Source organism: Sciurus vulgaris (genome assembly GCF_902686455.1).
Source record: "Sciurus vulgaris genome assembly, chromosome: 12".
Taxonomy (NCBI): domain Eukaryota; kingdom Metazoa; phylum Chordata; class Mammalia; order Rodentia; family Sciuridae; genus Sciurus; species Sciurus vulgaris.
Genome location: NC_136473.1, coordinates 72827643 through 72954893, shown reverse-complemented (window position 1 = coordinate 72954893; position 127251 = coordinate 72827643). Strand labels below are relative to the sequence as shown.

At 41.6% G+C, this 127251-nt stretch overlaps 1 protein-coding gene and 1 long non-coding RNA gene across 9 annotated transcripts; one reads left to right on the top strand and one right to left on the bottom strand.

Moving 5' to 3' along the window:
- The first annotated feature begins 6827 nt into the window (after positions 1-6827).
- Positions 6828-58688, top strand: LOC306642136. Its single transcript, XR_013758396.1, has 7 exons — positions 6828-6971; positions 14881-14962; positions 15085-15232; positions 27302-27369; positions 30485-30583; positions 53383-53453; positions 57142-58688. It is a non-coding gene; the product is annotated as an uncharacterized lncRNA (long non-coding RNA).
- Positions 58689-67539: 8851 nt separating this feature from the next.
- Positions 67540-97245, bottom strand: RD3 (RD3 regulator of GUCY2D). Of its 8 annotated transcripts, none has more exons than XM_079107619.1 (4): positions 96959-97245; positions 80146-80401; positions 71386-71698; positions 67540-69687 (listed from the first exon to the last, which is right to left on the bottom strand). In XM_079107619.1, the coding sequence occupies exons 3-4, from the start codon at positions 71679-71681 to the stop codon at positions 69396-69398; spliced, it is 588 nt and encodes a 195-aa protein (XP_078963745.1). In that variant the 5' UTR covers positions 71682-71698; positions 80146-80401; positions 96959-97245; the 3' UTR covers positions 67540-69395. The 8 variants fall into 8 exon arrangements, with proteins under 8 accessions (XP_078963745.1, XP_078963746.1, XP_078963747.1 ...); XM_079107620.1 differs by having other exon boundaries at positions 80146-80397; XM_079107621.1 differs by lacking the exon at positions 80146-80401.
- Between the last annotated feature and the right edge of the window lie 30006 nt (positions 97246-127251).

Below are 127251 nucleotides of genomic sequence, written 5' to 3'. Positions count from 1 at the left end.
ATGTCACAAATGTGTAATAGGAATTTAAATCCTAAGGAGAAAACCATTGAAATTTGCAGTGGCAGAAATACTCTCATTCAAAACTGCTGAAAATAGTGTCTTCTTTCTTTTTGGAGACCTTTTGAATTTATAAATTGGTATGAAAATGGGCCTTTATGTCAACTTGTGAAGTTTCTTGTCAGAGTCCTGTGTACTTTGTGAGGAACAGAAATGATCACATTCTTATACATTTTTCTTGATCTATCCAAGGATGTATATGTAAATCTAGATGAGTCCTTATTACTTTTAATAAGTATGAGCTTAACAAAAACTGAAATACTGTTTTCCTGATTAGAAATAAACTATTATGCCATTTACCATTACTCACACGCCAGCTGGCTCTCCTGAGCACGTAAGGACAAGTGCTACGGCCCAGTGGTCACTGAAGAGCAGCTCACTTGGGTGATGGCCATGCATCTTACACTTTCTAAAGAAGACACATGATTAGGTTTCTGGGAATTACAGGAACCTTACTCTCTTCTGTGGTATTTCCAAGATACTAAAGACTCATACTGCAGGAATCACTCCAAAGGATTAAATTCAAAGAAAAGGGTGCACAGTGAAACGAACTCTAGTGAACAAACTCTAATACAGTTTGAGGTCTACAGGACACCTCAGACAAACTCAGGATGCATTCTCTAGCCCATGAGGCCAGACCCAGAGGTTTCTGTGTGTTCGTTCTGTTTTTAATCATGTCCAAGGTCATTTTCTGCATCCCCTTGAATAGAGGATCATATTGTTGTAATTATTTTTAAGCAACTTATGTCCAAAATATGTTAAAATGACTTTGTCAAAATATTACCTTTGTGTTTTAACCAACTTCTGTGCATATAAAATATGTCATGGTATGGTTTGCTTAGCAGTTCAGAGACCCTTAATCATGGAAATATTAAGTGAATATAAATTAAGGAGTAAAAACCACTCCTTTTTCACAAGAGCTATGATTTTTTTAAATGAATTCATGTAAACTAATTTTCCTCTCTTATGCCCTGAACTGTTTTTATTCAATTTCAACAGGACTTAAATTTTTATTTTCATTTTGATCTAACATCAGTTTCTGATAAAGACAAAACAATACAGTAGGCATAATGCTGGAGTTAACATCCTTGAAAAGGGTACGTAAGGATCACAGGAGTAGGAAGGGAGGTGAGGGTACATATTAATGCATATCAACTAGTCTGAATTCTGACCTCTGATATTCATTGATATTTTCAGAGAAACAAGAGATAGTCACAGCTAGATTCAATATAAGTGCCAGTCCTGGATACAAGTAAATAAGACAGCAAAATATAAACCCTTCATGAGGTCCCTGGACAATCAATTCACACCGCTGACGACCCCTTCTCTCTTAGAAAGTAGTTGGAGACATGTGTCTCAATCTTATATAAGAATTCAGAGCTGGGGATAAAGATTTCATGGATGCAAAGGAGGAGACCCAGGTGGTAAAATCGCCTGGGAAAAACACATTTTATGGGAGGAAGAAGAGAATTCTACAGAGCATTTGGAGAAGGAATTGCCAAAGGTAAGAGAAGTAGGAGAGAGGTGTGAAGGGAAAGGTGTTGACCCTGGAAACCACAGATGCTCCCAGACCCCTACAGCTGGCTTGTGAATTTATCACTCCCACTCTTCCCTCCTTGGTCTGTATCTGCCTCTGACCTTTGTCTTTGCCTTTAGATTTGTATATCCAAACAGGGCTGTCCAAGGAGCTAAAACTTTAAAGTTCACTTCTCCATAACTGAACTGGAAATTTTCCCTCTCTCCCTACCACAACTAACCTATTACTTGCCCTTTGTCTTCTGCCTCAGTTAATGTCATCATCTAAGCCAGAGGATATACACTCTAGATTCCTCCTTCCCCATCCAGTCACCCCAACTGGTCTTCAAATAATTATTTTAAATGATTCCTACTATTTACCCTTACTACACACTGCTACACTATTTTAGGCCTACTTTCTTTTTTTAACTTAGAACTGTTTTTCGTTTTTTGAATTTTGCCTCTTTTGAATCCAACCTCATTGATGTCACCTGATGACTGATTTCTCCAAAATGGACATCTACTCTCCACCCCACCCTCACTGTGGTGCCACCACACACAGGAAAAAGCCCAGGGCATGGTACACAAGGCTCTTCCCACCCACCTCTTCTCCCCCAGCTTTACTTCCTGACATTTCTCCCTACTTTGTGTTAAGCAATACCACATCAAGCTGTGTGACATTTGACTGAGCTTCTGCTACATGACTACCTGGCATACACTCCTCTAACCTCATCTGCTTCTTTGCTTGATGAATTCTTGCCCTTCAAGATTCTGTTTGGGCCTCACTTCCTTTGCAATGTTTTCTCACACTAGCTCTTACTCTGCACGCCCCACTCCTACCCCTTGACCCTTCCCTAGCCCTAGAGTTCTTGCTTTGTATTCCATACTTCCTTATCTACACCCCAGTACCCCAACTGATGAACTTTTCTTCCCCCCCCCCAGTGCTGAGGATGAACTCAGGGCCTTGTTTGTGCTGGGCAAGTGCTCTGACATTGAGCTAAATCCCTAACCCTTGGACTTCTCTTATTTCCAGAAAACAAATGTTAATTAAATGTTTGCCATATTGTGTTAGTTACAAAACATTATTCCTGTCCTTCTCTATCATGTAAAGAAAAAGGATCAGTGTGTAACAGTAGCCTCTTGTTTGACAGTTTCACCTCTCAACTCCCCTCCCATCTGCCCTAAAAAAATCTCCCTCTCAGATCAGTTCTGGATGTTTGTGATGCAAAATAAAGAGAACAGGCAGAAAAATATTTGAAGGAGTCCAGAGGCCAGATTTATGGAAAAGAGCTAAAGAGGCTCTATCTGAGGATTGGGAAGATTTATTAAAGAAGACAGAAAAGGAAATATGAAACTGTTGTGGGAGCTGCTGAGAATTGCCACTCGGAGCTTCTGATGCTTTTTCTTCCAAGAGGCCCATGTTAAAGATTAAAATACATTTACAAATTATTTTTAGCTGTTAAAAATATACATATTTGAAACTTCAGGTGAAGACTAGACTTGGTGGCACCAGTGTATAAAGCATTTGAACAAATAAGTATTTAACAATATAAGTTGTGGTAAGTGCTTTAAAGAAAATGTGAGTACAGTGAAAGAATGAGGCAGGGGTGGGGAGAATAGACTTAGGGTTGTCAGGGAAGGCCTTTTATGTGGCAGTAACATGATATTTAATGTTCATGTAACATGTTTTCTGAAAGTCCAACACTTCCAAACACTCACGTCTGAGGAATTTCCGGTGAGAAAACTTGCCTTCTTGATCCCTTTTGTAACACAAGGCATGTGACCTGAGTTTCACCAAGCCGTCACAGCCATGCAAAACTTCAACTCAAAAGGGAGCAAGATGAAGGCAACATGCCAAATTCCCACTCCCCAGTGGCAACCAACAGTGTCTGAGGACCTTGCAGTCATATGGTAGCTGAACAGTGGAATTCCACTAGCTCCTGTAGTGGTTTGGGTACTGTTGCATCCACATTTAGCCCCTGGGCCCTCTGTAGATTCTGTGAGCTGTATAATAATGTTAGTAAAAGTCTCTTAAGCAGAGGGGATTCTGTTGTTTGTAACTAAGAATCTGACTAAATCAAGCTGAAATCTGAGAGAGCCAGCCATGGGAAAAGCAGATGGAATGGATCAATTCTGGGCAGAGGACACTGACAGTTGGCTTAGGGGTCTGAGACGTGAGGCTAGTCTAGTGGGAGTCCCATAGAAGAGTGAGTGGCACTTGATGGGATAGAGAGGCAGGGCTCAGAATCTGCCTGTGGTGCCAAGGCCATGGTGAGAAGTTTACGTAAAGTATAATGAAAGTTAACATGTTTGGGCATGGAAATGCATAATCTGACTAATGATTTAAAATGTACTCTGTGTGGAGCATAGATTAGAAGGGGGACAAGAGAGGACACAGTATTAAGGTTACATCATAATTAAGTTGCACTTATATCAAAAATCCTTGAACCTAAAACCATGTTTAATTTCAGTACATGGCAGATACTCACACTATATTAAAATGAAGGTACATAAAAATGCACTGAGTGTCACAACTCTGCAAAGCAGGTATTACTCCTATTTTATAGATGAGGAAATGAGGCACAGAGAAGTTATATGGTAAGACCTAGGTTACACAGCTAATGAGCCGTAGAACCAGGACTGGCATCCAGGCAGTTTAGCTTCACTAAAAGAGGACTTCACTTTTAACCACAAGTGTACAAGACTGTCTCATGTAAAATTATAAATTTAAATGACTGAGGAGTGGCCTGTAGAGTAAAACCTTCAAACCATTACGGGGTGTGGGGGTGAGATGCTGGAAAAAGAAACTTATCAAACCAGAAGAGGAAAAAAAGAACAAGAAGCACAATACACTCACACAAAAAACAGCATATGTGTGGATGAATTAAACTTTACTATTAAAAGAGCAAAAATCTCAAATGAAGGGAGGGGGCCATGTATCTGATTTCAAAAATCATCTACACAAAACAGAGCCAATAATCCCATTATAAGTTATATATTCAGAGGAACTCTTGCACAGGATACATGTACAAGAAAGTTTACTGTCAGCATTGTTTGTAATAGCAAAATGGGGGAAAAAAATCATAACTTGCGTTGGCATGCATGTGGAACAAAAGCAACTCTCCTACACCACAGACAGAAGAATGAGCTGGTACAGCCACTGGAGAACAATGTGGCAATATCAAAACTGAATCGTGCAAACCGTTTCTTCCACCTTACAATTCTATTTCTAGACACATGTACTGAAGAAATTCTTATCATACGCTCAAGAAGTTGGGTGCAAGAATGTCCATTAACTCATGTTGTAATGACATAAATCAGGAATCATCAAATTACTAGGCAAGAGAATCAAAAGCTGCAACATAGTCACAGTGGAATACTACATAGCAGTTCAAGTGAAAAAAACTAGAACTGCATGAACCAACATGGATAAATTTCACAAACAGAATTATGGGTAAGCATATTATGGAATATTAAGTTTAAAAACAAAATACTGTTATTTATACATATATACATGTATGTGTGTGTGTATATATATATATATTTACATATATCATGTATAAGCTGATGGGAATAACAGATACCAAATGCAAGGGAGTGTTGTTAACTTTGGGAAGAGGCAGAATGAGATTGCAGGAGGATTCACAGGGAGCTAGAACTGAATATGGAATATTAAAATCTGAAGCAAATATGTAAAAATGTTAGAACCTGATAAAATGAGGTGTTTGGTACAGCATTGTTCATTGCATTATCTGTAACTATATATGTTTAATAATTCACACAAAACACTTAAAATTATGCTTTCAAGATTCTATTTTAAAAAATAAAGCTCCAAGAAACAAGAATGAAGGGACTAATGAAGGCATACATTAGAAAGAGAAGTAACTTTCAAGACAGTTTTATCAGTAAAACTAAGAGCTGGTTCAATAAGTCTGATCAAGAAAAATGCCAAAAAAATATAGAATGTATGAGAATGAGATTTTTAGAAAGTTGAATACCACTGATAATTTTATACCAATAAATTTGAAATGGAGACGAAATGGATACTTTTCTAGAAAAATAACTCCCAGGAAGCAATAAACATGGAAATTATGAAACAAAACTCTATTTTAAAAAGCATCCACAGCCAGCTGGCTTTAAAAATGAATTCAAAACTTAAAGAACGAACCATTCATATGCTATGTCTATTTGAAGTCATATAAAAGGAAATTAATATGACATTTTGAGACCTAGCACAGCCTGAAATCAAAACTAGACAAGATTATAAAGAAAACAATAAGCCAATCTAAATTATAAATACAGACAGCATATTACATCCAGCAGTGCACTGCAAGGATACCTACCAGGATTTAAGGATGGTTCACCTTTATAAAATCTATTATTGTAAAATAATGGAGAAAAGCTATATGGTCATTTCAAAGACTGATACTGAAAATATTTGGTAAAATTTATTCATTTGATTAAAAAACAGATTTGGCCAACTAGGAAAAGGACAAATTACCTTTAGTTTGAAGAAGAAGGAAAGAAGAAAAAAAAAAAAAAAAAAAAAAAAAAGGTATCTACCCGAAATCTGTAGACGATATCATGAAAGAAACAAGATGCAATTAAAATAACTTCTGGAAAGAAGTACCCTGCGGCTGTTCCTCAGCATTGTCCTGGACTCTTGGGGAGGTCCAGTATTGTTATTTACAGATAAAGTCTTACCCACAAATATCAAAGAGAATTATTTGCCAAATTATTAGAATGCTAGGTTCAGCAAAGTGATCAGCCAGATCAACCGAACCCCACACAAGCCAAGGGAACGGTAACAACAAAAATAGGGAAAAAGCTAAATGCGCAAAACCCGAAGTCGCAACCCTTCACCTTAAGAACAAGTGAAGACTTGAATTAATAGAGAAACAGGCGCAGCTCTGGATGGAAGTCTTGAGATGGAACTGGTTATCGAAGCTGGGCAGATCTAGGGATCTCAAATCCCGGGAAATCTTTGCCATTCGGCGACAACCTGCTACTGATTGTGGTGCTAAGGTTTGAGGTTTTCACACGTGTGGAAAGGATTTTGAGAACCGGCCAGTCCCGGACCGAGAAGACACAACCCCTGCCCGCCGCCTTCCCGGACGCCTCCGCCCCCACGCGCCCTCAGGCGCCGTAGCGGGGGCAGAAGGCCCACGCACGCGGAAGAACGTTTGCTCCCGCCCCTTTCTGTGTCGTGGCCGGACGTTTCCGGCCGGAGGACGCGCGCGCGCGCGCCCGGAAGCGCTGCTTGGCAGTCCACAGCGCGGTGTCGCGCTGTCGGGCTCCGCGGCGCTCGCCGCCTGGGCTCTTCAGCACCCTCGAAAGTTTCCCTGCAGTTTCCTGTAAAAGACGGTTGCGGCGGGACCGTGGCTAGAAAGAGTGTGCAGGCAAGCCGATAGAGGCCGCGCAGGCATTTTGTTTCCACCTTCACCCTACCTCCAGGTCCCCTTCATGCTCCTCCCTGGCCTCTCGGTCACTCTGGACTGCCCTTCACCCACCCCACCGAGGTTTCCCCAGAGGTGTCCTTTGTTTTAAGCGCGCATAGCATTTATCTTCCGTCTCCGGCGACTTCTCATCTCTTCTAGAGGTTGTATTCTTGTTCTGACACTTGGGAGTTCCTCCTATTGTGAAGATTCCCCTCCCCCAGCAGGACTTCCCCTGGCCCTCTTTGGGAATACATCCTGTTTGAGAACCCTACCTGCTAACGACAGTCCGACCCAGGACCATCTCTCAGCCCCCTCCCTCCCTTACTGAAAGCCTTCTCTTAGTTAACAGTTGATAAAAGAATGTTTTAGAAGTAAGGTACCTGACATAAGCTCTTTACACGCATAGTCATCTTCGCAACGATCCGAATTAGAAAGTTGAGGCACAGAAAAATAATTTGCCCAAGTTATCATAGCTTGGATGTGGTAGAGTTGAAATTTCCATCTATTGTGTAGCTGGCTCTAAAGTTGACTCCATTACTACTCACTCTTTCCCAAATACTTGTTGATCTCCCTGCCCATCGCTTTTGCTTGAATTTTTTGTGAATGCTGTCTAGACTCAACATTTATAACCTGGCTCTGCCTAAGAACCCTTTGCCCACAACTCTCTTCACACAGACCCTCAAATGTTCCCTTTTATAGGGATCTAAACTCGAAATTTAGTAATATTTTCCATCTCCTAAATGTGCTGTTTCCTTAAAAATGTTCCCCAAACCCAGTACCTAAGTGATTAGCAACCTACCCCTACCAACTTCAGTGTAATCACTGTTCTCAGCAAGTATCTGAATAGCTAGGTTATGTAATATAATAAAGATAATTGGGTTTTCAAAGAACTCTTAGATTTTGTTCCTGAACTGAAGGAAAATCCTGTTTATTCATTAAAAAAAAAAAAAAAAAAAAGACCACATAAAATAGCAGACAAATACTCAATTGTACAGAAAACAATTCTATAAGACCTACCTTGGACAAATCAGTTAATTGCTATGCTTGTTCGCCTCCTGTATAAAATATTAAGGATAAGTTTGATAGCTAAAATATTGTAAATCTAAATTCAGAGAAAGGAGTGATCACTCTTCACTGATGTGGAAACAGTTGGGAAGGCATAGTGTATTGATAGACAAGGATTTAGGTTGAAAGGTTTTTTGAACATCTAATTAAGCTAGACTTTGGAAATAAAATCCACATTCATAAAACATTTTATACTCAATTTTAGGAGATTCATGAATCTTCCCCAAAGTAATGTGTTAAAAAACCCCAGTTTAGGGAAATAGAATACTGTACTTCAGAAGACAGAACTAAGTCAGATGTGGAAGGCTTTATCTTGTAGGCAGTGCAAAACCATTGGAGATCTAAAAAAGATGAATCCAGCACTAGTATGAAGGGTTTATTAAAATGGGAAAAGACAGTGAAAATAGTTAGGTGGCAGGTGGAATAGTTTAGGTAGGACACTGTGCCAGGAAGCACTGGGAATGAGGGGAAATTAACAAGAAATAATGGTAAGGACAAGTCAAAAGACTTGGTATTTGGATATGGAATTGAAAGAGGAAGAAATCAATAACAAGGTTTGAGGCCTAGTTATGCCCTGTCTCTTTTTTGTCTTCAGTTTTTGTTTTTGTTTTTTGTACTAGATCATTCAGGGACATTACTACTGACCCAGTGGACATTAAAAAGGGCAAGAAAATACTATAAAAAAACTCTGTACTTACAAATTTGATAACTTGGGTCAAATGGACCACTGTCAAAACTTCCAAAATTTACCCAAGAACAAAATCTTATAACTATTAAAGAAATAGAATTTCTGTTTAAAAGCAAAGAAAAAAGGAGAAATGCCAGACCCAGATGGTTTCCCCAGCTAAATCAACCCAACTTTAAGGGCAAAATAATACCAGTTCTATACAAGCTCTTCCAGAATTTAGGACAGGAAGAACTTTTCAATTCATATTATAAAGCATATTATATCCTGACAATAAAATCAGATAAAGATAACAGAAAAAAGAAAAAATACAAATCAAACTTCCACATGAACAGAGACACAAAATTCTCAAAAAAGTAACAAAATGAATCCAAAAACATATTTTAAAAATTATGCAGTACAATCAAGTGTCATTTATCCCAGGAATTCAGGGCTGGTATGATACTTGAAAAGTATTTGGCATAATCCACCATTTTAATAGACTGAACAAACACTACAAGATCCTAGCAATAGATGCACAAAGAGCACATGACAAAATTCAGTATACATTCATGAGTTCTAAAACTCAGCAAATAGTAAGGAATCCGATAGACCAGAAAGGAACTTGATAAAAGGCATATACAAAACCTGTAGCTAACATTATATTTAATAGTGAAAAACTGAATACTCTCCACCTCTTAAAATTGGGAATGGGCAAGGATATCTGTTTCACCACTTCTATTCATTATCTTACTGAAGGTTTTAGCAAAGTAAGGCAAGAAAAGGGAAGAAAGGGCATTCTGACTGGAAAGAAAATATAAATTATCTCTGTTTTCAGTGATAATTGCCTATATAGTAAATGTATAAGCATGCTCTTTAAGCTAATAAGTGAATTTAGCAGATTGCAGAATACAAGATAAAACATAAATAAGTCTATCATATTTCTGTACTAACAATGAGCAGTTGAAAACTGACCCATTGGCCTCCCCAACGAATGAAATACTTAGGTATAAACCTAGTAGAATATGCTTAAGACTCATATATTAAAAAATACAAAACACTAATATTAAAAAAAAAAGAAGACCCACCCTGTGTTCACAGTCTGGAAGATTAAATGTAGCTAAAATAACCGTGTTCCCTAAATTCACCTATGCATTTAAAAGAATGACAAATTCACAGCATTATTTTTGTAGGTATAGATTTGTTGACTATAAAGTTTATAAGAAAAGGAAAAAGAACTAGATTAACAAAACAATTCTTAAAAAAAAAATTCAAGGGCCTGAATCATAGTCAGGAATTATGCATGTTTTAAATCCATAATACCATAAACATACATGTCTGAATATTTCTGTATATTAATTCATTTGACTTGATTTTAAAATAAAGCTCTTAAAAAAAAAAAAACTCAGGAGAAAATCTTCATGACCTTGAGTCAGGCGAAGATCTCCTGTGTACAACACCAAAATCATAATAAAGAAAAATACCAATAAATCAAAGTTCATCAAAATTAAATTTTTTTACTATATAAAGAAAAGAAAAAGACAAGCCATACTGGGGAAAATATTTGCAAATTACATAACTGAAAAAGGACTTATATCCAAAATATATAATTTTCAAAATATAATCAGAAAACCCAATTTAAAAATGGGTAAAAGTTGAATGGACATTCCACTAAAGATGACAAGATAGTAAATAAAAATATGAAAAGATGTTCAACTTTATTAGTAATTGGGGAAATTTAAATTAAAACTATGAGATAACATTAGACACATATTAGAATGGATTAAAAAAATACCACATTCTGATAAGGATATGGAGCAACTAAAACATCCATACTTTAGTACAGCCACTCAAGAATAATTGTGCAGGGACTGGGACTGGGGTTGTGCCCCAGTGGTAGAGTGCTTGCCTAGCATGTGTGAGGCGCTGGATTTGATCCTCAGCACCATATAAAAGTAAATAAATAAAGGTTAAAAAAAAAAAAAAAAAAAGACATTACTTAAAAAAAAAAAAAAAGAATTGTGCAGTTTCTTGAAAAGTTAAGCATACATGTATGCTAGAACCCAGCAATCCTATTTCTATGTGTTATTCCAGAGAAACAAACACTTAAATGTTAGCACCATAATCTGCACACAAATGTTTATAACAGCAGTAATTGCCCAAAACATCCTAAATTAATGCTGGTTCAACATTCCAAAATTAGTATGATCTACCATTTAAAAAAACTAAACAAGAAAAGTTACATGAACTAGGTATGTCCCTCAGTGAGTAAATGGATAAATACACAGTACATCCATAGAATGGGATAGTACTCAGAATTAAGAGATACTATTGATATATGCAATAACTTGGATCTCAAATGTGTTATATTAGAGAAAGTAATCTCAGATGTTTACTTACTCATGATTCCATTTTAAACATTCTGGAAAGGTAAAACTAAAGGTACTGTGAATAGATCAGTGGTTGCTAAGAGTGAAAGGGAAAAATTTTGAGTGCATAGGGGTGACACTAGGAAATTCTTGGGATATTAAAATTGTTCTGTATCCTGTTAGTGGTAGTTACAAAAATGTAAGTGTGTGTTAAAACTCAGTACTGCACACATATGGATTTTACTATATAAAAATTTTAAAGAAAATTTTAGGTAAATTTCAGTAAAAAAAAAGCAATATGTAGTCTAGAGTCTTATTTTTAAAATATCCCCTTGAACTCAATAATACCTCTAATCACTAGGCCATTTTTCTGCTTTAATGGAAAAATATACTTTATTGTCTTTATTTCCTTGGTTCTCAATTCACTTTAAAAATAAACATTTAAAAATATTCAGCAACATTAATGCATGCACATAATTAAAAGATTTAACAATATAGAAGAGATTATAATGAAAAACAGCAGCCCCCATCCTACCTGCTTTCTCCTCATTCCCAATACAGCTGCCCAAAGGCAAACACTTTAAACATTTTTTATATTTAATGTTTTGACTTTTATTGCCATATCTCTGAATAATATTTGCAAACTGTCCTTTCTCAGTCGGATTTATGTATTATCTTCTGACTCTACTATAATAGATAAGGATTTACCTCACTTTTACATTCTCTATTTCCTCTAACCACCTTTCCCACTGATTTGGCAGCTTTAAAATGTTTTTATTTCCTCCATTATTTACTCTTGTAACCTTAATATATTTAAACATATGTTTTTTGTTCCAACAAATTGTACCACTATCTCTTGACTTCATAGACTTAATTTTAGCATTCACATTCTTCCTTCCATCTTTTCTTTACCTCCTCAACTTTCATATTCTGACAACCTGTACCTTTTACATTGGAGCATTAAAAATTATGATTAAAATAATGTTTTCTCCTATAAATTGAATTTAAAAGTTAAAAAAATTGAAAAGAACTTTTTTCATCTCTTTTTCTGTGCTTGAGATCGAACTCAGGGCTTTGCTTATGGGAAGCAAGTGCTTTACTACTGAACTGTATTCTGAAAAGAGCATTTGTGTTATTGTGACTTTGTAAATATTTTTTGCTGTAAGTGGTAGTAATATGCTTAGATGATGTTTCTCTTGAGGTCCAAGGTCATGCTGCTAGGAAAATGTTGCTAACATTAATTCTCAAGAGCATTTTTGTTAGAACTCACTAACATTTTGTTCTAAGGTTGACCAATTGTTTTATAGTCCTTTAAAACATTTCCCCTGAAATTTCTTTTTCCTTTGAACTCCTGGAGTTTTCCATATTTTTTGTTTACCCCTCACCTTCTGCTTTCCTTGTTTTTATATTTTCATTTGCTGAAGTGCACAACTTTCCATATCTTTGCATTATTTGATTTTGCCTGCCTATTTATTGATAGATCAACTGGATTTAGAATTCCGGGTTTAAAATGATTTCCCCCCAGAACTGTGAAGGTATTTTTACAAGAGGTCCTAGGTTCACTGTTGCTATTGAAAAGACTAATGCTAATCTGAAGTTTTTTCCTTATGACCATTTTCCCTTTAGAAGCATTTCTTTAAAAAGGGTTTTGTGTGTTTTCTTTGATATACTTTGGTGATCAGGGAGTTCTTTCAGTTTGAAGAGTTCTCTTCAGCTCTGGGAAATTTTTCAATATTGAATTGATATCCTCTCCTCCATTCTCTCTTCTTTTTGAAATTCCTGTTGTTTATATATTAGACTTCTTGGGTTTGTTCTCTGTAGCCACTTGTCTTTTCTCTAATTTTTCTGAGCTTTTTCTTTTGTACCCTCTTTTAATTGATTTTTTTTATTTCTGAAAAAATATTTTTAATTTCTAAAAAGAATGCTTTTATTTTCTGAAAGTGCTTTTTTAGCATCCTATTTTTTGTTTTATGGGTGCACTATCTTCTCAACCTCTCTGAAGAAGCAGGTTATATATTTTTTAAGTTGTCTTCTGTTTTATCAAGGTTGTTTCTCTATCTTGGATTGTATATTCTGTCAGTTTTCTTCAAATAGCTGATGTCCTTTGATTGCCCATTCATATTGAAGAACAGAGAATAACAAAGATGACTTAAAACTTTTTGAACACAGAGGGATCTTGTTAACGGTCAGATTTCACTCTGAAGGTTCTGTGATTTAGTAGCCTTATGGTCGTGGGTAGGTTACTCAACCATTCTGTCTCATTCGAAAAATAGATAATGATATGTTATTTATTGATTTGTTGTAAATGAAGATTTCCTATACTATCCTTAGAACATTGGCATATTGAAATACATATTTAATATTATTAATGAGGCAAGCTGGCAGTAAACTGGTTATTTCATTAAGGGTCCAACCCAAAACAAGACTGAAGTCTCAAAACTTACACTTATTGCCCCAGAATTCCCTATTTTCATTCGATTTCCTTGAACAGGTTTTTGAATTTTTGCCTGGGAGAAATCATTGAGCTGTATGTCAAACAGATCTTCCCACCCATCCTTCATGGTCTGCCTCAATTGATTAGAACCTCTTCCAGGTTCCGCTAGGCAGAGTCACTTCTGTGGTAATGTCTGAAGTATCCCAGTATCCCACTCAGTTTCTTATTTAAACATACACTTACTTTCTGTTTTCAGATATCTGTTATATGATGTTTCCTGCTTGTATCCTCTTTTATTTTTTATATTTCTTGATTTTTATTCCTCAATTATTGTTTTAATATGAATTTTAGGAATAAGAAACCCCATCCTTTGTATGTTTTGAAGGGGCATATTTATTTGCTTTGAATTTTTTGTCAAAGTAATATTTGTAGTATTTAATCTTCATTAAACCCCTCCAAAATGTACAACAGTACTCCACCAAAATCTCCATGGGCAGCTCCCTTCAATTCTTTTAGTTCATTTTGTTGGTATATTTGTGTATTTTTAAATAATATATTTATATTTATATTTATGGTTCCTAATTCAGACATTATCTACTTTAGACATCTTTTGACTTTAGTTATGAAAGATGAAGATTTAGCACTACCTTGGTAGGTTTCTTTTGTGTTATCATTCAGTCTTGTGGTTTTTACTACTCTGCTAAATAAACCCAGATTTATACTTTCAAGGTCTTTTCTCCATCAAGTAATCTTTGCTAACATAAGATATATGATATAGTTACTTGAAGAGTTTGTCAGCATACACTAAATTTCTATTTAGGCATGATTTTTAAAAATTTTCTATTCAATATTTTCTTAGAATATATTCCAAACCTATTCCCCCGTAATGTTGTTCATGGTACTGTTTTCTATCCAAAGTGCTCATGTGGAAAACCTAGAAGTCACCCTTTTTTTCCTTTCCCTCAATTTTCATACACAATCCCTGATTATTCTGATTCTCATAAATTTTCCTCTTCTTTCCATTTCTGTCACTACTACTCTAGGCTAGTGATTGTTAGTGGTTGTACTCAGAGGGAAAATGGTCAGTGTCTGGAGCCATTTGAGGTTGTCAAATTTAGAGGGTGCTCCTGACATCTAGTGAATAGAGGTGACACATGTGGCTAAATATGCCAAAAGGCACTTGAAAGTCCTTCATAATAAAGATTAAATACTTTATTTGAGAATAAAGCTAAAAAACGTTAATGTTGCTGAGGTTGATCCCACTTACATGTTCTTTCTCAAGAAACATCATTTACTTCTAAAATTCTCTGATAACTTGTTAATATATTCATTTTATAGACATGGCAGACAGATTTTATAAACATGGGTAAAAAGTTCACACAAAGAACTCCTGAAGATGCTGGGGCTGGACAGTGTGAAGGTAGGAGTATGTACTTGCTTTAAGATCTTTTGGGTGATTTTGAATACTTTTTATAAATTATTTTATTTGTTTATCATTTGTTTCTAATGTTTTAAAAAATACATTCTATTTATCTCTCCAAGGTAAACACAAACAAAAGAAAGAAAAAAAAGCAAAACCCAAAACACCATGAATCTCAACATAAATCAGTGACATCTGAGTTTTCAGACATTGGAGTGTTTCCTTCTTCATCATCTTCCTCAGGATGCCAGACAGACTCAAGCACTGAAGGTTGTTTATCACCCTGTTGAGGTTTTTGAATTTATAATTAGGTGAATTTTAAAAAATTAATTAAACCTCATTCATAATTTATTTTACTAATATTTATTAAGCCTACCTACTATGTGCCAAACATAATGGTAACTATGGCAGGAGGTAATGGTGCCATAATAATGGTAAATATTCCTCCAACCTAGGAACTTGTTTTATATTGGGCAATAAAAATAAACAAATGGTCCATTATGATGCAGATGAGTGCACATGCTAATCACCATTGCCATTAGGGTTTTTGATTCTTTCTCAAGTAATATGCTTATACTTCTCTTCCTTGATTTATTAGTAGTCTAATCAGAGTTCTTTAGCAAAAGAAACTGATTGGCTGATTTAAGTGGGAAAGGAATTTATTGAAAGGACATTGAATAACTTACATAATTGCCAAGAAACCTAGAGAATTCATCTCTGGATATGGACAGGAACAAAGTGAAATTTGGTAACCAGACTATAGCCAATTTTAGTTCACAGAGCCTGATGAGGGCACAGTGCCATCACTGCCATTGTTGAACCTGGATGCCCTATCTTGCACTGTCAGTGTTACTTTATGTCACCAGTACCATCACTGTCACTGCTGCCACAAGACACTGTATTTCTGCTGCCATGACTGAGTGGATTATTCACTATTTTTGTCTCATTATGTCATTAGCTTTAGGCAGTGATAGGCTGATCCTAGATCATATGCCTATGTCCTAACTGCAGAGGAAACTGGGAAAACTAGCACTGGCATTTTCAGCATTGACAGCAGAAAGAATAGGAAGCAGAATCAGAAACTGGGGAATCAAAAGCACAACATATATTATCCATATTCATACTAACTCTAGATTATATCAATCGACTAGGTCACTTGAAATTGCTCTTTTGTTTTACATCCTTATCCTCTATTTGCTAGTGGTGTTATAATTACTGTTTCTATGAATTAATAAATATTACACTTGTTTCTATTCATTAATAAATATTATACTTGTAACTTTTTATATACTCTCTTTTATATGGTGAAGTAATTGGCATTGAAATTACTATCACTATATAAATATTGTTATATATGCAAAAATTATATTTCCCTTTCATGGATCTAATATGATTATTGAGATTCTCAAAGGAAACATATCGCTATAGTGTATCTAGTCTGAGAATTAAGAACATCATTTATATTTTTAAGTTCCTTAAAATCATGTCATATGTTAGTTTTGCTTCATATTTGAACCATGACTTTCCTATATACTTTTTTCCTTAAAGTTTCTCATTCTCCCACTTGTTTTTTATTTTTGAAAATAAGATACTATAACTTTGCTGTAAGAAAAATATTTTCTGTTTTTCAATAATACTATTCCATAGAGTTCATTTCTTATTCCTAGAAATACTCTTGCCCAACAAAAACAACTCAAAATGGATCAAAGAGCTAGGAATTAGAACAGAAATGCCTAGAAGAAAATGTAGGGTCAACACTTCAGCATATAAGTCCAAGCACAACTTTCTCAATAGGACCCCTGGAGTTCAGGAAATAATGCCAACTGTTAATAAATAGAATGGCATCAAATTAAAAGGCTTCTGCACACCTAACAAAACAATTAGGAATGTGAAGAGAGAACCTACAGAATGAGAGAAAACCTTTGCTAGCTACTCTTCTGACAGAGGATTAATATCTATAATATATAAAGAACCCAAAAAAACCTTATACCAAAAAATCAAATAATCTAATTAATAAATGGACAAATGAATTTGACAGATACTTCTCAAAATAATAAATACAAATGACTAATAAGTATATAAAATGTTCAATATCATTAGCGATTAGGGAAATGCAAATCTAAACTACACAGATTTCCTCTCACACCAGTCAGAATGGCAGTTATCAAGAAAACTAAGCTACAGAACACTAAAAAAGAACTTCAAGAAGACCTTAGAAGATGGAAAGATCTCACATGCTCTTGGATAGGCAGAATTAATATTGTCAAAATAGTTATACTACCAAAAGTGCTAAACAGATTTAATGCAATTCCTTTTAAAATCTCAATGACATTCTTCATAGCAATACAAAAAGCAGTCATGAAATTCATGACTGGAAGACTAAGAGACCCAGAATAGCCAAAGCAATTCTCAGCAAGAAAAATGAAGCAGGTGGCATCACAATTTCAGACCTTAAATTATACTACAGAGCTACAGTAACAAAAATGGCATGGTATTAGTACCAAAATACACATGAAGATAAGTGGAACAGAACAGAAGACACAGAGACAAAATCACATATATACAGTTATCTCACACTAGAAAAAGGCACCATAAATATACAGTGGATAAAGGATAGCCTCTCCAACAAATGGTGCGGGGAAAACTGGAAATCCATATGTAGCAAAATGAAATTGAACCTCCAACTCTTACCCTGCATAAAACTCAACTCGGAGTGGATCAAGGACCTAGGCATTAGACCAGAGACCCTGTGCCTACTACAAGAAAATGTAGGCCCAACTCTCCATTATGTTGACTTACAAGATTCCTAAAGTGCAAGAAGTAAAAGTGCAAGAATCAATACATAGGATGATATCAAACTGTAAAGCTTCTTCACTACAAAGGAAATGATCATGAATGTGAACAGAGAGCCTACAGAATGGGAGAAATTGTCACCACCAGTACCTCAGATAGAGCATTAATCTCCAGGGTATACAAAGAACTCAAACTTAGCACCAAAAAAACAAATAGACCAATCAATAAATGAGTAAAAAAACTGAACAGGCACTTTACAGAAGAAGAAATACAAATGGTCAACATATATGAAAAAATGTTCAACCTCTCTAGCAATTAGAGAAATGCAAATTAAAATCACACTGAAATTTCATCTCACTCCAGTCAGAATGGCAATTATCAAGAATATAAACTACAATAAATGGTGAGGCTGTGGGGAAGAAGGTTCTTTCACATTGCTGGTGGGACTGCAAATTGGTGAAACCACTATGGAAGGCAGTATGGAGATTCCTCAGAAAACTTGAAATGGAACCACTATTTGATCTAGTTATCCTACTCCTCAGTATATACCCAAAGGACTTAAAATCAGCATACTGCAGTGACATAGCCACATCAGTGTTATAGAGGTCAATTCACAGTAGTTAAGCTTTGGAACCAATTTAGGTGCCCTTCAGCAGATTAACAAATAAGAAATTGTGGTATATACACAATGGAATATTTCTCAACCATAAAGAAGAATGTAATTATGGCATTTTCTGGTCAATGGATGGGACTGGAGACCATCACACTAAATGAAATAAACCAGTCCCAAGAACCCAAAGACCAAATGTTCTCTCTGAACATACAATCAGTGGTGGGGGGTGGATAGAAGTGTATTGGATTAGACAAAGGGGAATGAAGGGAAGTGGAGATGGGAATAAGAGAATAGAATGAGTCAGACATAACTTTCCTATGTTCATATATGAATACACAATCAGTGAAATCCATACCATGTACAACTACAAGAATGGGATCTGAATTAGAATACGTTATACTCCATATACATACATGACTTTTAGATATGTGTATATATATATATATACACGCATATATATATATAATGTCAAAATACACTCTACTGTCATGTATATCTAAAAATAACAAAAATAAAAATAAATTTAAAAAATAAAGTGAAAAAAGAATAATAATAAATGCTGGAGAGGATGTGGAGTAAAGAAACATTTTACACTTTTGGGGGGATGGTAAATTAGTACAACCACTATGGAAATCAGTGTGGAGATTCTAAACAAGACCAGAAATGGAAGCATCATGTGACTCAACTATACCACTCCTCAGTATTTATCCTAAAGGAGTCTTCATAGTACAGTGATACCTTCATACCTATGTTTATATCAGCATAATTCACAATAGCCATTCAATGGATGAATGGCTAAATAAAATGTGGTATAAATACACAATGGTTTTATTCAACCATAAAGAATAATGAAATTATGTCATTTGCAGGAAAATGAATGGAACCATTATGTTAAGTTATGAAATAAGTCAAACTCAGAAGGTCAAGGATCATTTTCTCTCTTATGCAGAAGGTAGAGAAGAAAAGGAAAGGAAAATTGGGGTCAGATCTCAAGAAAATCAAAGGGAGATCGGTAGAGGAAAGGGACAAAGGGGTGGAAGGTGTGGAGGGAGGGAGGAAGTGCTGGGGAGTTATAGCAACCAAATTATATTGTTATATTGTATGCATATATGAATATATAACAACAAATCCCTCTAAGGCACTGTTTTAAAGTGTGGAAAAAATATTCTTGCCTGAATAATATAATCTAGAGCATTTCCTACACCAAAACCTGCAATGTAACTGCCTCAGGGATTTCCCCTTAATGGTCTTCCAGGTTGGGGCTATTGTTTCTTAGATCCATGACTTGTTCCCTGTTAGTTTTCTTTCTTGACCATTGGAGTATATTGCCAAATAATTTTTTTTCCAAGTCATCACCTTGGGAGAGAAGATTCAAGACAGCAAATTAGAAGAAGGCTTCAGTTATTCCATGCTTCCAGTTTCAAGCAGCAGGAGAACTGCCTTCTCAGTGAGGTGGGTAAAAGAGGGATTTCACTAAAATTCAATATCAGACAATCAATCTTAGAGACTCAGAAATTTGGGTGCATTGAACAAAGAATAAGAAAGAATACATTGGGGGCTGGAGTTGTACTCGGTGATAGAATGCTTTCCTAGCATGTGTGAGGCACTGGGTTCAATTCTCAGCACCACATAAAAATAAATAAATAAATAAATATCCATCAACAACTAAAAAATATTTTTTTAAAAAAAGAATGCATTGGAGCCAAGGCAGCTGCAGCAGTTGCAGCGGTGCTGGTTCACCACATATAGGAGGGATAACAGAGCAAGAGAAGATGGTACAGGAAAACACACAGATCAGAAAAGCAGACTGAATTTAGCTGACCCAGAGGTTGCAGAGAAACTGGTGTTTGAAAAATGTTCTGTATTTCTCATCTGGTAAGCAGAGTTGAGGTAAGAGTCATCTTGAGGAGGTCATGCTGCATCTTGCTGCTGCCAGAGCCCAGAAAATTATAGCAAACATTGCCATACTGCTCTAGCAAGAACCTAAAGTGTGGCCTAGGGTGTATTTAGCAGAACATAACTGAAACAGGCACAAAGAAGATAGTACCCAGAAAAAGGAAGGGGAGTACAACACATTTTACCTTTGAGTCTGGTAACTCATGTGACCAACTGAAGAGGGTTGGGAAACTGCACAGGTGGGAGAATACACTCAGGGACTAAGCCTGGGAAGGCTACACTTGTGGGAAACAATGTATGGAGTATTGGGTCCCCTTCCCTGAGAGTAGAATTCTTGGGAGGCTCCTGAAATCCAGAAACCAACAGACATGAACATCTTCCTGGCCCTAGTTGGGGTGTAATTCTAATTTCTTCAGAGCAGATACCATCCAACAAATTCCTTAAGGCCTGATTAGACCTAAGCCCCAGCCACTGGAACACCCCCTCAGAACTCTGCAGCAGCCCAACCGGGAGGGCATCAATTTGGTCTGTGCAAACAAAACTCCAATTGACAGTGCTTCCTATTCTGTTCTCTCATATTGGTGAGAAGGGAAACTGAGAGTTATTTCAACCAACTTCAGGTTAGGGTTACCCCAACTGGCAGATAAGTGAGCAACACAAAAAGAGGAAGAAGTTAACAAACCCCAACCCTTGATGTGTTCCCCCTTCCCTCCCGCAGTACATAGCCCAAGAATAAATGGAAAAAAAAGGACAGTCAGGAATAGGCAGTGACCATCCATTCTTGCTGACTGTTTTGAGGACCTCAATGGACATGATTCTTTCATTTTTCATTAAGAACCTTATTTCGTTTTTTTGGTGGTATTCTTGCTGTACTGATTGGTTTTTGTATACACACACACACACACACACACACAATTTGTTTCTCTTTCACTCAATTTTTGCATTTTTTTTTTTTTTTTTTTTTTTTTTTTTTACAATAGTTGCTTTTCCTCGCCTTGTCTTTTGAGGATTAGGGTATTTGGTTTGATTCTGTTTGTTTCCTTTTTGTTTTCTTTCTTTCCTTTCTTCCCCAGCTAACAGCCAAATCCTCTTGTTGTCTCTCTTCATTTGATTTTCCTATTTTTCCTATTTTTACCCCTCTTTAGAGCCATAACTTGCTACATCCCTTCTGCATTCTCTCCACTCATGTTTTGAACCTTCTAAACCCTTCTACCTTCCTATCACATTTTATTTTCTCTTAATGAACTTTATTTTTAACCTCTGTTAGAACTAATTGGTTTATAGAACTCCTACTGCCACCATTCATGCTGTTGCAAGTACTGCTGCTGTGGATGACATACTTCAGACCTGTTGTTAGATTTAATACCAGATCTAGTTCATGGTTACTTATTATTTTTGCTGTTGGCAATTGCTATTCCCACCATTCCTGTTTGTTTTTTTATTTTTATTTTTATTTTTTTGGTGTGTGTGGTAATTAACATTGTAGATATTATAGTAGGAACCAGATATTTATTTTAATGCTGTATATTGATTGCATCAGTTGTTACCATTTTTTGTTTTTCCCTTTTCCAAGAGGTACTTGGAAGCTACAGGAACACTACATGTTCATAGGGCAGAAACTTTGCTGCTGAACTAAATTCAGCCAAAGGATAACACACTTTGCTTCATACACAAATGAACCACATTCAAACTTCAACTATAATTTAATACAAAGAATAGAAGAGACAAAATCCAAAAGTAACAACCAGACAATAAGAAGGAAAAGCTAGAGCCAGACCCTTGGGTTTCATTAACAGATACCCACACCTATAGCCAAAAGAGAGAATTAACACAAAGTCTGTGTATATCAGACCTATGAAGGAGTCTTAATCTGAATCACTCTAGGACATTGTGGCAAAAGAAGGCTATGCCATAAAAAGGCCCAATATAAGAGTGGAAGAGAAAACCATCCCAACAGATGTATAAAACCCAACACAGGAATACAAGAAATATGAAAAAACAAGGTAATATAATTCCTCCTAAGTTTATAATTCACCAGTAACTGATTCCTGGTATTGAGGTGGAAGAAATAGCAGATAAAAAATTCAAAAGAATGATGATAAAAATGATCAATGAATTCCAAGAGAACAATGAGTCAATGAATTCCTAGAAAAACAACTGAATAAATTAAATCAGTACAAGCTATGAATGAGAAATTCAATAAGAAGATAGAGAAACTAAAAAAGTATCAAACATGTCTCAGAAATGCAAGGCACAATAAATCATATAAAATGTTAGGTTGAAATTTCCTCTAATACAGTAGACCATGCCAAAGATATAATCTCAGAGTTGGAAGACAAAAGTGGCCAGTCTTGAACATTCAGACAGTATTCAAGGAAAGAAAATAACCATGACCAGAATGTACAAGAACTCTAGGACAACAGTAAGAGATCACATTTAAGGAGCATTGGAATTAAAGGAGGGGTGTGAGATGCAGGATAATATCATGAATACCCTCTTCAGGGATATAATAGCAGAAAAATTTCTAAACCTTGAGAATGAGATGAACGAACAAATAGAGGATGCATTCCAAACTTCAAACAGACAAGATCAAAAAAGAGCCTCTTCATGACACATATAATTAAAATGCTTAATATGTAGAATAAGGATAGAATTTTAAAAGACTCAAGAGAAAAACGTCAGGACACATTTAGGGTCAAGTCAATCATAATTACTTCCAATTTCTGAGCACAAAGTCTGAAAGCCAGAAGAACTTGGAATGATGTGTTCCAAGTCCTGAAAGAAAAATAACAATTCGTTATTTCTATGTTCAGCAAAGTTATCTTTTTGAATCAAAGAAGAAATAAAAACTTTTCAAAACAAGTAGAAACTACAAGAATTCATGACTACTAAGCTGGTATTATAGAAAACAAATTCTGCACACAGAAGAAGTCAAAAACAAACCCCAGAGCTCACAAATGAACAAATCTCATTTGAAAAGTAAGCAAATGAGAAGCAGGATCAAATTAAACATTACCAATCAATCAAAATGGCAGGAATTAATAACCATATCTCTCTAATAACACTGAATGTAAATGGTCTCAACTCTTCAATTAAAAGACATAGACTGGCAGAATGTATTAAAAAAAAAAACAAGTCCTGACCATATGTTGTTTTCAAGAGACTTGCATACAAAGACAGCCACAGGCGGAGAATGAAAAGATGGAAATTGATATGCCAAGTGAATGGAGCCCCCAAACAAGCAGGAGCTGGACTCTCATATCCAGCAAAGCAGGATTAAGTCCAAAATTAATCAGAAAAGACAAAGAAGATTATTACATACTAGTAAAGGGAACAATCCAACAAGAAGATATAACTATAGTAAATATTTATACTCCAAATATGGGTGCACATATTTACAACTGAAGAAACACTACTTGAACTGATGACTCAGATAGACCTCAGCACAATAATGCTGAGTGCTTTAAACATATCTCTCTTAACAATAAATAGGTCATCCAGACATAAATAGGTCATCTCTTTGGGCCTCAAAAATACTGTAGATCAAATGGTCTTAACAGAAACCTATAGAATATTTTATCTGTTTGGATGAACAGCCAAATACACTTTCTTCCCAGCAGCCCATTGTACCTCCTCCAAAATAGACCATATCTTAGGCCACAAAACAACTCTTAGCAAATACAAAAACAAAACAAAGTTAAAAAAATATAATTCCTTGCATCGTATCAGATCATAATGGAATGGAATTAGAAATAAACACCAAAATAACCTACAAAAGCTAAACACATGGAAATTGAACAATACATTTTTGAATGATGAATGAATGATAGAAGAAATCAGGATAAATTTTAATATTCTTAGAATCAAATGAGAGTAGTGATACAACATATCAGAACCTCTGGGGCAGTATGAAGGCAGTTCTAGAGGAAGGTTTATAGCTATGAGTGCCTGCGTAATAAAATCAGAAAGACCCAAATAAACAACCTTCTAATGGGGCATCTCAAGGCCCTTGAAAAAGAAGAGAAAAAAACCATTTCAAAACCAGTAGGAGACAGGAAAAAATTAAGATCAGAACTGATATCAATGAAATTTTGAATAAAAGAAATACAAAGGACCAATGAAGTGAAGACTTGGTTCTTCGAATAGGTATGCAAGATTGTGGAACCTTTAGTCAAACTAACCAAAATAAGAAGAAGATCCAAATTGTAAAATTAGAGATGAAACAGAAGAAATCAGCACAGAAATCCAGACGATCATTAGGAACTACTTTTAAAACTTATACTCCAATAAATTAAAAAACCTTGAAGAAATTGTTAAATTTCTAGACACATACAAATCATAATTGAATCAAGAGGAAATAGGAAACCTAAACAGACCAATAACTAGCAATGAGATAAAAGCAATAATAAAAAATATTCTAACAAAGAAAAGCCCAGGACCATATGGATTCTCAGCTGAATTCTACAGACCTTCAAAGAAGAACTAATGCCAATGCTCCTCAAACTAATCCATGAAATAAAAAGGGGGTGGAACATTTCCAAATCCATTCTGTGATGTAAGTATCACACTCATACCAAAACCATTTAAGGATACATCAAGATTAGGAAACTACAGACCTATATTCTGATGAACTTAGATGGAAAATCCTTAATAAATATTAGCAAATTGTATTCAACATCATATTAAGAATATCGTACATCATTACCAAGTGGGTTTTATTCCAGAGATGCAAGGAAGTTTTAACATATTCAAATCAATAAATGTAACAATAGAATTAAGGACAAAAATCACTTAGTTACCTCAATAGATGCCTTTGACAAAATTCACCACTCATTCACTGAAGAAATCTACCTCAGCATCATAAAGGCTATATACCAAAAGCCCAAAGCCAACATCATAGTGAATGGGGAAAAACTGAATTTCCTTTAAAATCTGGAGCACATCGAGGATGTCCAGTCTCACCACTCCTATTTAATATAATACTAGAAATTCTAACCAGAGCAGTGAAGCAAGACAAGGAAATAAAAGGGATACAAATAACAAAGAAATAAATTATCACTGCAGATGATATGATCTGATACTTAGAAGAGCCAAAAAGTTCCACCAGAAGACTCCTAATAAACAAATTCAGCAATATAGCAGGTTACAAAATCATACAAAAATCAATATCTTTCATACATACCAACAGTGAATCTGCTGAGAAAGAAATGAAGAAAACAATCCCATTCATAATAGCCTCAAAAAATAAAATACTGTGGAATAAATCTAACCAAGGAGCTGAAAGACCTCTACATTGAACATTAAAGAAAGAAATTGAAGAAGACACAAGAAGATAGAAAGAACTTCCATGTTCATGAACAGGCAGGATTGATATTGCTAAAATGGCCATACTATCAAAAGCAATACAGATTTAATGCAATCTCTATCAGAACACCAATGACATTGTTCACAAAACTAGAAACAAAACAGTCCTAAAATGCACTTAGAGTAATAAAAGACCTGAAATAGTCAAAGAAATTCTAAACCAAAAAAAGTAATGCTGGAAGCACCATGATGCATGGCTTCAAATTATACTATAGAGGTATGGTAACAAAAACTTCATGGCACTGGCATAAAAAGAGATACATATAACAATGGAACATAATAGAAGTCACAGAGACAACTCCACACAGATATAGTCATCTCATTCTTGACCAAAGTTCCAAAAATTAAATTGGAGAAACAGGCCTTTTATAGCAAATGGTACTAGGAAAACTGGTTATCCATATGTACAAGAATGAAACTAGAACTTTATTCCTCACCCTGCACAAGAGTCAACTCAATGGATCAAAGATCTAGGAATTAGATCAGAAAATATGTAACTCCTGGAAGAAAAAAAAGAGTCAACACTCCCAACTTATAGGCACAGGCTATGGCTTTCTCAGTAGGACTGCTAAAGCTGAGGAAATAATGCCAAGAGTTAATAAATGGGATAGCATCAAATTAGAAAGCTTCAACACACCAAAATTAGTAATGTGAAGAGAGAATCTACAGAATGGAGAAAACCTTTTCTAGTTGCTCTTCTGTCAGAGTATTAATATCTGGAATATATATATATATATATATATATATATTAGGGTTAGGAGGCAATGATTTTAAACAATTATGATTAATATAATATATTAATTATATTAATTATGTTAACATAAAAGAATCAAGTATTCTAGTATAAAGTTCATTGGTATATTAATTCTAGTATAGTTCAAGTATAAATTACAATATTTAAAATTAGCAATCTGGATAGGTTTACCAGTATATTAGTCACAAAAAAGACAGAACTGGTGAACTGGAAATCAGGTCAGGAGGAAGAGAAAAAAAAAATGGAAGTAGAGAAGAGAGCTCATCAGAGACATGTGAGACACAGGGAAAAGATCTAAAATATAATTGGAATCCAAGAAAGAAAGAAGAGCCAACTGGAAAGAAGCAGTATTTAAATAGAATAATGGTCAAAAGTTTTGCGAAACAGATGAGAGACATCAAGTACAGATTCAAGAAACTCTGAAAACCCCAAACTGGATTAAAATAGGTAGGTAATCTCATACAGGAAACTTTTGCTTACAGTTAGGGAAAAGAGTGTCTCTTATAGCATGGAATGATTAATATGGTGGCAGGCTAGTTAATAATCACCTTTTCCAATTTCTCCTTAAAATAGTTCATTTTCATATTTCCCAATAAGGTATTTAATAGTTGTATTTACATAGTTTCTGCTAATAAGCACCTTATGCTTTCTAGGCTAACTAAAGTTAACTAAAAGTTAGTGTCTAGTGGAACAATATTCACATTAGCATTGTTCTCTAAATGTCACACAGTTATAGCACTGGGATACAACATTTCTTAGTTTATTTTCTGCTGCTATCACAGATTATCACAGTTTGATTAATTAATAAAGAAATGACACTTATTTCTCAAAGTTCTGGAAGTTAGGAAGTCCAATATTGATAAAATTATTTTTTTTAATAATGAGCTAAAACTTCTAATTTTTCTTAAAAAAAATTTAGATGCTACCAAGGGAAAAATCAAGAGAAAGAGAAGAGACAAAAAGAATAAATGTAAAAAAGAAGGAAAGGTAAGTAATTGTGACTAAATTAATAAAAGAATAAGATTGACTACTATAGGATACTGCACTTTCTTATTAAAAAAAGAGCACAAAATCTGCAGGGAATTTTGAAGAGATATAAGGTAAAGAATGGTTAACAAGTTGGTACTAAAGTGACAGTGTCCTTTTCCTTTTTTTCAGATATTCAGAAAACTATATATATAACTAAAACCTTAAAACTGAAAATCTTTGAACTTTCAAATTAGTTTTAATTTTTTGTTTTAATTTGTCCTTTAATTTTGATGTTAACATGGTTATAAATGCATATTTACTTTGAAAAAATACAAGTAATTGGAAAGAAAATAAATCACAGGTGAAATAGCCATACTTTTTTTTTAATTTCATTTCCCTGGGGTTATCACTCTTAAAATTTTGGTATATATCTTAGGTTCTTCTCTATGCACATGGAAACAAGTGAAATTGATATAAATAAATGTACATAATTTACAGGCCTTAACAACCAGCTGAAGAACAGCATATGGAAAAAGGCAATCTTTCAGTAGAGCATTTCCCTTGAAGTTCTTTACCCCCAGAAGAAAGCAATTTCCTGGGGCAGGGAAATTGGAATCCAGGACACCATTAGGTAATTAAACCAAAGGAAAGCAACCAGAATCTCAAAGAACTAAACCAGTTTTTTTTTTTTTTTCCTAAATCTCTCCCACAACTTTACTTACTACAGAATTTACTGCCCTTATTCAAAATGGCTATAATCTAATCATTGATTTTTCTCTCTACCAAAAACTATCAAAATTAACACATATACTAAAAATGAATCAAAAAGTTTACTGATAGAATATAAATAAGGAAAGGGATATAACTTTATAGGAAACAAATTCCCCAATCACACCTAGGGAAAGAAAAAGGAAATTTTGGCAAGGCCCTTCTCCAATGAAACTATGCTATGGAAAGAAGGTAAGAGCCAAAAACAAACAAACCAACCAAAAAACAAAACAAAAAAACCCCAAAACCTGCATTCTCATAAATATTCAATTTAGAGTGAAGCTGCCTAAGAGTATGACCAGATATTCTGAGAAAAGTTCATAGAAAAATTCAGTAGCATCTTCTCCCTCCTATTTGAAGATCTCCCCAGGGCCTAGCATTTTGGTTTCTCAGGGCTGTCTGATAAGGAGGTTGTCATGCTGCTTTGTTTATTAGTCAGAAGCAACAAATGAAATTTTATACCTACTCTTACCTTAATGAGTGGAGGAAGGTTCTGTTTGGGCTTGAGATATTTGATCATCCCCAAGTTGATTAAACTGGACTGTGATCTTTAAGTTGATTAAGTCTTCCAACAAGGTGCTTGTTGAATTGTTGACACTTCACTGAAGTCCTCAGATCCCAAAAAGATCACCAGCAATTGCTCCTACATCAGTGACTACAGGACCTACCCTTTTCTGCCCTGAATTGCCTCACAACCTAATGGCATTGACACTGCCTGAATCTCAGATCATAGGTCCCTGGATCGGATATGTCTTGTAATTTTTTGCTCCCACAGGCAAAGAGATATGGAATCGATGGATTCTGGAAGCAGATATTTCCTTGCTAAAAAGCAGAAAATCTCAAATTTCATTTTAAGGGCCCAACTTGTTTCTCTGTTGAGGACAAAACATTCCTTAAAATGTTTTCCTTTCTTGATGGTCCCTGATTTACTATTGTTTCCTTCATTTTGTGAAAAGCTGTGATGATTCCAGATAGTTTGTTACTATACACTAATATAACTTACCCTGTCTGATACATTTGATTTGGTTATCCATATCACTTACAGTGTTAACTGATATATCCTGCCTTTTTCTATCAATTAAAAAGAGAAGATTTAAAATCTTCCTTATAATTATGGAGTCCTCATGAACTTTTCATTGTTTGCTTATATTTTGAAGCTGTTATTAAATGAATTTAAAATATGAATGATTAATTCTTCTGAAAAATTATGGCTTTATTGTTAGGAAGTTACCTTCTTTAACTTTAATAATATTTATTGCCTTAAAGTCAATTTTACCTGATAGTAACAGCTATACCACATTTTGGAGGGAGTGAAGAATTAGTGTTTGTTTGGTATACCTTTTTCTATTCTTTTACTTCCAACTTTTCTCTATCTTTAGTGTTAAGTATCTCTTGTAGATAGCATAAGTTGTTTTATTTTCTTATCCAACCTGAAGTTCTTCATTTTTTAAATGTGGACACAGATTTAATATAATTACTAATATTTTTCAGTTTAATCTTACCATTCTGTTTATCCCGCTTAGTTCATTGTTTATCTTTTTTATATATTGTACATTTTCTAATTTATTTTTCCTTGTTTTAATATTGATCACCATATAAATTATAGCATACATCCTTGATTATCAAAGACTAATGTTAGCTGGTGCTTTTACCTTCCATTTAGAGAAAGGAAGGACCTCAGAATACTCTAATTCCTTTACCTTTTTCCTGACTTGTATGCCACTGTGTTGTGTATTTTAATTCTGGGTAAATTTTAAACTCCCACTTAATGTTATTACCCTAAATCAGAAGTTCATTCATTTGTGTAAATATTTTTGTTGTTGAAAAAAAGAAGTGACATTAACTTTCAAAAGAAATAATTAGAAAAGAACAACTAAATACAACTTAAAGTAGGAGGAAGGAAATAATAAAGATAAAAACCTTAGTGACTTTTAAGAGGAAGAATAAATGGACAGTAAATCCAAGATTGGATTTTTTAAAAATTCCAATAAACTGATCAAAGCCTTGACAAATCTACTTTTTTGAAAAAAGGAAATACAAAAGAAAAAAAGGGGTGTATCAGTAGATATATAACTTAAAAAACTTAACAGATATATAACTTTAAAAACTTAAAGTGAATAATATGAACAGTTTTGCTAATCTATGGGTTTGAATCTGTCCACAACATAGCCATGTAAAAAATATAACTTTATTTTTCTGTAATTCATCTCATTATTTTTGAAACCCTAATTCATTGGTGTGGAATAGAAACCTGATCTCAGTTTCCTACTTTGAGGTGTTTGAGGGGAGGTCTCTATGTTGCCAAGCAAGGGCAGGGAGCATGTACTTATATTCCCCTAGTCCTGAATGCTATCTATTCATGCAGGAATCTTCTGAGATGTCCATCATCCTGTCTGGTCCTCAGTCATTGATCCACACCATTGACCACTGAGATGTCATCATTCCTGTTTGCCTATTCCTTCAGGTATGGTCTTGTGCTCTCTTGGTAATGACATGTCACATAAGGGAAAATGTACATAATTGGCTTCTTCCCTGCTGTGCTAGAATACTAAATGCAAGATTATTTCGAGCCTGGTCAGCATGGTCTCATCTTCAGTCATTTTTTTCTCTAGTATCATGATACTATCCTAAGGTTCAAGGTGCAACCCCTCCTCCCTCTTTAGATTCCTCATATTTGTGTGGATTTTTATAGCTTCTCTGATGCTCTATGCATCAGGTACACAGCTTATCTTTTGGGGTCTATGATTGTCTATCCTTTTATCAATTCCCCCACCATATTCACTTCTTCCTGAGTCTGAGGAAATTTCTTTCTAGGCTTATAGGTTGGAGTAGGGTTATAAGGAAGTGAGAATTTCCAGTTCTTCCTAGTTATGTTTGTCCCAAATACTTTACATATATATAGAAAGGTTTAGATTTTTAGAAATGAAGTCCAAGAAGATTTCTTTTTCTTTTTGTTTTCTAATTTGGTTTATCTCTCCCCTAATGTGGTGAGTTCACAGCTGCCTAGTTGTTTAAAGGGAGTCTTGACAAAGGGACAAGGAAAAAGTGAACTAATACAAAAAATAGAAAATTTAATACTTCAAAAATATTTTCCCACCATATAAAAGCTTGTTGAGATGACAGAATTTGTTGAATAATATTTGATGATATTTCTCAAGTACTCACCAGATATCAGGTACTATTATAAGAATTTTACACAGGTTAATTAATTGAATCATAACAAAAAGATGAAATAGGTACCATAATTATTCTGATTTTAAGATAAGGAAACTGAGAGATGGGTCAAGTAATTCCACCAAGGTTTGTACAATAATGTCAGAGATTTTATTAAAACCAGCAACCAGCTCTGTAGTCTATCTGTTCTTTTAACTATGTTATTGGTTCTCAGAGAGAAGCCCCAAGGGACATTTGGAAATGCACAGGGATTATGGATCTGACTGTCATAAAACCTAGGGAAAGTTGGTGGCAGTTAGTCAATAGGGGTCCCAAATATTGAAGGTTCTGTAGTATGAGGAATGGTCCTGAACAATGAAGAATTGACCCATACAGAACAGAAATAGAGAACTGGGGAGCAACTTAGTGATAGAGCCCTTGCTCAGCATATGTGAGGCCTTGGATCCAAGCCCCAGTGCTGGAAAAAAAAAAAAAAAAAAAAAAAGATGTGTGTAGAAATCCTACTGAGAAATCTTACACTATGTTATATTACCTTTAAATTGCTAAAATTGACTCAAGTAGTAGTAGTAATAGAAGTAATAGTAGTAATAGGTAGTAGTAATAACTCAGACAACTTCATAAAAATGAAGCTGTAAAAGTTATCCAAAAACAAACTGATGATTGGTATGTTTTCTGCCCTATTCTTTGAAGATCATCAGAGAATGAGTGAGTCCAATACTACAGATAATAATGTCTTCCAGAATGTGAAAGAATAGAATATGGAATGCTTTTGAATTGATGTTATGAAGCTAATAAAACACAGAAAAAATGATTTTAAGAAATATTAATAGAGCTGGGTATGGTGGTGCATGCTTGTAATCCTAACAACTCAGGAGGCTGAGGCAGGAGGATCCAAGTTTCAGGCCAGCTGGAGCAGTTTAGCAAGGCTCTAAGCAACTTAATGAGATCCTGTTTCAAAATAAAAAATAAAAAGGACTGGGGATGTAGGTCAGTGAGTAAGTGCTCCCTAGGAACCTAGGGTATAGGAATCCCTGGTATGGGAAGGAAGGAAGGAAGGAAGGAAGGAAGGAAGGAAGGAGGGAGGGAGGGAGGGAGGGAGGGAGGGAAGGAGGGAAGGAAGGAAGGAAGGAAGGAAGGAAGGAAGGAAGGAAGGAAGGAAATATTATTAGGGAAAAAGAAGGAACTTTCATTATGATAAAAGGGTCACTACATCAGGAAGATACACAATGTAAATTTATTCACACTGTAATGGACTGAATAGTATCCTTCCAAAAATTCACATCTGGTGATCCAAGATGGCGGACTAGAGGGTGACTGCATCTCCAGTTGCTCCAGAACCCAGGATTCAAGAAGGGGAAGCATTGAGAGACGGACTAAAATAGAGCCACGGGGTGAGTCTCCCCCACCCAGTGAAGCGCTGCCTGGGTGGCAGGCCCAGATTCAGGTGGCTTATTAGACTAGGGCAGGGCAACTAGAGTCTTCCCCAGGCAGCTCTGCGCACTCCAGCAGTGGGCTCCTCCCACAGGGGCAGATTCTCCAGCATCTCGGAGCAGGCCCCCTAGTGAGAGCCTTTCTGCACAGAACCAAGCATCAAGTCCCTGAACCAGGGCGGCGAGTTCCTGCCCACAGGTTGCTTCAGGGACCAGGACAGGGCAGCCAGGGACTTCCCCAAGCAGCCCGCAGCCTGGCCCCCTCCGGAGGGAAGCGCCTTTCCAGGCTAGCTTCTTGGAGCAGGCCCCCCCAGTGAGAGCCTTTCCACACAGAGCCAGCTCCAAGTCCTAGAACCAGTAGCGGGCTAGGGGCAGCTTTCCTTGGAAGCACTGCATTATCAAGTTACTCCAAGACTTCAGGCTACTGAAGGCAGGAAGGTGATACACTGGAAATCTACAGGGACACTATGAGCCAATAGAAGAATTCTGCAATATCACAAAGTCCCACTGACATCTGACCAATATGAGAAAACAAGGGAAGAAAATGTCCCAAACAAACCTAGATACTATATCAATAAAACCCAATAAAAATGAGAGCACAGCAGAAGAAATGTCAGAAAGGGAGTTCAGAATGTACATAATTGAAACAATCAGGGAAGCAAATGAGGAGATGAAAGAGCAAATGCAGGCATTGAAGGAGGAGATGAAAGAGCAAATGAGGGCATTAAATGATCGCACCAACCAAGAGTTAAAGGAGCAAACACGGGAAGCAAAAGATCATTTCAATAAAGAGTTAGAGATATTGAAAAAAAAACAAACAGAAATCCTTGACATGAAGGAAACAATAAACCAAATTAAAAACTCTATAGAAAGCATAACCAATAGGATAGAACACCTGGAAGACAGAACCTCAGATATTGAAGACAAAATATTTAATCTTGAAAACAAAGTTGAACAAACAGAAAAGATGGCAAGAAATCATGAACAGAATCTACAGGAATTATGGGATATCATGAAAAGGCCAAATTTAAGAATTATTGGGATTGAAGAAGGCTTAGAGAAACAAACCAAAGGAATGAACAATCTATTCAATGAAATAATATCAGAAAATTTCCCAAATCTGAAGAGAATGAAATGGAAACCAAGTACAAGAGGCTTATAGGACTCCAAATATACAAAATTACAACAGACCCACACCAAGGCACATTATTATGAAAATACCTAACATACAAAATAAAGACAGAATTTTAAAGGCCGCAAGAGAAAAGAATCAGATTACATTCGGGGGAAACGAATAAGAATATCAGAAGATTTTTCAATCCAGACCCTAAAAGCTAGAAGGGCCTGGAATAACATTTACCAAGCCCTGAAAGAAAACGGATGCCAACCAAGAATTTTATACCCAGCAAAACTTACTTTCAGATTTGACGATGAAATAAGATCCTTCCATGATAAACAAAAGCTAAAGGAATTTACAAACAGAAAGCTGGCATTGCAGAACATTCTCAGCAAAATATTCCACGAGGAAGAGATGAAAAACAACGATGCAAATCAGCAATGGGAGGAACTAGCCTAAAGGAATAGCCAAATAAAGGGGAAACCAAATCATGTCAAAAAACAAAAATGAGTCAAATGACTGGGAATACAAATCATATCACAATAATACCCTGAATGTTAATGGCCTGAACTCATCAATCAAAAGACATAGACTGGCAGAATGGATTAAAAAGAAAAATCCAACAATATGCTGCCTGCAAGAGACTCATCTCATAGAAAGAGATAGCCATAGACTAAAGGTGAAAGGATGGGAAAAAACATACCATGCACACGGACACAGCAAAAAAGCTGGAGTATCCATCCTCATTTCAGATAATGTGGACTTCAAGCCAAAACTAGTCAGAAGGGATAAAGAAGGACATTACATACTGCTTAAGGGAAGCATAAATCAGCAAGACATAACAATCATAAATATCTATGCCCCGAACATTGGCTCATCCATGTACGTCAAACAAATCCTTCTCAATTCCAGAAATCAAATAGACCACAACACAATAATACTAGGCGATTTTAACACACCTCTCTCACCTCTGGATAGATCGTCCAAACAAAAATTAAATAAAGAAACCATAGATCTCAATAACACAATCAACAATTTAGACTTAACCGACTTATATAGAATATACCATCCAACAAAGAACGAATACACTTTCTTCTCAGCAGCATATGGATCCTTCTCTAAAATAGACCATGTCTTATGCCACAAAGCTACTGTTAGCAAACACAAGAAGATAGAGATACTACCTTGTATTCTATCAGATCATAATGGATTGAAATTAGAAATTAATGACAGAATAAAAAACAGAAACTTCTCCAATACCTGGAGATTAAGTAATACACTATTATATGATGAATGGATAACAGAAGACATCAGGAGGGAAATAAAAATATTTTTAGAAGTAAACGAGAACAAAGACACATCATATCAAAATCTCTGGGACACTATGAAAGCAGTACTTAGAGGAAGATTTATTTCATGGGATGCATTCAACAAAAGAAGTAGAAATGAACAAATAAATGACTTAACACTACAACTCAAAGCCCTAGAAAAAGAAGAGCAGACCAACACCAAAAGTATAAGACAGGAAATAGTTAAAATCAGAGCCAAAATCAACGAAATTGAAACAAAAGAAACAATCGGAAAAATTAACAAAATAAATAGTTGGTTCTTTGAAAAAATAAACAAAATCAGTAGACCCTTAGCCACACTAACAAAGAGAAAGAGAGAGAAAACTCAAATTACTAAAATTCGGAATGAGCAAGGAAATATCACAACAGACACGAGTGAAATACAAAACATAATTAGAAGCTATTTTGAAAATCTATACTCCAACAAAACAGAAAACCTCGAAGACATCAGCAAGTTTCTAGAGACATATGAATTACCTAAACTGAACGAGGAGGACATACGCAACTTAAATAAATCAATTTCAAGCAATGAAATAGAAGAGGTCATCAAAAGCCTACCAACAAAGAAAAGTCCAGGACCAGATGGGTTCTCAGCCGAGTTCTACAAAACCTTTAAAGAAGAGCTCATTCCAATACTTCTCAAAGTATTCCATAAAATAGAAGAGGAGGGAACCATCCCAAACTCATTCTATGAAGCCAATATCACCCTGATACCTAAACCAGACAGACACATCGAGGAAAGAAAATTTCAGACCAATATCCTTAATGAACATCGACGCAAAAATTCTCAACAAAATTTTAGCAAATCACATACAAAAATATATTAAAAAGATAGTGCACCATGATCAAGTGGGTTTTATCCCAGGGATGCAAGGTTGGTTCAACATCCGGAAATCAATAAATGTCATTCACTGTATCAACAGACTAAAAGTTAAGAATCACATTTCAATAGATGCAGGAAAAGCATTCGATAAAATACAGCACCCCTTCATGCGCAAAACACTAGAGAAAATTGGGGTAGTGGGAACATTCTTTAACATTGTAACGGCTATCTACGCTAAGCCCATGGCCAATATCATTCTAAATGGTGAAAAACTGAAAGCATTCCCCCTAAAAACTGGAACAAGGCAGGGATGCCCTCTTTCACCACTTCTATTCAATATCATTCTTGAGACTCTAGCCAGAGCAATTAGACAAACCAAAGAAATTAAAGGGATGCGAAATGGAAAAGAGGAACTCAAACTATCCCTGTTCACTGATGACATGATTATATATTTAGAGGAACCTGGAAATTCCACCAGAAAACTCTTAGAACTCATAAGTGAATTCAGTAAAGTAGCAGGTTACAAGATCAATGCTCATAAATCCAATGCATTTTTATACATAAGTGATGAATCTTCAGAAAGAGAAATTAGGAAAACTACCCCATTCACAATAGCATCGAAAAAAATAAAATACTTGGGAATCAATCTCACAAAAGAGGTGAAAGACCTCTACAATGAGAACTACAGAACACTAAAGAAAGATATTAAAGAAAACCTTAGAAGATGGAAAAATCTCCCATGTTTTTGGATAGGCAGAATTAATATTGTCAAAATGGCCATACTACCAAAAGTGCTATACAGATTCAATGCAATTCCAATTAAAACCCAATGATGTACCTTACAGAAATAGAGCAAGCAATTATGAAATTCATCTGCAAGAATAAGAAACCCAGAATAGCTAAAGCAATCCTCAGTAGAAAGAGCTAAGCAGGGGGTATCGCAATACCAGACCTTCAACACTATTACAAAGCTATAGTAACAAAAACGGCAAGGTATTGGTACCAAAATAGACAGATAGATCAATGGTACAGAATAGAGGACATGGACACAAACCCAAATAAATACAATTTTCTCATACTAGACAAAGGTGCCAAAAATATGCAATGGAGAAAAGATAGCCTCTTCAACAAATGGTGCTGGGAAAACTGGAAATCCATATGCAACAGAATGAAACTAAATCCCTATCTCTCACCCTGCACAAAACTCAACTCAAAATGGATCAAGGACCTCGGAATCAGACCAGAGACCCTGCATCTTATAGAAGAAAAAGTAGGTCCAAACCTTTAACTTGTTGGCTTAGGATCGGACTTCCTTAACAGGAATCCCATAGCACAAGAAATAAAAGCTAGAATCAACCACTGGGATAGATTCAAACTAAAAAGCTTTCTCTCAGCAAAGGAAACTATCAGTAATGTGAAGAGAGAGCCTACAGAGTGGGAGAATATCTTTGCCACTCATATTCCAAATAGAGCGCTAATTTCCAGAATCTATGAAGAACTCAAAAAACTCTACACCAAGAATACAAATAATCCAATCAACAAATGGGCTAAGGAAATGAACAGACACTTCACAGAAAAAGATGTACAAGCAATCAACAGATATATGAAAAAATGTTCAACATCTCTAGTAATAAGAGAAATGCAAATCAAAACTACACTAAGATTTCATCTCACCCCAATTAGAATGGCGATTATCAAGAACACAAGCAACAATAGGTGTTGGCGAGGATGTGGGGAAAAAGGTACACTCATACATTGCTGGTGGGGTTGCAAATTAGTGCAGCCACTCTGGAAAGCAGTATGGAGATTCCTCAGAAACCTTGGAATGGAACCACCATTTGACCCAGCTATCCCACTCCTTGGCCTATACCCAATGGACTTAAAATCAGCATACTACAGAGATACAGCCACATCAATGTTCATAGCTGCTCAATTCACTATAGCCAGATTGTGGAACCAACCTAGATGCCCTTCAATTGATGAATGAATAAAGAAACTGTGGCATATATATACAATGGAATATTACTCCACCATGAAGAATGATAAAATTATGGCATTTACAGGCAAATGGATGAAATTGGAGGATATCATGCTAAGTGAGATAAGCCAATCTCAAAAAACTAAAGGACGAATGATCTCGCTGATAAGCGGATGAGGACATATAAGGGGGGGTAGGAGGGGTTAGCATTAGGGTTAGGGTTAGGTTTAGGGATAGGGATAAGGAGGGTGGTAAGAATGAGGAAGAAAGGAATGTATAGAGGGAAAAGAGGGGTGGGAGGGGAGGGGGGAAGGGAAAAAATAACAATGAATCAAACAATATTGCCCTATGTAGATTTATGATTTCTAATTAAAATAAGAAAAAAATAAAAATTAATTAAAAATTAAAAAAAAATTCACATCTACCCAGAACCTCACAATGTTCAGAAATAGGGTCTTTTCAGATGTGATTAGTTAAGATAAGATCATACTGGACTGGGGTGAGGTTGGGGCTAAATTCAGTGACTGGTGTCCTTATAAGAAGTAGAGAAGACACAGAGAAAAACAGAAAAGAAGGCCATGTGACTGGATGCAGAGAATGGAGTTAAGCTGCCATAATCAGGGTATACCTGGGGCTATGAGAACCTGGAAAAGGCAAGGACAGATTCTTCCTTTTATAACCTTTGAAGGATGCATAACACTGTAAACAAACTGATTTTAGACTTCTAGCTCCCAGAACCATGACAATACATTTCTGTTTTTAAGTCACCTAGTTTTTGTCCTAATTTTTTAGGACAGTCCTCGGAAACTGAACAACTACAAAACATATGAAGCAAAAACTTAGAAAGTTGGAGGGAAAAATAAGCAATTCAACATTTTAATATTTCAGTGCCCTACTTTCTTTTCTTATTTTATTGGTTCTTTTTAGTTATACATAACAGCAGAATTCATTCTGATAAAATTATATAAGCATGAAATATATCTTATTCTAGTTAGGATCCCATTCATATAAGTGTATATGATGTATATGATGGTGGGATTCACTGTGTTGTTTTCATATGTGCACACGGGAAAGTTATCAGATTCATTCTACCCTCTTTCCTTTTCCTGTTCCCCCTCCTTTCCCTCCTTCCTCATTGCCTAATCTGCTGAACTTCTATTCTTCTCCTGATCCCCACCTTATTATGGGTTAGCTTGTACATATCAGAGAAAACATTTCACATTTCCTTTTTGAGACTGGTTTATTTTATTTAGCACGATAGTCTCCAGATCCACATATTTGCTGACAAATATTATAAAGTCATTCTTCTTTATAGTTGAGTAGTACTCCATTGTATGTATGTATGTATGTGTGTGGGTGTATATATACATATATGTATATATACACCACATTTCTTTATCTATTCACCTATTGAATGGCAATGTCAATTCCCATCAAAATTCTAATGTTCTTGATGGAACTATAAAAATCAGTCACGAAATTCATTTGGAAATATAAGAGGCCCAGAATAGCCAAAGCAATCTTTAGCAAGAAAAATGAAGCAGCAGCTATTGTGAACAAAAACAGCATGGTATTGGCACCAAAAAAGGCAAGAAGACCAATGGAACAGAATAGAAGACACAGAAACAAACCCACACAAATACAGTTATTTTGTACTAGACAATGGCACCAAACACATACATTGGAGAAAAGATAACCTCTTCAACAAATGATGCTGGGAAAACTGGAAATCCATAGGTAGTAGAATAGAATTGAACCCCTATCCTCTTGCCCTGCACAAAACTCAACTCAAATGGATCAGTGATCTAGGCATTAGATCAGAGACCCTGCACATACTAGAAGAAAATGTAGGCCCAACATCCCAACATATTGTCTCAAGAATTGACTTCCTCAACAAGACTCCTAAAGCATGAGAAGTAATATCAATAATGATATTAATTAATAATAATAATAATTAATAATAATAATTATTATTATTGATGGAATAAATTTATTCAATAATGAATAAATAAATAAAAAGCTTCTTTACAGCAAATGAAACAATCAAGAGTGTGAGGAGAAAGCCTACAGAATGGGAGAAAATCTTCACCACTTGTACCTCAGATAGAGCATTAATCTCCAGGATATATAAAGAACCCAAAAAACTTAACACCAAAAATAAACAAATAAAAGTAAAAATAACCCAATCAATAATTGGGCAAAGGAACTGAACAGACATTTCACAGAACAAATATGAATGGTCAACAAATATATGAAAAAATATTCAATGTCTATAGCAATTAGAGAAATGCAACTTAAAACTACACTGAAATTCTGTCTCTCTCCAGTCAGAATGGTAGTTATCAAGAATATAAGTAATAATAAATGTTGGCAAGGATGTGGGTGAAAAGGTTCACTCATACATTGCTGGTAGGAATGCAAATTGGTGCAACCACTATGGAAAGCAGTGTGGAGATACCTCACAAAACTTGGAATGGAACTACCATTTGACCCAGTTATCCCACTTCTTGGTATATACCCAAAGGACTTAATATTAGCATACTACAGTGACACAGTCACATCAATGTTTATAGCAGCTCAATGCTCTACTTTCAATAATTGTTAGAAAAAATAGAAAGTCAGTAAAGACATAGAAGACTTGAGTGACACTATCAATCAACTTGATATAGAAATATTTCTGCATAATACTTCACTCACAACACTAGAATACACATTATTTTCAAGTGTACATGAAATTTTATCCATAAATATAAAATATAAAAATGATAAGTCATGGTATGATCTCTGATTATAGTAGAATTAAATTAGAAATCAGCAAAAAGACACATATATTTGGAAATTTTAAAACAAACAGTTAAGTAACCATGGGTTAAAGATAAAATCACAAGGGAAATTTAAAAAATATTTCGAGTTGAAAAATAAAACCCCATCAAATTTTATGGAATGCATCTAAAGTAGTGTTGAAAAGAAAAAGATGTCAAAACAACAATCTAATCTTTTAACCAAAGAACCTAAAATGAAAAGAGCAAATATCCTAAAGTAAGCAAACAGAAGAAAGTTAAGCATCAATGAAATAGAAAACAAAAACAATAGGTTGCTTTTTGAAACAAAAAAAAATTGTTCCTTGATGAACAAAATTGGTGAACCAGGGCTGGGGTTGTGGCTCAGTGGTAGAGCACTTTCCTAGCATATATGAGGCACTGGGTTCAATTCTCAGCACCGCATATAAATAAAGGAATAAAATAAAGGTTTGTCAACAACTAAAAAAATTTTTTTAAAAAAATTGGTAAACCATTAGCTATTCTGATCAAGAAAAGATAGAGAAAAGACATAATTACCAAAATCAGAAATGAAAGATTAGATTTAAGTAATGAAACTGTAAAAATTAAAAGTGTCATAAGGGAATATTATGAATCACTTTAGCCAACAAATTAAACAACTTAAATGACCAAGTTACTAGAAAGATGCAGAATAACAAAACATATTCAAGAAGGAATAGAAAATCTTAATAGAACAATAACCAGTAAAGAAAGTGATAATTTAAAATCTCACAAAGGAAATTCCAGACCCAGATGATTTCACAGGTGAATTCTCATATTTAAAGAGGGATTACCAATCCTACAGTATTTATCAGGGAAAAAAATGGGAGTAAGGAAACAGTTCCCAACACATTATGAAACTAATATTATCCAGATATCAAAGTTTGTCTAACATACCATGTGGAAAGAAAATTGCAGATCATAAATGAATATACAAAATTCCTTCGTGAAATAATAGGTAACTAAATCTAACACATTTTGAAAAGGATTATGCACCATATTTCAGGAGTGCAAGGATGATTCAGTACCCAAAAATCAATTAATGGAATATACAATTTTGATTGAATAAATAACAAAAAGCACATTATCAACCAGCAGACACACACATAAAAAAACATTTGATGGAATTTAATGTCCATTAGTGATAAAACTTTCAGTACACTAGAAATAAGGGGAACTTCCTCAACTTGATAAAGGACATCTACTAAAAACCTAGCCAACATGATACTTAGTGGTGAAAGACTAAATGGGGTAGTGCTACAGACTTATATTAAATGAATAAGTGAAGAATCCAAACACCAAAAAAACCTACATATTATTTGATTCCACTTGCATGAAATGTTCCAAAAATGCAATCTCTTGAGACAGTGGTTACCTGGACTCAGGGTAGGAATTACAGTGAAGACTGGGTACAAGGTATCTTTTTGTGCTGATGGAAATATTCTCAAACTGTGGTGATATTTGTACAACTTTATGCATTTTAGTAAAAAAATCATTAAATGCATATGGCAGATGAAGTAAATATATATATATATATATATGCATATATATATAAAATTGAGACTAAAGCAAAAATGCCTGCTCTTACATTTCAGTATGTACTTGAAGTTTTACCTAGCATACTAAGGCGAGGAAAAGAAAGTCACCCAGATTGGAATGGAAGAACTAAAACTTCATTTGCAGATTTACAAAGTCCTAAGTAATCTAAATAAATAAACTATTAGAGCTAATTATTAAGTTTAGCAAAATCAATATACAGATACCAACTGTATTTCTATATTGTTAGCAATGAACTATCCAAAACCAAAATCTAAAAAAAAGTTCATTTCCCAATAACATAAATACATAGGAATTAAATTTTAAAAAGAAATGTAACTTTTTTCAGTTTTGGAGAGATCCAAAATGGCAGACTAGAGGGAGGCTATGTTTCTTGTTGCTCTGTAACTCAGGTTTCAAGCAGAGGATATCTATTTCTCTGTAAGACAGTCTTTGCTGCTTATTGATCCCCTGCTGATTAACCCATTTGTCCACTGCAATCACCTACAGTCTGCCAGCATATTGACTACTTTTTGAGTACAGATTGCTCACTGACTGCCACCTGTTATCTGCCATTTGCCTGTTTGCCTGCCCCTTGCCTGCCCATCGCCTGCCTTTCACCTACCCATTACCCTCAGCCAGAGGTCCACCTGCTGATCATCTACCAGTAGCCTGCAGACCCATCACAGACCACCAGCAGATTGCCAGCTGCCTGCTGTTGCCTGGAAATCCACTGTCACAGTACCTGCAGGTTTGGTTATACATGGCTGTTGCAATTTTGGGACAACAACCAGGACCTGCAGGACCACCAGCCCAACTGACTGCACCCCACCTCCAGGACCCCACAGTCCAACCAACTGTGCCCCACTTCCACAACCCCGGGCCCAATCAACCACACCCCACACAGACTTGGAGCCCACACCCCATGCTGCAGCTCCCCATTTGCCAACATGTTTGGAAGCCAGTGTGGCCATCTTGGATTATCCTGGAAGTGGAAGCTCCCATCTTTAGGTGGGGCAAATCCCATCCTGAGATGCCTGCTGGAGACTGGAAGCTCATTGTGAGGTACCTTTCATGCATCAGGCTACTGAACACTGGGAGGTTTGAATACTATATGACTGTTACAGTGTAGATTTTTTTACTCCTTTTTGAAAAATTTTAAGTTTTTATTTCTTTTTTTTTCTTGCTCTATTTTCCTTTTGTTTACCTGTTTCCTCAGAGTATCTTTCTTCCTTTTCTCATGCTAACAACCAACTTCTTTTGATCACATTTTCATTCTTCCTATAATCTAGAACTTCCATATTCTTTTTTTTAATCCCATTAACAGTTACATCCTATACCCCTCCCCATCCTCTTTGTCCTCCATTAAAAACTGTAGACCTCATTGCAAATCTATTTGTTATACTATAGATAATAATTGAACTCATTCTCTCTGTTTATTATGACAATATTGTTAATGTCTTCATAGGGGCTGATTCGTTTAGGACTACATATTGTCTGTACTGGGTGCCGCTAATATTGATCTCCCCTTAAAGAAGAGGTTTTGGAAACCTGCAGGGTCAATATAAGCCTATAAGGGGGGGAAACTGCAATAACCCAGATCTGTACTGCTAGAGGGGAAGATATGTGAACAACATGGAAAAAAAAGGGAGAAAAGTGTTCCAAACAAACCTAGATTCTATATTAGTAGAATCCAGTGACAGCAGTAGAAGAAATGTTGGAAAACAAGTTCAGAATATACATAATTCATGATTCTTGAAGCAAAGGATAAGAGCACAAATGCAGGTAATGAATGATCACTCCAATAAGCAGTTGAAAGAGCAACTGTAGGAAGCAAAAGATCATTTCAACAAAGAGATAAAGATTCTCAAACAAAACAAAACAAAACAAAACAAAAACAGAAATTCTTGAAATGACGGAAACAATAAACCAGATAACTCAATGGAAAGCATCACCAACAGACTAGATCTCTTAGAAGACAGAACCTCAAACAATGAAGACAAAATATTTAATCTGGAAAATAAAGTTGACCAGAGAAGATGGTAAGAAATTATGAATGGAAACTGCAAGAACTATGGGATATCATAAAAAGACCAAAATAAAGAATTACCAGGGTTGAGAAGGCGCAGAGATACAAACCAAAGGAATGAACAACCTATTCAAGGAAATAATAACAGAAAATTTCTCAAACCTGAAGAATGAAAGGGAAAATCAACTACAAGAGGCTTACAGAACACCAAATGCTCAAAATTACAACAGATCAAAATGCCTAACATACAAAATAAAGATAGGATTTTGAAGGCTGTGAGAGAAAAGCATCTGATTACATATAGGTATACAGATACAATACAGATATCAGCAGATTTCTCAGTCCAGACCCAAAAGCTAGAAGGGTCTAGAACAACATATTTCAAGCTCTGAAAGAACATGGTTGCCATCCAAGAATCCTATACCCAGCAACACTAACCTTCAGATTTGAAGACAAAATAAAATCCTTCCATGATAAACAAAAGTTAAAAGAATTTACAAATCGAAAGCCTGTGCTGCAGAACATTATCAGCAAAATATTCCATGAGGAGGAAATGAAAAACAACAATGTAGGTCAGCAAAGAGAGGAACTACCTTAAAGGAAAAACCAATCAAAGGAGAAACCAAGTCAAGTTAAACACCAAAAATAAGCCAAAATGATTGGAGAAACAAATAATATCTCAATAATGACCCTGAATGTTAATGGCCTAAACTCATCAATCAAAAAACATAGACTGGCAGATTGGTTTAAAAAGAAAGACCCAACAACATGCTGCCTTCAAGAGACTCATCTCATAGAAAAGGACATTTACAAACTAAAGTGAAGGGATGAGAAAAAACCTAGCATGCACACAGACTCAGTAAAAAAGCAGGGGTTTCCATCCTTATATCAGATAAAGTGGACTTCAAGCCAAAGGTAGTCAGAAGGAATAAAGAAGGACATTTCATACTGCTTAAGGGAAACATAAATCAAGGAGATGTAATGATCGTAAATATTTATGCCTCAAATGATGGCGTATTCATGTACATCAATCATATCCTCCTCAATTCCAGGAAACTAATAGACCACCAGACAATAATTCTGGGTGACTTTAACACACTGCTGTCACCACTGGATAGATCTTCCAAACAAAAATTAAAGAAACCATAGAGCTCAATAACATAATCAATAACTTAGACTTAACAGACATATATAGAGTATTCTATCCATCAACAAGCAAATACACTTTCTTCTCAGGAGTGTATGGATCCTTCTCTAAAACAGACCATAAGTTATGCCAGAAAGCAGCCCTTAATAAATGCAAAAAATAGAGATACTACCTTGAGTTCTATCCGATCATAATGGAATGAAATTAGAAATAAATGACAAAGTAGAAAACAGAAATTACTCCAACACGTGGAGACTAAATAATATGCTATTGAATGAAGCATTGATAACAGAAACATCAGGGAGGAGATAAAAAAATTCTTAAAGGTAAATGAGATGATGATACAACATATTAAAATCTCTGGGACACTATGAAAGCAGTACAAAGAGGAAAATTCACTGCATGGAGTGCATTCAAGAAAAGAATAAAAAGTCAACAATGAAATGACCTAACATTACAGCTCAAAGGCCTAGAAAAAGAAGAACAGAACAACACCAAAATTAGTAGAAGTTGGGAGCTGAAATCAATGAAACTGAAACAAAAGAAATAATTAAAAAGATTGACAAAACAAAAAGTTGGTTCTTTGAAAAAGTAAACAAAATAGATAAACCCTTAGCTACACAAACAAAGAGAAGGAGATAGAAAACTCAAATTACTAAAATTTCGTGATGAAAAAGAAAATATCACGACAGACACCACTGAAACACATAACATAATGAGAAGCTACTTTGAAAATCTATACTCCAACAAAATGGAAAATATCGAAGACATCAACAAATTTCTAAAGACATATAATCCTCCCAAAGTGAACCAGGAGGACATACACAATTTAAACAGATCTATTTCAAGTCATGAAATAGAAGAAGTCATCAAAAACCTACCAACCAAGAAAAGCCCAGGACCAGACTGATTCTCAGCCAAGTTCTACAAGACCTTCAAAGAAGAACTCATTCCAATACTCCTCAAAATATTTCATGAAATAGAAAAGAAGGGAACCCTTCCAAACTCATTCTGTGAAGCTAGTACCATTCTGATAACAAAACCAAAGACACATCAAGAAAAGAAAACTTTAGATCAATATCTCTGATGAATATAGAAGCAAAATCCTTAACAAAATTCTGGCAAATTGTATACAAAAAGATATTAAGAAGACACTACACCACAATCAAGTGGAGTTTATTCCAGGATGCAAGGTTGGTTCAATATCCATAAACCAATAAGTGCAATTCATCAGATCAATAGACTTAAGGTTAAGAATCATATGATTATGTCAGTAGATGCAGAGAAAGTGTTTGACAAAATACAAAACCTCTTCATGCTCACAAAACTAGAAAAAATAGGGATAGTAGGAACATACCTCAACATTGTAAAGGCTATTTATGCTAAGCCCATGACCAACATCATTCTTAATGGAGAAAAACTAACAGCATTCCCTTTAAAAACTGGAAGAAGACAGAGATGCCCTCTTTCACCACTTCTATTCCACATTGTCCTTGAAACACTAGCCAGAGGAATTAGACCAAAGAAATTGAAGGGATACAAATAGGAAAAGAAGAACTCAAGCTGTCAGTGTTTGCCGATGACATGATTCTATATTTAGAGGATCCAGAAAACTCCATAAAATACTTGGGAATCAATCTTACCAAAGAGGTGAAAGACCTCTACAATGAAAACTACAGAACACTAAAGAAAGAAATTGAAGAAGACCTTAGAAGATGGAAAGATCTCCTGTGTTCTTGGATAGGCAGAATTAATATTATCAAAATGGCTATACTTCCAAAAGTGCTATACAGATTTAATGCAATTCCAGTTAAAATCCCAATGACATTTCTCATAGAAATAGAGAAGGCTATCATGAAATTCATCTGGAAGAAGAAAAAACCCAGAATAGCCAAGCAATCCTGTGCAGGAAGAGTGAGGCAGGAGGTATCACAATATCAGACCTTAAACTCTACTATAGAGCAATAGTAACAAAAACAGCATGGTATTGGCACCAAAATAGGTAGACCAATGGTAGAGGGTGAAGACAGAGACAAACCCACATAAGTACAGTTATCTCATACTACACAAAGGTGCCAAAAACTTACAATGGAGAAAAGATAGCCTCTTCAACAAATGGTGCTGGCAAAACTGGAAATCCATATGCAGTAAAATGAAATTTAGCCCCTATCTTTCACCCTGTATAAAACTTAACTCAAAATGGATCAAGGATCTAGGAATTAGACCTGAGACCCTTCACCAAATATGAGACAAAGTAGGCCTGAATCTTCATCACCTTGGCTTAGGACCAGACTTCCTTAACAAGACCCTACAGTGCAAGAAATAAATGTAAGAATGAATAAATGGGATAGATTCAAACTAAAAAGCTTTTTCTCAGCAAAGGAAACCATCAATAATGTGAAAAGAGAGCCTACAGAGTGGGAGAAAAATCTTTTCCACATATATTTCAGACAGAGCACTAATCTCCAAAGTTTATAAAGAACTTAAAAAACTTTACACCGAAAGAACAAAGAACTCAATCAATAAATGGGCTAAGGAACTGGGCAGATACTTCACAGAAAAAGATACACAGGTGATCAACAATATATGAAAAAGTGCTCATCATTCATAGTAATTAGAGAAATGCAAATTAAAGCCACCCTAAGATTTCATCTAACTCCAATTATAATGGCTATTATCAAGAATATAAGCAATAATAAGTGTTGGCATGGATATGGGGAAACAGGCACACTCATTCGTACATTGCTGGTGGAGTTGCAGATTGGTGCAGCCACTCTGGAAAACAGTATGAAGATTCCTCAGAAAACTTGGAATGGAACCACCATTTGACCCAGCTATTCCACTCCTTGGTTTATATCCAAAGGACTTAAAATCAGCATATTACAGTGATGCGGTCACATCAATGTTTATAGCTGCTCAATTTACAATAGGTAGATTGTGGAAACAATCGAGATGCCCTTGAACAGATGAATGGATAAAGAAACTATGGTATATACACAAGGAAATATTAGCCATAAAGAAGAATAAAATTATGGCATTTGCTGTTAAATGGATGAAGTTGGAAAATATCATGCTAAGTGAAATAGGCAAAGTCCAAAAAAACCAAAGGCCAAATGTTTTCTCTGTTAAGTGGATGATGGTACATATGGAAGGGGTGGTGACAGGGGGTGTAAGGAACTTTGGATGGTGTAGAGGAAAAAGGGGTGGGGGAAGGAAAGATAGTAGAATGAAATAGATAGTATTACCCTGTGTATATGTATGATTACATGAATGGTGTGAATCTACATTGTGCACAACCATAGAAATGAAAAGTTGTATCCCATTTGTGTATAATGAATCAAAATGCAGTCTGTAAAAATAAAAATAATTTAAATAATAAAAAAATTCAGTTTTACATAACCAAGAATAAACTGATTATTCAAAAAAAAAAAAAAAAGAAATGTAAGGCATATATATTCCTGAAATAAATATCTAAATAAATTGAGCAATACTCCATGTTCATGGATTAGAAGACTCAATATTGTTAAGATGGCAGTTCTTCCCAAATTGATTTATACATTCGGTGCAATCCTTACTAAGGTCCCAGTGATCATTTTGTATAAATTGGAAAACTAATCCTAAAGCTTATAATGTAATTAAGATCCAGAAGAGTCCATATAACTTTGAAAAAGAACAAAAATTGAGGATCTAAACTCCCCAGTTTTAAAACCTAGTATGAAGCAGCAGTAATCAAGACCGTGTGACTTTAGCTTAAGGATAGATAAATAGATCCATAAAACAGAATTGAAAGTCCAAGAATAATTTCTTAAATTTATCATCAGTTGAGTTTTGACAAAAAGGTCAAGACAATTCAACCAGGAAATGATACTCTTTCAAAAAAATGGTGCTGGGCAATTATCTATGTACAGCAACAACAAAATCTGTCTTCCTCCTGTGCCATGCCCAAAATGTAATTCAACGTGGATCATGGACTTAAATGTAGCACTTGTACAAAGCTTCTAGAAGATGGCAAGGAGAAAAGTGTGACTTTGGGTTAGACAAATCTTTCTTGGCTATGACAACAAAAACATGAATCATTAAAAAGTTAATAAAATGGACTTCATCAACATTAACTTCTCTTCAAAAGATACCATTAACAGAATGAATATTCAAATCCCGTATCTAGTAGAGGACTTTTGTCTAGATATACTTTTTTCTTATGCTTTGATGATAATAAGACAACCCTGTTTTTAAAAACGGTTGAGACATTTTAAAATGAGGAAATATGTGAAAAGATAGCATTAAATGCAAATTAAAGAACAGTGAGACAAGTTATGGTTTAGAAATGAGGTATCCCCAAAAGCTCATGTGTGAGACAGTGCAAGAATGTTCAGGGATGAAATGATTAGATCATGATAGTCTTAATGTAATTGGTAGATTATTCTACCAAATGGATTAACTGGGTGGTAACTGTAAGAATGTAGGGCATAGTTGGAGGAACTTGGTCAGTGGGGACGTGACTTTGGGGTTTATATTTTGTCCTTGGTGAGCAGGGCTCCGCTTCCTGGTTACCATGTCCTCAGCTGCTTTCCTCCACTGTGCTCTTCTGCTATGATGTTCTGCCTCACCTGGGCCCCAGAGCTATGGAGATGGCCAACCCTGAACTAAACCTCTGAAACCACGAGCCAAAATAAAAATTTCCTCCTCTAAATTGTTCTTGTCAGGTATTTTGGTCACCAACTTATAGATACTACTTAATCAAATGATCACAGCATCATCGGTAATGAGACAAACCAAAATTGGGTGCCACCTGATAGGATGCTTTGAGACAAACCTGGTGCAACTTCTATGATGTTCCTGCCAAAGATGCTATCTTAAAAGTTCAGACTGCTATAACAACTAATAGACCGGGTAGCCTGAACAATGAACTTCTTTCTTACAGTTCTGGAGGCTGAAAGTTGGGCTCTGGTAAATGTCCACTTTCTAGTTTACAGAGACAGTCTTCTTGATGTGACAGAAAGAGAATTCCCCTGCCTGTTATTATAAAGGCACATAATAAAAATTTTCACAAAGGCTTCACCCTCAGGACCTAATTAGTTTTCAAGGACTTTAGCCCAAATTACCATACTGGAATTAGAGTTTCAACATATGCATTTTTGGAGGGACACGTTCAGTCCATTGCAGATGCATAACCTAAGTTGAATAATGAGAAATCATTATACAAATTGAAAGACATTCTACAAAAGTAACTGTTCTTAATCTTCAAAACTGTTCTCATGAAAGTCAAGATAAGACTGAGGAACTGTTCCACATTGAGGGAAATTAATATTTAAATGTAATGCCTTCTGACCTGAATCCTTTAATTATAAAGAACATCAGTGGAACAATTGGAAAAACTTGAATGAGGTCTGAAGATTAAATGATAGTGAAGTATCAGTGTTGATTTTAAAATTTTAATATTGAATTGTGGTTACACAGGAGAACATTATTGTTTCTTTTTTTTTTTTTTTTTTTTTTTCTTGTGGTACTGGGGATCGAACTCAGGGCCTTGTGCTTGCAAGGCAAGCACTCTACCAGCTGAGCTATCTCCCCAGCCCCCGAACATTATTGTTTCTGAGGTGGCAACTTCCTCTCAAATGGTTCAGGAAAAAATACTCTTGATATAATCATTTTTCAGTGTCCATGGTGGATTGATTCCAGTATCCTCCATGGATACCCAAATTTGCAAATATTCAGGTTCCTTATATAGAATGGAATAGTTTTTGCATATAACCTACACACATCTTCTCATATACTTTAAATCATTTTTAGATTACTTATAATGCCTAATACAATGTAAATGCTGTATAAATAGTTGTTATATTGTTTAGGGACCAGTGATAAGAAAAAAGGTCTGTACATTTTTAGGACAGATGCAACCAGATGGGTCAAAGGTTTACATGTAAAGAAATGAAATCCACAAAAGGATTGCAAGAAACCATTGTGAGGTTTTGAAAATGATAATCAGAGATGAAGGGGAAAAACCCATTCTGCATATGTCAAAAACTCAAAAAACATGAAATTAATATTGACATATTCGATCAAATACATATGTAGCCTGAGTTCAGAGACTCAACAGTTCCACTTCTAGGTATATTTGCCACCATTTCTGCACCAATATACCTATAAAAGAAGTGCATCACAATGTTGTCTATAATTTTTTAAAACAGGAATCCATCAACAACAGAACAGACAAATAAACTACAGTATAGGTGTGTAGTAAAGAATTTAACATTCCCCAAAGACGTCTCACTCTTGGGAAGTAATCAATAAACCCTTGAAATGTCATACCCCCTAGGAGTAACTTTGTTTACTAGATGCTTTGGACCATGTGATCTAGGGTGGGACTGATCACACCAGATTGTCTTAACACTATGATTTAGTGTGGAGGATAATCAATATGAAAATGCCCTACAATCTAATCAATAAATATGCAGAAGATATGATCATACAACTCACAAAAAAGGAAAATATAAGTGACTCTTAACTTCATAAAAAGATGCTCAAACTTATTCATAACAAGAGAAGTATACATTTAAATTAATTGGAGAGATTGTTTTTCATCATCAGATTAAAGATTCAAGTTTGTTATTATACCATGTTGGCGAAGGTTTAAGGAAGTAGGTACTCTCTCTGCTGGTGAGCGAGAAAATTTTTAAATCTTCAGTTAAAGGTGGTTTGACAATATCTATTAGAATTAGAAATATATTTACTCCTTACCTCCCCAGTTCCACATCTAGTAATTTATTCTGTGGATATTTTCACACACCTGTGAAGTGACATGTTTACAGATTATTTGTAGTAAAGTGACTTATAATATTTAAAAGATTTGGAACAACATAAATCTTCACTTATAGACAAGGCATGGTAGTGCACACCTATAATCCCAGCAACTCTGGAGGCTGAGGCAGGAGCATCACAAACTGGAGGCCAGCCTCAGCAACTTGATAAGGTCCTAAGCAACATGGAGAGACCCTGTCACAATAAAAAATAAAAAGGGCTGGGAATGTAACTTAGTGTTAAAGCACCCCTGAATTCAATGCCCAGTACCAAAATAATAAAAAGAAAGAAATTTTTTAAAATCTCCATTTGTGATAGACTGATTAAATCAATTTAATACATGCAATCACAAAAATATTTAGGAATTCTTTGCTCATTGATTAGAATAGCCTTCAAGTTATATCTGTACAGAATGGTATATAAAATATGTTACCACTTATGGAAATACTGGTGGTGAAGACAAGAACATATTTTCTTGTTAGCCTGTAAGTGCTTACAAGTGTTTTTGGAAGGATATGCAAGACATTAGTAATATTTGTTTTTGTCTTTGAGAAATGTTCTGACCTGAACGTGTGTGTCCCCCCAAATTAATATGTTGAAGCCTTTATCTCCAGTGTGATGGTATTAGGAGGTGGGACCTTTGGGAGGCAATTGGATTTAGATAAGGTTATGAGGGTAGAACTCCTCTGGTGGAATGAATACCCTTAGGAGGAAGAGACACCGGAGCTTTTTCTTTCTATCCCATGAGGATACCATAGAAGAGGTAGCCTATGAGCAGAAAGTGGGCCCTCACCACACATGGGATCTACTAACACCTTAATCTTGGAATTCTTAGCTTCTAGAATTGTGAGAAATAAACTCTGTTGTGTAAGCCACTCAGCTGTGGTATTTTGTTATAGCAGTCTTTAGTGACTAATACAGGGAAAATTTTGATGGATGGGTGACAGGTAGAAAGGAGATATTTTACCTTTAAAATTTTAAACTATGTGAAGATAATTACTTCTCAAAAATAAATATGATCTTTTTTTTATTTAATTACTCATTGATATGTTTTCTTTTTTAGGATAAAAGATAACATCAAGAAAGAGAAAGAGAAGGAAAAAAGGGGAAACGATTACATGTCATCTTTTTAAGGTATATAGTTTAAGATTATATTGTAGTACTTTTGATCATTGGTTTGCATTTTTGTCAGTTTGGTTTCTCAAGATCATAATCAGTGTCCATGGTGTTAAGGAGAAAGTTATGTGTATTATTTTTTTTGTTAGTTTTAGCTACAATGTATAGATATTTCAAAATTTAGATTTATATTGTCATCTCTTAAATATCTGTATCAAGATTAATAGAGCAGACTTGAGTACTCCAAAACAGCAAAAGAGGCCTATTCCATTATTTTTATCTTCATACCTTCAAAGAGGGTAATATTCACTGAAGAGTTACCTACTTTCAAATTTTATTTTTTAAAAATATATGCTGTCCTTGGAGTCATTTAGTCTGATTAAAATACACAATTACCATGTCCTTAGAAAAGGAACCTTTTGAAAAATTTAAAATAACTGTCCTATAACTGTCAAAATAAATACAATAAAAATGACAACATTGGTTTTCATCTTTTCTTTTATCTTGTGTATAATAGTTGGGGTAGTATGCACTGCTCCAAATCAGGTACTTACAGATACATTTAGAAATCCTTTTAACTTGTTAAACATGGTATTCAAACTTGAACACTTCATATTTGTATTTGTGACTTTATTTCTTTTTGTTTTTGTCCAAACTTTTCTACATGTTCCAAGAAGGCAGAGACTTCTAGAAAACAAATGCTACCTTAAGAGTATAATTCTCTGAGACCCAGAGCAGTGATTAATCTGTTTCAAATTAGTAAACCATGTAGGCCTAACCAAAAGGAGATGATGGTGTTTGAATCAAACATTAAAGGATGAGTGGATTTTAGTTGGCAGGAAAAGGGGGTAAAGAGCATTCCAGACTGAGGGCAAAGCATTAGCCAAGGCAAAAGGAGCAAAAGTCCATTTTGGATCAGGAAATTTTTAGCTGAAACTGCAAGGCAAGAGATGGCATGTAACAAATAAGACCAGAGAAGAGGTTGGGTACTAGTTTGGATTTTATTCTGTAAGCAGCAGGAACATTTGAACACTTAAAATGAAAAAAAAAAAAAATGATATTCTCTAATCTTTGCTCTATAAAGAAATGTCAATATCAGAATGATTCAGAAGTAATAACTGACAAAAAAGCAGTTGTGCCCTAATTAGGAAGAGATATATTAATATAGCCCATTATAGATCAGACTAAAGACAATGATTGTGGGGTTGAAAATGGAAGATAATTGAAATACTGCACAGGTGGAATCTACATGACCTGGTATCTGGATATGGAAAATTTGGAAGACAGTTTTGTAAAAATTCATGTTTTAATGGAAGAAATCTTATTAAAGGGGCATCTGAGGTGTTTTTTTTTAGTACTATACACAAAATCCTATAAGTTAAGGCAGTACAAATTTTAGAAAATAAAAGTTTTACAAAGTAGATGATTACTTAAAAATAAGTATGATCAAGACAGGTGGATTTCAGGTAGACTTGGCAGTACACAAGTTTTCTTCATGTTGCTATTAAATCAGGGTCTCACTATGTTGCCCAGGCTGGCCTCCAACTCCTAGGCTCCTGCCTCAGTCCTCTGACAAAGTTTCATACTCAGTAGAGAGCTCTGGTAAATCATAGACAATAGTGCTGTAATATCAACCCACCTGGTATGATTGGTGTTCTTATTGCCACATAATCACCTAGTTAAATTGTAGAAGAGGTAGAATCCTTTTAATAAGTAACTGAACCATATCAAGTTATGTAATTACTGTTTGTCAGATAATAGGTTTAAATATAGAGGGCCTGTTTCCTAAAAAAAAAAAAAGAATAAAATTGTTTCTGATAGCAATTTAAAAGTTAAGAATCTCAAAATAACCATTGCATATAAAAAGGTATGTTTACTCCATGAAACATTTTATTTATATTCAATACACACTTCTACTGAAAGTTCTAAGTGATCCCACATTGAAAATGTGTTTATTTTATAGTAAAAGGAACCTAATAAATTCACTTTTCTGAAAAACTTTCATGGAGGCCATAAATCTAATATCTTTGCAAACATTCTGTTGTAAATTATTTCATTATGGTGGGGCATTTCATTATAAAATTGACAGTGAAATTTGCTACAAAGTTGATCAACTACTATAAGGATTTCGATAATTCCAAATGACTTTTTTTTCCCTTTAAAATCCCTAGCACATAACAGTTGCACATGTCAGGGATAAATCAGTGAGTGTCATCTCAAAAAAATAAAAACGAAGCTTTTAACTTCTCAGTGTTTAGTAATGATAAAATGTAAACTTGCTTCTCTTTCAGTCTTCCTTTTTAAAGTAATTTACTACCCAAGCCTGACCTGGTGATCATTCTCAATTCCCTCTCTTTCCCCTCCCCTACCATCACCACCACATCCACATTCAGTTAGTGACAGTTTCGGCAGGTTTGCTCTGTTAAAAGTTCTTCCCCCTTCTTAGCCTACAAAGACTAAAAAGTTAATCTTCAAATCAATTCCCAAATTCAATTCCCAAATTCAATTCCTTGAAGCCAGGAATAGCCATTTGGTACAATTCTGGCCAGTGATTTAAGGCAAAATTCTTATCCTTTTAAAAACATAATTCCGAAAAAACAAAGGGAGTATGCACCAAAGTTTTATTTAACTCAGTGAGGGAGGGAAACAGCAGGAGGAAAAATCTAGTTTAAATGGTAATATTAAAAACTTGGGAAAAAAAAACTTGGGGGCTGGGCTCAGTGGTAGAGCACTTGCCTGGCATGTGTAAGGCCCTGGGTTTGATCCTCAGAACCACATAAAAATAAATAATTAAAATAAATTTCCATCAACAACTAAAACAAAAATATTTTTTAAAAAGAGTGTAATGTTTAAAAAAAACTTAGAAGTTGTTGTTATTATAATGAGTGGAAGAAAAAAGGAGTGCTGAAATAAGATCACTAAATTAGGTATAAAACGGGTTAAAGTCCTGTGGGGGCAACAAGCCAGAATCTTCAAGGTTATTCTTTCTACTGGACAGAAAAAAGAAAAAAAAATCATCCCCATTCATCCATTTCATTTGAGTTGGCTTCTAACTGTAGAGTTGTTTGTTTCCCATAGAAAGTACTGTGTTAAAATTACCTTCCCTGGGAATTAAATGACTGCTCAGCAGTCTCTCCTTTTTTTTTTTTTTTTTTTTTTTTTGATACTGGGGGTGGAACCCAGGGACACTCTACCACTAAGCTACATTCCCAGTCCTTTTTATTTTGAGACAGGGTCTCCCTCTGTTACTGGGATCTTCCTAAATTGTTGAGGTTGACCTCAAACTTGCAATCCTCCTGCCTTAGCCTCTTGAGTCACTGGGATTACAGGTGTGTGCCACTGTGCCCAACTTGGCAGCCTTCTTAAACAATGCTATTGCATGACATTAAAATGTCATGTGGCTATCACTTAACCTTATTTCCAAGTTTTGAATATTTTCCTCCATAATTGTTATAATAGATACTGAACTTCACCCAGAGTTAAAGTTTCTTCCCTTCCCAGCGTTAGTCTGTTTTATTACTTTAGTGACATTCACTGGGAATTTGAAACTCTAGTGTTAATTTAAATTACTTTTAGAAATTTAACATGCTCTCATCTTAACACAATGATGGGCAAAGTTTGTTTTTTATTGTCAGTATTAAGAAAAGTATAAGTAAATATAGCAAGTAGTGAATCTACTCTAATGAAAACTACTTTTTGTGTGCAGAGGGGCTGAAACCAGGTAAACTTTTTGATTTCCAAAATTCAACCTTTGGTGTAAGCTAATCAAAGAAGGATGCAAATTCCAGCAGAAACCAACAGAAACGTCAAAGAGCTCAAAGAATGGAACATCTCTTGCACCAAGTCTAGACTCACAAAACCAGTCTGCATACTCTGTAACCACAAATAAAGAGTTTGGAAATCATATTTTCTTTTTGAAGGCCCATATGCAACACTTGGGAGCCTGAAGTCCAAGCCAGTTGCAGAGTGCTTATTCCATATTCAGCCAATTTATAAAAAAGGAAGAGACCCACTCACAAGAATGGGGTCCAAATTAGAATAAGATATATCCTGTGCTTGTATAATTTTATCAAAATGGATTCTACTGTCATGTATAACTAAGAAGAACCGATAAAACAAACTTTTAAAGAAAGAAGGAAGAGGACAAATCTGGTCTCTTGAATATTATACCTAATAATTACATAGAAAATGCTTTTGCTGCAATCCTACACAAAGCAGAAGACTTACAGATCGCATGAGGAAGGTAAAGGCTTATCCATATACTTTTGTAGTTTTTCTTCACAGGTTTTATGTTTCCATTTTTCAATTATGCCCCTTCTTTGAACAAGTATAGAGTTTCATAATTACAAATAGTGTTTGGTTTGAGAACATGATGTAATGTTCCTTTACTTTCACTTTAGATACTGGTTAGGAATTTCCAAGTAAAAGTTTTCAGCTCTAAAAATAATTATAGTGTTTTATAAAATAAAAATACAGGGAGAATGTCCAGTGCAGCCTTTGTGTCGCTTCTGACAGTTTTACAAATACTTGGGCTTCTTCCTCATCTAGTTTGGGGGTGATTGTGTAGCCAGTCTAGATATATTTGATAGTTACCTGTAGAACAGGCTCCTGTTAAAAGTGAAGAATGGGCCTGGCAGGGTGACACCTGCCCACCCATGTTCCCAGTGGCTAAGGAAGCTGAGGCAGGAGGATCATGAGTTCAAAGCCAACCTCACCAACATGGAGGCACTAAGCAACTCAGTGAGACAATGTCTCTAAATAAAATGCAAAATAGACTGGAGATGTGGCCCAGTGGTTGAGTGCCCTTGAGTTCAGTCCTCAGTTTCCAAAAAAAGTGAAGGATGGAAGAGAGGGCTTAGTTTTTCAATTGGAAATTGAGATATTGTTATTTCATTATTGAGGCAAACCACTTAAAAATCTTGAGTCCCATTCTTTGCTAGAGTTTAAAATGTTATTCGTATTAACATAATGTAGTGGTGTAACTGATTGGAATTCCTTAAAGAAGTTTTTTCCCCACTGATACTGACTTAAAGCAAAATTGTAATAGGATTGTACCTGCTTAATTGTAAGTTAAGCATCTTTGGTTATAGAGATAATTTGGCCAATGACTGACAGACATTGTTCCCTCCTATGTTGTCTTGGGCATCTAGAAATTATGTATCAAGAAAGTTATTTCTTTGTTGAAATGATGACATTTCTTAACTATACCAGCAGAGAAAACAGGTTTGTTGTTCATTGTTGTTTTACTGAAAAAAATAAGGGCAATTTACTTTACAAATGTATTGTTTTCCTTTTTCCAGGAAGACTAATTTTCATAATTATGGGATAATCATGGTCTCTTCAAAAGGCATAATAAAATGTGGGCATTAGACTTTAGTTATTTCAAACAATTTTCTGTCATTTATACTTCAATTAAAATAGAAACCGTGCCCTCTGGAGGAGATAGTAACAGAGGCAGTATGACCAGAGGTGGTCTGAAGAAGTGCATCCCTTTCTGGATTTTTTTCTAACTTCAAACTTCTATTTGCCACATAATTAGTGCTGATGGTAAATCAAATTGTGATAATGCTTTCCAGAATAAAAGTTAAATAGACTGAAAGAATCATGTAAAAAGTAGAAAACAAGAGAAGGAATATTAGTGAAGAAAATTTCAAAAAGATTTTTTAAATATGTTTAGTAGGAAAAAAAAAAAAAAAAAAAAAAAAAACCTGTGGATTACGATGAAGAGACCTGAGCTTTAGGGCTGATTTGTTCCTACCAAGTTGTTTTCCTCCCCATTTTCTCCATCAGCAGAGGCTGATGGACAGGAAGCTTATGCCTCTCCTAACACCTCCACTAAAGAAGGGGATAAGGTAAGGAGAAAACCCTGTCTTCCAACATGTCAAGGTCATTTTACCCCTGTACTTGATACAGTAGACCAACATTTAATATCCTTAACTATTTTAGTCACTGTAACCAAAAGACCTGGAAAGAACAATTTTAGAGGAAAAATATTTATTTAGCACTCATGGTTTCAGAGACCTCAGTACATAGACAGCCAACTCCAGGGCTCTGGGCCCAGGGTCATCATGGGGGAAGGGTGTGGAGGAGGAAAGTAGCTCAGGACATGACAACCAGGAAGCAGAGAGAGCTCTGTTCACCAGGGACAAAATATAAACCCCAAATGCATACCCCCACACATACCAGTGACCCACTTCCTCCAGCCACCTCCCCACCTGCCTACAGATAATGCCCAGTTCATCTGTATAAATGGATTAATATACCAACTAGGTTAAAGCTCTCATAACCCAATAATAGCAGCTCTAAATTCTCTTGCCTTATCTCACATGTGAACTTTTGGGGGACATCTCATATCCAAACTGTCATATTAACCCATTCAGTCCCAAGTTCTCAATTCTGTAAATATTTCAAGAAACTGACATAGGTGCATTAAAATAGTTTGGAAATAATAATCTAGAGCTTATGTAATAATTATTATATTATACTTTAATTATATAATTATGTAATATACTATATTTATATTTAAGTCCTTATAGATGTCCAACATCAGAGATAATGGGACAAAATGGTTTAATATATGAGGCCCTAACAGATCGATTGGAGAAAGAGCCAAAATATTTGACTAGGCAGTTCATAAGGGCATTCAAATTCCTAATACATTTCCCTTTTCATGTTCAATCTTTATCATAATGAAATAAGTGTAAATTAAAATATAATATTTTGGCTATCCAATTGAAAAAGAGAAAAAATCCAATATTGCTGAGGGAATATGTACCCTAATTGCCTGTTGGGTCTATTTCTCCTTCCCTTGAAAGTAGGCTGACCACAGTAACTTATGTGATCAATGGAACAAAGCAAGTGTTATTGTGAACTTTCCAAAGCCGAGTCTTACCAAGTCATGTAGCATCTGTCTGGAATGCTTGCACTTGGAACACTCTCCCTCCAAAGCTGGCCACCATTCTGTGAAAAGCTCAAGTCACATGGAGAAGGGCACATGTCCAGGAAGAGACATTTGCTTCCTATGTGAGTCAAGTTGGAGAAACACCCTCAGCTAAGGAATTGTGTGTTCTTTCTTAGATGTCTTAGCCATTCAGGGTGAATGCACTTGAATACCTTAGAAGGCACTCAGGCCACATCTGTTATCTATTCTTGGGTTTCCTGGGTTATTATCAGTGATTTGTCCATTTCAGTGGGTCTATAAAACCCCCAAATGACACCTAGCAGTATAAAGGATAATGACACCTAAGTATATGGGAAAGGGAAAGAAGCAAGTAAATTATATTTCTTCTCCCCAGAAACTCTGCTGTGAGAACAAGTGGGGGTTGATATTTTCCTGGGGATCAGCTGATTATGGCCATGGAAGGACTGAGTCATATGAAGTAAATACTCTTGGCTAGTCAGTTTTAGACAAAAAAATTATTCTAAGCAGAAATGCATCTAAACAAAGAGAAGGCAGTACTAAACACCAAGTACTTTGCTTCTTCTATCTGGGTTTGCTAAGTGGTTCCTAGTGTAGTGTTGTGAAAGAAGTAGTTTTCTAGGAATTGAGAGGCCTACATTCAAGTCACTGGTGAAGGAGACAGAAAGGTCTCTAAGGCCAATGAGAAATAGGTTCAGGTTCTGTCTTTGCCAGTCTCTTTCTTTATAACCTCAAGGAGTCACAAACCATCTATACCTCTGCTTCCTTGTCTGTAAAATGGGGATAAAAATACCTATCATCTCATATTCCTTATGGGGATTAAATGAGATCACATGTGCACCATGTTCAGCACGTGCCTGGCACACACAATGAGTGTCCCAAAATGACAGGTCATTGTCTTGCTGCCATTGCCAGGGATATGCTGTTTGATGCTGTACATATTGCTTAGTTCCTGGCTACACTAGAAATGTTGCTCCTGCCTCATCCCCCTCCCAGAGGATGGAGGTCAATGGAGGATGGATCAAAGAAAGGCGACATGATGGAGTGCTAGATGGGAGGCACCCAGAGCTGGGGAAACAGAGCCTACGCCATGATCCACTGAGGACCCAGAGAGCAGGTGAGCAAGTGCCATGACACAGTAAGGAGCCCCTGAGCATGTATTGAGAGACTAATAGAATAACACCTCTTCCAAAAGTTTTACGTGTCTTGATTTCAGTTAATATCCACAACAGCGTATTACAAATATTACTCAAATGAGAAAACCAAGGTTAAGTTAGTGGGCCACACAGTTTGGAGATGACATAGCAGGTGCCTTGCTTCTGCAGCTGAGAAAGGATGCCATGCTGCAGCAGCTGCTGCCCAGGCCTCTTGTTCTGCCAAGAGTCACCCTGAGCAAACCTGTAGAGGGAGCTATCCCCAGCTGGGAACGAACAGTGCACCGGTAGCCCTCTCTGTTCTGCTCTAGGTGCTGATTCACAGCCACCTGGATGGACTCTGGTTGGGCCTTCAATGACTACCAGGGGGCCTTCACAGCCTCTGCAGAGAAGAACAAACTTGGTTCCCAGAACTGGTTTGTGTCTGGAGATGGCTTTAGCTCAACAGATCATAGCACTTCACGAGTGACCTGTTCTAAGGACAAGGGTGTCCTTCTGCTTGCTTTTGTCAGCAGCCTCACAGTTCAGCCACTTGGCACAAAAAGAAGGGAAGAGAGGGTTCTACACAACCCATCCCCATTCAGTCACTCCTACCTGTTGCATTTTAACCTTCTCAATCTCTTCCCTACCCCTCCTCTCTGCCTTATGAATAGACATCAGATAATTGTCACCCTCTACAATTATGTTCTTTTGGGTTTATAAGAAACAGCTCAGATCCCATGATCCTTGCCATCTTTGCAGTTGTTATAAAATGGTATTTGCAGCATGGCTTGCAGAATTTCATCTCACCTCCAAACTACTCCTCAGTGCTACCAAGGAGATGAGAAACATCCATCATAGATAATAGACAGTTATATGATACGCGGCCTTGCAATTGTCTGTCTGATATCACATAAGGCTATCATAGTAGTTGCAAAGTGTATTAATCTCTTATTGAGATAAAATCACTCAGGCATATAGCTTCAGAGAGGCCAGCAGAAAACATTATCCAAAAACATGATTTTTATAGCCTTGGCTGCACAATGGAATCAACTGGAAACATTTTAAAAAAACAATGCCTGGGTCCCATCCTGAGTTTCTGATTTAGTCAGTTTAGGATGCAAACTGGGTTATGAGATATTTGAAAGCTCCCAGGTGATCTAATGTGCAGCCAAGCATGAGAACCACAGATCCAAAAGATTAGGGGTATTGAGCTCAAGAATAATGGATAAAGAGCCAAGTTAGGATACTCCAGGGGAAGAAGGATGAAAAGTGAAAAGATTCTTGCATGTGTTCAATTAACTTCCTGTTATTCATTCTAATTGAAGGGAAGACTGTCATAGACAACTGTGAGATCTTAGATTTTAAGTTCCTTTGTACTTTGCAAAGTATTTGATCTTATTTTAACCTCCCCACAAGCCTGGGAAGCAGACAGGGTAGCTGTGCTTATCAGACAGATGAACAAGTAGCCTCAAAGAGGTGAGCGTTTTGCAAAGATATAAGAGGGAGAATTCAGAATGTTCCACAGCCCAAAAGATTCAAACAATTTTATATGTTCAATTTTATATGTGCTATTAAACTTTTCTTTCCCTCCTAAGGGCAAAACTCTACTCATGAGTAAAGAACAGAAAGATTTTATTTTATTTTATTTTTCAGAACTAGGGATGGAACTCAAGGCCTTGGGCATGCTAGGCCAGTGTGCTGCCAGAATAGGTAACTTTTTAAGCAAAGATGGAATGGCAGAGAAAAGAAAAATGAAAGAGAGAGAGAAAGAGAGAGAGAGAGAGATTAAAATTTCTCAGAAAACAAACAGTTGTTGTTTCATTTCTTCTTGTGTATATCTACACCTGGACAGAAGACTGATATGGCAGCAGGAGATTAGACAGGAAGAGGGACTTTCTAGTTTTCTCATCCATGAGACGTTCATTTGGAGCCTTTAATATGACCCTTTAAGCAAGAACATAGACTGGGTGGGAGCTTCTGTGAGTTACCTCAGTATGGGATTACAGGGTACTTTAAGTTCTTTGAAAGAACAAAAATGATTTTTTAAGGAAAACCATTGTAATTAATATTAAGCTATTCAGATTTCCAAAGAGTAATTTTTAGACCTTTGAGATTTCAACTGCTCTCATTTGAAGATTTGGGACCTGGTTTGGAGAAAGCAATCTAATCTGTTTTCCTAGCCACGTCTTTGTAGCAATAGACTCCCTTTTAATTCACATGTTTCCCATGGGCTGTCATCTGGCACTCCAGGTTCCCACATAGGCATGTGATCCAAGCTGGGTCATAGCACCCCATCCCCAGCAATGGTACCTACTCCTAGGATGGTGGCAGTCATCCTAAGCAGGAGCAATTAATGTGTGTGTTGGTAGTAGATCAATAATCCCCACATCTGTAACTCCTAGATTTTGGTGATTTGACAAATAGAAGTGTATTTGTAAATCCTGTTTCATTCCATGTGGTCATTCAGGGACACAGGTCCCTTTCATCTTGTGGCTGCCTCTCTTCCCAGGCCTTGGAGTCCTCTCCATTCAGCCAGCGAATGGGGAAAGAAGATAGAGAATTGGGGAGGTTGGTTTTGGTGGGAGGCATCATGTAACATGTGAGGCCTTTCACATCTGTTCACGTTCCACCTCAAGGTCTTTCTCTGGGATGAATATCTGGCGGTGTTGGGAGTGCTAAACTGGAGTCACATCAGCCTAGGTCCCAGCAGTCATCTTTCCTAGCTGGAGAGTGTGATGTGACCAAAAGAATAGTCAGCCACCATGTAAAGGAGGGCAGAACACAAGATGAAGGAAGAGAGAGAGAGAAGGTGGTGGTGGGGAGACACTAAGGGAAAAAGAGGAGGAAGAAAAGGAGGAGAAGAAATTCTATTGTATGAACCTGGAAGTCCCAATTATGGAAGCTGTAAGGAATAGCTACATAACCTCCAGCTACATAAGTGCAAAATTAAATCTGAAGCCTCTTGTTTAAAAGAATTTCAAGGGAACAGCAAAACCTTAAACCATGCGTGGGCTTTCCGAGCCCTGTGTGACTGAGTCAGTCTCATGCCCACAAAGCTGGGAGTTACAAATGCCCTTTGGTGCTTTTACACGTGTTGCTTTTATGGGACTGGAGCATGTTAAGTTTGTTCACACCAGCGTCCCTTCTAGCATGAGTAAGGTACTGTTTTACAATATTAAGATGGTTGTGAGGAAACTGGGTGATGGGAATTTTTCAACAGTGGGGCCACTGTTGTATATGTGGTCTGCACTAACCCAGCTGCTGTTACCTGATGTGCAACTGTATTTCCAGAGTCATCTACCTCTCTCTCTCCAGAGAACCTGTAGCCTGGAAGATCAAAATATTAAGCAGAATTATCTTTTCCACATTGTACAAGGAAAATAAGGGATTTTAGCAATCCGTATTCACTTTGAGTTTACATGCGATTCAGTCATTTGACTAAGGAAGCCCTTGGGAAATCTCCCCAGGGAGCCTTCTGGAGTGATTCAGAGAAGAACTAAAAGCTCAGCTCTATCTGATCCAGCTGGAACACATTGCAAGTAACTGCCCCCTCCCCCATCTCCTTTATGGTTCCTACATAAACAGGAATGTGTATATTTGATGATTGTATAAGTGAATTCTTAGAAAGTGTGTTGACTACCTACTAAGGGTTAAGCATATTGTGGGAAGTACAAACTAAAATCAGACATGGGCATTGGCTTCAAAGAACTTATACTCTCACTCCCCCCCCCACCCCATTATATATCATCATCCACTTATCAGGAAAACATTCAGCCTTCGGTTTTTGGGGATTGGCTTATTTCACTTAGCATGATATTCTCCAATCTCATCCATCCATTTGTGTACAATGGATCAAAATGCAGACTAAAAAATAAATATTTTTTTAAAAAAGAACTTACAAACTAATGTACGATGCAGATACTTATACTTCAGAATGCCTCAATGTTTGTCCAACTCTTCCTTAGCCTCTGCCCTGGGTGAGCTCTGTATTGGTGTCCATATGAACACATCACTTAAACACATTTGTGAAGTACCTACTGTGTGCCCAGAAGGTAGGGACACAGGCATAAAAGACCTGGTTCCTGCACTTAAGGATTTCATGAGCTATTAGAGGCAGGAAAATGATGGGGGAGGAAAGTGAACCATATATATTTAAAACTCTGTGATAAATACAGTGAAGGAGGATTTGGAGGGCTGTTCAGGGAACACATAGGATATATAATGCTGAAAGGCACTGCAGCATGCAGAAGGAACCCCGGCTTCCAATTCTAGGCAGGCTACTTACATGTAACCTGAGACTCAACATAATGTACTTCACCTCCTGGGAGAGATCAAATGAGATAATGTGGGTGAAGACTCTTAGTAAACTGTGAAGGATTATTCATATGTTAATCAGGGAATTTCTTTTTGACCATGCCCTCTTTATCCTTAGCAATATTGTAGGGCTGGCTTATTTGATTAGAAGATGTATTTCTCCCATTCCTTTTTTTGCATTTTGAGCAGTATTTTTGCCTGGTGGTTCTGTTTCCTTTCTGTTAAGGACAGGCTAAACTAACCTCAACTCTACTTTTGCCCTGGGTTCTGGAGCCTGGACACTTGGTGAGAGCCTAGCAGAGGCCCCTGGCCCTGATCAGGAGCCAGAAGTGGCTTCTAAGCAGATAGCACAGCATTGAGCTCACGCTGAGAACAGCTTGTTCCTAGAATGTAGTTCTCCCCGCAGGGAATTCCAGCCAGGATGGTAGGATTTTGCATTTGTTCCAGCAAGGGGTTCACTATAATGAAATATAATTACATAAAATGTTCCAGAAAATTTTGCAATCTCTGTTGGCTTGTGAATACCTTTCTCAGTAATATAAAAATTCTTGAGCATCTTCAGAGAGTTTTAAGAAATCATTATTAGTTTTGCCTTAAATATAATAAAGAAATGATTTTATTGTTTTCATTTTTAGATTAGCTCCTTACTGGATATTATCATGCTAATTTAATACAATACATAATATTATTCAAAAAAAGAAACAGATGTTGGTATCCACTTTTGACAAATGAGTCAAGCTATTAAATTAAAATAATTGTCAAAAATGAATTGTTGATGAATAAATGTTGAGGTTACATTGTGTTTGGAGGGTTCCAGAGGAACATTAGGACATAGACTGAAATTTACATGATGAATAATGCCATTGAAAATAGCCATAACCCATTATTGTTACCTACCTTTGTGAATGATGTTACCCCTGATTTATTCTGATACATTTTAGTGTTTAGTTTCTAAATGGCAAGAAAAGGGGAAAGGTTTTTGGTCACTATTTACAAACATATCTCAGAAAATAAAGCATATGGATGTGGCAAGTGTTTTCATCCAATGGAAAGTCACATTACATATATTGTCACTATCACTTGGAGAATTATTATCATTTGGGAGAGGTAATTAACTTATTATTGTACATCAGCATCAATGTCCCACAGGCCCTCTGTCCTACAGCGGAAATAAATAACACCATATGACCAAGTATAAAACAATGTGTAACTTTCTTGTCAATAGGTGGGGCTGGATCGGATCTTCATTCAAAGACATAAACTGCAAGAATCATTTGTTGGGAATAATAATGGAAATTTGAAGATGAACTGAGTACTAGATAATATTAAGGAATTACTGTTAGTTTGATTAGAAGTGATGGCAGTATTGTAGTTAGAAAAAAGTCTTATTCCTTTGGTGTGCTCTCTGACATGTTCAGGAATGCAGTGTCATATGTCTGGGATTTAATATTAATATACCTTACAAAAATTTGATAATGGATAAAATCAAACATAGCAAAATACTAATAACTATTAAACTTTGGTGATGGATGTATATGGACCCCTTCATTTTTTCCCTTTTCTGTTTTGTTAGTTTGAAATTTTTTATAACAAGTCAAAAACACCACAAAGTCAAATAAAAAGTAGTCGTAAGTATCCAATCCCCACGCCACCCCCTCTAGAGGCTGCTAGTGTTGAGCCTAGTGCTCAGGGACATCAGACTGAGTCCCAAGTATGCCCCATCCTTCCCCTCTCACTACTGCCAGTCACTCATCTGAGTCACAAGAAGGCTCCCACACTCTTTTGTCCTTTTATGCATTGCTCCCGAGTTTTAAAAAACAGAAATAGAAACAGATATCATTAGTTCCTTTAACAACCTGAATGCAGAAAAACAACCTCCTGACCCTGGCGAGTTTGAGTGCCACCGTGGGATCAGCTGCAGCAGGACATTGGGCATTGAGGAGGCTGGTGGGTTCTGTCTGCCTCATGAGTGAGGCTGGCAGAGAATGTTTTAATTGGCAGTCTAGTCACTTGAACTTTTTTTTAAAAGACACCAGGTTGAAGCCTGAGGTCTTCCTTTTCTTTGGGGAGAACAGGTATGTGTGAGTAGATAGGGAATAAGGAAAACAGTAGATGTTCTGAACCAGCCTCTTGAACCTCCTTCCAGGTGAGCCATGACCCTCCATTCCTCTTAAAAATCATGGTAACCCTCATCAGGGCACCCAGAAAGCTGGGTTGTAGGCTTTGTTTTAGCTCTCCCTCAACAGTCATTCCCAGCTGGGTGGCTGCTTGCCAAGAGTCTCTTCCGTTTATTCCAAAAACTCCTTAATGCCACTTGTTCTTGTTGCTATTGTGTGGGACTCCTGTCACACAACCCATACATGTGAGTTCAGAGAAGGGAACACAACTTGGACCTATATCCAAAGTTTGGCAATTGAATGAACTTTTCAATGTCTTCCAATCAAATACATGTTTATTTTAAGGTGTACATTTTCTTTATGTGATTCTCGACTTCTCCCAATTATTTAATAAGCCTATCAGCTCCTTCATCTTGATAGCACTGAATGAGAGGGTTCCACCATTCTATGATTTTTCTGTTCAGATTTGAATAAAAATAATCCAAAATCAGATCATGAAAGATATTTTTGAGGCTGAGGCATGAGGAGCACTTGCGTCTAGGAGTTTAAGACCAGCCTGGGTAACATGGAGACACCCTGTCTCCAAAAAAAAAAGGGGGTGGATTTCCACTGAGCTTGCTCAGTGAATATATGAATTTACTCCCTATCGTTTCACTTCCTTCTGGCATTTTAGTTATATTATTATTAAGATCCACTTGCATTTTCTGAGCATGCACTGGTAGTTAGGGCCACTTTCCCTCAACACAGGGAAGGCATTGATCAGACCACTGAAATGGAGATGCTCCCCTAGAACGTCCCATCATAGCCCAGGATTCAGGGACTCAGGGGCAGAGACTACAGGAAAAATCTCACTGCCTGTGTGGACCTGGCTGTACTTTAAAACAGAAGCTACCCTGTCTGAGTTTCAGTTTCCTTGCTCACTAGCTGACAAGAGTGGATCCAGTGGTCTGTTGCATCTGCTGGCTCCGCCCGTCCACAAGGCTGTGACCCACCCTCCAGGGATGAGATCAGTCAGTCACTAAAGAGAATGGAGACCATCCAACAAGTCCCTTATCATTACCCAGGAAGAGATGAATGGGATATCCCTGAATTTGGGGTGAGCACCCAAGTTTTGCAAAAAAGATAGGGCACCTCGTTGAAGGAGATGGAGATGGGGCATAGGTCTCTCTGTCAAGACCCTGAGACTCTGCGGTGGGGGGCGGGGCAGCTCCAGCATCTTGTTGGGGGGGGGGGGAGGGAGGGCGGGGCCGTCTGCGGCAGCAGCTCCACACCCTGACTCCCCTGGTTTGGTCCATGGCCAGAAGAGGGTAGGATGGGGAGAGGTCGTCCCATTTTACAGCAGCATTTTGGGATAGGGCTGCCTCTGATTTCCTCATCAGGGGTAGGGGGAGAGGTTCCAGGACCGACAACCAGGTCACCGGCCTATCATGTCCTCCTGCAGGGGTCTCGCCTTTGAACAGGGGCGTGGCCGGGGTCAGTCTGCATTGGGTGCCCGAAACTCAGGCATGCTCCAGGTGCGGGGCGGCGGTGGCGCGTCTCGCTCCACGTCCTCCGAGATGGTCCGGATGTCGCTGGCGAAGGGCGAGATGCGCGCGCGACTCTTGAATGTGGCCAAGCTGCCCCGGGGCCGCAGGCTCCACTGGCGCGTCAGCTTGTGGGCTTCCTCCTCCTGCTTCATCCTCTCCAGAACCTCCTGCAGCACCGAGCGGAAGAGCCCAGACACCTCCTGCACCTCGGGCTCCTGCTCGGCCAGCAGCTGCCGGAACCTGGACAGAGAAGGGGCGCCTTGGGCCATAGCCGGGTGGCACGTGGTGGGCCTCTAACCCTGAGGGGCTGCTCGTGCCTCCCAGTGGTCAGTTCCCCGTTAGTCCACTTCACCTACTCCTGGAATCAAACAGCAACCCCCACCCCCCATTTCCCCAGCCCAACCTGAAGTCAAACCCCAGTTCTGCCACTTCTGGCCTCCATGAGCCTCTGCATCCTCATTTGTAAAAGGGGACCATTTCTACCTACCAGAGAGGCTTAATGCATCCAAGTACGTAAAGATCCTGACACTAACCTAAGGTGATCAATGCTGGAGTATTTCGGGGAGCCCACTGCTGTGGCAGCCTTATTGTGTAAGACTTTCCAGCTAACCCTCTCCCTTTCCTTCACCCACTACCCTAAGTGATCTCTCTGAGATGCGTATCTGATTATGTCACTGCCCTGTGCTATTCCTCCCACAGCTTCACTGTCACCTTCTGGGTGAAGGGGAGCTAGCTGGCCATTCACCTAGGGCTCCTCCTGCTACTTCCCCAGATGGCCCTGCATTATAGCCAGGAAGGAGCCTATAGGGTTCCCACAGGTCTGGGTTGCACCTGGGTCGGTGAGCATTTTCCCAATCTGTTTCTGCTGCCTAGAAAGTCTTTGCTTAGAGCTCAAGAATCAATGTTAGTGAGTCCATTTAATACCTGGTTTCCTCCCTCATATTGAGAGTCAGGACTTTGCAAACTTCTTAGCAATGATGTGAGATGGGAAATGTGGCAGGACAGCAGTTACCCTGTGCCTGTTTCCAGCTTTTCCCTTGCTTAGGAGGCTTGATCTGAAGCACCCTACCCTCCTCAGGTGCTTCTGGAGTAGGTATATTTGGGGAGCTTCCATGGTACAAAATCGGAAAAATGGAGGGGAGTGACTTAGATTCTCAGCCTAGATAAAGGGGGAAAGTTAGAAAGACTACAATAACCAAAGAAGCAAGGATAGGACTGGATAAAGAGGCATTGCAAATGGAAAGGTGTACCATAGATGCATAAAATGGTTAAAGAGATGGGTAAGGGAAGATTCGAGGAATCTCTAATCTAGGGGAATGTTAAAATGTTTTGGTGTTATTTTGTATTCCTTTACAAAGAGAAATACAGATAAGAATAACTTGAGTTGTTTTGAAATCATTTTTGGTTGTTGGACTAACTGCATGCTTCTTTGACTTCATCAGTCTCGCTGAGACAGGACATGTGGGCTACCACTTCAGGGAGGTTACATTTATATTCAGGAACATTGTTGTATCAAAGCTTTAAATGTCCCATGCCCCAGGGCCCCTAAACCTTCACACATACTCACATAGACTCCTTCACACCTTAGGCAGACTGATGTGAAATAAGAACACGGAGACACTAATTGTGGAGATTGTCTGGGAAAACTCCTCTAAGAAGGTAATCATGATGATAAACTGACAAAAGAGAAGGCAGCTGTTGAAGTCCAGGATACTAATAATCCTGGCAGGAAGAACAGAGACCTTGAAGGCCTGAGTCCTCACCCATCAAAACTCACATGCCCCCAAGACCTGCCTCCACCTCACTGAACCCCATGCCCTAGCCTGTGTCTCTCAGCTTCCTCTTCCTGCCTTGCTCCTTCTAACAGATTAACTGCGTCAGGGCCCTGTCAGAACCAGCAGCTCAACAGCTGGTGCCCCTCCCTGTGTCATGGGTTACCTGAGGATGGCAGGCCCACAGTAGGATGGGTGGATCTTGGCACAGACGTCCTCCAGTTGCAGCCGCTCCCCAGGGCTGAGGTCATAGGTGGACCGGGGCGTGCTGGCCAGCCAGCTGTAGTCCACACCGGTGCAGATCTTCCTGACCGTGTTGCTGCGCTCCCGCTGCTGCCTCTCAGCCTCTCGCATCTGCCCCACCAGCTCCATCATGAGCGTCTCCAGCACCATCTCAGCAGGGCTCCTGGATGACAGCCTGGATGGGGGCTCATTCCACCGGAGCCACGGGATGAGGGACATGGCCCCTCTAGGCCCTGCTGAGACAGAACAGAAGTGTGCCTTCCCTGGGTGGCTCTGTCAGGGTGAGATCCAGGAGACCCAGGGGTAGGGAGGAGAGCTGAGTCCCAGGTGAAAAGACCTGTTCTGCCCTCACAGCTGAGCAGCCTTGGGTAGCTGGCTTCACTTCTGTGAGCACTCATTTGTAATTCTATAGGACAAGACAGGGCTGTGAGTAAACTTGCTACACTATAAGCACCACATAGAAGTAATATACTTACTCACGGTTATAACCATTCTTAAAGCATTCTGATAATTGGGCCCAGAGAAACTGTTTCCTGAATCCCCACTAATTCCAAGCAAAACAGGAAACACACTGTGCATGACTGAACACAGTTTTATCCCTAGGATTGAAGCGGGGAAATGCACACACACACAAGCCCGCACATATTTAGAACAGATGCTTATGTCCTGTGCCAACCAAGCAGGAAAATGCCCTGTTTCCAAATACCTCCGGCCTAGTGTGCGGACACGTAGAACTGATAGACTTATTATCCTGATAAAACCTAATTTACCCACTGTATTCATTCAGTCATCATTCCTTCATTCAGCAAACATCAATCAAGCCCTGTGTACCCATCGTGGAGGGACACAACATGAGAGCTCAGAGGGACTCTGCTCCCCAGGGGATACAAGACTTGATGAATAAAAACTACAACATCCATGAAATCAGGTACCAGTGACTGGCGAAGCAGAGTCAATATGGATGGGGGCCTGGTGGGTTCTAAGTGATGAAAGCAGTCAGAAAAGTCTTGTTATGGACAAGAGCAACCAGAAGGGTGAGTGCTGGCTTCAGATAAGGGGTCTGAAGGTGGCCCAGGTAGAGGATCCAGCCACGGTACAAAGGACTAGCTGAGCAGGGCATCAGAAATGAGAGCAGGGACCCCAACTTGTCATTGTACTCTCACGGGTTTCTGCTCAGTGCTAGTTTTGTGGAGGACTGACCAACTAAATAGATGGATAAATAAATTAATTAAATAATAGGTGAATGAGCCACAATGTCTGCCATGCACCATTGTCTGTCAGAAGTGGGTTGAGCCTCTGACAACAAAGAAAGGAAGTGCCATCCCTGAGCTAAAGTCTAAAGCTGGTCTTCAAGGTGCTCCACCTCCCCTTTCTGCATCCTCCTCCCTCCACGCATGAATGACCCTCTTCCTGCCTAGACCTTCCAGATGCAGAGAAAAGAGATTTGAGGAACTCAGTCTTGACGGTGTGGTCATGAGAGCTGTCCCTCTCTCTTGCTTTCAAGATTCTGCACACACTTAGTGAACACTTTCAATCTTTCAGTTCTTGGACAAATCTCTCCTTAGCTCTTAGCTTACACTTTGCTTCCTTCAGGAGAATTCCCTGTATTTCCTGACTAGGAGCTGGTGCCTCCTGTCTCTGCTACCAGGCTGCCCTGTGCTGACCCATCAGTACTCAGTCACAGCATACTAAGATGGCCTGTGTGCCCTACTGACTCTTCAGACTGAGCTAGAAAACCTGTCTGTGCATCATCCCACCAACATCCAGCACCCAGCAGAGGGTCTGGCCCACAATAAGTACTTCATGAACATATATATACACGTATCTATATGAAATTATTTTAAATAATTAGATGATATGATTATTTCTCCAATAATTTTTATATAATTATTATATATATGGATGGATCCTTATTTTCTAATGGATTTGGATTAATCCCAGAATTAAAGATAGGATAGGGTTGCCATGATGTTTTAGTTACAGTTGTGTGTGTGTGTGTGTGTGTGTTAGCTTTCAGTCACTGTGACAAACTACCTGAGAAAATTAACTTAAAGAAGGAAATATTTATTTTGGCTCAGAGTTTAGAGGTTTTAGTCCATGGTCATGTGGCTCCATTGTTTCTGGGCCCGTGGTGAGGCAAAACGTCACCCTGGAAGGGTGTGGTGGAACAAAGTTGTTTACCTCATGGTAACCAGGAAGTCAAGAGAGAGAGTAAGAGGAACGGGCTGGGGGCAAGACATACCCTTCAAAGATACACCCCCAGTGGCCTACATCCTCGAATTAGGTACTTCCTCCTAAAGTTTCTGCAGCCTCCCAATAGCCCCACCAACTAAAGATCAAGTCAACACAGGAGCCTTTGGGGGAGTATTTTAGATTCAAACAAAACAGTGTGTGTGTGTGTGCATGCACATGCATGTGGGTATGTGTGCGCTCATGTATGTCACAGAGCTGGGTTATGAATCTACCTGGGGAGTTCCTTCCCACCACCAATTTCTCACCATTCCTAAGACCCACTTCTGAGGAACTTATCTTCGGGTCACAAACTGCCCTCCTTAGGGGCCTTGCTTTCTTCTTACTGCAGGTTTGCATTTGAGATGAAAAGAGACAGCAAGAGAGTGACAGCAGAGGGTCCTTCTGTGGCTGAGAAAAATGTGGTTGAAGGAAGACGAGGCACCAAAGATGACATTGGCCTCCATGGCAAATTGACCCCAGAATACCCGCACCAAGGTCACTAAGGTCAGTGCGCTGGGGGCCTGAGCAATATGTCCACCCTACATCTCTGCAAGGGGTCTAAAAATGGAGGCTTACGTACCATAATCATGTCCATAGATAGATTTTTGCATAATATGTAAGTATGTATATATTTATAAATAATGTTATATGGAGATATAGACATTATATTATGAAATTATTGTAAATAATTAGATGATATGATTATTTCTCCAATAATTATATAATTATTATATAACTTATAAATGCATATTTATGCCAGGTGCCATGGCGCCCACCTGTAATCCCAGCAGCACGGGAGGCTGAGGCAAGAGCATTGCAAGTTCAAGCTAGCCTCAGCAATTTAGCAAGGCCTTGAGCAACTGAGACCCTGTCCCTAAATAAAATATGAAAAGGGTTGGGGGTGTGGCTTAGTGGTTAAGTGCCCCTGGGTTCAATCCCTGGTACCCCCCCAAAAAATGTATATTTATTTATATCATAAAGTTATATGTATATATGTGGTATATATTTATGTCTAAATACTATTAAGTTACAAATTAAGTAACAAAGTATTAAATATGTTCTGCTTCCTTCTTTGTGAAATATACCTTCATAACAACTTGGACAGATTCGTATGGAGAATGCTTGCTTGGCCTCCTCAGAATTCGTGGCTGGCTCATGTGCGTGTTGAGCCAGCTCCTGGCTGCAGCCTGCCCTTCTTCTCTTCCGCCTCATGACTCCCTCCGGCACTATGAAGGGGCCTCACAAACATACATGGGGTCGCCCCATCCTCTTCCCCACACACGTTAGGCTCTTTGCCACTCTCAGGCCTCGGTTCTTCACATTGGCAGGGCCATCACTCTCGGCAGACTGAGAGGGTAGGAGGTACATGGTGGCTCCTTCTGTGGGGAAGGGGGTGGGAGCTGTCTGGTGAGGAATTCCAGATCTCAGCCCCTCATCCCTGATATGGAGGGGAAGTGACCCCACGGTGGGCATATCTCCTGAGCCCCCAGACTCCAGAAGAAAGGACAGAACCCGAAGTGCAGTCTCATGGGGGTCCCTCTTCCTTGGGGACAAGAGTTGGTCTCTAAAGGGGAGTGAAGGGAAGGGAGTGGGGATGGGAATGGGAAAGACCGTAGAATGAGTTGGACATCCTGTCCTATGTTCCTATGTGAATATGTGACCAGGGTCACTCCACATCATGTTCAACCACAAGAATGGGAAGTTCTAGTATTATGATCTGTCAAAATGCACTCTACTGTCATATATAACTAAAAAGAACATAAAAAGAGTTGTCTTTAGAGGCGGGTAATGTGACAGGGGGCAGGGGCTGGTGGGGTGCACCCACCTGAGATCTGTGGGTGCTGAGCATCTCAGGCCCAGTGGTGGGGTCTCACTGGGAAGGGGATGAGAGTTTCTGAATTGTCTCCTCTACACCCTCCACACTCCCCAACTCCAGCCGGAGCTGAGGCTTTACAGAGACAGGTTTCTGCTGGAGCTATTTCTGTCCCGGTGCCAGCTGCTCCCCCAGGAGGCTCTCAGGCAGGTCTGAATAAGTTCTTATGAACAAAGGAGGGAGGGAGAGAGAGGGGAGGAAGAGAGAGCAGAGACAGAGAAGCAGGCAGGCTGACTCTCAGGTTCCAGAGATGGCTTCCTTTCCCCAGCCCACCTAGGACCTGTTCCATGGCTGAGACTGATGCCAGGATGTGTGTAGTCTGTGGACAGCAAGAGTGACCTGTCCTGGGACTTGGCACAATTTGGGTTTTTCCATCCCTTGCTCTGGATGAACCACCATGGCAGAACCAAACTCCTCTTTGTGAATTTCCAAGCCACCTCACTCTCTGGCTCACACTGGGCCTGTGGCAGTGCCTTGGGGACCTCAGAACCCTCCTGTGAGGATTGCCAGCTTCCCCACAGCCAGTCTACCTCCAATGTATGAACACTGAATCCTTCTTTGAAAACATTGGGGGAAACTTGAACATGAATTGGATGTTGAGGAATGACTGTTAATTGTCTTAAGTAGAAAAATGGTATTAAGGTTTAGAGGGAAACTAGGATGTGATGCCAGAGTTCATGGATGTCCACAGTATTCTACATTCAAATCATTCAGGCAGTGCTACATATATGTACACATAGAAATAGGGAAATTATGGCAAAATACAAACAATTGTCTTATGGAGGTTTTTATGGACTCTTATTATGCTATAGTCGCACATAGTCAAAATTTAAACATTGGGAAAATATCTAGCTCCACGCTGATTGTTCTCAGACACCTTTCCCCCTTCGTTCTGTCTGGTGGGCTTGCTTCCCCTCAGCACCTCTGCCCCTGTCTCTGTTCACTCACTGGTGTTGCTGGGGTTTTTCTCCAACAGGCTTGGTCATCAAAGCCATGGGCAGTGGATGTGCTGGGCAGTCTTGGGGTCTGGAGGTGGAAGCCCAGGCCTGAGTTCTTGACACTTTGGCCTCAGCAACATAGGGGCCAGTGTGTGCACTGTACCTGTCCCTGTGCTGGGTGCTGGGCCTCTGGTGAATGTGCATTCAAGGGAAAGAGGAAAACCAGCAGACCGGTGATCGCAATGCTCCTGGAGGGGACGACACCCCCATAGAGCAAAGCACTTCTGGGCTTCAGCAGGGCAATCACCCAAGGGCAGGCCCCAAAGCTCCTGCTGAGTGCTAACCATGTGACTTTGTTCAAATTCTTTACCTTCCTCATTTTTGAAATGGGGTTAATACAGCTGTGTGGCCCACTCGGCAGAGCACCTGCGAGACACGAGGAAAGTGTATGAAAACATTTGTAAACTGCAGTCCTGTTCAGTGACCGGCCTGTGCCCCACCCTCCCTTTGGTCCATTGCCCACCAGGTAAAACAGGCTGGTGGTGGGGAGGCCGTGTAGGCTTTGGCAGAGAAGGCTGAGTTCAGCTCCAACGCCCTTCCCCTCCCTGATGTATCTTGCCTGTGTCCAGGTCACCTTCATGGCTCTGAACCTCAGTGTCCCCATCTGTAGGAGGGGAAATAAGGGTACCTACTCAAGATACTGTGAAATCAGTCAGGTGAGGTCTGCATAAGCCTTCCAAGTCCCTGGGATTACAGGCACGTGCCACTATGCCTGGTCTAGATTTCATTATTTTACATGCTTTTTAACCAGCCAGAAGCTGGTCCACCCAAATCTGTGGTCATCATTGTTGCTTAGCACAGGGATTCTTACCCTTCGGTCCTGGGAGAATTCAGAGGTTACAAACTTGGATAGGGAAGAAAAAAAAAATTATCTTTGTTTCCACTAACTTTTAACTAAAATATAGTATTTCCTTGAAATACCAAGGTCACAGTAGTATCAGTGGCACCTGTGATCACAGACAAGATCACAGCTATGTTCCTGGCTCTTTAAAGTTGTTTTTCGTGAAACAGCACACATTCTTTTGCTACTTGAAGTCATGGTATCTATTAGATCTGCCATTAGATTTTTTTTTAGCTTATTTTTTTGGTACCAGGGATTGAACCCAGGGAGCACTAAACCTCTGAGCCACACCCCCAGTCCTTTTTATATTTTATTTTGAGACAGTTCCTCATTAAGTTGCTTAAGGCTTTGCTAAATTTCTGAGACTGGCTTTGGTCTTGAAATCCTCCTGCCTCAGCCTTCCAAGTCCCTGGGATTACAGGCACGTGCCACTGTGCCTGGTCTAGGTTTCATTATTTTACATGCTGTTAGAGAAGCATATATATCACTATGCCACAACTTGTTTTTTTTTTTAACTGTTTAAATAGCTACACTTTGACAGAGGTGGTTTCCTTTGCAAACCAGTGAAAGTCACTGAATTTACTTAGAAATATATATATATATTTTTTTGAGAATGTGTTCCCAGGCTTTGCTGATAGCCAAAGGGTCCCAGATGCACAGAGGATGCAAGCTTGACCCCAACTTCTCCAGCTCTGTCTTCTGTCCTGGCGTGGTAGGACCTGAGCCCTCATGTTCCTAGAGATAGCTCTGGGCAAGAGGATGACAAATTCAAAGTCAGCCTCAGCAACTTAGCAAAGCCCTAGGCAAGTTAGCGAGACCCTTTCTCAAATTAAAAAATTAAAAGATCTGGGGATGTAGCTCAGTGGTCAAGTACACCTGGGTTCAATCCCTGGTACAAAAAAGAGAGGGAGAGAGGGGGGGTGGGGAGAAAGAGAGACAAAGCTCTAGTAAGGAAGCCTTGGTTGACCTGGAGCAGGACAAGCCTCGCATGTCCGGTCTCTGCCCCTAGGTGTCGCTCTCTCACGTCCTTTATTAGGTTCTCTGCTCTCCCGCTGCTGCCTTTCCCGGTTAGTATACCTCCCAACCCCCTGTACTCTCTCTTAGCCTTCCCTTAAGCCTGTTTCTGAATATCCCTGAGGATAACCATTTTTCTATTGCTCACTGGAATACACGACTACCAGCTGCCGCCTGTTAGAGACACCAGGAAACCCATCCACCTGCCTCAAGGGCAAGAGTCATCTCTGGTCCTAGGTAGTTAGCAGTTGAGGAGGACCAGAGATGCTTGGTGACAAGACCAATATGCCCCCAAACCCTTGTCCCCCTGATGGAGTGGGGAGAGTGTCCGCAGCCTCCAGAGGGTTCCAAGGCCCTGCGCTAGTGCCTGGCCAACCACTGAAAGGTGTGTAGTCCTTGACCCAGGAATGCTGATTTCAGTCCAAAAAGAGCCCGCGTCCTGACTCTTCTCCCTCTGAAACTGGGCTCTATTAGCTGAGCTTCTGCAAGCCAGGATACAGGGCTACCCCTGTGACTCACAGGGCCCATAGACACCAAGCCACCTCACTGAGCAGGCAGGCTGGCTGTGGCTGAAGCTGGACCCAGGGTCTGGGCAGAAGCCCTGCGGTAGGTAGAGAGAGTGGGTACTCCTCTTTCTGGCTAATCTTCCTTCCAGTCTTGTTTTTGTCCAGGTCCAAGGCCAACTTCATAGATTGCAAATTGGCCTTATTTATCTTGGGTGTCACGGGATAAAAGAACCACCAAGTCAGATAGACTCAGCCTGGTTTGTGGGTCCTCTGCCCACCTGACAAGGACTTGCTCATCTTATAGTTCAACATCTCCCTCAGCCTGCCCCTCACTTCCCCCACTTAGGTGGCCTGGATCTCAGTAGCCATTGGAGTCGGGCAGGGTGCCTATCATGGCTCCGTCTATAACACACACGGTTCTCCCTGTTTCGGCTGTAGTTCTCTCTTCATCACCCAGCTATGACCTCTGCAAGGGCAAAAGCTGTGTCAACTGGGCGGGCACACTGTAGGTACTTGAGAAGATTCCTGAATCAATGAGTGGCAGTTGTTCTCATGCAGAGGCAGAGGTGCAACCAGGAGGGGCAACTGACCACAATTGGAGGGGCTGATCCCCAAGATACTGCCCTAATCCTAGGGTCACAGCCAGACTTTCCTTTCAAGCCCAGTCACCACCCTGCACTGATCTGTCTGGGCCCACACTCGGGATTCTTATCAGGGGTGCACAGGCTGCTTCATGGTCAAGGGGACTGAGGCTCACACATCACCCACACATCTTAGCCGTTGCTAAATCCCTTGACCTGACTCTGGGCCTGGGAATTATAGTTGCTAAAGTTGTGGTCTCAACCTGATGAGAGGATCTGTGATGTGGGTCTCGTCTTCCCTCTCCACAAAAGCAGAAGAGAGAATACTGGAACTGGCCTCTCCTGGAGAGGCTTGCTGATTCCTGACAGACAAAAGCTATGACTCCTTATGAGTTTATAAACAATGACCAGACCAGGGACCAAGAATACTGCACCAGTCCACTCATTTCCTGGAACTGATGGGGACTGAAGGGGCCTACCTGTAGCCATCTGGGCCAGGCTCCAGCCTGCTCTTTGGCTTCCAGCCTGCCACCCCCCAGAAGGCTGACCAGCCCAGCCTGGGCTTTCACTACTAAGGCTGTGGCTGTTCTCGGGCGTGAGTGGGGAAGCCACGGCCTTCTGGGGGAATTCCCTCTTACCAAGTTTCCAGAGGTTCTGTTGAAGTATAAGTTCGCAGCAGGGATCCTGCTTTCTGCTTCCAAGTCTGGGAGAAGAGAGTCTGGATCTTTTCAGGGAAAACCAGAAAGTCGCTCAGCCAGGGTGGCGGGCAGTGGTGGGCAGCGTGGCCTACATCCTCCCTGGTTCCCTCCTCTCATTCCTCTTCTGCTGCTGGCTGCCTTCTTCTGCTTTGTGCTTTCTGCCTTGTAGAAGTTTTTCCAGAGAAAACAGTACTTCCTGGAGGAGAGATGCAGCTGGGTTGGTGTTTGTGGAGTGTTGTGTGTGTCCCAGGAGGCTGGAGCCACTGCTCCCTGCTGAACTTGGAGGAGGGCCAGCTCCCAAGCTGCGGTTGCCGTGGAGACCTGCCTAAGCCTCTTTGCCTGTCACAGTATTATCTGATGAGGGAGCATCTGATCCGGTACAGATGCCTGAGAAGACCTGTGGAGAGGGCGCCTATGTCCAGATGGCGTTCTGGGCCCCTTCCTCCCCCGGCAGCATTCGGTGCAGCACAAGCTGGGGGAACAAGTCCATGCTCACGGGTCCCTCTGTGGAGCCCTTGGCCCACATGCTGTTGATAGATGCTTCCAGTTACCTGGTGGGTGATTCAAATGGAGGTCTCCTCTTTCTACCTACTTCCTCCAACAGGAGGGGTGATTCTGGTTCAGGGAATGGGCAGAGGGAGCCATGGAACATGAAGTATGGATTTTCATGGCACTTGAGGTCATGTTCAGGACCAGCAGGAGCATCCTGCTGCTGTCCACCTGCATCCTGCTCACATCCAGACCTCCTTCCTTTCTGCAATCAGGACACTGTGTCACTTACAGACTATTCTACAGGCTACAGATGGGCCAGTCTATACTGCATGGATGTGAGGTGACACTGAAACAGAGGCATGCTGCCCTGTGAGAATCACTGGGTACTGTAACGGACAGTATGGTGCATTATAATAGATCGTAGGTGATGCTGTACTGAGTACCAAGTGACAGAGTGACTTTTGGACCTACCCAGTTTTTATTGTGTTGAAAATGAAGCAGGAAACACAACCATGGTTGTGAAATGGTTGGTGACACTGGCTCAGATTGCCCACCTGCCTCCACATTTAGATTTTCATACCAGGTGGTCGGCTACTTTGTGCTTGTCCTGCGGCTGGTTCCATCTGTGTCCCCTCCTGCATCAGGCAAACAGGGGCCTTGAGTTTGGAGCTGCATCACACACTCCTCTTGATCATTTCACAGCAGGACTGTCTCAAAGACTGAGCGGATCACTGGGGGGCAGAAGATGCACATGTTTTGGGGAGCTGAGGATAACCTCCTCCAACCCATAATTCCTACATGGCCTCCAAGGTAGGCCCAACTAAGGCCAGAGAAATCTGAGTAAGGTGACAGGACCCCCGCCTCTGAGCACCCAACACTGTCCTGGTCCCTCCTTGAGGGTTCTGGCTCAGAGATCCAGGGCATTTTCACTCCGGGAGGAAGAGAGCAGAGGAATGAGAGGGCTCTGGCCTCCCTTTGGGAAGGTTGCTAGAAACATCAAGGTGTAGGGGCGAGCAGTGCAGTCACACACTCCTTTGTATAGTGTATTTTTCTAGAATCCCATTCTCTGCAAGCACAATGCCAGGAGCTGGTTGAGGCTGGGCGAGCCCATCTTCCTCTCCTCCCCACACTTCCCAGTCAAGCCTCCCTAAGTGCTGGGTCAGCCAAGATCAAGATGGACATCTGGCGGGTGGGTGGAGCAGGGACAGGATTAGGACTCAGAGCTAAAGCTGTACAACCTTGGGTCTACACTTGATATTCTGTGGATAATGAAAGCCATTCCATTGCTACAGCCATGCTTTTGTCTTAATACTTCTCCCTCAAACACACACGCACACACGCACGCACGCAATTAATGTGAGAGCACACCAGCCACTGTTCTGGGCCATCGGAGGGAGGATTGCCCCACCCACAGCAATGTATCAAAGCACGATGGTGGTTCAAGACTCCTGAGCCCATGACTCTGGGAACAGGTACACAAATAACAGAGTTCTAGCAGCCTCTACTCTAGGCACAGCCTGACCCTTTCCCACATTTTCAAAATGATGCCTATGACAAGGAGAAGAGGCCTTCCCTGCTCCACCTCCTCTGCTGTCTGCTGCCTTGATCCCTTGTGTGTGCTGACTGCTAATTTATTGTGGTTCGTTGGCCTGCGAGGGCTTTGTGATTAGCCTTGCAGAGTGAGCTCCTACTGGGCAGAGGAGGGGGCAAATGATTTTTTTTCCCTTTCATGAGGCATCAATAGAAGTTGCCGAAGTGCAGTTAGATATTCAGCGACCGTTCAAATGGAGAAGCACCAGAGGGGCCACAACATTGCCCCTTAGGTGGCATTTGATTACAAAATTGGAGATGTGGAATTATGAAGCCATTGGAAGATTGGACAAGATCCCTGGCTGTGTGTGTGTCAGGGGATACTTTTCCTGTTTTCTCTTTTTTCTGGCATCTTTCCAGGTTACAGGGACCATTTCATACCATTTCTAACTCCTCAGTCATGCATGGGGTTTTCAGAATCCTGTTTAAGATCCATGTAGCTCAAATCCCAAAAGAGACTGAATGAAACTGACAGAATATTCATAGGTCCAGAGCAGACTTGCAGTTTCCTGTTTCTCTTCTCTCAGTTCTCTTTCTATTCTTGGGGCCATATTTCTTTTCCAGATGTTTGGACTGAATATTTGTCCCTCCAAAATTCATGTTGAAATTCAGACCTCAAAGGGAAGTTTTCAGAAAATGGTGCCGTTGGGAGGTGATAAGGTCCTGAGGGTGGAGCTCTCATGGATGAGATCAGTGCCCCCATAAAAGAAGCCCTCAAGATCCCTCACACCTTCCACCCCTTCAGGACAGCAAGAAAGACACTGCCCATGAATCAGAAAGCAGGACCTCAGCAAATGCCAAATCTGCTGTGCCTTGATCTTGCACTTGCATGCCTCCAGAGCTATGCCTTGATCTTGGACTTGCATGCCTCCAGAGCTGAGGAAACAAGTCTTTATGGTTCATTAGCCACCAGTTCACAGTACTTTGCTATAGCGACCTGAATGGGCTAAGACACCAGGTAGAGGGGCACTGAGTCTGATTGTAAGAAAAAATGAGAATGTATATTCCTCCCAGCCTTCCTTCCCCTTTCCCTCTTCAGGGTTAAAAGGTGTGGGGAGGGGGGAGAAAAATACATAGAATTATATGGAGAGAGAGAAAAAAAAAACTAAGGGAACTTTCTAAAGCATGACTACCAGGAATAATGAGAATCAGCTCTTTCCCGAGCATCTGATTCAGCATTCCTACAGAAAGGGAGCCCTTCAAGAGCAAGGAGTCCAGGCCCCGGCACATGGTGGAAACAAAACAATTTAGAAAAGGTGGTAACGGAAGCACCTGGTTTTGGTCCTGGTTTTAGGAAACATACAACTTGCTCCCTGCTCTTGTGACCCTGAGATCTGAGAGTTGCATGGTCACAGGCCCAAGGACCTGAGGAAAACAGATGCAAACCAGGCAGGAGTGGACTGTGCAGAGCTGAGGTCACTTCCGCATCCAGGGGAGGGGGCAAAGGCGTGGGACCATTAAAGGACGATGGGAGAGCCTGGGTGCTCCACACCTCGGTCCACACCTCCACCTTAGGCACTGGAGGCCTAAGACAGGCCCAGGAATGCTTCTGAGAAGAAGCAAAAGAAGTGGAAGTGGAAGGAGAGAGGGAACTGGGCATGTGCTGTTGCATTGAAGAAGAGAAAAGCTGAAGGGAAAGAGGCTGGACATAAGCCCCTTGGGGAGATTCTGTTATGAGATCATGGGGTTCAAAGAGGGAAAGAGATAATATCCATGAAAGATATGGTGGAAGGTGTGACCATGTGGGATCAAACAAATGATCACAGGCAGACCTGAAGCTCACCTGTGGATCTCAATGGGTTCTGAGAGCAATGCTCAAAGCACGTCAGTGAGTCTGGAGCAATGACAGCAGCCCAGTACTTAGTAAATTGCCTGGCTGCTGGGAGGCCACTGGGACTTGGCATGGAGAAGGACAAAGAGGGTGGAATTGTTTGGCAAGTCTGGGCTGATGGTGTGAGACGTGAGAGCCAGGATGCGGAGGAGACTGGAAGAGAGGAGACAGGCTCGTCTTTGGCTGCACAGAGGTGGAGACTCTGAGTCCCAGGGGGGGAGGTCCGGGCACCGGCTCTATATGCAGAAGGAAGGGTTCAGCTATGGTACAGACCTGGAGGTCATAGGGTGGAGGTGGAAGCTCAACCATGAGCACAGGGCAGAAAACTCAGCTCACACAGGATCAGAAGGGAAGAGAGACTGGGATGGACTCAAGGGGCTGAGAACCAGCAAGGAAGACCCTCATACCACGGCCTTATCCTGGCTGCATTCCTGCCAAAATTTGGCTGAAGCAAGGAGAACTAAGCATTCTCTGCTAATGTGTCTCCGTGTGCCCTGGTAGAATTCTAGACTACATCAAACAGGGAATATGTGAGCATTTAGAGAAGGGCATGGAGATCCTGTGGCATTAGCTGTTGTTTGTTGACTGAAGCTCAAGGCCAACACTACCACCCAGTATCAGAGACAAGAAAGGGTGGGTGAGGATGGCAGTGATGCCTCTGTGCCCTTGTCACATCCCCTTGGCCCGTCTCTGTTTTCAGGCCAGGTCTGGTGGGCAATTCTGTTTGAACTTAGAGGCTCCTTTAATTAATAACATCCCAACTTAAGGTCATGGCCACCTTTCCACTTTCGGCTTTCTGAAGCCAAGGAAACCCATGTGCAAGAATAGTCCTGAAGTGTGGGGCAGTTCATATTACTGGGGACACTGTTGACTGGGAGATAGAAGCCAGCAGATAAATGTTCCATGCTCCCATTCATCAAATGGACAGTTCTGCAAGGCATGATTTACAATTCGCAAGAAGTCCCCATGGAATCTTACTCTGTTGCTGTATTGCTCTCAGCAATAACCCTGATAACACACGGTATTAGTCAACCTTCTGTTGCTGTGACAAACATCTGAGACAATCAATTTATAAAGAGAAAAATATTACACTGGCTCACAGTTTGGGAGGTTTTAGTCCATTGTTGGTGGGGACCCATTGCTTTAGGCCTCTGGTGGGTTGGGGACAGCTCATCATGGTGGGAGTATGTGACTGGATGAAGCTTTCATGTCACACCTGAAATGCAACAGAAAAATAGAGGAAGAGACTGGGGTCCTTTGTAGGCACACCCCAATGACCTAAAACCTCTCATTAGGCCCTACCTCTTAAAGGTTCTACCACTTCTCAATATGTCAAAGTTCTGGGGACCAGCCTTTAACACAGGACTCTTTAAGGGACATTCCAAATAGAATTATGGCATGCGCCCTGATGCTGGCTTTCCCCTCTTCATGCCTCACTGTTCTTGTGCCCTTGCTCCTGCTTCCTGGATCACCTCCAAAGTCTAGAGTGTCCTGGCTCCAGTTCTGCTGCTGATAAAGTCAAAGAGGAAAAGCCAATGTGTACCAGTGGGCTGTGACATCCTGTGCCACTAAGAGGCCAAGTAGAATGAGGTCCAGGAAGAGCCATTAGCAACAGGGAGGTGGTACAGGTCGCTGGGCCCTGCCACGGAAACCGGGGGATGGAACCAGTGCCCCCAGGGCTGCTGCCCAGCACCCAGAGTTCTCGCTCTGTGTGAACCTTGGCATCTCCCTCACTTTCAGGAAGCATTCCTAAGCCAGAATTCACGCAAAGTGTCGTAGAGAGGCTAAAGAGGGAGGTTGTCCCTGTCCTGCACAGCACGCCCTGCCAGTTCCCCTCAGACGGTGACTCTCCCCTCAGGGCTCCCTGCAGGCCCCACCAGGTCTCCCCCTTTCTTTGATACCTGCACCCTTGCCCTTGCTGGCTGCTGCCTCCCGTCTCCTGGGATCCCCTCCTCCACATGCAACGACCTCTCAGCACCCACTTCCTAGAGGCTGGGTTCACACATCAGTGATGCTGGGTTCACACATAGTGATGCTGAGAACAAGCCACAGTGGGGAGGCCCAACCCCCCAGTGGCCCTGTCCCACATCAGCAGTCTGTCCCCGCTCAGAGCAGCTTCTTATGGAGAAGACATACCAAAGTCAAGGATGTGGCTGGTCTGATAGAAATTCTCCCCCAAGTCAGAATGGATGCCTTGCTGTTGGCAGGAGCAGGGACGGAGCGACTCTGTCTGCAGCCTCTCCTCCAGCAGTCCTCTGATGGACGCATACGAGGCTAGAACTTCTACCCCAGGAATCCTAAGTGCATTTATTTCTTCAGCAAAGATTAATGAGACATGAACTTTGTGCCAGCCCCATGGCCCAGGACCCAGGGTGGAAGTGGAGAAGGCAGAGCTACCTCCACCCTGGCAGGGCTTCCAGCCCCAAGGAAGGGTACCGCCCAGGCAGAGCACTGCATAGTGCTCTAGAGGCTGTCTGGAGAGCAGCCCCAGCCCACGCACATTCTCTTGTCCCTGGGCTGCTCAAATGAGGATCCAGAACCACAGAGAGCAGGAGGCTTGGCTATTTTATTCCACACCTGGTGATATCATGGGTTCAGAAAGGGCTAGCAACTTCATTAAATAGCATAGCGAGTAACAAAGCCAGGACGGTAACCTTTGCTCCTCTGCCAAACCACTGCCCTGCTCACTGCTGCCTTTATGGCACCAAGTCAGACAGAAGCCCCGGGCACATCACCGTAAGCCTCAGTCATGAGCAACAAATAAATCTGATTTTCTGTAACAAGAATAAGCTCATTTACCTGGAGGAGGTGAGGTGTGTGTGTGTGTGTGTGTGTGTGTGTGTGTGTGTGTGTGTGTGTGTTTGCATGGGATGGGGAGGAATTCCAGGTCACTCTCTCTTATTGTTCTGGAAGCTTCTTAAAAGAGAAAGCCTTCCAGCAATCTTCCAAATGCTAGCTGCTCTTGCTGGGAACAAGGAGGGACCCCAGGAACAGAGGATCCCAGGGACCTGTGTCCTGAGGCTGAGGGAGGAGCCAGGATTTCTGGCACCACTTCGCTGAGGTGGGGGACCTGCCGTGTATAAAGGCCGCAGTCTGCTGGAAGTTGCCAGAAACAGCAGCAGGCTCTCCAGGGTTTATTCACCATACCCTTGGCTCTTTTCCTGGAAGGTAAACCAAAGGCAGCGTCACTTCTTCCCTCCTGCCAGCCAGACGGCCAAGGAGAAAGAACAGAACCACCACAAGAAAAGCAGAGAGGTCTGCACCCCAGGGATGAGGCACCAACTTGCTTCTCTGTGGGGCAAGAAGTCCCTGTTTTGCTTCCGGGCGGGAGCCTTGTGGCTACTACCAGATGCCACGAATCCCTGGAAATCTCGTAGAGAGGAAACTGGAAACAAATTGGAAAGATAAGATTCAGAAACACACTCTGAGAACATACCAAGAGCGATCAACCACAGAGGAGTCACTTGAAAATTAGGATCCATCCTGCTAGCTGCAGTGACATAGTCCTATAATCCCAGCCGCTGGAGAGGCTAAGATAGGAGGATCACAAGTTTGAGGCCAAACTTAGAGAGACCATGTCTCAAAATAAAAAAAATTTTAAAAGGGCTGGAGAGGTAACTCAGTCAGTGGTAACGCACTTGCCTAGCATGCATGAAGCCCTGGGTTTTATCTCCCCCAAATTACAATACATCCACATTCCAGACCACCCAGCTATAAGACAGTTATGACAAAACTTCTCTAACTTCCCAACCTGTGAAAACCAGCAGAGGCACCAGAGCAGACCCACCGTGGGTGCAGATGCACAGAGGTGATGTGCGCAGAGGAATGAAAGTTTGTGTGGCTGGAATGAACGTATTCCCTGGATGAAGAAAGTGATCGCACAGCCGCGGGAATTCTCAAAATATTCACACGGCTGCAGCATTACCTTTCTTAAAACCAGAGTATAAAAAAAAAACAGACACTAAAAAAAGAAAGAAGACAAAGGACTCTGCAAGGAAAAAAGTGTGTTCAGTTACTTTCTAGATGACAGCATTGCCTTTCCTTGAGTTTGCCTATTTTCCTGGGGAACATCCCTTAGGGAAAGTGTGACCACCAACTATGCGATCTCCACTTCCCTGGACAAGGGAAAGCTGTATGTGACCATAGTTACAGAACTTGACCCCTCTGCTTTATGACTTTGCAAAAGAAGTATTGAACATGGAAATTCAACCTCGTACTTCACTGGACCAGTCTTTGTGCCCAAAGGGGAAAATGAGCTGCAGTCAGTCATCTTGCACGTGCACGGCACCTGGCAACGTACAAAGCACTTTCACGCCCTTCGTTTCATTTTATTGATAAACACAGATCTTCTCTCATCAGAGACCAGTGAGGAGGGCAGGGCAGATCCTGTGGCGCTGGGGCTATAAAGAATGAATCCTGGGCGCATGGCCCCTGCCCAGTCCTGATCACCCACGGAGTTCAGGAGCCTCAGTAACAGTTGGTGTCTGTGGTGAGTTGCAGAGACGTTCTCGGGCTTCTGGGAGCCTGGCATAGAGGCCAGGGGCCTTCCAGAGAAAAAGAGGGAGCTCTTCAAAGACCCACCTCTCTGGGTTCAAATCCGGATTTGGCATTTGTTGGCTGTGTGATCCCAGCTTTGTGTCCCAACTTCTCTGAGCTCAGCTAAAATTGGAGATAAGAAACCTTTCTTGCAGGGTGGTGGTGATGATTAAAAGTGATAGATCTCCAAAGCATCTTGTCTGGTGCCCTGCTCTGGACACCTCTCAATAAATAGCATCTAGTCCCAGATTCAGGTGTTCCCAGAGTCAGTGCCCCTGAGTGACCGCACTGGCACGTTTGGGGCTGAGCCCATGGCCTCAGTCCCCTTAGTTCTCTCTAGTAAAAGCACGGAGGTTTCCTCCTGGGGGGGCAGCAGGGAAGTGGATCAGCTCCGCCAGTCCTCTCTCCGCCCTGACCAGACTCCGCCCAGGCCCCTGGAACACTAAGATGCTGCTGCAAATGAGCCAGGCTGCTGGCTGTGGAGAGGGGCTCAACCAGGACCTAGACTAATGGATATGGAGAAAAAGAAATTCCCAAAGTAAGGAGGCCTGAGAAAAAGAAAAGGGAGTGAAAATGAAGGCCAAGCACTGACAGCTCTCATCTCCCAAGACGAATGTCCTCCAGGTGTCGGCTGCAGGCAGAGAGGAGGGTCATCATCCTCAAAGGAAACGGTCTCCAGGAGGCGCTATCTCCTCCAGAGCAAATCCTCTTCAGACCCTTCCCACAGACCTTGACCAAAAAAGCTCACATTCCTGAGTGTCCCAGCAAACTGACACGAGTTCACTAGACCACCCCTCAGAATAACCTGTATAAACCCCGTCCCTTTCTTTGTTCAGTGGCTCATTTCCCCCCAGGAGAGTGGGTCCACGGGCACCATTTCGTCCCCCTGAATAAAGAGCCGAGCCTCTGATGGGATGGGAGGAAAGGGGCCTGCCGCACACTGGGCCCTCGGCACCACCAGTGACGTCGTCAGCCATTTAATTAATTCCCACGGCAACCCCATGATCATATCCTTAGCATTCTCATTTTGTCAATGAAAAACTGAGGCTTGGGAATAATTGCTGAAAGCTTTGGTGCTAAAATCAGCAGGTCCTAAAGGCCAGGCCCTTCACATTACTCAAGGGACCCTAAGCAATCAACTTGACTCTGGTGATACCTATTCAGAGAACCTCCCAGGACTGAAGGAAGGGAGGAAGGAAGGAGCCTGGTTTTACAAAGCCAGGGCCCCATTCCCACCCCATTTGAGAAATGGATCTATTCTTTGGCATGCACCCTGCCACCACCCACCTGCTGACCTGGAGCCTGATGCCATAGAACTTCCCTCTAGGCTGCCCTCCTCAACCAAGGAATGGATGCTGGCGGACAGCCCAGGGCTCCTATTGGGGCAATTGTAGAGCTCGGAATTCCCTGTTGACCCCCGAGACTCTCACCTGTTTATGCAGTAGTCGGGCTCCACAGAGGCACACCTGAGGGTGTCCAGAGGGGCTGCTCAGAAAGCTCAGCTGTGCTCCTCCTGCCCCGCCTTCAGTCCCCAGGGCCACACCTTAGCTGGTAAACATGGCAACCAGAGTCACCTGCCCTCATTACCTGGCCTCATTTCCCACTCAATTATCTCTCCTTCTGCTTTTGAGTTTCTCTACTGGTGATTCTAACAACTTTAAATGACATATCTGACTCTCAGCTTCTACCATATACCTTGGTCCATTCCCCCTGGTTTCCTACAAAATGGCAGCATCTGGGATGGATGAGGACATTTACTCCCCTCCCCTCCCCTCCCCTCCCCTCCCCTCCAACTTTCTTCCTCCTATGTCCTCCTTTATAACCAGACTGGTAACCATTTACATCCATTCTGGAAACCTAATCAAATCCTTTGTGTTTTGAAGCCACACAAGCCTCTTGCCTTGCAGTGAATCTCTAATAAGATTGACCGCAGGGTCATGCTTCTTCACTAAGTGTGGGCTGGGTCACTAGGAGACTAATCCCTGTAACCAGTTTGAATCCTCTCTTTGTTCTATGAACATGCAGCTAAGTGCCGCAATTTACATTTGATTTATGCATCAAACATGCTGTCTCTCACACACATCTAAGTACTTAAAATGTAGGCAAATGAGCATTAATCTCTTTAAGCCTGTAACAGCCTATGAAATGCATGTTGTTACAATCTCCATTTTATACATGGGAAAACTTCAGTATGGAATAAATAACTGGTCCAGGGGCTCACATATCAGTGGCAGAGTCTTGGATGTGCTTTGAAGCAAGTTGGTCTTGTTCCACTATTGGTCTTAGTAGCCATTAAGTCATTCTGCACTGAGTTTCCTTCTTGGGGTTGATCAGAGTCCATATTTATATTACCAAATTAACCCAGGCTGTTGAGACAAAAGCGATGAAGCTCAAATGCATAACACTTGCCCTACCATAGCCAGGCGTGGTGGCACACACCTGTAATCCCAGCAGCTTGGAAGCCTGAGGCAGGAAGATTGTGAGTTCAGAGCCAGCCTCAGCAACTTAGTGATACCATAAGAAACTTAGCAAGATCCTGTCTCAAAATAAAATATAAAAAGGGCTGGGAATGTATCTCAGTGGTTAAGCACTCTGGGTTCAATCCCTAGTACCAAAAAAGAAAGAAAGAAAAAGAAAAAAATTCCCTTAACTTGCCAAACCCCACCAATCCCATACACCTGGACCACAATAATTATCTGTTGTCTTTTAAAACACTTTTCTCAAACCTATATGAATATATAAAAACATGTTGGAATTTTCCTGTGCAAGTATTTTTTAGTTTGTCAAAAATGGGGTCATACCCTTGACATTTTTCTGCAAATTTCAAAATTCACAGAACAGATGAACACAAACAGATCAAATTGATTCCGTTGCATTCAAATTTGCATAAGCATACACATGAGGGATGAACTAGACCTTATGTAACAACTTCCTGATTGTTTCAGATATCCTGGTTTTTGCAGAGGAGCCTCCCTCTGGATGTGTCGGCCTGCTCTCTCTTTTAAGGTATTTTGTTTGCAGTAGGTTTTGGGGAAGTTTTCATTTTGTTTCCTGCTTGGAGTTCATAGAACTTCTTGGAGCTGTACACCTCATATAATTTTCCCTCATATTTGGAACATATTATATACCATTATTTCTTAAAATATTTTTGTGACCCACCCCGCTCCTTTTTTCCTTCAGAGACATCAATTGCACACAGGGTTGGTGATGTGATGTTTTCCAAATAGATTGGTGAGTTTCTTCACTTTTGTTATTTGTTTGATTTTTTTTTTTTTTTTCTCTTTCTTGGGGTATAGTAGACATACAGCAAAAGGCTCCTGCTTAAAGTACACAACTGGACACCCCCATAACCTCTCCCTGCAACTTGCCCTGATACTCTCTCCCCTCCACATGTTACCCAGCAAACAGTGACACGCTTTCTGGAACAGTAGATTACTTTGCATTCTCTGAAATCATGCACAAATGATGATTGTCAAATTCACACAGACATCTCAAAATATGAATTTTTAGGATCTGGCTTCTTTCAATCAGAATAATTATTATGAGATTTATCCATGTTGAAGCATGTGTTGGTAGTTCATCAGTACTTATAAGTTTTCTAGTATTCTCTTGGATACATACACATTTTATTCCTTTACCTTTGATGGACATCTGAGATGCTTCTAATGTTTGACTATGAAGCTGTTATGAACACCCATGTACAAATTTTGTGTGGATTTGCTTTCACTGGGTTTGGGCAGATACTTAGAAATGGAATGGCTGAATCATATAGTGGAAGTGTATTTAACTTTTTAATAGACTGCAAAAACTGTTTTCCAAAGTGGTTATAAAACCAAGCATTGAGACTGCATCTTGAACCCAACTCCCTATTTAACTTCCTCTGACCCTTGTCATCCAAAATAATTGGGACGAATCAGAAAATGAATCCAATGTAAAGGAAATAGACAGAAGTCCATTTTCTGTTTTTTTTTTTTTGGGGGGGGGGGAGGGTCAAAGGGGGGTTGACAGGCCAGAGTAGGGTAAATAGAAAAAAATTTTTTTAAGTTTCCCAATGAATAGATGAGGAAACTGAGATGTATCAATGGGGCTTAATTAAGGTTAACTATCTGGTAAAAACTAGGAGGATTCAAGCCTTGCTCAATGCACAAGACTTCTGCATTGCATACCTACTGATCCGCCCCATGCCCGGGACAGTCCCCACAGTGCCTGGGCTCCTGCAATCAACCTCTCGGTCAGTGGGCTGGACAAGGAGTCGGGAGCTGGCCAAGTTTCAGAATGGGGACTGGAGAAACAAGGCCATCTATCTAAAAGGCAGGGCGGAGCCTCCCTAACCACACCATGCCTCCTCCGACAGTTCCAGGGAGTTCAGAGCCGCCCTGGTGGGAAGCGGGTGAGCGATCTTGACCAGTGACCCCTCACTGGCAGGCAGGATGTCCCTGGGAACACTGCAGTGCCCAAGGACCAGCGTTGGAGCCAGACTCCACCTCATCACATGCCTCTCAGGGACATTATAGGGACAGAGGAAACATATTTTGTCCCTATGGGTCCCAGGATCATCTTTGCCTGATCTGGGGAGGGGACAATGGGGGAGAGTGTAGGTTGTTGAACACTCTAAATACATTGAGCACCTGTGATATACCAGATGTCCTGTTGTATACATTACATAAGACAGTCATCCACCCATGATCACAGAGCTCCAAGGTGGCAAAACCAGGACTCTGAATCCCAAACCAGTGTCTTTCTACAGCACCATGCTTCTCCCTAGGCAGGGATGGGAAATGAGTTTTGGGAGAGGCAGCACTGTGTAACCACTGAGAGACCTAACCATGTTATGTTACCTAATCAAAGCCAACCCTACTGCTTGGTAGCTACTTGGTTTTAGGCAAATGACTTAATCTCTTGTTTACTTATCAGTATCCTTGTAGCACCTCCCTCTTAGGAATAGATAAGTATTCAACAAAATCATGCACATAAAACACTTAACCCAGGGGCTAGAACAGAAAAGCTATTCCTGTGGTGTAAGCTGCTGTGTCAAACATGGCTCTCCCTGAGTGGCTGAAAGAAAATTCTAGATAAAACAGAAATAGAGAAGCAATGGAGGGAAGAGAAGATGTAGGATAGATCTCCTGAACAAGCTACCTTCCAACTCTCTTTAGAGCTTGTCACTCAAAATAAAATCAGCAACAGATACAACACACCCCTGCAACATACTTCTTCACCTTCTGCAAACACATTTTCATACACTGTCTCAATTTAACCTTGTTACAATCCTGTCTAGTGGGACTATCATTCTCATTTTGCAGGAAACTGTAGCTCTGAGATTCTAGGTCCGGCCCAAGTTATGTGTAGGGTGGGAATTTCAGGTGGGTGACAGACTAGGTTCCTCTGACTATCTGAAGAGGGGACGATCTCGGGGGCATCAGGATTTGCAGAATGATTTAGACCAGTGGTTCTTAAATTTGAGCATGCTTCAGAATGCGTGGTCAGCTTGTGGAAACCACAGATCACTGGGCTCCACCCCTAGTTCCTGATTCAGTAAACCTAGGGCTGGAAATTGTTCTTCCTCAGTGTCCTTGTGAGCAGCAGTGACATCTTGTGGTGAGTAAGGGAAGAAATCTTGGAGTCCATGCAAACCTCAATTTCCAACCAGTCTAGGGTGATTCTAGGGGAGTCAGATCTCCTGATCCCTGAGAGCCTGCCCAGCCATGGGTGCAGGCAGGAAGAAACTCATAGTTCCAGCCCAAGCCCTAGAGGCATGAAAGCAAATCTTGTGTTACAGAACTTTCAGCTTCATTTCAGATTTTTAAAAAATTTTTTAAACTAATTTTTTTTTTTTTGGCAGTACCTTGGAGATTGAACCCAAGACCTTGTACAAGCTAAGCAAGTGTTCTACCAGTGAGCTACATCCCCAGCTATTATTATTATTATTATTATTATTATTATTATTATTATCATCATCATCATCATCATCATCATCAAGGTCTCACTGACCTCGAACTCATGATCCTCCAGTCTTTGCCTCCAAAGTAACTAAGATTACAACCATGTACCACCACTATGCCTGGCTCTTTTTGGAATATTTTTATTTTCACTTTTTGAAATAAATTCCTTCCATGGTTAAGGAACCCCTCAAAGTGGGTCAATGCCAAGAAACTGCAGGTGGTATGGCATGTACTCAGTAATTGCCTGTAGCCCAAAGGGGCACAGTACAACAAGGGCTAGTAGCACTGATGGCTGGACATGGATCCTTGGCAGGGTTTTCTGAGTGATTAAGGTTGCAGTCATGATTTGTGAGTGTGTAAAGGGAGCCCCGAACCCGATAGGTAGAGCAGGGGCATCTCTTATTTCCTCTACTCAAGCAGTGGGGAATTGACAGATAGGGTCCTGCAAAAGTGTCTCTGGAGTTCCGAAGCTTCCCACGACCTGTGTTTGGAGCTTGGGTTTGAACTCTGGTTCTGCCTGGTTTAGGACCTAGGGCGCCTCACCTCAGCTCTGTGAGCTGTCCATCTGTAAAATGGGCAAGGGGACAACAGTGATTCAAGTGAATGTGTCCCGTGGTGCCTGGCATATGATAGAGATGGCTAAGCACGGGCACCTGGGCAGGGGAGGAGGGTACCAAGGACAGAAAAGTTCATGGCTCAAGTTCCTCCCTGCCACTAACTGCCCCAGCCCTGGTCCCACCTCAAGACCTGGCTTGAGTCTTGACCCTGACTGGGCCTGTTTCCTGCCAGTACAATAGGAGACCCCGGGAGCCTGCCTCCCTCCGAAGTGCCAAGTTCTGGCACCCTATGGCCATTTCACGCTGGGAGATGTTAATCATTAACTGCCAGGTTAACGGACTGCGGAGGGAAGTGTCCTGGAAAGGCCCTCCGGGTGCTCTGCCACCTTGCTGAGTCACTGCTGCCGGCCCAGCTCCCTGCCCTAGGGACTCCCATGCCAGCGGGGGTCGCAGGGTTCACACCCTGAGTGATCTGTGCCCTCCCACGGTGCTCCTTGGCGCTCCCAGGAAAACAAGGGGATGCCCTCTGAGCCATGGAAGCATCCAGGCTGGCCTGGCTACGGTGGTGTCAGAGTGTCTTTCCAAAGTCATAAACCATCCCTGCTAAAACAACGAGGCCGCTTAGGCACACACATGCACCCCACATGCCCTGTTTCAAAAGGTGGCCTGTGAGGTAATTCAGGGAGCCAAGGTCTGAGGCTGGAAGGTCAATCTCTTGCTCAGACCTGTCTGGGAAAGATTAGATAAATGAATTGACAATGAGACCCATGTAACAATACAATAACCCTCCTCCACATTCAGGACCTCAGGCCATCGCAACCACAGGAAGATCCAGTCCTGGGGTTAAGGCCCTCACAGAACCATGTACCCACGTGGACTGTCTCCCCAGCCAACTGGGTGCAAACCTGCCCACTTGATTCTTGGGCCCTCCCCCAGTCTGAGCCCTCTGAACCCCATGAAGTAGCTAAGAGGCTGCAGGTGGTTGAAAAAAACAGGCCGGGGGCTTTAGTGTAGGAACCGGCATGGTGGGTGTGGAAGAAACCAGGTCTGTCCCCAGGTGGTCATTGGATACCTAGGTGATTGCATGCAACTTTTCTGTCTCTGATCCCCAGCTGTAAATGCTATTAATAGTAACTATCTGGGGTACCTTTGCTATAGTGTTCAAATCAGGAAACACATTTATTTATTATTCCACTCCTTTGTTCAATGTGTATTAAGAACTTGCCAGGAACGTGACAATACGCCTTCTTCATGGCTGCAGAAAGATTAAGTAGGAGCCCGCCTCCCTGTGGCACAACCTGTTGTGCACACGGGCTTAGCACCAGCCTTTCTTAAACTGGAGCCAGAGGCCTGCTGCAGAGGAGCAGGAGGAGGGAGGCCAGCTGCAGGGCAGGGGCGGGCTGTGCTGCAAGGTAGAGGAAGTAGGAAGAAGGATGAGGGGGAGGACGTGGCTGCTTCACCCACACGGCCTCATCAGTCCCTGTGATCTCACTGCTGAGCCCAGTTTCTTCCACAAGCTCCTGGGGAATTTTTGAGCCGAGCATGATTCACTAGTTCCACATCTGCCCCACATCTGCTCAGGCAGTTCAAGGACTTCTTAGCAGTCTTCTGGGGTTCTTGCCTCCATCTTACTTTTTACCTTACCTGCCTTTTCCCAGCCACAGAGTGAAGATTTGGAAATGGAGGGACCTAAAGAAATTGCCTCTAAGGCCCACTCAGAACCAGCCACGCTCATTTCAGACCCAGGCTTCTGGAGCCTTTTCCCCTGACAGAGATGCAACCAAGAGACCTGGTACCAGCCTTACCTGATGTGGTTTCCAGGCAGATGAGGGGCAAGGCAGGTAAGAAGTGGCCCCTCTCACTCCTGGATCCGGTAGGTAGTGAACCAGGCTAGGTTGTCAACACCAGCTGGGACCACAGAAGGCAGACGTCAAAGATTGGTAGAGGAAAGTGGGACAGTGTGGGGTAATCCTAAATTCTGGTACAGAGGTGCTTACCATGCATCCATCTGACACAGCCCAACATGGAAGCCCCCAAATACTGACTCACTCTTGCCATATCACAGGTCTCCCAGTAGGCTGGGTACTTCCCAAGGCCAGGGCCATGCCTCCTCTTCATCTTACACCTCCTGTAAGAGGTTCCATCTCTCAGGAGAGGAACACTGAGGTCATCAGTGTTCACAAGGCTCCTGCTGACCTGTGGGCCAGCCTGCTGGGAGGCACAGGTGCCCCGTGTGCATAAAAGACTCACTTATCCAGGCTGAGCCCTAGCTCAACCTGTTATCAAGCTCAGCCCCCGGGCATACTGTGTTTGGAGAAGCTCAAGGGCAGAAAGGGAGAGTGTTATATGAATTAAGAGCAGAGCAGGAAGAAGCCAGATAATGTAGGGCCTTGGGAGTCACATCAATAAGTTATGTCTTTATCCTACAAAGGGAAACATCAAAGCTTCCCCAGGCAGGTATGAGTGTGACACGACTAGATTGGTGTCCTGAAAGCTCACATGACTGCATTGTGAGGAATGGATTGGATGGGTCCAAAATGGACTCAAAGTATGGCATGTAGGTGGCTGCTGCAGTAGTCATGATGTGAAAGGTCAGGGTAGCTCAGCACAGGGTGATGGTGCAGAAGTAGAGAAAAGAGGAGGGACTAGAGATGTATTTAGGAGATCAAATCAGCAGAACTAGGAGATCAGTTGACCCAGGAAGGAAGGAGGGAGGGAGGGAGCCAGCAAAGGGAGACTCTTACTTTACTCCTGGTTTGCTCCAAAGGGTAGGTGGTACTGTTAGTCATGGAACCAGGAAATCCAGTAAGAGAATGAACCAGGCTAAAGAGAAGATCGAGGGCTCTGTCTTAGGCATATTGAGTTGGAGGAACCTTTGAGACATCCCAAAAGAGATGTCAGATAGGCAGGTGGATATCTCAGTGAGGAGCTCAGAGATAATTGGTGTGAGTCATTTGCAAATTGTGTGCACTTACCAGCAGATCACCCATCTGATGTGGGTTCCTTTGATCCCAGCTCCCTGATTAATTGTCCAGATCACTCCTTATACTAGGACTCCACTTCCTCACTTGTCTTATGGATCAAAGTTCTGTCCAGCTCTAACATTCTCTGAATCTGTGAGCACTTGAGGATAATGTATTGCCCAAGCATCTCTGAATTCCCCTCAGAAGTTCCCCAATTTCAGGAGTGTTGCTGTCTCTGGAACATTGGCCTTTGGGATGTTCTTATCTTGACCCTGCTTGTTCCTTCCCCCATCAGATCATAGACCATCCATCCTGAGGATCCCAGAGTCCTCTTCTTGGGTTTGAATGAAAGAGTGAACTGCCCGCCCTGCTGTGGCTCATACTGAGAGTCTAAGGCAGGAACTAAGGGACCAGGCAGTTTCCTGCCACAGGCTTTCCTGAGCACTTTCCCCAAGATTGTCCATTTGCAAAATGACTCCCCTCCCACCTAGCCTCTACTCTTCCTGAACTTTCTCTTCTCTGTACCCTTCCCAAAACTGTGCTGCTGGGCATTCATGCAGTGTTTGCTTATTTCACAAATGACCTCGTTTCTGATGGTGTCCCAGGTTCCACTGACCTTTCCTGGTCAGAGTAGCACCTAGAATAGTCTGTTCCTGGAACTCTCTAACTGATACCCAGCCCCTCTCATGGGTCTTGTCCAAGAGTCCAGGGCTTATAACTAATGACCTACAGAGAATTAATATGATCAAAATCCAGACCCAGCCCTTGAGAAGGCTTCCCACCATATTTTGAAGTGTGACCTGGGCTGTGACTGTGGTGAACGCCACCTTCTTTGCCATACTAAAGCCTCTTTCTTGATCGCTCACTTAGTTTTTGAGTAGTCCCAAAGATCATAAATGTTAGTGGAGGTCATGCGCAGAGGGCTTATTATGTACAGGTCTTGGTAGAAAGCACTTCCCATCCTCCATCTCACGGAACCTCCAGATCGTCCTGTGAAGTAGGTTCTGTGTCTCTCACTTCACTTTCAAGAGTCTGAAAGAGATTTTGTCACTTGCTGACAAAACAACTGGAAGTCAAACAACTGGAAGTCAAACCCAGGTTTGTCTGGTTTGAAAATGCCAGGTTCTTAATCACTCAATGTTGCCACCTTTTCTGGGACAGCTGAGCCTGTTCTGAGAGGCTGGCTATCGTCACAGAATACCTAGCACAGGAACCTGTTAGGCCTTATTGCCAAACACCTAGAATGGTTCCAACATATATGTGTTGAATTGATTTGAAGGAAAGTGACATTTTGGAAGCCCTCTTTCCCACCCACCAGCACCAGGCACGAACTGATAGTTGAAGAACTATTGTATGCAGTGTGCCAAAAACACTATTAGCATATAGCCAGCAAATCTCCAGGGGGAGTGCTTAGGGTACCCTCCGGGTTAAGGGCCTGAAGCAGCAATTTGTTAAGCAGTTTGTTCAGCCATTGGTAAATGGATAGTTCCTTGCCCTTCTCAAGTTATGTTTGAATATCTTCCTTTTATACCAAGGAGTCTAGTTCTTGGGCACCACTTTTATATGCTAGTGACCTGTAATAAAAGCAAAGGTTTTTTAGTAAACAATGAAGCAATTGCTTTAGAGAAGAAAAGAACAAATTGAAGCAAAGTTCATTATTTTCTGATTTTACTTTTCCATTGAGAATCTAGGTGTTGGCAGGACTATATTCCGAGGCTCCCAACCCTTCAGGTCAAAGACGACTGTGCATCACACAGGAATCCCATTCTTCTGTCCCCTGAAGTCTTCTCTGCCATGTCTACTGCGTCAGACTTTCTCTAGCCTCTGGGTCTTGGTCCTCACAGGTCTCTCAACTTGAATTGCCTTTCTCTTCCTCTTTGCCTGGGTCTATTTTATTCATTCTTCAAATCCAAGGAGTCTTCTTGAGTTCCGCTTCTGTCCCCCTGTGGACTCCCCCCACTCCCCATCAGGGACCAGTGCCTCTCTTCTCTATTTCCTACATCACCAGTAACAACAGAGGAATATTTTCTTGTCTTTATCCCACATTGTATCCACCCCAGGCCCTCCATTTGTCTCCATTTGTCCCCATCTCCAAGCATAAGCCTGGTCCATGACAGGTACCCTTAAATAGCATCATGGTTGATTGCTTTTCTACTTTATCAAATAGTTGAAGAAGCATTTATTGAGTGTCTACTATGTGCCAGGAATGGAATGTATATCATTACTAAACCATGCACAACCTTACAGCATAGGCCTGCTCATTCCTACTTTAAAGATAAGGGTCCTAGAGATGGGCATTATGGCAACTAGTAATCCTAGTTACTCAGGAGTCTGAGTCTGGAGGATTGCAAGGTTGAGGCCAGCCTCAGCAACTTGGCAAGACCCTGTCTCAAAATACAAAGGTCTGGTGAAAGAGCTCAGTGGTACAGCACTCCTGGGTTCAATTTCTACTACTGTAAAAAAATAATAATAATAAAATATATTTTAAAATTAAGTTAAAAATAAGGATGCTGAAGCTCAGAGAAGTTTGGTAACTTGTTAAAGAACACACATTTATTTTATTTTATTTTTTGGTGCTGGGAATTTTACCCAGGGGCATTTTACCACTGAGCTACATGCCCCACCCTTTTTATTTTTTATTTTGAGACAGGGTCTCGCTAAGTTGCTTAGGATCTCCATAAGTTGGTGAGGCTACCTCAAACTTGCAATCCTCATGCCTCAGCCTCCCAAGTTGCTGGGATTACAGGGATGTGAAAGGAAGCATATTTAGAAAAAAGTTGAACCTAGATGTAAGCACGAGATTTTAGAACTTCAAGCCTTGTCTCCCTTTCTTCCTATCTCAGGGCTTCAAGTCATCCAAATCTCTGTCATCTCCAGATTTCAAAACTCAAAAGAAAATTTATTAAGTATTTGACCTTAAATACTACTTAGTGTCAGTTTTGTCAAATGTAAAATTAGGGATAGACTGTATGAATTCCAGGGTCTCTGAACTCCAATGTGATGTAATTTTACAAATTAGGACAAGAAAGACCTTCACCTAAGGGAAAATATCCCTGGAGAATAAATCTGCTACAGAAGACCCCCAACTAAAGATGATTGGATTTAGGGGTTTTTGTTTGTTTACTTCATAATGATGCAAAAGCAATATGCCTTCTGTAGAAATAATTCCTTTGAAATGAGAACATTGCTCCCTTCCTGGGCTAGTGATAAGGATTTGACACTTTCTAGTAGGGCTGGACAGAGGTAGGGAGGCGCAGGGCCTGTCAGCCCTGGGATCACCAGGGTGAGCCTGCTCTTTGGTGCCCTGTGTAGGTGGGAGGCTGGGTCGGCTGGATGTATTAAATACATTTTTGACTTGCGAAATTTTCAACGCACGATGGATTTATGTGGATGTAGCCCCACTATACGTCAAGGAGCATCTGGAGAATCTGCTGGTGTTTTCTGCTCTGCAGCCGTGCACAGTGTGTGGGCTCAGCCTGAGTGAGTGTGCATAGATGCAGTGGGTGTCCCTGGGCTGTCACCAGCCTGTGCGTGCAGAGAGTGGTGGTGAATGCCAAGTCTATGGATGTTCCAGGCCATTGGTTGTTCATTTCTCGGCTCTGGAAATGATCTCTAGCCTCTCCTGGACTGGCCTCTCCTCAGGCGAGATGAACTCAGGTCATCCTCCAAGAGTTCCACCAACAACCTGTGGGCTCTTCCTAGCAGGCTTGGCCTGCCCATTCCTGCTTTCTGGAGCCTGGGAGGTGCCAAGTTCTTCCTCAGTCCTCCCCGGTTTGTCTCTTGGCAGAAGACCGTTCTCCTCGAGGCCTTAGCCCCAGCTCACTGCTCCCTCCTGCCACCCTCTCCCTGCCTCACTGAGCCCTGTCTGCCCCTCAGGTGGAGAAGCCACGTCTCCAGGAGAATGAGAAGTCCTGCTCCACAGCACCAGGGAACGAGCCTGGTCAGCAACAGCAATAGAGGAGGCGGAGATCTCCGAGGGAAATTCCTAGGAAAGGCTAACAGGGACATAGGGCCAGAACTGTATGTGTATCATCATCACCATCATCACCATCATCATCATGAAGCACACAGATGGAGAGAGAGTGAGAGAGGGCCAACAAAACCGTCAGAGAGAAAAGGTACAGAGAGGTAGGGCTGCCACAGAAGAGGATGGGTGTGGCCTTGAGTCCAGCCCTGGGCCACTCTGAGAGGAGTCACCCTTGACCAGAAACCAGCCGCTGGAGTTCAGGCACCCTAGGCCCTCCCAAGAGCCTTGAGACAAAGGACCCCTATTTTTTCTTGATCATGAACCCAGCCCGCCACTATGAGTATTAAAGGGAGAGACCCAGGCCCCAGAGACTGCTAGGTGAAGACTCACATGGGCTAGGACTGGGTGGGAGAAAGGCAGGGGCGGGGTGGGGTTGCAGGGCCATTGGAAAAGAGAGGCATTTGATGTCAAAATCCCGCTGTGCAGCAGGAAGCAAAGCTTTACAGGGCTTCAGGAGGCACCTCACTGGCTTCCTTCCTTCCCCATCCTGGCCCAGAGAGAAGCCTGGAGCCAGGAAGTGCCTCGTCTGTCCCCAGGCACCCTGCACCCTCCACCCCAACCTCCCTGCACCCTCCCCTACTCCTGGCCTCACTACCAAGGGGTCTTTCTCTGCTCAGACTCAGGGACACAGAGGGTCCCCACCCTTGGAGGCCTCACCCAGAGAGAGCTGGGGGAGGGAACGCCCAGGATGCTTCTGCCCCACCTTTACTTGTCTGGCCCTGTACATCCGAGGGGAGCGTGGGTGGGGAGAGAATCTGCAGAATCTCCCTGGCTGTGCTCTAGACAGTACATGGAAAATATGTAAATGCTGTGCAAAAATAGCATGCAAATTAGCACGTCTTCCTCCTGGGCATCTTCTGTCCAGCCCTTCCCTCCAGAGGGTCGGGATCCTTCAGGCACATACCCTACAAAACATGCAGGGAGGCTTTCTTACACTCCCCACCTAACAGCCTTGGGCCAGCTCCTCCCTCCCCTCCCCGACCTCAGCCCAGGTCTTGCTCCTCACCTCCCCGCTCAGGGCCCCCTTTCTGCCATGTGTGTTGGTGGCGTCTGCCTCCCTGGCTGCAGCACCTTCAGCAGGGCTCTCTTCTCCCATTCAGATCTTAGATTAGGTGGGAGGAAGTGGGAGCTTGCCCCGGAATCCCACTCAACCCTAGATCCTCGGGTGCCTTGACAGAATATCCCAAAACTCTCCAGTCGAAGACTTTTCTGCACCCCTTTATTATGATTCTTTCTAGCATTACAATTTTCATCATGAGGGAAAGAGTCCCTGGATCCCAGAGGGGGAGATTCAAAATAAAGAAGCAAAGTCCACACCAGCTTGGAGCTGAGCTAAGCAGGTTAACTCAGCATTCCAAGAATGGAATGAAGAGCAGTTGCCCAAAGCTACCTGGTGTAGTTTGGCCAAGATCAGTTCAGGAACCGCCCCAGGTCCCTGCTCCCAGGTGCTGTATCTCAGGCTGCCCCAAATGGACAGAAATGAGATTCTGTGCTCCTGTCCTCAAAGTGCCAGACTGGTTGGTTGCATCTGCCCCACATGGTGTATGATGGACCCTGGTAACACCAACTCAGCCTGGCCCTGCCTTCTCTCCAGCCCTGCCCTGAACTGGAAGGAAACCCCCACACCCACTGCCTTCCCAAGTTTGGCCCACACTCAGATGGGCCTGGCCACAGCTCCTGGTATAGAGAGGAAGGCCAGTGATCCATTTGCCTGGCTCTGCCTGGGACAGGAAATGCTTCAGCCACTTTCAAAGGCACAGACACCAGGGGAAGGAAACAATGTGGGGTGGGTCTCCAGGGCAGGCCAAGGCCTTCCAGAGGAAAAAGTGAAAAGGCCGGGCCCTGTGCCCTAGAGAGAGGGCCACAGACCCTATGGCCTGGCTGTAGAGTCCAGAGGGAGCAATGAGCAAGCCTGGACTGCCACTAAGTCCAGACCCATGGACATCTGGCCTAGTGGCCATTCCACATTAGCCAGGCTTTCTTCATGGGCCCACCTCCAGGGATGGGAGACCAGTGGCCACCACCCAGAACCCACTCCTCTGCTACCAAGTGAGACTCCATCCTGACCCCCAGGGCTGAGAACACTCTTCCTTTCAAAGGCTTTGAAGAGCAGTGACTCTTGCTCACAGTGGTATCCACTGTCAATTGAGGTCTAACCACTCTCCTTCTGACTGCAGCCTAAGTTGATTTTTTCAATTTGCTCTCGGTAAAGAGAATCGTGGGTCCCAAAGTGATTGTGGTAAGTCAGGCACCAGGTCTCCCCTGCCACACACTGGCAGCCTCCTGCCCAATGTGGCCAACTTCCTCTCCCCCTCCCAGAGACTGCGAGTGATGCCTGGGCACTCACCCTGTGCCTTCTTCTGATGTGGGTAGATGCATTACCTGTTGAATCAGCACAGTGTCCTTAGTAATATTCACATTTTATAAAGAAGCTGCTGCTTAGTATCTTGCTCACGTCCTCACGGTTAGTAGAGGACAGAGCCAGGACTGAAATCCCAGATTGACAGACTCCAAAGCTGAACCCTTAGTGACTGTGCTGTGGCCCTGTTACTTCATGTCCCCCAGAGCTCCAAGTCGTGGGGTCAGAGCTGAGTCCACTCCAGTGTGGTACGGACCACATTGACATTTTTTTTTTTTTTTACTAGAGTCACATTATGGATTTATCCATGGTGACAATAGGGCAAAGGCCCCTGAAAGACACTTCTTGAAGTATTTGAGGCTAGCCTTGTTCCATCCATTCTCCTCCATGATCCCTCCCGGTGTGGTTACTGCCTCCTCTCCCAGAGGTCCTTAAAGATTTTGAGTCTTTCAACCTCTTCGATGGAGCAAGGGACATGCTGCACCATCTCTTCCTGCCTGTCTCCTCTCCCTGGAGCAGAGTGTTTGTCCCATCTCAAATCAGCTATGAATTCTCAGAGATAGGAGGAAACAGAAAGCCGAGTAGAGAACTGGGGAAAAGGGAACAAGACCAGATTCTTCCGTGGGAGGTGAGTTTCCAGCCATAAATTCATTCCAGAATAAATAGCACCACCCACATTTTACTCGTGGGCAGATTGGATATAGTGTGACACTAGTGCAGTCCACTGGGACATCATGGATCAACTTCCTGAGCATCTGGACTGTCTCATGGGCAGTCTTGGAGAAGCTCTGCCCCACAGCCCCCTGGCCAGCCCTTGGCCAACAGGACCCCCTGGCCCTACTTGGAACCTCCCATACCTGAGGTCTGGTGCGAGCTTCGCGAGGGCAGAGAGAGCCAGGCTCGGACACCCGATGTCTCCATAGGTCTTGTGGGAATGGCCAGGAAGGCTGGAGGAGGTAAGGCATCCTATTCCTGACCTTTAAAATCCTTCACATATTCAGATATTGCCAGTAGAAGACTAAACTGGTACCACCTAGAAGATTTTTTGGCTGTCTACTAAAGCTAAATATAAGCCTACCCAGCAAGGCCACTTCTGATATGTAATCAACAGAAATTAGTGCTTTTGCTCACCCAGAGATGCATGCAGGAGAGTTCACGGCAGTTTCATTCATCCTAGCTCCAAAATGAAACTGAAAACAACCCAAATGCCCATCATTAGGAGAATGAATAAATGAATTGATTATATATATTTTTATACAGCGATGAAAAAAGAAGGAAACACTCAGCAACACTCAGCAACAATCATGAGCCTCATGGGCACGGGCACGCTGCTGAGCCAGAGAAGCCAGACACAAAGAGCACTTACTATAGAATTCCATCTCTACAAAGGTCAAGAACATGCAGAATGAAATGTAGCAGCTACCTCTGCCCGGGGGAGGCAGATGTCCTGGGAGCTCACGTGAGAAAGCCCAGCACATCACAATCTTCTGTGTTTGTGGGGGTTGAGGTTTCGTGTGTGTGTGTGTGTGTGTGTGTGTGTGGTGTGTTACATATATAAAAATCCCTCTGGTTGCACACTTAAGAGTTGTAAGCTTTATTATATTACATTCACCTACCCACAAAAAAGAAGGTAAAACCTTTTGTTTAGTTTGTTTTTTTTTTTTGTTGTTGTTGTTCCTGATCCATTTTGCTGCTGAAAAAGGAGGTAGCTAGCTCAAATCTATCTTCTTATAGGTAAAAGCTGTTCCCTTACACTATGGTTTAGGTAGAGAATAATTATTCCTCAATGTTTTGGCTAATTCCAAGACTGATCTCCTGTGTGTGTGTGTGTGTGCACTCACATGTTGTATATGTTCAATTAGTTGATGAACTGCCAGAGGTCAGGATTGTATGTAAGAAATTCCTCCTCCATATCGCACCACCTGCAGAGTATTTATTTCAACAAAATTTACTGTGTAGCCACAGCACACCAAGCGCTGTTCTGAGGACACGGGGTATAGCAATAAGACGCAAAAATCTCTGCTGCCATTGCGAAGTTCGTGTTCTAGAGATGTCAATCAAGGATGGAGGTTACAGGGTGGTGGAAGATCTTCTTTCTGACTTGCTCTGGTATGTTGGGCAATCATTCTCCTGGCTTCACATTTTCAGGGGATGATCTCCTAGCTGCTCCTTGGTGGGACTGGGAAGAAGAGTGGGATACACACAGACAGTTCTTTTACAACAGCTGCATTGCCAGTCAACGCTCGAAACCCACTTGGTTTCAAACCATGTGTCCCCAGAGCTGGCAGGGAAAATCCCAAAGGTGTCAGGACACCTGGAAAGCAAGTGTGATAGAAGGTCAATGAGCTACAGAACAGATAAATTTTGATCCCTGCTCCTACCACACTTGTCCATATCACTGTGGGCGGGTCCCTTAATCTTTGGCGCTCCCTTCTTTCTCATCTGTAAAATGAAATGGCCATAACTATTTCAAATAACTAGTGAATGGATTGAATGAAGAGGATCAGAGTTTACTGGGCATTCAGTGTTGTGAAGTAAATAGTAGCTATTAGGATTAATTGGAGAGACAGAAGTAAACACATCCAAATTGAGTCACACACCGCCTCCCACTCCAACCTAAAGTATGCTCGCCCACTTCCTCAGCCTCACACGCAGCTCCTCAAACGCCTACGGCCTCTGCCAGATCAGGACGAGTTCCACCTTCAAAACCTGGGAAGCACCTTCCTCAGCAAGTCTTCCTGGAAGAACTGGTCCATTCCTGGCAAAGTCCCTCCACATCCCTGTTGCTGGCAGAATGCTCCTCCCAAGGCTGAGCCCCAGCAGCCAATGGCAGGGGCTGTCTCCCAACGCGCCAAGGACCCAGACAACAGTCACTCTGGAGCCCTTCAAAGGTGACCTGCAGAAGCCACTCTCCTTTCCAAGGTCTTTGCATGTGAGTGTCATGCTTGTCATTCAGCCCCTCCTCCCAGCAAGCGGTCAAACGGAGGAGTCTGAGACTTCCTCCAGGACTCAGTGTGAACATCACTTCTTCCAGGAGGCCTTTCTTGACTCCCAAACAGAAGCAGATGCCTTATTTTACCTTTGCAGGCAATCCAACCACTCTCCTTTAGAGCACAGTCAGCTAACAGTAATCAGGGAACAGAAGGCTCTTCAATGCTGGTCTCCCATGAAACGGAAAGTTCAGCGAGGACAGAGACAGGCACGTGGTTTTCCCTCATATCATATCAGTGCTTCAGCTTGTATGGTGGAAATGCCATACTACTTGTTCAATGAGTGAATGAAGGATACAACCTCTCCCCTCCACGCCCAGTGCTCAGCATAAATCTCTCCACAGAACACCCTTAAAATCAACATGAAGGTCAGATATGAAGATCTTCTGGGCTGTGGGTATAGCTCAGTGGCAGAGCAATTGCCTAGATAGGTTCCATCCCCAGTATTGGGGAAAAAAAAAAGTGCCTTAAAGACGTTTTGCTTCCAACTATGATAAAGTTCTTCTTCTTCTTATTATTATTATTATTTTTTGGAAACTAGGTATCTATTTTATTTTATTATTTTTTTAAATTTACTTTTATTGTAAAAAAATGGGATACATGTTGTTTCTGTTTGTACGTGGAGTAACAGCATACCATTTGCGTAATCATACATTTACATAGGGTAATGGTGTTTGATTCATTCTGTTCTTTTTTCCTCCCCCCCCACCTCTCCCACCCCTTTTTTCTCCTCTATACGGTCCCTCCTTCCTCCATTCTGTGTCATCATCTGCTTATCAGCGAGATCATTCGTTCTTTGGTTTTTTGAGATTGGTTTATTTCACTTAGCATGATATTCTCCAATTCATCCATTTGCCTGCAAATGCCATAATTTTATTATTCTTGAGTAATATTCCATTGTGTGTATGTGTTTATATATATATATATATATATATATATATATATATATATATATATATCTCACAGTCTCTTTATCCATTTATCAATTGAAGGACACCTAGGTTGGTTCCACAATCTGGCTATTGTGAATTGAGCAGCTATGAACATTGATGTGGCTGTATCTCTGCAGTGTGCTGATTTTAAGTCCTTTGGGTATAGGCCAAGGAGTGGGATAGCTGGGTCAAATGGTAGGGCCATTCCAAGTTTTCTAAGGAATCTCCACTCTGCTTTCCAGAACAGCTGCACTAATTTGCAGCCCCACCAGCAATGTATGAGTGTACCTTTTTCCCCACATCCTCTCCAACACCTATTGTTGCTTGTATTCTTGATAATCACCATTCTAATTGGGGTGAGATGGAATCTTAGTGTAGTTTTGATTTGCATTTCTCTTATTACTAAAGATGGTGAACATTTTTTCATATGTTTGTTGATTGCTTGTACATCTTCTTCTGTGAAGTGTCTGTTCATATCCTTAGCCCATTTGTTGATTGGGTTACTTGTATTCTTGGTGTAGAGTTTTTTTTGTTTTTTGTTTTAATTTATTTATTTATTTATTTTTTATTGTAAACAAATGGGATACATGTTGTTTCTCTGTTTGTACATGGCGTAAAGGCATACCATTTGTGTAATCATAAATTTACATACACTAATGTTGTTTGATTCATTCTGTTATTTTTTCCCTTCCCACCACCCCTACCACCCCTCTTTACCCTCTATACAGTACTTTCTTCCTCCATACTTGCCCCCCTCCCTAACCCTAACTCTAACCCTAACACTAACCCTTCCCTCCCCCCCATTATGTGTCATCCTCCACTTATTAGCGATAACATTCGTCCTTTGGCTTTTTGAGATTGGCTTATCTCACTTAGCATGATATTCTCCAATTTCATCCATTTGCCTGCAAATGCAATAATTTTGTCATTCTTTATGGCTGAGTAATATTCCATTGTGTATATATACCACAGTTTCTTTATCCACTCATCAATTGAAGGGCATCTAGGTTGGTTCCACAGTCTGGCTATTGTGAATTGAGCAGCTATGAACATTGATGTGGCTGTATCTCTGTAGTATGCTGATTTTAAGTCCTTTGGGTATAGGCCAAGGAGTGGGATAGCTGGGTCAAATGGAGGGTCCATTCCAAGTTTTCTAAGGAATCTCCACACTGCTTTCCAGAGTGGCTGCACTAATTTGCAGCCCCACCAGCAGTGTATGAGTGTACCTTTCTCCCCACATCCTCGCCAACACCTGTTGTTGCTCGTATTCTTGATAATCGCCATTCTAATTGGGTGAGATGGAATCTTAGGGTGGTTTTGATTTGCATTTCTCTTATTTCTAGAGATGTTGAACATTTTTCCATATGTTTGTTGATTGCTTGTAGATCTTCTTCTGTGAAGTGTCTATTCATTTCCTTAGCCCATTTGTTGACTGGATTATTTGTATTCTTGGAGTAGAGTTTTTTGAGTTCTTTATAGATTCTGGAGATTAGTGCTCTATCTGAAGTATGATTGGCAAAGATATTCTCCCACTCTGTAGGCTCTTTCTTCGCATTGCTGATAGTTTCCTTTGCTAAGAGAAAGCTATTTAGTTTGAATCTATCCCAGTTATTGATTCTTGCTTTTATTTCTTGTGCTGTGGGAGTCCTGTTAAGGAAGTCTGATCCTAAGCCAACAAGGTGAAGATTTGGACCTACTTTTTCTCCTATAATCTGCAGGGTCTCTGGTCTGATTCCGAGGTCCTTGATCCATTGTGAGTTGATTTTTGTGCAGGGTGAGAGATAGGGGTTTAGTTTCATTCTGTTGCATATGGATTTCCAGTTTTCCCAGCACCATTTGTTGAAGAGGCCTTCTTTTCTCCATTGCATATTTTTGGCACCTTTGTCTAGTATTAGAAAATTGTATTTATTTGGGTTTGTGTCCATGTCCTCTATTCTGTACCATTGATCTACCTGCCTATTTTGGTGCCAATACCATGCTTTGTAGTATAGTTGAAGTTCTGGTATTGCGATACCTCCTGTTTCATTCTTCCTGCTAAGGATTGCTTTAGCTATTCTGGGTTTCTTATTCTTCCAGATGAATTTCATGATTGCTTGCTTTATTTCTGTAAGGTACATCATTGGGTTTTTTAATTGGAATTGCATTGAATCTGTATAGCACTTTTGGTAGTATGGCCATTTTGACAGTATTAATTCTTCCTATCCAAGAACATGGGAGATCTTTCCATCTTCTAAGGTCTTCCTCAATTTCTTTCTTCAATGTTTTGTAGTTTTCATTGTAGAGATCTTTTACCTCTTTGGTTAGATTGATTCCCAAGTATTTTATTTTATTTATTTATTTTTTTTTTTTGAGGCTATTGCAAATGGAGTTGTTTTCCTCATTTCCCTTTCAGATGTTTCATAAGTTCTTATTTTTTATAATTTATTTCTTGTGATGTGTTCCTTCCCGGGTATGGTTGAGCCACTAGTCTCCAGGTTTTCTGTACCTTGTAAATGTTCCCTACCGCCTCCTCAAGAAACACATTGTCCAGTAAGAGGAACACACCCAAAGTGTTCCCCCACTACAAGAGGCTGGGAGCTGGGCTGGCCCCTGTAGCAACCACAAGCTAAATATATCCTGCTTTGCATCCTGTTTGCTTCGAAGCACACCTGGAAGATATGCATCGCAGGCTGGAAATTGCCCCTCACTGATTTGCCAGCTCAGCTCCAAGGAGCAGACCTCACTGCCTTTGCTGCACCATTGACTCCCCAACCCCATGTATTCCCAGTGTCTGTACTTTGCCTTTGCTCAGTTCTCACAGGTGATGGTCCCCCATCCAAGGCCTTGGACAGTAGTCAAAACCCAGGGGCTGTGGCCAGGCAAGCACTGAATCTGAAGACTAGGGTCTGGTTCAGTAACAAATAGCTTTGCTTCTCTGCATTTGCTTCCTTGTTGGTAAAACAGGGAGTGTGGAAGAATCATGTCTGCACTCCCTGCCTCATGGTGACAGAAGAGTCAGCTAGGTGACTGGGCTGTATTTCAGAGGTAGAGCACCTGCCTAGCATGCCTGAACCCTCCCCCCGCCCACATACACACACAAAGGGTCAAGCAGGAAAATGGAGGAATCCTGCAATAGGCGGGGCACCTGCACAGCACTGAGGAAACAGATGGAGGAGACCAGTCCCCTCCTTTAATGGGATTAAGTCAACAGTGAGAATATAATATGGCAGAGGAATGGGAAGGGTACTCTCCATGGGGCCTTGACACCCGTGAAAGGAGAAGATGTCAGAGTCAGGGGCACTGAAGTGTGTGCAAAAGACTGACAACTGGGAACTCAAGCCGACCAGATTGCAACTCCTGCCCACAAACTCTGTGACTTTGGGCAAGCCACTTACCCGAGTGCTCCATGCCTCACGGGGCTGTTGTGAGGAATTCGTGGACGATCACATGTTAAGTGCTGAGAAGAAAGCAAAGTAAGTGCTAAGGAAGTGACAGCTATCATCATTGTTGTCCTTTTTCCTTAATTAACTCAACACACACAAACAAGGCTCTGTGTTAGGCAAGGGGAGCATGTCAGTAAACAAATCCAACCGAGACCCCTGCTCTTACAGAGCTCACATTCTGGAAGGGGAGAGAACCAACCAATCAAGGGCAGTAGGTAATATGTTTGGTGATGAGAAAGGGTGTTTGCACAAAAGGGTGCAGAACAGGGGATAAGTCACTCCAGGGCATGGGGGAGGGCTTCGACTCCCAGCACTGGGCCAGGAAGAGGGAGGTAAGTGAAGTGAAGGAGTGGGGGGCCCGAAGTCAGCCAGCTGGAGGACAGTGGTCCACACAGAGGAATGGCAGGCCTTCTCCCACATGACTATCAGTATGTCTGCAGCTGTAACGTGGAAATGAGCAGTTTCTACGAGGATGAAATTAAGTGGCAAACACCCAGCACATACTGTGCACACACAAAAGTAAGCCTTTTCCCACAGGGATGCTCCCGATTCCTGGGAGAAATTCAGGGCCAGATCATGCTTCCTTCTCTGGCACAGGGCCCTTCCTCTTGGTCTCTGCCTGGCCCCTGGAGGGCTGCATGGGCTAGTCTCCACAGAGCCCGTGCAACAGACCACTGCATCCTTGGGACAAGAGAGGGATCTCCAACTAGTGCATGGAAGGTGAGCACCAGCCCTGTTGCCTTCTAACTGTGGGCCCTTGACCAGAGACAATAACGGCCATCACTTAAGCCAGGCCCTTGATCATTTAATCCCTCCACCAGTCCTGGGAGACAGACAAGGAACGTGAGCCACAAGGAGGTTCACACTGTGAGAAGGTAGAAAGGCCAAGGCCAAAGCTCAATGTGTCTTTCAGAATTGGAGGCCACTGTCCCATGGGTATGTGGGAAAAATTAGGGATATAGGCACTGAGAAGGTCGATGAATGTGCCAACCTCACACCCTGCTTAAAAGGGGCTCTCACTTGAAGGTGGGCTGCAGCTCACACGGTAATCAGGAAAAAGGGTCCCTGCTCTAGGTCCTGAGCTTTCAGGGACCCAGATCTGACCCTCCTTTGGCCATGCTCCTCCCTACGAAGACTAGAGTCCTCAAGACCAAGATATGACTACCCAGAGCCTGCCTCTCCCTGCATACCCTAGTAATGGGACCCTTGAAGTCCCTGTCCAGTGGGCACAGAACCTACTTGCAGAGTTTCCTTACAGCCGCTGGAGGTACCCTTGGTTAGGGATGCCAGATAAAACACAGGACCCCCACTCAGCACTTGAATTTCAGATACATAAGGGATAATTACTTAGTATAATTGGGTCCCTAAATTGCAACCCTTCCCTGGGCCCAGGATGGCGGAGGCTGCCCTCCATGGTGTGTGGACATGTGAGGTAGGACACCCCACAGGTGTTGGTGGCTCTCTTGGCCTCTTGGGTGCAGGTGGAGCTCAGAATGAGAACAGGAATGGTCCATTACCTGGAAGAGCACTTTTCTCCTGCCTCCAGCCCACAAAAGCTATCCCCAGACTCCTCAGCCTTTCCAGCCAACCACCTCTAGTTGCCAGCCCACATCCCCTAGAGGGACCGCTCTAGGGTAAGGAAGGCACAGCTGGCTGCTCCTCCTCCCTCAACATGGACGGTGGGTCCAGCTGCCTGGCTTTGACCCCTGGCCATGCCCCTCGTCCCCTCACCTGGCACCACCTCCAGCCCTCCATTTCTTTCACCCCTGTGATTTTCCCACCTTTTCTCAATGCTCACTTTGAGGCCCGGTGGCCATCAGAAGCAGAGATAGGCCGGAGGCGTTGCCCAGGGCTGCTCTAGTCTAGACAAGTCTGGCCCAGTCTGCTTCGAGCTGTGAAGGTGGGGAACTGGCCAGCCGGGAGGGCAGCGGGCCCTGGCAGAGGTGGGAGCCAGGGCTGCCCATCCAGTCTAGAGCCCTGTAGTGAACTCTGGCTCCTCCTGGAGAAGCTTCTCCCCAAGATTGAGGCGAGCATGCGGACACTGAGCTCTCGCCCTTGCATCCTGGGCTGTGTCAGCCCTGGAGGCTCCCCCGACCCACACTATGGAAGTGTCTAGAATAGTGCTTACTGTTACATTAGCTGAATGTGTGAGCTGCAGTCAACATGTCATTAGTTACAAAGGCCACTTGGTGCCATTTTTATGTTCCTCTTCCCCCACTGGATGGCAAACTCCTCCGGGGATGGCCTTGTGTTTGTTGCAGTATTCCCATGTCTCTGGACAGTACATGCCATGCTTAATAGATGTTAGTCTAATGAAAATTACAGAGTCTTTGATTATTCCGACTTCACACCTGGATGTCTTCTCCATACCTTGGGTGCAGATGTGGTCACAATAAAATGTCAGCGACTCTTGCACCTCCTTTCACTGGGCCTGAGACCCTCGACAAGTCTAGGCAAGCTCCCCACACCCTCTCTTCTTTAAACTCTTCCACCCAAGTCTCTACCACCCCAATGGCCCCACTTGCATCACCAGTCACTTCTAAAATCCGTGAATTGCTTGGACCTTGGGTGTCGGAAGCTATGGACTGTGAGGGTGGACGAGTCTTCCCTTAGGCTTACACCCAGCTGGAGGGGTCAGAGTCATCAAGGGACTGCCTGGTCTTCCCATTTTGTTCAGATTCCTCTTTCTAGGGTTCAGACTAGCACTAAGGTAGTCCTCTCCTCTCCTCTGATGGGCTGTGGTCACTGCCCTACTGCCATCAAACTGTCCCCACTTCCTTCCTAGAGTAAATCCTCTTCCTGGAATCTATAGGAACTTCGAGCAAAACTTCTCTAGTTTGGTGCCACCAGCCAGACACATCCAGACTGTCTTAGCCCTGTGGATATGGGTGGCTTATCTGAGGAATCATGTGCACACACCTCCACATGCATAATCTCACACACACACACACACACACACACACACCCTCACACCCATCGCACTCTTATCCTCACCCTCATACACACACCTTCACCCTCACATGTTCACACTCACCCCTCCCCAATTCCCGCTACTGTCAGCAGCTCACAGAAGGTACACTGTGACCAACCACAAAGCTCATACTGTAGTAGGAGTCATTTCCTGCTTACAAGGAAATGGTAGGGACATGGCAGATTTTAAAATTTCTCCTCTTCTGGATCCCTGCATCCCTTAACTTCCCACAACAACCTGGTTATTGCAAATGGGGTCCCCCAAACCTCATCAACACCCCTAAAGACCCAGGGCTAGGGAGGGCCTAGTCCACTGCCCAGGGCATGCTAGGAAGGGAAGGAAGGATCTGCAGGCCCTGCCATCTCTGGATGCTTCCTTGCTGGGATTGTGAACCTGGAGGCTCCCAGGGACCAGCATGAGAGGACTCAGAAGCAGGTGCCTACAAGGATCTCCTCTGCTCCTGGTCATGTGGGCACATCTGTGGTGCTCAGGCCTTTGCTGTCTACTTCCTGCCCGCCATGACTTCTCAGCAATCCCTCAGGTCCAGGTCCAGAGCTGTGCCGTCCATGGCTTGGCTTTCTTGTCTCTCTCTCAGCTCTCATCCAGTCTCCCTCCCTCTGCCCAGGCCTCCCTCTGACTTGCAGGCCTGGTTCTACACCACATCCTGTGCCTTCCAGTCCTCCCTCTCTATCTCTTTGGCTGTCACTGACTTCCTTGTTCTCACCTTGCCTGGCAGCTGGTGGCTCCGTTCTTGTCCTCTGGAGGACAGGGCCTTTCAGGAATCCCTTCTGAGAAAAAGCCATGCTCTGTCTGGGGAACAGAGGAATGGATGGGGGAGGGCTGGGGGGCAAAAATAGCTCTTTATCTGAATGCAGAGAGGAATGAGCAGAGAAGCATCTGGAATATGAGCAGAGGGGGAGCAAGTCCAGGGTGGGCAAGAGCAAGACAGGTCCCAAAGCCAGAGAAGCAATGAAGAAACTGTCACCTGATAGGAGCACTTTCTATGCCAGGGATGGAATGGGGGGAGAGGTCTCCTTCTGAGTCTCTACAGGGAGTCTTCGGCCCTCCTGTGTCTGGGACGTGTGTCTTTGGAACAGTGATGGACCGTGGGTCTTCCCAGACAACAGACAAAAAACTCCTACCTGGGCTTCACAAGATCACAAGATCAGGAATGAGCCCCAAAGACACTGGGGATAGGCCTTAGAACTGCCAATCTCAGGTAACATGTTTATTCCATTTCCATTTACCCAGTGTCTGTGGGGAGCTGGACATGGTGCTGTGTCAGGGGCCTCAGGGGGTCCTCCCCCTCAGCTTCCATGTACACCTGCATGTTTTCCTCAAACACAGTGCAAGCAGGGCCTTACACCTGCATTACTCTGAGCTCAGGGTTCACAGTAAAACAGGCTAAGCAGGGGATTGTCTTTGGAGCAGTGAAGGCTGGGACTGGGAAGTTACTGGGAACCAGGGGTTCAGGAGGGCCACCAAAATAGACTTTGGTGCTCTGGTTGTTAGTTTTAAATCTCTGGCCAACACGTAATGGAATACCACCCTTCCTCCCTTGCTGACCTCTTTCCTGCTGGCCCTGTGCCTCCTGCACCCACCAGTCCACATCACTGGACTCATCAAGGCCCTTATTCCTCCCCCAAGGAAGTTTGGCCCCGCTTCCTTTTTTTAAAATATTTTTAGTTGTAGATGGACACAATACCTTTATTTTGTTTATTTTGTTTTTTATGTGGTGCTAGAGATCGAACCCAGGGCCTCATGCATGCCAGGCAAGCGCTCCACCACTGAGCCACAAACCCAGCCATTGGCCCCACTTCTGAGTCTCTTGTCTTTACATGAAAGTCCTTCTCTTTCAGCCCACTCAAATCTCCACACCGTTTCCACCAGCCCAGGTGCCACCTCTGTAAAATCCCCTGACCCTGGGAAGCTTTTGCCTGTCCTGGTCCCTCAGCTGCAGCCTGTGTCCAGTAAACACTGATTGCTGTCTATCATTCCACGTGGGTTTTCCTCAGCTACTGCTGTGCTTCCTTCCCTAGTTGAAGGAAGCAGATCACAAGGACAAGTGTCTGTCTTATAAATATTTTTTCTGGGACATAAATAAGCATTATCACTCTACTCTTCTTTTATTTGTAGCATTATTACTATTTGTAAGAATTCTCCCACAGAAAGTTGCTTTGGGTGAAAACTTTTGATGTGACACACACTCCCTGCACACGCTCATTTGCTCTTCATCACACCCCTTGGAGATAGACTCTGTGTCTGCTATTTCTAAGAGGGGAGGATGGCAGTTCAGAGCACAGCAAAAGCAGCCAGACTAGAATCTAACCATTAGAAATGGCTGCCCCTCCTTCCTCTTCAGAGCTCTCTCTTTGCGTGGCTTTCAGGAAACCAGCCTTCCCTGGTCTCCCTCCATTTTCCCTCATGGTTCCTTCTCTTCTCCTGGGATTCCTAAGGGTAGTGCTCAGGGCTCAGCTTTGACTTTGTCCCTATCTGTACCCACACTCTTGTGATGTCACTCACCTTCTGTAGGATAACACCCCAAATTCACACTTCTAGCCCAGATACTCCCCTTATAGACCTGACTTATACACTGTTATGGATCAGATCTAGAATATCACCCAAAAGCTCATGTGTTGAAAGCATGGTCCCCAAAGCAACAAGATTCAGAGGTAGGACTTTTAGGCAATGAGAGCTCTTTATCAAATGGATTAATCCTTTGATAGTTGAGTGGATTACTAGAAGATGGGTCCTGGTTCAAGGAAGCAGGTCACTGGGCACATGTCCTGGAAAAGCTTCTTTCCCCACCTCTCCCGCCCCCTTTGCCCAGCTGCCGTGAGTTGAGTAGCTTTCCTCTGCCACACCCTTCTGCCACGATGTTCTGCCTCGCTCAGGCCCAGGGCAATAGAATCAGCCAACCATGGACTGAACCTCTGAAACCATGAACCAAAATAAAGAGCCCAGATAAACTTTTCCTCCCCTAAATTGTTTCAGACAGGTATTTTGGTCTCAGAGATACAAAGCTAACTATTGCATGTACCTACCTCCTACTCGACTGGCCCACAAGGAACCTGACAGACAGATCAAATGGACTAAGTTCTGAGACAGAATCCTCCCAAACCTCCTGAGGATCCACCCTCTAAAACCTGCAGCTCCCTCTCTTCCCCATCTCTGCTGAGGGACAATCTATCCTTGACTATCCTCTGACTCAGTCAAAGACCCTTAGGTCTTCTTTAACTCCTTTTCCTCATATACACTAAACGGAGACCTATGGGCTTCTCCCTCACTGCTATCCCAGTCAGCAGTGGGAGGGCTGCTCTCGGAGAGAAGTCAGCTCATTGCACTTCTCCACTCAGAGACCTGCACTATCTGTCCCTTCACTTAAAATAAAGCAGAAGCTGGGCATAGAGGCACATGATCCAGCGGCTTGAGAGGCTGAGGCAGGAGGATCACAAGTTCAAAGCCAACCTCAGCAAAAGTGAACTGCTAAGCAACTCAGTGAGACCCTGTCTCTAAATAAAATACAAAATAGGGCTGGGGGTGTGGCTCAGTGCTGGAGCACCCCTGAGTTCAATCCCCAGTACCCTCCCCGCCAAAAAATTAAAATGAAATAAAACAGAAGTTCTTATGATTGTGTTTATACCCAAAGTGATGTAGCCGTGTTCCTGGATGCCTCCTCCATCCCCTCCCCTCACCATCCGTCCTCACCATCCGTCCTTCCTCTCCAGCTTCTTGCTCTCCAGCTGTTGCTCAAACACACTGGTCTATCCCTCCATCTCTGTGCCTCTGACCAGGCTGTCTCCTCTGCCTGGACCACAGGTAGATACCACAGGATAAGTCCTTTACTTCCCTGACTGCCCTGCCAAGATTGCAGCCAGAACCAGGCTCCAGCTCAGCCACACGCTTTCCTGATACCCCCTTTCTCTCCTCTATTTCGTCTGTTCCGTAGCCTCTGTGCCCTAATTTACTTCCTTTGTATGGTTATTATTTATTATCTCTCCACCCTCCACGGAAAGCAACTTAAAGTCAGGGATCTTTGTCTTTTTGGTCCCAAGCACTTATGGTGATAGCTAGCACATGATAGGATCTCAACAAATACTGGCTGCATGAAAGAACAGATCATCCCTGACCGCCCTTTCACTTTTCTGTGTGCTGGAATTTCATGAGGCCCTGTCTGGGAGACCGGCCAGGTAGGCATGCTGTGTTTTCTTAGCCCAGTGACCTGGGAACAGGAAAAGGATGCCTTAGAAAGCCAGAGAACTGCTGGGCACATTTGGTTGGTTTAGTTAAAAGTTTTAAAAGAAAGAAAGAAAGGAAAAAAGAAAGAAAGAAAGAAAGAGAAAGAAAGAAAGAAAGAAAGAAAGAAAGAAAGAAAGAAAGAAAGAAAGAAAGAAAGAAAGAAAGAAAGAAAGAAAGAAAGAAAGAAAAGAAAGAAAGAACGAACGCACGGCTCAGGTTGGGCTGAGCTCTGATAGGCCCAGCTATGACTCCTTCATAGCCCCTCCCCCATGGCCCTCCAGTCCCAAACCTGAGGGGCCCAATTGAGCTTGTCACCCAACCTACTCATGTCACCCTGCCTGTAGCATGCCCCACCTACCTACCGCCCTGACCTGTTTCCTCCCATTCACTGCTCCCCAAGGCTTCTCTAAACACCTCCCTGCGGGGAAGCTACCTCCTGAGCTCCATCTCACACCCGGATCAAAGCAGGGATGCTTTGATCTGAAGGCCCGTAGCACTAGATACAGGCACCTTAAATAGCCCCAGCAGACACGTATGCACCACTGGGTGCTTTACACTACAGGGACACCTACAGAGACAGATGGATTCCCTTCAAATCCTAGCTCCTCTACTAGTGGACTTCACAAAGGAGGACGAGTCTTCTGTGCTCCCGGAATTCTCATTTCCTCGCCAGTAAGGAAGGATACAATGCTGCCTTGGGGGCTGTCGTGTTTGCAGTAAACTCAGCATTGCACCCAGCACCCAGGGGTCCTGTCACAAACCATTCCACCAGGTGTCCACGTAAGCCAAGCATCCACAGGTGCCACCTAGGGTGGGTGGGGATGTGGGGGCAGCCCTCTGAATGGGCAGCTTCAAGATGAGGGGGCTGCCACCCAGAATTACCACTGGACTTCTGTCTCTGGAGCAAGTAGAGAGAGGAGACGGTGTGTGCCTTGGGGAGGGACGCCAGAGACTCTCCTAACTTGTTGCTGAGAAATGAGTGGCATGTTTAGTAGAGAAAAATATCAAATGGTGTTCTAAAGAGACTTAAGGCTCATCTGCAAAGCCCTTGGAGAACAGGAGGGTCTCAGAGTCACGCAACTCTGGGATCAAATCCCAGATTCACAGGAAACAAGTCTGGGAGGACTCGGCTTCTCTGCACAGGGTTTGCCTTCTCCCCAGACCTTTCCTCTGCACACTGTTGACAATGGGTGTCACAAGAGGCTACCACCTCTGAGTCCCCAGCCTCTCTAGGGCCAGTGGGTGGTGGAGAAGAATGGCCGGTCCCTTGTGAGTGGCTGCACCCCAAGATCTTCATCTCTAGAGGGGACTTTTGTGCTGCCCGGCACAGCACCCTGCACTTCCATTACCCTATAAGAAATAGAATGTGTGACTTGCAGCTAACTGAGCTAAGTGAGTTCCACCCTGAAAAGGCTGGCATTTCCAAACATCTTTAAAACAAAAAGAGAGAGACAGAGAAAGAGAGAGAGAGAGAGAATAACAGCAGAGTTCTCTGCTGCTGTGTATCTCCAGGTAGAGTCAGGGAGAATGAGCCTCCCTCTCCTCCCTCTCCCACCTGGCCTGGCTTCCACTACTCTGCTCCTGCTTCTCCCCAGGCCCAAGCTCCACTTTGAAATCACATGTTTAAATATTCAGTTTTGCATGAAATAGACTAGAATTGTGAGGCTTGTAATGTCTCCTGAGGATTATCCAAATCCCTTAATCTCCTTCTTTCCTATACTATTTTATGGGAAAAATAATTTTGACAAATGCATTTTTAAATTGCACAAGTGTTTTAAAAAAACATAACCCCCAGAGTATGTCAAGGAGGGTCTTCTCTATCAAAATGACAACTAGACCTACATTGCACCAGATCTCGTATGTGTGTGCACGGGTGTGTGTGTTTAATCCCAGCCTCCTCACTTACTTGCGACCTCGCACAAGACGCTCAACACCCTGAGCCTCATTCTCTTGACACTCTTCAATAACAATCTGTCAGGCATCTTCTAGTCAGGAACTTCTCTAGGCCCCAGGTACACAGTGAACAAATGAGGCTTAAGCTGGTGTGTGGGAAGGCCAGACAGTAAATCATGCACTTCAGATCATTTCAAACATTTAGAATGAAAACAGAGCTATAGGGCAGGGTGACCTGAGCTGCTATGTGGATCATGCTGAACACCAGGCCCGGGGAAGAAGTCTAGTTTTCTGTCTTACCCGGCATCCCCCACAGCCCTCTGACCAAGGGGTGAAAGGCCCGATGCCCTTTTATGATGTGTTTTTCTTCTTTCTCTGTCAGCAGAAATTCAGGATGAGAGACATGGGAAGTTAGAGAGGGAGAGGACCTCAGGGATACTTTTCAATTTTTTCTAAAATCATTTATTGAGCCTAGTATGTGCCAGGCACTGAGGATGCAGTGGGTGCCCTATACAACCTTGTTTAAATTGGAAAGTTTTATATAAATGCTCTGACTTCTGGCCCTTGAGAAATTGGAAGCTCTGGCAATACTGGGCCTTCCCTTGAGACAACAATTAGCCAGTGCCAAGAGGTAGCTGCTTAGTTCAAAGAGCATTTATTTGAACTAAGCACTATTTGGCTCACTATTCTTTACTGCCTGGCTGTGGAATTCCTGTATGTGAATTTGCAAACCCTGACCCAGGTTTTCACCATAATGAGAACATACACATATACTGAAAGAAATGAAAATATATGAAAAAATCTGACATAGAAGCCTGGGGTCAAGTTTTCGTTTTTGTTTTTATTTTTGTTTTTGTTTTTAACCTTTGCCCATCTAAAAGTCAAGTTTTTCCCCTTTCATCTGGGTAGGCTTGTGACTACTTCAGTCAATAGAGTCCAGTAGAATTATCCATATGTATGACCTCAAAGGCTAGGTTCCAAGATGCCACATGCTTCTGGAACACCTATTTCCAGAGCCTGGAGCTACCATGGGAGAAGTCTGCTTACCCCGAAGCTGCCACGCTGTAAGGAAGCCCAAGCCAGGAAAGGAGACCATGTGTTGACATGCATGTCAGTTGACAGCTACAGAGGTCCAGACTTTGAGCCATCCCACTCCAGGCACCAAATCTGTGAATTAATGTCTCCAGGTGATTCCATTCCTAGCCATTCAAGTGACCTCTAGCTGTTCAAGTCTTACAGGCTGAGGCCACAGACACTGGAGCAAAGACAAGCTATCCCTACTGTGCTTTCTCTGAACTTCTGACCATAATAATGCAAAATAATTGTATTTTATATTACATTTTGGAGTAGTTTGTTCTGCAGTAACAGATAATCAGAATAGCATCTCTGAGGAAGAAACAAACTGAGTTCAGGGCTGAAGGATAGTTAGGTAAGAAGGAGGGCATTGGGGAAGAGCATTTCAAACAGGAGCCGGGAAGGTACAAAAGCCCTCTAGTGGGAACAATCTGGGCTAAGGAACTGAACAGACACTTCACAGCAGAAGAAATACCATCAATCAACAAACATGAAAAAATGTTCATCATCTCTATCAATTAGAGAAATGCAAACCAAAACTACTCTAAGATTTCATCTTACTCCAGTCAGAATGGCAATTATCAAGAATACAAGCAATAATAAGTGGTGGCAAGGACATGGGGGAAAAGGTACACTCATACATTGCTGCAAATTGGTGCAACCACTCTGGAAAGCAGTATGGAGATTCCTCAGAAAACTTGGAAAGGAACCTCCATTTGACCCAATTATTCCACTCCTATGTTTATACCAAAGGACTTACAATCAGCATACTACAGTGATGCAGCCACATCAATGCTTATAGCAGCTGAATTCACAATAACTAATTTATGAAACCAACCTAGATGCCCTTCAACAGATGAATGGATAAAGAAAATGGGGTACAGATACACAATGAAAGATTACTCAGCTTTAAAGAAGAATGAAATTATGGCATTTGCAGGTAAATGGATGGAGCTGGAGAATATCATGCTGATAAGTCAATCCCCAAAGTACCAAAGGCCAAATGTTTTCTCTGATAAGCAGATGCTGATTCACAATAGGCAGGTGGGGATGAAGGGACTTTGGATTGTGTAGAGGGGTGTGAGGGGAGGGGGTGAAAGGGAGGATGGGATGGACAGTGGAATGAGATGGACATTATTACCCTATATATATGTATGATTACACTACTGGTTTGATTCACAGCTATGCACAACCAGAGGTAGGAGAAGTTGTGCTCCATTTGTGTACAATGTGTCTAAATGCATTCTACTGTCACATAGAACCAATTGGAACAAATTTTTTAAAAAATTAATTTAAAAAAAGCATCAAAGAGGGCTGGGTGTGGCTCAGTGGTACAGTGCTTGCCTGGTATGCGCAAGGCCCTGGGTTTGATCCCCAGCATCACAACAAACAAGTAAAACAAAACAATGGAGACGACAATGATGACAGCAAAAAATCAAAGAAAGAGAAATCCCCTAGAAATGTCGAGCACAAAAATGTTCAACATAGGGACTTACATGCTTAAAACAATTAGAAGTCAACAAGCTGTTTCTAGACTTCAAATTTGTCACCAGTTCCCAGACAGTTGGGAAGTTGCAAGAAGCACAGGAAACTTCCCAAACTCTACTATGAAGACAGGTGCTATGCAGACCTGTAAGTCTATCTGTGAAACCAAAGCTCATGTGTTTGTCTAGCACTGCCCTGCCAGAGAAACTATATTATTTCTGCTCCTCTTCTTCTACTTCCAAATCTCTCTTAAGTGTCTTGTGATTGTGGAAACTAACCCTGAAACTTGCTGGCAAGGGATTCTGGGAAATGCAGTTCCCAGGCGTCTAGCCCCTGCAGTATTGGGGAGAGCACAGAGAGTAGAGTAGCACTCCTGGCACGCCACTCCTCTCCATTCCTTGGCAACCTCACTTTCACGGGACCTGTCCTCTGTCTTACCTCTGCCACTCACTTCCAAGGTCAGGACCTGATGTGTTATTACAACTCCATGATTTCAACTTCATATGTCGCCTCCTCTGGCCATCACCCCCTGTCTTCCCAGTTCACTTCCTCTGAGACCCCAGCTCCAATAACTCCTCAGTCTCCCAAGACTCACCCACCTTCCCCTTTCCCTTCACCCAGTTTAGATGATCTCACTATCACCGTATCATCTTATACCCCCTGAATGTCCCTTTCCTCCCTTGGTTCACTCTATTCTTCTGGAGAAACACCAACTTTGTTTAAATCTGTTTAACACCACAATGGCCCAATGTGTCTAGAAAGTACCAACCAGGCTAACAGGCCTTACTTCAAACTCAGGACCGCAATGTCAAACCCTTTGCCTAGAAGCCCCTCCTCTCTTATCTACCCCAGGATCTCACTCTTGCACTTGTCCCCTGTCCTTTGTCATCAGATGTTCATCCTTTATCAGTTGCTTCCATAACCCTACAAATAGAGGGGTTTTCCTTGAGACTTTCTCCCTCATGCCTTCACCTGTCCTTCTCAAGGCCACCAATGACTTGCCAAGTAATTAATTCCCTGTTCCCAGCTTACTTGGCCCCTCAGAATTTTTGTTGTTTCCTCAGAATTTTTTAACCCAGTTGATCACTCGTTCCTTGAGACACTTTCCTCCCTGGCTTCCACCTTCTCCTCCTACCTCACTGGCTGCTCCTTCCTGGTGCCCTTTGCTGGCTCTTCCTCCTCTTCCTGATCCCAAAGTAAACTGAAGTCCCTTGGTGCTCCATCCCTCAACTTATCTAACTGTCGTCCCAAGAGCCTATTGAGGTAGGTATTTATGAATCTAAAATAAGGCCAATTTTCAACCAAACTCATTTCAATAGTTCTTCTAGTTGACAACTCCTGGGTGTATATTTCCAGCCAGATCATTCCCCTGAACTGCAGACTCAAATACCCAAACGCTTATTTAACTTCTTAGGAATATTTAACAGTCACCTCAACTTTAACATATCCAACACCAAAGTCTTTGTCTTCTCCCCAAAACCCGCTTATCCCGTAGCCTTCCCATGTCTGTAGGTGGCACATTCGCCCTTCCTGTTGTTTGGGCCCAAAAGCTTGGTGTCGCCTCTGACTCCTCAGTTTCTCTCATGTCCACATCCAATCTGTCAGGAAACCTGACAGCGTGGCGATGTCTGCAGTCTGCCACTTCTCACCTCCTCCACCACTCGGCTGGCCTGACCTCTGTCACCCTCCCCTGGATGCAAGAGCTCCCTGCTGGTCTCCCAACCCTGCCCTTGCCTGCTTGCTTTCTCTTCTCAACAAAGCGGTGGGCATACGCTTTTAAAGCATGTCAGATTATGTCATTACTTAGCTCAAAATCCTCCCTTTCACTCAGAATAAAAGTCAAAATGTGCGCACCCTGGTACTCCTCTGATCCCTGCTTCTCTATCTCCTACTCTGTTCTGGCCCCACTGACCTCCTGGTTGTTTCTGATCATGGGAAGGACTTGTGAAGCCCTCTCTGCCTGGCACCTCAACCCAACAAAGCCTGACTTGCTCTTTCTCTTCTTTCAGGTCTTTGCCCAAGTGCTTATTTTCAGTGAGGTTTCCTTTGTTAACCCTTATGAAATAGGAACCTTTTTTACCCTTCCTGTTTTATTTTTCTCCTTAACACTTACTACCATCTGACTTACTATAAATTTTACCCATCTCCCCGAGTAGAACATAAGCACCACAAGGGTAAGGACCATATTGGTTCAATGCCCAGAGCAATGCCCAGCTCATAGCAGACATTCAATACCGTCTTTTGCCTCCATTCAAAGACTAGGTGTGGAGGTCACAGGTGTGAGATGAGGCTGAGAGGCAGGCAGGAGCCAGCCCAGCAGGCCCTGTAGGTCTTGCTAAAGATCTGGAGGAGGGTTGACATGATAATGGTTGTGTTTGGAAGAGCTCCCCGGGCCGGGAGGGAGAACGCACCTTCTAGACAGGTGATTTTTCCCTTCGCGGGGTTGAGTGTGGGGAGGCCTGAGGATTTATTTTCTAGAAAGGCTTCTCCTACAGGAACGTCAGTGGGGAGGGGCTCTCAGACCAAGGAGATCTCTGCATTTGGACGAGACTTAGTACCACATGGGCCTGTAATTATGGGTAATCAGCCCTGTGCTTCTGAGTCAGATGCTCAATCAAGCCCTTTATGGTGACAGGTTGCAGCACCCCTCCCCCCTCCTAACCTTCCCTGTGGGAGTCTGCTCCACCCTCCTGAGGCTCTGCTTCAGAGGGAGCTTCAGAACATGCCAGTCAGCCCAGGGCTGGCTCTCTCCCACCTCCCTTGGCACCTGGTCTCACCACTTCTTTTCCTCTGCCCTCCTCAACCTGAAGAGATTTCAGTGGAGATCAAGTCCAAGAGACAGGAGGTCAGCTGAGCTTCTCAGTCCCCCAGATAGAAGGCAGGGAGCCACTGGGCAGAGGGAGGATTGGAGCTGAGCTGAGAGCAGACCCTCTTTGGATGAAGCCACCTGTAGCCTAGGAGCAACCTTGAGCAGTTCTCAATCAAAAGCTCCCTCTCACCCACCAACTATCCAAACAACTAGACCATTTATTCAGCATCTCCTTGGCCTACTGGGCTTCTCAAACTAAATTTACCTTCTGCACATTCCTTGAGGGTTTTTAATAACCTACCAGTAAGAACAGCAAGTTCATTTCTACTAACCTAACAAGTCAAGCCAAGGTGGAAATACCTTTCAAGAGCCCCTCCCTTCCCGACTCAGCTGGACTTTCACTGCAGAGGGAAGCAAAATTAATTTTGACTTTGTTGCCGAGATTCACCTAATTATTTAACTTTGCCGGGGCAGGGGGGGAGGGAAATCACAGCTAGCAAGGAAGAATGTTCCATCTCCAGGGGTTCAGAATTCTTTCCTACCTTCTCACATGCTGGCTTGCAGGACTCCTGCCGGCTGCTGACCTCCCAGGACCTGCACTGGTGGCTTTGCCAGGCAGGCACCACCTCACAAGGCTGCAAGGCCTCAGGTCGAGCACCAAGGCCTGCCTTGGCCAGGAGCAGCTGGGTTTGCTCTGTCACCCACCAGAGGTTACAGGGCAATCCCAAGTCAAGCATCTTATAAGAGCAGGAATACTGGTGATGGAGGAGTCCAGATAAGAGATAGCTTCCAGAAAGACAAGAGAATCAGCAATTCAGACAGAAAGCAGTCTCTCTCCATGTCCACTCCCTGCCCGGCAGTCATATCTCTGTACCATTTCCACTCTGTCCTGACCCAAGAAAGTTTCTCTTGTCCCAGCTCCTACTCATGAAAA

Excerpts from the sequence above, each read along its gene's own strand:
- RD3 (XM_079107618.1), bottom strand. Across the intron at positions 69,688-71,385 it reads TGTGGGCCTGCCATCCTCAG|GTTCCGGCAGCTGCTGGCCG; the intron begins GTAACCCATGAC and ends TTCTCTGTCCAG.